This window comes from Telmatherina bonti (assembly GCF_933228915.1).
Source record: "Telmatherina bonti genome assembly, chromosome: 14".
Lineage (NCBI taxonomy): Eukaryota > Metazoa > Chordata > Actinopteri > Atheriniformes > Telmatherinidae > Telmatherina > Telmatherina bonti.
This window is the reverse complement of record NC_136612.1, coordinates 22,005,017-22,125,016: the sequence shown is the minus strand read 5'-3', so window position 1 is coordinate 22,125,016 and position 120,000 is coordinate 22,005,017. Positions and strand designations below refer to the sequence as shown.

General features: G+C 39.0%; 7 protein-coding genes across 8 annotated transcripts in view; 3 read left to right on the top strand and 4 right to left on the bottom strand.

Moving 5' to 3' along the window:
• Nucleotides 1-2,869: 2,869 nt before the first annotated feature.
• gpr139 (G protein-coupled receptor 139) lies at nt 2,870-19,696 on the top strand (the record flags this gene model as incomplete). The annotated part of the gene is made up of 2 exons (XM_079253438.1): nt 2,870-3,017; nt 18,714-19,696. The coding sequence occupies 2 exons, from the start codon at nt 2,870-2,872 to the stop codon at nt 19,694-19,696; spliced, it is 1,131 nt and encodes a 376-aa protein (XP_079109564.1).
• Nucleotides 19,697-49,495: 29,799 nt separating this feature from the next.
• LOC306765121 (lipid droplet assembly factor 1-like) lies at nt 49,496-52,329 on the top strand. The gene is made up of 5 exons (XM_079252484.1): nt 49,496-49,589; nt 51,089-51,191; nt 51,293-51,461; nt 51,551-51,696; nt 51,797-52,329. Exons 2-5 carry the CDS (start codon nt 51,108-51,110, stop codon nt 51,854-51,856), a joined length of 459 nt encoding a protein of 152 aa, XP_079108610.1. The 5' UTR covers nt 49,496-49,589; nt 51,089-51,107; the 3' UTR covers nt 51,857-52,329.
• Nucleotides 52,330-54,383: 2,054 nt separating this feature from the next.
• LOC306765029 (ER lumen protein-retaining receptor 2-like) lies at nt 54,384-59,434 on the bottom strand. Its single transcript, XM_079252361.1, has 5 exons — nt 59,217-59,434; nt 57,139-57,239; nt 56,883-57,041; nt 56,516-56,768; nt 54,384-55,580 (listed from the first exon to the last, which is right to left on the bottom strand). The coding sequence occupies exons 1-5, from the start codon at nt 59,305-59,307 to the stop codon at nt 55,546-55,548; spliced, it is 639 nt and encodes a 212-aa protein (XP_079108487.1). The 5' UTR covers nt 59,308-59,434; the 3' UTR covers nt 54,384-55,545.
• An 8,085-nt stretch (nt 59,435-67,519) lies between these two features.
• mfsd13al (major facilitator superfamily domain containing 13a-like) lies at nt 67,520-72,241 on the bottom strand. Its single transcript, XM_079253364.1, has 7 exons — nt 71,848-72,241; nt 70,731-71,045; nt 70,216-70,653; nt 69,810-69,964; nt 69,640-69,723; nt 69,348-69,491; nt 67,520-68,410 (listed from the first exon to the last, which is right to left on the bottom strand). Exons 1-7 carry the CDS (start codon nt 72,013-72,015, stop codon nt 68,269-68,271), a joined length of 1,446 nt encoding a protein of 481 aa, XP_079109490.1. The 5' UTR covers nt 72,016-72,241; the 3' UTR covers nt 67,520-68,268.
• A 397-nt stretch (nt 72,242-72,638) lies between these two features.
• On the top strand, nt 72,639-78,945 carry cdr2a (cerebellar degeneration-related protein 2a). Its single transcript, XM_079253311.1, has 7 exons — nt 72,639-72,832; nt 74,211-74,323; nt 75,247-75,395; nt 75,519-75,695; nt 76,865-77,167; nt 77,257-77,530; nt 77,662-78,945. The coding sequence occupies exons 1-7, from the start codon at nt 72,754-72,756 to the stop codon at nt 77,944-77,946; spliced, it is 1,380 nt and encodes a 459-aa protein (XP_079109437.1). The 5' UTR covers nt 72,639-72,753; the 3' UTR covers nt 77,947-78,945.
• Nucleotides 78,946-81,539: 2,594 nt separating this feature from the next.
• sdr42e2 (short chain dehydrogenase/reductase family 42E, member 2) lies at nt 81,540-87,878 on the bottom strand (the record flags this gene model as incomplete). Its single annotated transcript, XM_079253060.1, has 11 exons — nt 81,540-81,788; nt 83,522-83,595; nt 83,689-83,752; nt 84,042-84,107; nt 84,213-84,350; nt 84,884-84,966; nt 85,905-85,980; nt 86,063-86,181; nt 86,447-86,504; nt 86,724-86,819; nt 87,435-87,878. The coding sequence occupies 11 exons, from the start codon at nt 87,876-87,878 to the stop codon at nt 81,540-81,542; spliced, it is 1,467 nt and encodes a 488-aa protein (XP_079109186.1).
• A 21,605-nt stretch (nt 87,879-109,483) lies between these two features.
• Nucleotides 109,484-120,000, bottom strand: part of mosmoa (modulator of smoothened a) — a 27,545-nt gene continuing 17,028 nt past the window's right edge. The window contains exons 3-4 of one of the 2 annotated variants that reach the window (XR_013771559.1): nt 110,958-111,918; nt 109,484-110,399 (exon numbers count right to left, since the gene is read on the bottom strand). Coding sequence is in view for 1 of the 2 variants with exons in the window: in XM_079252739.1 (XP_079108865.1) it covers nt 111,734-111,918 (185 nt within the window). In the remaining variant the exon portion in view is untranslated. Of the gene's footprint in view, nt 111,919-120,000 lie in introns of both variants that reach the window. The other variant, XM_079252739.1, reaches the window with a different exon arrangement.

Here is a 120,000-nt window from a genome sequence, read left to right as displayed (position 1 = left end):
TTTTGGTCAACTATTAGCATTTTGCTGTCTAATGACATCATTTTGTGTGTGCGTGTATATCAATTCACTGTAATATCTTTTCACCTATTCATTTCCTTCCACATATCACAGGGGCGACAGCCAAAACAGGAAAGCCCAGATTTTTCCTTTCCACTTCTTCCAGCTTGTCCACTGCGATCCCAAGGCATTCCCACACCAGCCGAGAAACACAGGCACTCCAGCGTGTCTTAGGTCTTTCCCGTACCCACCCTTCTATTCTTTGTTCATTGAAAGAGACCTTCAAAGGGGACTTGCAAGATCTTTTATGAAAAAGTTAGGTTTCTTTTTTATTCTTCCTGTATCAATGTGACTGATCAGTGATATGGATAAATGATAACAGCCCACTGTCTCATGAACAGGCTGATAACCAATGTTTATTCAGTTAAGTGAAAATGTCTAAATTAGGAGCCCATTGAGTGACCGCCTCTTTGGTTGTTCAGCATCCTACTATACATCTTGTTATTACCAATATTAGAAATAAAGTAGTAGTAGGAGAATAAAATCACCTTTTCAGTCACATAAATGAAACTGAGAGTTCGTGGTCAGTCATTCTTCAAATTGACCTGATGAGGTAGAGATAAACGTTTTCATAGTGTACCATAGTTAAAAAAAAACATTTTTTCTGCAATTTCTGCTCTTACTATTGTTATTTTGGGACAGAAAAGTCCTGTAAATAACAACTGAGCAACAGCAAAGATGTAGCATGGCCCTGATGGGCTCAGAATTTCCTGGCATACATACAAATATCCGTGCATGAAGATCTATTTGTGAGAGCAGCCTGCATGAGGGGATGGTGCTAAACTGTACACTGCAAGTGGCAATGGGCCAGAATTTCTGAAAAGTAATAAACACAATTGTTTGTTGTTTTTGACTGGTCTGTGGACACAATGCAGTACAAACCAGTCTGTTTAATCTTTCGTGTTGCTGCCAGTTGCAGAACCTCCACATTTTGACACCGGTAAACACACAAATAAACCACAGTACATTAGAATATCAACACAAAGTTTTTTGTTGTTTTTTTACTCAGTCACTTCAAATATTGAAACATTGTAAGAATCATCACACACGGATTCATTAGAATTTATTAAACATCCTTTGTATGTCTCAGCATACTAAATAGTAATAAAAAAAAAGAAATATGCACCTTTCAGCTTCAGCATCCTAACTGAAGATCGATGTGTGCTTATAACTGTGAATACAGTAAGTATTTATTTTTGATCAGTTCCCAAAACAGTTTGTCTTTCATGTCATATACTATACTCCAGTTGCAGATAATACTGCAACAGCAATGATCCTGTTACATCAGCAAGGCTTCAGTAAAAGTAGTCCAGTCAAATAGCTGGTCAACAAGTTTTCTATCCATAGAAAAACATTTTACCCAAAAATTGAATAATTTTAAGACAGTTGGCAGTTTGTGTGTTTGCTTCCCAAGCCAGATTGTCACAGGAAGGGCAGGTGTCAAATCAATATACAAATTAGTTCAATAAAGATGGAAAAGGATGCAGATCATTTGATGTTGCAACTCCTGCAGGGAGCAGCCATCAGGAAAGATGTATAAATTCTGTTTTTGACCAAACAATTTTGAGAAATTACCATGGTTTCTGCTGAGTACAAGCAGTGCATTTTCCATACACAGCGCTAACACTTCCCTCCACTGCTGTTTATGTGTTTTCCATGTGAATTCAGATAAATAAAATGTCTTTAAGATGGAAAAAGTAATGCTGTGTAGCATTGAAGCCATTAGCGTTTTACACACTACAGGAAAGAATCTTTAGTTCTCTGCTGTCATCTGCAAATTAACTGATAAACCAATGATTTCAGTGGGTCTTGATGGGTTTTTCTGTTCCAGCCCAGAGCTCATTAGCACATTGTTGTTAGAGATTCAGATCATTCACGCTGCACAGCAAATGAGACCCTGCAACCAATCCCAGCCCCCATCTTCCACTCCAACATGTCCAGTCACATGTACTTCCAGTGAACAGTATGTTCACGACATGCAACACGGCATGTACATACATGTTTAAATGGACTGTCGGATTAGTGTCTGATTAAGCAGTTGTTGAATATGACAACTGAATAACTCGAAAGATGAAATTAATATCAAATAAATGCAAAACAACATTAGGCAACAAATATACATTGACAAAACAAAAGAAAAACAGCAAGCACTCTTTCCTTTTCCAGTCAACTTAACCCTCCTTTTTATCTCCTCTCATTAATCATGGCTGTCTCTTCATCAGTTTTATTATCACTTTGTGTGCCTGTCCTCAAACACCTTTCTTTTTCTAAGCATCTTTTCACCTCCCCTCTGCCGTCCACCTGCAGCTTCCACTCTCAGTCTCCATCTCTTTCTCTCTTTCTTGTCTCTGTAGTGCCCTTTCTCTCCATCTTCCCTTTCCTTTTCCTCCCTCACTCGCTCCCTCTCTCTTCCTCCTTTCTCCTCCCCGCTGTGCTCTCGACTCGCTCCCATTCCCCCCAGCTCACACACTCATGCAGCATCCTCCCCTCACCACTTCTACCTTCACACTCACCTCCTCACGCCTCCCTCTCCGCTCCTCTTGCCGCCTTCCTCTCCATCACCTACTAACACACATCATTTCTCGCTTCTCCTCGTGTGCTGTCTCTCCTTCCTCCAGCTCATCCTATTTCCCCTCCTTGTCACACACTCCAGCTTGCTTTTTTGCGCAAATGCGTGCGTGCACACACTCATGTTGATTGGCACCCAAGGACAGAGCACCCTCTCTTCCAAACTGGCTGCCGGGGTGGTTTGATCGCGTGGCCAGACTTCTTGACACTGAGCTCAGCTGAGGAAGAGGAGAAGGAAGACAGCATGGAGCCCAACCACATCTTTCCTGTTTTATCCCCAAACGGGAGCACCTGGAGCACTGGACAAAATCCCTCCGAAGTCTTTCAGGGATGCCCTCTTGGACCTCTTCCTGTCATCTACTACAGCGTCCTGCTCTGTCTCGGTCTGCCAGGTAGGAGATATGCACATGAATGTGTATTTCATGTGCACATGCATGTCTTATTTTCTCAGTTTACTCAAATTTACTAGATGCATCAGTGGTTTTACCCAGAGTTATGCTTCGCATTTTGATTCGTTTTCAGGACTGAGAGAGGGTTTTGTGTTGAACTGCCCCTCCATGTCATTCACACTACTGTTGATTTGTCATTCTGACCTTGTGGCCATCACTTGTGCATCCACACATACTTTGTATGTATTTGTCTGTGCCTGTGGCTGTCTGGACTTTCTCTTGTCTATACCTTCTCATGCATTTGTTCCCAGTATAGCAGATAACAGCAACTTTGTGTGGTTGTGCATTAAATACTCTCTAGTGATGAATTTGTGATTCTGAAGAGTTTTGGCCTCCTATTAGGAAACAGTGTATTAACAGCTGCCTCAGACACAGTGTAAGCAATGATTGTGACTTAAACTCTAGGACAGGTGTGTGTTACGTGGCTTCTTTCAATGACCTGATGTAATGATGCTTCCTTCTTCTGTCTTTACTTTGAATAATTAGTCCATTCACAGTCACTGTCAGACCCATTTACTGCCTCTGTCCCACTGCGTGATCTATGAGCGTTGACCTAGTCTCATGCAGCAAGGCAAGAGGCATATATGTGTGTATATGAGTGTGTGTGGATTAACCTAAGAGACAGACACTGGTAGAGAAAAAACAGAAAGTCTAGAGGTCAGACCAAAAAGGAAATGTGCTAATGCCTAATTAGAAACTGGGGTTCAGATGTTGAGGCCAGCTGGACATTCAGATGCATGATAGATAATCAATTCGCTTTCATTCTCGAACAAATATCCAGACAATTCTGATCAAATGGTTTAAATAGCCCATTTATCCATGTCATTCTAATACATGGCTTACTGAGAGACATGACATGATATAAAGACTTTATGCCTTTGGTGTGTTCATGCAGGGGTTTTAAATGTCGTACTCACCTTTATCCTCACTTTTAACAAATCTGCTTCAAATCTGATCCAGCTCCCTTGATAAAGATTGGAAGTGAGATGCTATCAACTGCGTAAGCTGTTCTGGCTCAAAACAAATCTGCATTGCAAAGGGAAAAGCTTTTGTGCAGCAAGACTGCAGTTTTTTTGAGAGATTTGTTGTCTTGTTAAAGTAAACAAAAAAAGTCTTTCTTTTTGATCAGATCTCACCTTGTTGCCAGTCTTTCACGAGCAATTCACTGCTGCTGGCATTCTTTGATTCTGCTGCTGAGTTGAGTTAACATATGTGATTCAGGGTGTTTGTTTAATCGCTGAGTAAGAGTAACCTGAAAGTCTGAGACAATCTTACAATAGTCCCCTGAACAATGGCGGAGTCCAGTGCAGAAAGCTGATACTTTGCAGCAGCGACTTGTTCAATCACTGTGACACGGCTCGTTCCACTCAAACTGAATCATGAATGTTTCATGGGCCCAGCATGTGCTCATAGTAGCAGCATGGCCTACAGACACTCACGTATTAAACACTCTTATTGGATAGAAGGCTGTCATTTTGATTATCAGACAGCGATACGCCAGTTAACAGCAACAGGGGGATCAGTAATGCATCCAAACATCGACTCTTTGACCTGCATGCTGCAGGCAGAGAGGGGTCACACCAAGAACACAGACCTGAAGGAGGAATTTAGACATAGGAAGGTGATGAGAAGAGGGATTTAGCAAGTCAAGTGTTAGGAAAAGATTATAGCGTGATCTGAGGAAGTGATGAACTGGACATTGCATGATTAGACTGGGAAAAGGGAAGACAAGGGCACCCAGAAGAAGAACAACTGTGACGTTAAGAGAGGGAGATCAGAGCGGTAATAGGGAGAAAGAGATTAATAACAGAGGAGCCAGTGAAGTAGCACCTCTGAGCCTCGAGTGGGGGGTGCTGCAGGCGACAGTGCTGAAATAAATTGCCACATTTTTAATTAATCACAAACTTGCTCTCATGGTTTCTCTCTTGACTCAACGCATTATACTTCCACTAATCTTATAGGAACAATGGAGGAGTTTTTCTTCTCCTCAGTCTTTGGCATGCTGGTATAACAGAGGTGAAGTCTGCATGTTGTAAAGTACAGCATGTCTCAAAGCACTCATTGGAAAGACACAAACTGTGCGCTGGAAAGCCATCCGCTGACAAACAGCACAGTGTAACATAAGTGGATACTCATATGAAGGTGTGGAGAATGTCTGCACCAAGTCAGTTTCATGTGGGTGTGAAACATTTCTCCACATCTTCTTCTCTATAAAGATGCTCACTCAGGTTTTCAGTCACTGCCGTGCATAAAATTGGCCTTTTCACATCACAGGACATTTACAAAATGTCCAAATCTTTGTAAGATGTGTTAATCTAGAAAGTACAGCAAGGTGCATGTCTAACTGTTATCAATTCTTCTGCAGTTTGTTATCAAATATATTGTAAGATCATAAGGTACATTTAATTATTTAACCATTGTTTTTTTTCTTCCTATTTTAATCAGACTTAAATTTATCAGGATGAAGAAGGATTTTTTTTTTTTACTTCAAAGGTTGGGTTTCTTAAGATTTCTGATGCTTTATTAATATCAATAATCCACAGTTAAACTATATAAAGTCATTTAGTCATGATAAAATCTAAGAGGTTGCTATGGATAAGAAAAAAAATCTAGAGAGAAGGAAAAGAGATTTGTGTGAAGGAAAACTCCGAGTTGGAGAGGATATTCTGTGGGGTACACCCTGGTTTTTCAGAAGACAAAAAGAGAAAATGGAGTAAAAAATAGGGATTTGATTAAAGAATCTGAGAACGAAGGTGAGTGGATCAGAAAAGGGTTTAAGTTATCTATATTGGTAAGTTAAGGAAATTAATCAAGTAAAAGAATAATTGATAATTATAACTGATGAGATGAAGGAAACTCCATCTAAGTTTGAAGTACCATTTTTTTCTTAAACTGTTTTCAGAGATCTGGTCTTGTCTTTCTCTTTGCAAACAGGCAGTCACAAACTTCAGAGCAAATTAAAAACAAATATTTAAAGCAAAGAAAATTGTGTCTTTTTCATATGCCTCAGTGTTTCTTTGAGCTATGACACAGCGTGGGGATTTGTGAAAACTGGAGAACATCTCCTCCCTCACCCACTTATAAACCCATTCAAGACAAGAAGGTCAGGAATGCTAAGCACTGACAGCCTCCTCTTCAACTATGCAGTGTAGGCCATGTGTCAGCTGCTACTTAATGAAGAGATGGGTTCCATCGATTTTCAGTTTGAGCTATTGATCTGTCAGTCTGCACCAGTGACCAGGCACCTAGGGTGGAAGGGGGGCTTGTTAATAGATACTATCGTTTTAAAAGTTGACTTTGAGATTAGATGAGGCAGATTGGACAAGATGGAAGCATGAATGAGAGGAGAAATAAATGCATCACGTGGAAGAAGACTGAGGTTGTGAGTTTTGGTTTGTCACAAGCCTGGAGTTAAAAAAACAAAAATAACAAAACAATAATCACCAGCTAAAAAGATTGCAGGAGGTGGAAAATCAGGTGGGAGGTGTTGTTTTAGGTAATATATCAGAGAGATTTTGTGACAGAGCTGCTCTTGTTCATCCAAACACATCAAAACGCTGTAACTGCCGCTGAAAACACTACAGACTACATCCCTGTTACACAGTATGAAACAGAGGATAATTATACTGCTGAGCTGGGCATCGTTTAAAGTCATTTCCCTCCGTTGTCAACATTTACAATTTATTCCTTTCTCAGCTCAAAATTTAATTTCCTTCTCTGATATTTATCTACGATATGTCTCTTCCTGCCCTCTCAATGCTGATCATCCATAAACAATGAAAACCAAAGTGCACATCAGCAGTCTCAGCATTGTTTTAGAAACAGCTAAATACAGTTGGCTGGGGTGTTCATGCAGAGCTCAAAGGCAAGCACCTCCAAACCTTCACTCACTGTGGTCCGTCTTTAAAATGAATTGCTGTTGAGGTGAGCTGGCAGCAGAGCACTGCAGTCGCATCAATATTATTAGCTGCACACAGTTGCGCCTCCACCCCCACTATGACTATTCCCATTAAACTTAAATATCCTCTTTCAATACTTATCTCCTCTCTCCCTCTTGCTTCTAATTTATTTTTTAGATTTTTCTACAGTTTCCTATTAACACCCTTCAGAAACTGTTTGAAAGATTTCTTGTGTTTGCAAATCACATTGCAAATGAATGCTGATAAATCACATTTTTAATATTGCATGCATGCATTTTTATGGCTTTGTAATGAAGAGGCCTCTGGGTTTTAGCTCAAAGGAATTAAGGGATCACCCTGCTTTATGTCCAGTCTGACACTTAAGGAAGACAAGAGGGAAATGGTTGTCATCAGGAACAAAGTGCCTGTGACCTTTGAAGCAAGCTTTGATATTCACCCCCTCTCTGTGTCTCGCTTCTCTTCCTTTCTTCCCATCACCTCTCCTATGCACCTCTGTCTTTCTCTCTAATCCCACCTTCCATTCCCTCTGAATCACTTGCACTTTCTTTAACTCTCTGTGATCTTACTCAGACCACACTTGCCTTTCACCCTCCATTTTTCCATCCATCTCTTTTTCTCTCCTCTACTCTTCTTATCTCTCATATAAGCTGTCATAACCATAACCTAAAAATTCTTCCTAATAATCGTAATACTTACTTTCATTCCCTTTTTAGCTGAGATTACTTCTTTGCAGTATTCAGCATATTTCATATTGGGCCCATCAGAAAGCCTCATGACTCCCGCACAAGCAGGTGGCACTCACTTCTGTTTTACCTCTGGTTTTTAGGGGTTAAACAGTGCAATGTCGTTTGTCGAAAGCCCGTCTGAACACGTCCCTTTAATGGTGGGATGAGTCAGCCTCGTTACACACCTCAGGGAGCATGCTGTGCCTTCTCTTTTCCCGCTAAACAACGTCAATGGCCCTGTCCCTCCTTATATTAGAATAGCAGTAGGGGGAGAGGAGACATAAAAGCAACCTGCACTGATAGACAAAAGAGTCACCCCAGCAAACATGTTTAAAATGACCAGAAAATGTAGACAGAAAGACAAACATGCAATGATCTGTTGTAAAATTACTCTAATTCACCTCTTAGTTGGAAATGCTTATTTTTATTGCAAAATAGAAACACAAGAGGAAACTTTGCATTTGTCTCAGTGTGTGTCTAATCTATGTTGTGTATCTACCTCGGCTTCCCCAATCCTTCTTGAGGCAAGCCTTGAGTGTGTCACCTCATACCCGCTGAATGCCAAGCGAATCTATCCCGCTCCAGATACAATGTAAAAAGTAGGAATCAATTGAAACGGATGGGCTTTCCATTGCAGGGTGGCTGCAGCTAAATGGAAACGTCAGGCTCACCACAGATCCCTTTTGTTCATTTGTAGAGGACCCCGCTTCAGACGCAAGGGAATAATACCCAGCTTGTGATCGTCAACATTTCACTGTTTCCATTTTATGTCACTCCTCTACATGCAGCAGTTTGTGCACAGCAGCAAGAGGGTTGATAGGCAGAAGTACAATAAAGAAAGTGGATTACAGGTGATGTCCAATGTGTTGGATTTGTAATGTAATTAGTAGCAAACTTCCCACCATGGAAACAGGCCTTGATAAGACCCTCTTATGTTGGATTAACCAGGTGAAAGGCTGCAGTGACACACCGACAGCTGCTTGTGACGGCTTTATGGGAAAGGATGTACACTAAGAGTTGTTTGATCAATCATGACTGAATAAAATGTTGCAAACAAACTATAATACAACAAATACACTGTTTGGGCAAACATTATTCTGGAGGCACTCAACATTTCTTATCATCCATGTTGTTCCAGTCATGGAACATGATGTTGTTTTTTTTTTGTTTGGTTTTTTTTTTCAGACAAAATCAACAATTTTCATATAACCTCACAAATGACCAAGACAAATCAAACACATTTGAGAAGCCAGAATAAGAAAAACAACATATTTGTTTTGCAGGTTTAGCAAATCGCATGGAAGAGTGTAACATTAAACAGGGAGACAGAAACCTACATAATACACAGACATAATTAGATTCTAGTTTTAAGTGAATAAATTAAAATATTCTTAGCATTCATCAACATTTTATATTTAAAAAATGGAATATTCTGACCCGAAGACATACTTTTCATAAGCCTTAACAATATTTATTTGTTTAAAAAAGGAATAACTTCAACAATCCTGGAAATATGATCACTCTTCACATCTTTTAGTTCAACTTAACCCTTCAGTATTTTTTTTAAGAATATCCTGACATAAATTAATTTAAACAAAAATAAAGCAAAAAACAAATCACCATCTAAAAACAAGCAATCAAAAACACAGTCAAGCAAAAGTCAATTTAAAAGAATTTAATTGTGCTGCTGAGGTTAGTGTTGCATATGTAAGTGTTATTATAATGGTGTGTGCAATCCTGCAGCCCTTCATGTACACACACATTTGTTTATTTATCTTCTAAACAGCTGACATATAATTAATGGTTATTAATAGATTGGACATTAATTGGTGCATCCCTAATATGTATGTGTGTATATGTTTAGAGTCAATTACAAATTAATGTATGTTTGTGCTGTCTGGTGTGCATCCTCCGTGTCTTGTGTGCACATCATCAGTCATTATCTGGAGCCAGCTTTGTAATTTGTAATCACTTGATAGCAATTGAGGCTGTGAAGTGCGACGTCCCAGTCTCCAAGCTGCCATATTTAATCCAATTCCAGATCTGTTACTGCAGAAAGGGACTTGATCACACACGCTGCATGTTTGATGATGGTTGCTAAGAGCTTTAATGTCAGTAAAGCAGCAATGCAAAGTCAGAAAAATCTCTGTCTGCCATGTAACACTGGACATGACACCGTGCTGCTCCAGCAGAGTGCATGAAAACCGCCAGGTTAGGCACAGTGTTCTTGATTTTTTAAATAACTTACGTTTACAAGATAGTTATGGACAACTTAAATCACAGAAAATGGCTTTGACTTAAACACTTTGTAGAACATGGACATGCACTACAATGTTCGACAGTCATGGTCTTAATTACAGAAGAGCTAACAGGGAGTTTGACTCACCCTGAAAAGGAGACAAGCTTCCCTGAAAGCACTCACCTGAGACACTAAGGGGGTGTTCTAAAAGAAATTCAATTGTAAAAAATACATTTTGCTATATTTTCCTTCATGTTCCTGATGTTTTTCTAATGAAAAAAATAGCTTTAATTTGTCAGAGTTGTGCCTTTATTCATTCTCTTGTTACACAAAATTTGCAGAACACATTTCTTTACTACTTGCCATGATTTTGCATTCTGTGGCTGTCCGTACAGGGCGGTGCTGCACTCTGACTATTGGTTATATGTAACCAACCACACTGCTTATTTCTGGTGTCAGTGTGTGAATCATCAGCAACTTTGTTACTCTAGAAAACTATGATAAACACAGTTTTTCAGCCCAGGCTGCTGTGGCTTCTACCCTCTTAGGACAGGTAGTTAACAGGACTGACCACAGGCTTGTTTTGATGATGATGATGCCATTTTGTTTCTGGACTAAGATGCATGTAATTCATTCAGTTCCAATGAAACTGAATCACAATGGAAGCTGTTATTTCAGCACTGTGTCTAAACAGTGAGCACTTAATTTTCCTTTTGCTTTTGTTGTTTATTTGTTAAATTAAATTTCTGACCCTTATTCATGATTTCAATTATGTGTAATTGTTATCATTTCTATATGAGATGTTTCTGATTATATCAGCTGCATACAAGGTATACAATGTTTTTAGCAGCAATCTGCATACGTGATTTGGAAAGTTGTGGTGCATGCCCTAAAATGAGGCTCCCCCGAAAGCCCATGTAAAATTTAAACACTGTCAATAACAAATGTACAAAAACTCTTTTAATTTTTCCATAAGAAAAATGAGAAATGGCACTGTTAAAATATATTTTTTATTAATTCTGGATTTATTGTTTTGATCAGAAAGCATTTCTTAGGGATGTAGAAGAACTAAAATGTGCTGTCCCCAAGCGGTACCAGCACATCATTGTCTTACAAGCTATTCCTTCTAGGTGCAGCTCACTTTTATGCATTCATTTGCCAGTTCAGGGTAGCGGGGATACTGGAGCCTATCCCAGCAGTCTTTGGGCAAAAGGCAGGGTACACCCTGGACAGCTCGCCAGTCCATCGCAGGGCCAATTTATTAAACACATTATATTAAAAACTTGGTCAGTTTGTTGAAGTGTTGTACTTTGCCTTTACTAAATTTCTCAATTCCTGGTAAAACTAAATATCACTTTGGTAAAACTAAAAAACAATCATTAAGTGAGCTAAAATACATTATCTTTTACAATGCAGTGGTCACCTTCATACAGAAGCGTAGAGCTGTCATCCTCATAAAAAAAAAAAGTTTGGGCCTTATTACGTTATAACGTGATAATTTTATTGTAAAAACGTCAAACGTATCACGTTATAACGTGATAAGTTTATTGTAAAAACGTGAAACATATCATGTATCTGACAACGTGAACTTGGTGAATTTTCGACTTTAGATAAGGAAATTGTGTTAGGTTGACGTCAAGTGCGGGGGATTCATATGCGGACTCGGCTTGGAGTTTCAAACAATGCTTTATTTGCTTCCTTCTGATTTCGGTTTCTTTCCCAGGTGGATGCGGAAGATAGGTTAGTCGGCAGGCAGACAAGCGGGGAGGTAAACCTGGCGGACAGAGAGGCGGGCAGGCAGGCAGGCAGGCAAGCGGTAGGGCAGCAATCGGGCATGCAGGCAGGATCTCTGACGGGGAAAAAACACACAGGTTAACGATTAGGAAATCACACTGGGAAGAATCCTTCAGGCCGAGAGTTGTACCAAAGGCGTTCAACTATCTGGCGATGAACAGCAGGCTGGGCAGATCTTAAATAGTGCTGCTGCTGATTGCCAAGATGCCGATCAGGTGCTGATCCAGGTGCCAGGATGCCAGACACGCCCACCAGGGAACAGGATTACAACAGTACCCCCCCCTCAACGGGAGCCACCAGGCGACCGAAACCGGTCAGGATGAGCCCGGCGAAAGTCACGAACCAGGGAGGCATCCAAAATGAACGAGCGAGGGACCCAGGCACGCTCCTCAGGACCATACCCTTCCCAGTCAACCAGGAATTGAAGGCCCCGACCACGACGGCGCACATCCAGGAGACGTCGGACCGTGTAGGCCGGGCGACCAGCCACAAGCCGGGCGGGAGGAGGGGGCCTGGAAGGAGGGACCAGAGGACTGGATGAAACAGGTTTAAGTTGGGAGACGTGGAAGGAGGGATGAACCCGCATGGATCGGGGGAGCTTAAGTCGAACCACAGTAGGGTTAATGATCTGTTGAATTTCAAAGGGGCCCAAGTAACGAGGAGTCAGTTTCTTGGCATCGGTCCGCAAAGGAATGTTCCTGGATGAGAGCCAAACCTTCTGACCAGGGGAATAACCGGGCGCAGGAGTCCGGTGACGATCCGCCTGGCGCCGATTCTGTTCCCCAGTTCGGAGAAGCACAGCCCGAACCTTCTGCCAAACCCGTCGACAGCGGCGGATGTGAAGCTGGACAGAAGGCACAGAAACCTCATCCTCCTGGGCGGGGAATAGTGGCGGCTGGTACCCTAGGGAGCATTCAAAAGGGGACAATCCAGAGGCTGAGGAGGTGAGAGAATTGTGCGCATACTCAACCCAGTCCAGATGTTCACTCCAAGAGGATGGGTTATTTTCTGCCACACACCGGAGGGCAGTCTCCAAGTCTTGATTCGTCCTTTCAGCCTGACCATTGGTTTGGGGGTGAAATCCTGATGACAGACTCAGAGTGGCTCCAATTGACTGACAAAAGGCTCGCCATACCTGGGACGTGAATTGGGGCCCTCTGTCAGACACGATGTCGGCGGGCAGTCCATGGAGCCGAAAAACGTGATGAACCAGTAGGTCAGCCGTCTCCTTGGCCGAGGGAAGTTTGGGGAGTGCGACAAAATGCACGGCCTTGGAAAAGCGGTCAACAATGGTTAAGATTGTATCTTTACCTTTGGAGACGGGTAGGCCGGTGACGAAGTCCAGGGCAATGTGGGACCATGGCCGGCTGGGAACAGGCAGGGGTCGTAGAAGACCGGCTGGCGGTCTATGAGAGGCCTTACTCCGGGCACAGGTGGTGCAAGCAGCTACATACTCCCGAGCATCCTTCTCCATTGTGGGCCACCAAAACCTACGCCTAATGAGGGATAGGGTGCGTGTGGATCCAGGATGGCAAGCCAGACGGGACGAGTGACCCCACTGGAGGACCAAGGAACGGACGGCATCTGGAACAAATAGGCGGTTAGGAGGACCTGTACCTGGGTCAAGTTGCTGTTGCTGGGCTGCGAGGACCCTATCCTCTACTTCCCAGGTAACTGCGGCAACAATGCGGGTAGCAGGCAGGATTGGGTCCGTGGAGGAAGTGGATCCTGAAGTGAACTGGCGGGAAAGGGAGTCTGGCTTCTGGTTCTTGGACCCAGGGCGGTACGACAAGGTGAAGTTGAAGCGGTTAAAGAAAAGGGACCAACGGGCTTGACGGGGATTTAGCTGTTTGGCTGACTGCAGGTATTCCAAGTTCTTATGGTCTGTCCAAATGAGGAATGGCTCCCTAGATCCCTCCAGCCAGTGACGCCACTGTTCGAGAGCCAATTTAATGGCTAGGAGCTCGCGATCACCAACGTGGTAATTTTGTTCAGCTGGGGTGAGGCGTCGAGAGAAATAAGCACAGGGATGGAGTTTCTGAGTCCTAGACGATCGCTGAGACAGCACAGCTCCAACTCCTTTGTCTGAGGCATCGACCTCAACCACAAATTGACGACTGGGATCAGGGTGGAGGAGAACAGGGGCTGTGGTGAATAGATCCTTCAGTCTACGGAAAGCCTGATCTGCAGGTTCAGACCAGGTAAAGGGAATTGATGGAGAGGTAAGACGAGTGAGAGGGGCTGCAATCTGGCTATAGTTACGGATGAAACGGCGGTAAAAATTAGCAAATCCCAGGAAGCGTTGCAGTTCTTTCACAGAGGTGGGGGTAGGCCAATCTACCACCGCCTTGACCTTCTCCGGGTCAGCTCGGACTTGCCCAGTCTCAAAGATGTAGCCGAGGAACGATACAGTACTCTTATGAAACTCACATTTCTCAGCCTTGACAAATAAGCGGTTCTCCAAGAGTCTCTGTAGGACCAGTCGGACGTGTTGGATGTGCTCAGACTCGTTCTGGGAGAAAATGAGGATGTCGTCTAAATAGACAAAGACGAAGCGGTTAAGGAGATCTCGTAACACGTCATTAACCAGGGCCTGAAACACAGCAGGAGCATTACATAGTCCAAACGGCATAACACGGTACTCAAAATGGCCCAAGGGTGTCCTAAACGCTGTTTTCCATTCGTCTCCCTCTTTTATCCTGACCAAGTGGTATGCGTTGCGAAGGTCGAGCTTCGTGAAGATTGTGGAGCCATGAAGGGAATTGAAAACTGACTCCAGTAGGGGTAAAGGGTACTTGTTTTTAACTGTGATTGCATTTAAGCCCCGGTAGTCAATGCAAGGTCTAAGTGAGCCATCCTTCTTGGAGATAAAGAAGAATCCAGCTCCTAGGGGTGAAGAAGAGGGCTTAATTAATCCAGCTGCTAGGGAATCTGAGATGTACCCCTCCAAAGCCTCCATCTCAGGTCGGGATATGTTGTATAGTCGGCTGGTAGGCAGTGGGGCACCTGGGAGCAAATCAATGGTGCAATCGTAAGGTCGATGAGGTGGCAGTGCTAAAGCCTTGTCCTTGCTAAAAACCTCCATTAAATCATTATATACTGTCGGTACTGCAGACAGGTCTGGGGCAACGAGTTGAAGACCAGAAACGGATGAGGTCGAGGGAATGGCCGACAGAAGACAGGTGGCATGACAAAAGGAGCTCCAATTGATAATTCTCCCAGTCCGCCAATCTAGGTGCGGGTTATGTAATGACAGCCAGGGGTGACCCAAGACCAGTGGAGACTTAGGTGATTCAACAATGAAGAAAGGTATGTATTCCTGGTGGTTGCCAGAGACTTTCAGTCTAACGGGGATGGACTGTCGGGTTATGGAATAAAGATGGCTTCCATCCAGAGCCTGTGCTGAATCCGGTGGAAGAAAGAGCCTCCAGACATAACCCAAGAGTGGTGGCCAAAGTCTCATCCAGAAAATTAGCCTCAGCTCCAGAATCCACTAAGGCCTCAACAGAATGGGGGGTCTTATCTACGAACAGGGTTGCGGGGATAAGTGTCTTGGTGTGGGGGATCTCATTGGATGATGTGGTCATCAGTACTCCCGCCGCTACTGACGACCCTGGTCTTTTGCTCGGTTGGGACATAGAGATATCCGGTGTCCAGATCTTCCGCAGTAATAGCAATCTCCAGAGTCCCTTCTCCTCTGCCGCTCCTCTGGGGAGAGGTGAGCCCTGCCCAGTTGCATGGGCTCCTCCGTAGGCGGGGTAGTGTGAGACAGAGGGGAGGAGTTCGATCCCGAGAGAGTGCCCGAGTCTTGGCTGGATCTGGACCGCCGTTCCCTATCCCTCTCCCGTAGCCGGTTATCTATTCGTATGGCAAGAGAAATTAGTTCGTCCAGCGAGCCCGGTGTGTCTCGGGTTGCCAACTCATCCTTTAGCCGACTGCTTAACCCGTTGGCGAAGATGTCGCGGAGAGCCTCGTTGTTCCAGCCTGAATCAGCAGCTGCTGTCCTGAAATCAATCGCAAAGTCCGCTACACACCGATCTCCCTGACGGAGATTAAGGAGACGCTTGACTGATTCACCGCCCCTTACTGGGTGATCAAAAACTTTTTTCATCTCCTCGACAAATGAGGAATAGGAAGAGTGTCTAAAATCCTGCTGTTCATATGCCGCTTCCGCCCATGCCAGTGCCTTTCCTTCCAGTAGTCCAATTATATATGAAACCTTGGATCTATCGTTAGCATAGGTGAGTGGCTTCTGGTCAAAAATAATGGAGCATTGGAGGAGGAATCCCCTACATTTTCCCAAATCCCCAGCGTAGGGCTTGGGATCTGGGATGTGTGTCTCTCTTACTGTGACTGCTCGATTGGGTTGAAGCGCGGGTGCGTCGGGATCCGGCGGCTGGGAAGGTGCTGAAGGGATCAATCCAGCGACATGTGTGGTAAGTTGGGCCAGCTGAGAGAGTATGGTGTGGTAATTATGATCCAGAGTCAACATCAACTGTTCATGTCGAGTGAGGCGAGCATTCAGACCTGAGAGGGCTTGTTGTAGTGGGTCCGAGGCGACTTCCGGGTTTGAGTCCGCTGAATCCATTTGTGGCCAGATAGTTCTGTTAGGTTGACGTCAAGTGCGGGGGATTCATATGCGGACTCGGCTTGGAGTTTCAAACAATGCTTTATTTGCTTCCTTCTGATTTCGGTTTCTTTCCCAGGTGGATGCGGAAGATAGGTTAGTCGGCAGGCAGACAAGCGGGGAGGTAAACCTGGCGGACAGAGAGGCGGGCAGGCAGGCGGGCAGGCAGGCAGGCAGGCAAGCGGTAGGGCAGCAATCGGGCATGCAGGCAGGATCTCTGACGGGGAAAAAACACACAGGTTAACGATTAGGAAATCACACTGGGAAGAATCCTTCAGGCCGAGAGTTGTACCAAAGGCGTTCAACTATCTGGCGATGAACAGCAGGCTGGGCAGATCTTAAATAGTGCTGCTGCTGATTGCCAAGATGCCGATCAGGTGCTGATCCAGGTGCCAGGATGCCAGACACGCCCACCAGGGAACAGGATCACAACAAATTGTGTGCGGGGTGGGTAGGAGATCACAAATGGCTCATTTACAGTACTTGATAGAATTTTTCTTCATACTTGGGTTGAGACATTGTGAAATTATGGTGCTTTGGAACACTTTCGATCCATTATAATAAACATGCGTAGTTTAAGGACAGTTTTAAAAGGCATGGGTCTGTACAGAAGGAAAAATGAGTCCAATCCCCATGACGTGGCATCATTTCTCATTGAAACTTGAGCGGCACGAGAATCGCTATGAATGCAAACATCATCGGTGCATCCAAGTGCCATCTATCCAACCCTCTTCTACCGCTTATCGGGGGTCTGATCGCGGGGCATAACCAGGGAAGCCCCCCTCCCCAGCCACATTCGCCAACTCTGCGGGGGGTCCCAAGGCGCTCCCGGGCCAGCTGAGAGATGTAATCCCTCCAGTGTTCAAGTGGTTTTACGTTTTTACAATAAAACGTATCACGTTATAACGTGATACGTTTCACGTTATTACAATAAAACTATCACGTTATAACGTAATAAGGCCCAAACTTTTTTTATGAGGATGACAGCTCTACGCTTCCGTACCTTCATGAACTTAGTTGTACATGTTGCTGTGATTATATCACAGCAAAACGTTTTGCAAGGAAAATTTCTCTTTTTCCAGTTGTTTTTTTGTTGTGATATCACTTGGTTTTGATTAGAAATAGATCATGATTAGGGCTAATAAGACAGCTAGAAAAAGCCAAAACACACTAAACCAACCAGCAGATTGTTTAAATGACAGCAAATTGAAGTCAAAACTTTGAGTGTTGGTACCATCTGAGGTGACCAATTTTTTAGTTAGTATTTTTTTGGTGTGATATGTCTCTAGTCTATTTTTTTGTATAACAGTCCCATAAGACTGATTAGGTTATCATATCACACATATATTTGAATATGTGTTTTGCCAAAGTGTAAGCCTAAGTTTGCCTTAGGTTAATTGGCCTCCCTAAAATTACTACTAGGAGTAATTGTGAGGGGGAATGGTTATTTTTTCTCTCAGATTTGGCCCTGCAATGGAGTGGTGACCTTTCCAGGTTGTACCCTGCCTCTTGCCCAATGTATGTTCCAATAGGCTAAGAAAATGTAAAATGTATTTTTTGCTAACCTTTTATTTTATGTTATGAAAAAGAAAAATGAAGTCCCCTCCATGGGATATCCATTTATCCTTCACTTCAAATCTGGAATAAACAAGAGGGTTAAGGTAATCAGAAGTATGTGGTATGTAGTGGGGTAAAGACTGACAAAGAGGCAAACAGGGAAATGAGTTGACCTTGTGCTTTACTCTAGTCGCTAAATTACTGTCCGCAGCATGGCAGACAGTAGTGAACTCAGCAGATTGCCAACACCATGATGCTGCATGTTGGCAACCTGGTTTTGTTGTGGCTTTTCTCTTTATTAGAGATAACAGTTTGCCAGAGGGAGAAGCAGGTGCTGCTGGAATTACACAGCAGGTGTCAAAAAGGGGAAAAGAGATGGGGGTCATTAAACAGAGAAAGGATTACTGTCAGGGAACAATGACAAAATTGATATTTTTAACTGCTTTTTTTTTTTTTTTTCAGTGTTCACCTTGCATATCATTACCCTTGTTTAATATCAATATTATTGAATGATTTCCATCCAATTCAAGTTTTTGTGGCCCTTTATTTCTCTGTTTTTTGTATTGTGTTGATTTTGTATTAATACCTGCCCTATATGTCTTTTTGCAGCATCTTTATTTTCATCTACTGACTCTATTGCTGACATGTTTATTGCTGGCTGTTTCAATTACTCATCCACTAACACTAAATTTCTCTGTTTCCCTCCCTGCCCATTCCTTCCCTATTCCCTCTGTCGATCTACTTTCAATCACCTTCATGCATCCCTTCTTCTCCTAGCTAACATCCTGACCGTGGTTATCCTGTCCCAGCTGGTGCTGCGTCGTCAGAAGTCCTCCTACAACTATCTCCTGGCCCTGGCAGCTGCTGATATTCTCGTTCTGTTCCTCATTGTTTTTGTTGACTTTATTTTGGAAGATTTCATTCTGGCTACACCGCTGCCACCATCATTAAACCATGCAGTGCAGGTTCTGGAGTTCTCCTCCATCCACACCTCCATCTGGATCACCGTGCCTCTCACCATTGACCGCTACATTGCTGTTTGCCACCCACTCCGCTACCACACAGTTTCCTACCCAGCCCGAACACGCAGAGTGATATTTGCTGTATACATTGGGTGCTTGCTCTCTGCAGCTCCATATTACTGGTGGCCTGAGCTCTGGCACAGTCTGCCTGGGGTTGGCAGCAATGATGAAGGAGGAGGAGAGGCCAGAAGAACAGTGGCACAGCATGTTCTGGTATGGGCACACTGTGCCACTGTCTACCTCCTTCCCTGTACCGTTTTCTTCTCCCTCAACGCTGTCATTGTGCGGAAACTGCGCAGACGCCGCAGCTGCTTCCGACTGCGTGGATATTCTACTGGCAAGACCACCGCCATTCTCCTCGCCATCACCTCCATTTTTGCTGTTTTATGGGCGCCACGTACCCTCATGATCCTCTACCACTTCTACTCACCTCCACCAGCCTCACAAAGTGCCAGCCGTCTCCTCCACATCCTCACTGATATGGCAAATATGCTGGCGTTGCTCAACACCGGGGTTAACTTCTTCCTCTACTGCTTCATCAGCAAGCGTTTTCGGGGCATGGCGGCCAACGTGCTGCGTGCCCTGGTCCAATGCAGGAAGCAGCCCCCTCCATTTTATGCCAGCCATAACTTCTCCATCACAAGCAGTCCCTGGATCTCACCAGCCAATTCTCACTGCATCAAGATGTTGGTGTACCAGTACGACAAAAATGGAAAGCCTATCTGTATCTCCTCTTGAGTCCCCAGCCAATTGCAGCTGCCCCAACCTTTAATCATTAGGGAGCATGTTCAGACTTTGTCTCCGTGGCGACTGGCTCTCTCAGCATGGGACTCTGAGGCTTTAAAAAAAAAAAAAAAAAAAAAGGTCAACGTGCCCAGAGAGCACAAGTGACAGTTTAGCTGGTGATAATGAAGTGGCTGGCTAACAAGATGGAACAGTAAACAGCAGATATGTGGCAAAAAAAACAAAAAACAGCAAAGCATCCTTTGCTCAATAAATTATTCCCAAAGCTGTCAAGAACATCAAACAAATGCTAATTATTTCCTCCATAAAAAATACAACAAAAAAGAAAAAATAGAAGACACACGTGCTACACAGGCAGCTAACATACAGATGAGGGGATTCTACCATCATGAACCAGTGATTATCAACCGACATCTCAAATGCATAAACTCCCAAAACAACCAGATGAATCCTCTGCAAAGCATCAGAAATGGATAAGCAATGAGTCCTTGTTGCATCCTGCTGCCAACGACAAAGAGCTTTGACCAGCTGCGTTTTTGATTGTTGACTTTTTCAAAAAGCAAAGCTTAATTTTGGCCACTGCACACCTCACCTCAACGGGTGATTCACTCAGGCAGAGTGTGTCCACTGCCCATTGCCATGACTGTCTCTCAAGAAAATGAAAAGAACAGTTCTGTCATTTCCATTTTAATATGCAGAGTCTAAGATGCATGTTAAATGTGGCCGTCATGAAATGAACAAGTCTTTGTGACTTTTCTTGTGTGTGCTGAGTCTGTTTTAGCAGTGGCGGTCAGCACAGACCATGAAAGACCATGTCATCCCACGCTGGAGCTCAGATTTTTGTAGGATCAGTAGGCTCTGCTTATTGTCGGTGAAATATTTATTCATGGTAGACTTGACTGTTATTGTAGCTTTGCAAAAATAGAAGACAAAACATATGACAAGGAGTTGCTGTATCTCCAATGTGTCATTGATCTAATTATCACATTTCCATGATTAAAATGAGGAAATTTCTGCTACTAGTAGATAGTCCTCCTTTAACTATTAATGGTCCTTGATGACTTACTGTTAGCCATTATCCGGATGAATATAATGAATGTAACTCAACATGACTTTAACCCTTTAGCTTTCAGAGCCTGAGAAACGAAAGAGAGAGATATAGAGAGGAAGGACTAATCTGCTGTTCCTCCATTTGCTATGTCTGTTTTCGATCTGAAGTTTTTTGGGCCCATTATGCAGCAGTGAATTTGTTTTCAGGGCCACGGTGACACGTTTCAGCTCTGCTCATTCTGCTGCTGGCCAGTGGCGCTTCAGTAACATTTTACACCAAAACACAGGCGCATACATCAACCCTGTGTCAGGGATGCCTAGTAACAACCTATAAATGAGAACACACACACATACAAACACACATACATCGTGCTGTATGGCCCACAGACAGAGCACATTGAGATCAATGCACATTCATTCTGCAGACACTATGGGGCATCAGCCGGGCCCATTTATCTGCTGAGAATGGAGCCGTGCCAAAGGGCAGATTTCTGCCGAGACTCGGTCAGTTTTAGCAGGAATCTTTTTCTTTTTTCTTGTTTTGTTTCTGTAGGGCTCTAAATCCACTGGATGTAAAGTGAGCCTGTCACAACAGACTAACTCGTGCCTTCAAATTTTTGTTTAACACTCAAGCATCTGAAATGTTTTTTCTTTCATTTTTCCTAAACTAAAGCACATCTGGGAAAATGTATATGCAATGCAGCTAAAAATCAGTCATTGGTTACTTTTATTCATTCAAACAGTATGATCAATTTTATAATACATTTTTTAATTTTCAAGTTGGTTCAGAATCAAACCAACTAAAACCACACAGCATCCACTGATTTAAAAAAAAAAATTAATGCAAGCTTCATGAAACAACTAAAGCTAGGAATTTAGTCTTTATTTGTTCAAATTTTACAACAGTATGACAGAAAGCTTTCTACAATAGAGGTGCCAAAGTCTGGTACCTAGGATCTATTATCTTGCAACTTTTAGATGCATCTCTTCTTCAACACACTTGAACCAAATTGATGTCTTGTTTTAAGGCTTCTATAGAGCTGAATAACAAGCCGATGAAGAAATTTAACAATTGGAGTCCAGTGTGTTGGAGATTTATATGTAATGCATTTTGTTTTTTTTATTTTCTTGATGTTAGTTAAGAGCTTATCCAATAACGAAATAAACCTTTTAGGATATTTTAGATTATTTGATTGACTGACATCTGTTTGGTGTTATTGAACATATTATCAGAGTCTAGTGTTTGGTGTATTTGTTTTTATGGCTATCCATCCACCAACTTACAGGATGGTGAAGCTGTAGCAAAAACCTTAATTATTTTTGGAAATACTGTGTAAATTAAAAGAAATTTCCACAGTCTTTCTGATGTTTTTCTTCAAAGTAAATCTACTCCAACCTCTCCCCAGCTCACAGATATTGGTTGGTCCACTCTCAAATTCTGTTTCTTTCTTCCACACGAATCAATTTTCTCCAGAATCGCTAAGTAAATGAGGGAGTAGCGATTGCCATCTGTTCCCCAGCTCCTTCACTCCTCCCAAGCGCTTATGCCAAAAGCACTTGCTCAAAGTTAATGCTCAAGTGATCTCTGTACTTATTAACTGATTACCTTGAAGTCTTTCACATTATGTACATAGCGGGGTTATTACTCCATGTTTTGTCATCAGAAAATGGATGTACATGCCACTGAGAACCTTGAGGGGAAGCCAGTGGTCTTACATTATTTATTGGAGATGGATGGCAAAAAGGTCAATAACCAATAATCATTCAGCTACCTCCTTGCCCCGCCATTCCATCAAAGTCATGTTCAGCAAGATGTTACAATGAATGCAACGGCACTAAAATATGTGCTCTGATCTAATCAATAATGCTTAACGACCAAGTTTTGATTGTCATGAGAGCACAATTGCAAAATGTGGTTCTTCAAACTGGAGAGCTTGTGCCAGATCACTGTTGCCATGACATTCACCTCACGTGTTAACCCCATCCAGTGTTTCACCCATGTTAATGTGACATTTGTGTGGGAACCAGCACTTCATTTCCACGGCCAGCAGGGATCGAGACAGACATGCAGGAAAACCAAAGCATCACATGCAGGTGTTCCTGCATCTCCCACGTGAGGTCCTCTGGGAGAGAGGAGGAGGAGGACTGTGAGGGTTTGTTTTTTTTTGCCGAGAAATATTCCCCATTATAAAGTAAAACTTGAGATCCATATTTTCTCTGAGCCTGATATTAAAATGATAACCAAACATAAATCAATCAGAAGGGAAAATTGTATTTTCTCGGTCACACATCCTGCTCGGCTCCGTTTTCACTCTATATCTCTCTGTTCCAGCTCAGCTCTATGGTGTGTGAATGTGTAGTGCACAATCGTGACAGTGCACAAGTATGTGTGCAAATAAAATTTGTCTTAGAAGCTTTAAACAGTGTTTGTGCCATATGACCTGCAATGTATCAAATCAAATATGAATTTATAGTCAATCATGATGAGTATAACTACATCCAGCACAGTATTATAATGATATATTCATGAATGTACTAATGAAGCTTTTAGCATTTTTGTTATTTTATCCATGAGTTTTCTACAAACTGACTTTTTTGAGCAGTCTTTTATCTCTCTTCATGGCAGTGTTTCAAAACTGTGTTTTTCGATTGTATATGAGTGATTACAGGCTTGCCTAATTCAGTGTTTTCATCCTAATGAATGTATTGACCATATAAAGGGTATGTATTACTGTGCTGTGAGAAAGTATAAAGAGAAGTATTGGCTAATATTTTTGAATAAAGAAATAAAGAAGTGTTTTGTCTAAAAGTTGAGATACAGAGCTGCTGGTGAACTGTCTTTTTGTCAGCAAACAAAAGATCCCCTTGGCATCAAAATAAAGCTTTCTATAACCATAATTAACGATAAAGATTGTACTACTAGGACTGCATTATATCAGGAATACATGTGATATGCTATTACACTGATGAAATATACAATGACATGAATTGCAATAAATAAAATTCAATGCCACAGATTTTTTTCTCATAGAGCAAAAAACTGATGCACAGATATCTGTTAAATTTTATAACTTTTAGTAGGGTTGTTGTAGCCAACTGTAGATTTTTGTAACTCTTCTTCTTTATAAAAATCCCTCGGCCAGTTGGCAGCTTTTGCAGTAATTTGAAGCTATTTCTTCAACAACTTTTGATAAATCAGAGATTTGTTTTTTTAATTCAAGTGTGAAGCAGAGTTTATATTCATACACTGATGTGAAAGTAATATGAAAAACAGAATAACTTAGAGATCGGTAGAAAAGATGCTGTTTTCAGTACCTATGAACCAGTGTCTGCTGTCATCATTAATACCGCTGTCTGTTGGAAGACAGGGCTTGTGGCCACTCCACCAGATGGCGCAACTCACAAAATGACGGCTGGACTGGTCTATAGCCATGTGTGTTTGTAATGCATGTAGCAGCAGAGACTACAGTCACACATCTCAGTTGTGATCGTGATTTTAATGACAGTCTGAATGGCTTTTTTTTTTTTTTTTTTTATCCAGACCACAGCACTTACACTTTCACTTTATTTTATTTAGCTCTGATTACACAATAGCTTCAGAACTTATACATACACGCTAACAAGTGTAGCATCCATTTTTAACTCTGTACACACAGTGTGCTATACCTGACATCATATCTTCTTAGGCTTGGATATAATTACTGTTAGCAAGGCAACGAATCATGGCTGCCATACATTGCTAGAGTTCATTTGGCTCGTAGGTCACTCAGTTTGATGGGAGGTAACATGTTGCATGCAGGAGTTGCAATTTTAACTTGAATGCTAGAGGCGCTCGTCCAAGCAAAAGCATGAACACAGGATTGGAGGTAAACACTACAGTGGATAGTTTTGAGAGTTCCTCTTGGACTTTGTTTACAACATCTTTTTGATTTTTCCTTCCTGTTGCACAGTGATGAACACTCGTGCTTAAAAAGTTGGAAACAGATTGGTAAACTTTTGTTTAAGGAAATGCTTCTTAAATACTATTGGTCTGTTTTTGCTATTTCAGAGATGAAGTGCTGTGTACTGCCCATAACAGTGATCTCCAGTACCAAACATTTAGGTAGTGTTATGCTTCCTTTGTTTGCAACAAGTATGTACACAGACGCAGCAGAACTTTACCACGCACGCTTGCGTACACAGCAAGTATATCCCAGCCCTTATGGGCATGCGGGTCACTTCAGGGTTTTCACATTCAAGTGTCACATTGAAACGATAATGTAAACAACCACACAAACAAATCAGATTTGGGTAAAAAATTTGAGCAACAAGACCTCCAGCATGACCATAGTCATAGATGAAACGTGTTTCGTGTTTGCAAAGAGTTTTGACAAAAGTATCTGATATGTCTTGCTGAGTATTTATGTTTGTAGTGAGTCTTGTAATTAAAATAGTTTCAAATAGATGATATAAAATTCTTTTTAGCCATAAGGTCTCCTGCATCCACATTGGGTATGGTTACATGATCTTTTTTAATTCGGAATTAAATAATTTGGAATTAACATATTTCCTACAAGTTTACATGAAACGCGTCCTCACTTAATTCCTCTTTAGAGCGGCGAGTTGGGAAGGGTTCTGATTGGACAGAGTGTGCATGTGATGTGTACTGGAAATAAATAAAGTTCACGCCCTGCTTCTCATCTTTTCAGTCATAACTTGTAAAAACTATATAATAAATACCAGTTTCGCCACTATTTTATTATCATTTTGAAGTACCAGCTCAACACGAGCATACTACTACACCATTTGCAGCAACTGAGAAGGAGAAGAAACATAGACCACCGAACACAGGAGGCAAAACAACGCGCGTCATCGGAACAGGACAAGGTAACGAGCGTGCGCAGAACAACCGAAATTAACTTAGAGCAGAATTAAGGTTTACATGACAGAGGAATTAAATAGTTGGAATTAAAATGCGAATAAAACAGCCACTTACATCGAAATTAAATTTAATTCCAAACAGAAATGTGCATTAGGAATTAAGTGTTTACATGTTTTTTTTTTTTTTGGTTTTTTTTTTATCAGTTTAAAGCGGAATTAATTTTTATTTGGAATTAAACAGGAATTAAAACTCCCACGCAAAAGTAGCAATTAATTTCTGTTGTTACCTTCCACCATAGAAATTCCCACTCCACGTGCTCTACTCCTACAGCCATTAGCATACACACAAGCATCCAGAAACATCCATTTGATTATGCCACTGATACACACAAAGCATGAATACCCAGCAGCATTTGGAATTGCATTAGTTCACTTCCTTTAAATTTGTAAATAGGAACTACTATTTATCAGTTTTTGCATTTTGTGCATTTTGCGCAGGTTAATATGGCAATTAAGGTAAGTTTTCAAATGTGCAGCCCCACTACACAGAGAGCCATCAAAGAAAATAAAAGCAGATTCACATGTAACAACAAACTCTTTTTTTACATCAGTATAATTTGCAAATGCCAGAATTGTGTTTATAATCATTCAAGAACACATTTATGAACAATTCCTGAACTTTGCGAGTTTAATCTACAACATTTTAAGCATAAACAGCAGCTCAATCAGCAATGTGAACTATCCTGAAAGGTTGAGTTTAAATGGGGTTAAAAGTCATCAGGCACTTACTGAAACAAAATTTTCTTTATATTTACTGACACTGCAAACATTTATTGTTTCATTACTAAGTCAAGGCCCGGCAATGACATCGCACACCTCCTCAAAAAGTGAATAAGTCTGGATATCTGGATGAAAATGAATACTGGCCAATGCCAGTATCCCAACGAGCAGAAACTCTGATGCCCCCCCCCCCCAATCACATCTACAAGTGCAAGCAGTTAAATTGAAACGTATATTTACAATCTAACAAACTTCAACAGAAAGAACTTTCAACGAGCCAATCAACACTTTTATTTGTGGTAAAACTGATGAAAAAAATACTTGCCAAATAACACTTGCTTCTTTTACCCTCCACAGTCTTTCAGAGACTGGCATATGAACCTAAAGCATCAGAGTTTCTGCTTCTGCAGGACAACCAGCTACTGGTCTTATTCAATAATCCCAAATCACTCTAGATTATATGAGCTGAGGTCACTGTACTTTTCATCTCACAGTAATATAAAATGGGTTGATCTGATGAATGTCCTGTCAGCTTTGAGCTATGCCAAGCTTATGCCTCCTATCCTATGTTTGAGGATGAGAGTTGAACAGAGAGGAAAGGATGAAGAAATGAAGGCAGGGAGTGAAGATGATGGAAGGACAAAAAGAAATAAAGTGTGTGTCTGCACATGTGTGTGTTTACTGCTAAGTTATGGCAGTGTGTTGCTGCGGTAATAAAGATGGATGGGCATGTCTGGCGCTGCTGTAATGGCGTTGCAGCTTATTGTGAGTATGAGAACACACATGTGCATGTACGCACGTGCAGAGTTTTCTTTATTTATTCATTCATTTTCACCTCAGGCGGGTGCAAAATGACATTTTTAAATGTATGTCCAAGGTTTTCATTATGTCTCTTTGTCTATATTCAAAGCAAGAGCTATAAATCTTGCAATAAAGAAATGAGGGGAGAAATTTTTATACAAGTCATTTTTCTGGTTAATTCTGCTTCAGGTAAAGGCTTTTCAGCTTGAAAAGTCACTCACTCATACAGATAACATGTCTGTTTTAAGAGGCTAAATACTAAGAAAAGTGAATGAACAGCTGCACAATGTTATTCTATTTTACCCAAATTCCTGATATATATTCAAGCAGTCCTGTAGCTGTCACTGTACAGATTGAAACGGTTAATGAGAGCTGACTTCTAGTTGCTTCACTTTCAGGATCCTGCTTCTCTGCACGTAGCCTCTGTCACATTGTCACTGCTCACTGGGTCATTTAAGCACAAGCATTCTTAATGTTATTTGAAGCGCCTGCACGTTTCCTACAATGAGGGTTACCAGATGTTTGCAGTGAAATGGCCCATCAAGATGGCTGACTTTGTACAATCCCAAATGTAAAAACACTGTGCAAAATGTAAACATAAAAAAATTATTTGTATACATCATAAATCAATGTTTTATTCACCGTAGAACATAGAATAAATTAAAAGAAAGGAGCTCATTCTGAGATGTTAGCAATACTTGTTAAAGGAGCATTTCTTTTCCCTTTCACAACAGTCCATTAATGTCTGAGAAATGAGGAGACAATTTGTTGGACATTTGAAAGAGTAATTGTCCTACTCTTTTCTGACATTGAATTCTAGTAACTCAGCAAGTCTTGGCTTTTCTTTGTTGTATTTTGCATTTAATGAAATGTGTTTATTTGACAAAAGGTCTAGGCTGCAGACAGGCCAGCTCAGTACCGAAGTCTTCTATAACAAAGCCATACAGATGCAATATGTGGTTGAGCATTGTGTTACTGAAATGTCTAAAACCCTTTCTTCAATACATAGTATTCTGTCATTGATGGCATATTTCAAGATATAAGTTGCCAGTCCCTCAGACACTAATACACTGTGGGAAACTCTGGTCCTTAAGGACCACAGTCCTGCCAATGTTAGGAGTTTCCCTGCTCCAACACACCTCACACACATCAGACTTGATTGGCAAACTCTTGCAGAGCTTGACATCAAACTGCACGAGTCTGCTAATTACGAATTGAGTCGGGTCAGGTGTGTTGCAACAGGGAAACACCAAACACCTGTTTGAGGACAGAGTTGCCCACCTTTGCCCTAATATATCAGATATTTATGTTTTATTATTAGGGTTTAAAATGACAGTGATGATTTATTTGTTTTTGCTTTTTTCTTTTTGTCTTTTACACACAAATATTTCATCTCTTGATAATATTATGTACTGTAGACGATAAAAATGGGATAGGTCGGGTTGTTTTTACAGATTAATAAACCTCAAACCCTTTTACAGTTGAGAAACTCCACCTCCCTACCTTGTTGTTTTTTATTTGATAGATTGAATATACATGTATATACAGCCTAATAGATTATCTAGGATATAGCTAATGTAAAAAACACATAAAGCTCATCATCACCTAAAAAGTGCTTGGTTCCTATGGTAACATAAAGCAGACTGTAGCATCTGTTTTGTTTTCCTGTGACTGCAAAGCTTCTTTAGCGGCTGAATGTACATCAAGCTTATTTATTACACATGAGAATTGTTAGGATTTGTTCATTTAAAGCTGAGTTCTAGTCAGAAGCATTGATTTTAGGGTCATGCTGAAATCCATGCTGGATCAGAGGATTTGGATATAGATCAGTGAATGGGTTAGTGTCTTTAGTCACCCCAGCAAAATTGTATTGCGAGGAAATTTGATTATTAAAATTGCAACATTTGATCAATATCAAAATGTCAAAGCCTACAAAGATGCTTGAAATATCGATTGTCATTCAGTTTTTGACAATCTGACATTTATTAACATATTTCCTAATGATTGCTTTCAACTTGGTTACATTTTTAGACATCAGCATGGATTCAGAACATCTTGCTGATGACTTTGCTTCAGTCTAGGTTCAGAAAAACAATTAGTGGAGCAATGGCACTCATAAGGGAAAATTTAATCCTAAATTCTGAGCGTACTTGAGACCAGGTGGTGTATACAGCACAGGTTACCATGGTGGTCCAGCCAGGTTAAAAGACATCCATCTTCATAACTCTAAAAACTAACTTTAGCCTCAGCATAATCCATTTATCTCATTTCATCATACAGAACATAGGGATAACTAAATTAAATGTGGAATATGAAGCTGCTGCAGTAAAAACAGCTGCAGAAGTGTTGTAACCCTCCCATAATGTGCATAATGGAGCACATTTTCTTCAAACTTTTACAACCCAGAGTCTGAACAGAAGGTAAGTTCTCATAGTAGAGATTTCTGACATAAATTATTGATCCAAATAAAGTCCTTAACACATTTTATATGCCTGAGGAAAGTAATTTGCTCTTCCAGATTTTATTGGAAATAAAACTCTGCAAGGTTTGCGCTCTTTGAGATTAGCTTGACAGTATCAGTTGTATAAATTGAGAAATTATGTGTAGTTATCCTTGAGACAAGATCTCAAGGAGCTTTTATAGTGTTGAAATAATAATTAGTTAATAGGATATTAAGTTTATTTACAATGTGACGGAAATCAAAATATAACAATAACAATACAATAAAGCCACTCTGCTAAATCTAGTGTATGTATGTATATGTGTGTGTGTGTGTGTGTGTGTGTGTGTGTGTGTGTGTGTGTGTGTGTGTGTGTGTGTGTGTGTGTGTGTTACGTTTTGGAGCTAAGGGTTTGTGTTCCAGAGCATCTGTGGGTGTTTTTTGGTATTTTCTTCTCAAAGGCTGTTTTTATTGCAGAGATGTTAGATTGGATTACATTTTGTCTGTGATGTACAGTACGTATCTGTCATTGCTCCAGGTTCTTTCTCTGAAATACTCATCTTCTTTCTCATCTTCTCCACTGAGCAATAACCACTGTATTTTTGTCTACTTTCTACGCCTACTGTTTCATATAGAGAGAAAAAAAGTTTATTAAATAAAATGTAAAAGCAGAAGACAACTGTCTTCCACCTTGTGACTCAGATAATGAGATTTAAGTTATTCATATAGAAAAGTGCAAAGACAGATTTTCAGACACTTCTGCATATATCATCAAAATCAGTAATCTGCAAAATTACAGTTACAGTGGTATCACACTTGAGGTTCTCACTGCAGCAGGTGGGAAATAACGCCTTCAGAGCGACAAAATGACACTGCAGGTGATAAAGAATCTTTCATCAGAGGTTTATTATGTGTTCAGGGATAAAGTGACTGACAAGCGAACTATTTTATACCAAGCAGCATCATGAACAACTCACTACAGAACAAATTTAAAAAAGCAAATGGATAAATATGTATTAAGTAATAGAAAATAAGGTTGCATTTCAAGGCCTAATTTCCAGAAAAGCTGTCATTAAATATTAATATTATTTCAATATTTCAAGGGAGATTTTTTTTTAAATCTGAATTTCTGTTCTTTGTTTTCATATGAAAAGAAAAAAAAAGTCTTTAAAGCAAAAACTGCTTCGTCTTGCACAATCAGCGTTATGTCCGCTTCAGCATGCGGACCTTAGAAGCAAAGCATGACCCTGCCTTTGTAGCCATAACCTCCCTTTGTTCACAAGACATCAAGGTTTATAAAAACTTATTTTAAAATAAACTTAAGATGCTTTTAGTTGGAGTTTGAAAGTCCACAGATTTCCAACCCAGTCTGAAAGCAAAACATGAAAGAGTCAGAAAAAAATTAAAGAACAAAATCAAAGGTCATTAAAAGAAACTGTTAGAATATAATTAAAAACTGATTTTATTGTTATCAAATCATTCATTTATTATCCTAACCACTTAGTCCGATTCAGGGTCATGGGGAAGCTGGAGCCTATCCCAGCAGTCTTTGGGTGAAAGGCAGGGTACACCCTGGACAGCCAGGCCATCGCAGGACCACACAAAGACGAACAACCACTCATGCTCACACTCACACCCATGGGCAATTTAGAGTAACCAATCAACTTAACATGCATGTATTTTTGGACAGTGGGAGGAAGCCGGAATACCCGGAGAGAACCCATGCATACTCGGGGAGAACATGCAAACTCCACACAAAAAGGTCACTGTCCAAGCCCCGCCCCCAGCTGAGGACTGAACCAGTGACTTTCTTGCTGTGAGGCCACAGTGCTAACAACAATGCCACTGTGCAGCCCAGTATTAAATCTCTTAACTAAAATAATGATGTTTCTCTTCTCTTACAGTAAGTACTTCATATCTACTTGACATGTGTCCAGATATGGCAGCGGCCATTTTAGTGAAACCACTTAAACTACAGTGTCTCTGAATGGACAAACAGCTATGTGTGAAGCGAGAACTTTCTAAGCTTTTAAACGCCAGTACCAGGTTGCTTGATGGTTGCTAGAGGACCATTTGGGATAAATATGCCTAGAGGAAATATAGAAGAAGACAGAGAAGACAATACACATTTACACAATGTTAAAGTACTTGCTTGTAGTGCAGTCAGTGGTGCACCCTAGGCCACTGAATCCACTTGCAGATTAAAGCATCTTTATGTCTGGAAGAATTTTGGTTATTGGCGGTCACTATCCATTCACCGCATTTATCTATGTTGATCTTTATGTCAATAATTTACAACACTGTACCTTTAAACTACTGACTTCTGAATGTCACAGGTTTTTTTTCTGTGCCATTGTATCTGACATTTGGACAAAGGCACTAAACACAAGTGGAAGAGAAGATCAAGTACCCATGATGATTTACAAATTTTTGTTTTTTTCTTTAGTTGCTGTGTCTTTATGCAACACTCACTGTCTCCTCGCTGCTTTATAAATGAAAACTTTCTTGCTTAAGTTTGTGTGTCAAAAAGATGTTAAGATTAAGGACACATTGGCTTCTATTTATTCATACTTTTCTGCATCACTGGCTGCTGAGTCCAAACATTCTGTACACACAAACCAGACTGCTGACCTGATGCAGAAGCCAACCTTCTTTCGTCTTTAGCTTTATGAAAAGAAGAATAAGTTTCATTCATTCATTTTCTGAACCGCTAAATCCAATTCAGGGTTGCAGGGAAGCTGGAGCCTATCCCAGCTGGCTTTGGGCAACAGGTTGGGTACACCCTGGACAGCTCGCCCTAGTATATCAAAGAATTGTTTTGGGGGTTTTTTTGCACACCAACTCCAACAGAAGCACAAAGCATGGTTGATCCAACTCTGTGTTCAACAATTAAATAAATGCTCTTTTCATTCCTTCTTTTGATTCTTAAGCATATAATTTGTTTACATTTTTTAAAGGAGCCGGCTAGTTGTGCCCCAAGTTGTTAATTTTATGGACATGATTTTTTTTTTTTTTTAAATTAGTCTTCATAAAAGTTTGAAATGAGCATAGCCTGACCTTTCCTCAAGATGACACTGGAAAAATATGTTGCCCTTAAAAGCTCATTATGGTCCCTGATACAATAAAATCTCATTAGGTATTTAAAATTTAGTACTTTTCTTTTTCCATCCATCCATCCATCCATCTTCTGCCGCTTATCCGGAGTCGGGTCGCGGGGGCAGCAGCCTAAGCAGGGAAGCCCAGACTTCCCTCTCCCCAGCCACATTTGCCAACTCTGCGGGGGGGATCCCGAGGCGTTCCCAGGCCAGCCGAGAGATATAATCCCTCCAGCGTGTCCTGGGTCTTCCCCGGGGTCTCCTCCCAGAGGGACGTGCCTGGAACACCTCACCAGGGAGGCGTCCAGGAGGCATCCTGACCAGATGCCCGAGCCACCTCAACTGGTTCCTCTCGATGCGGAGGAGCAGCGGCTCTTCTCTGAGCCCCTCCCGCATAACCGAGCTCCTCACCCTATCTCTAAGGGTGAGCCCGGCCACCCTGTGGAGGAAACCCATTTCAGCCGCCTGTATACGAGATCTCGTTCTTTCGGTCACGACCCACAGCTCATGACCATAGGTGAGGGTAGGAACGTAGATCGACTGGTAAATCGAGAGCTTCGCCTTCTGGCTCAGCTCCTTCTTCACCATGACAGACCAGCGCAGAGCCCGCATTACTGCAGACGCCGCACCGATCCGTCTGTCGATCTCGCGCTCCATCCTTCCCTCACTCATGAACAAGACCCCGAGATATTCAAACTCCTCCACTTGAGGCAGGACCTCACTCCCAACCCGGAGAGGGCAATCCACCCTATTCCGGCTGAGGACCATGGTCTCAGATTTGGAGGTGCTGATTCTCATCCCAGCCGCTTCACACTCGGCCGCGAGTCGCTCAAGCGAGAGCTGGAGATCACGACCAGATGAAGCCAACAGGACCACGTCATCCGCAAAAAGCAGGGACCCAATCCTGAGGCCACCAAGTCGGATCCCCTCAACACCTCGGCTGCGCCTAGAAATTCTGTCCATATAAGTTATGAGCAGAATCGGTGATAAAGGGCAGCCTTGGCGGAGTCCAACCCTCACCGGAAACTAATCCGATTTACTACCGGCAATGCGGACCAAGCTCTGACACCTGTCGTACAGGGACCGGACAGCCCGTACAAGGGGGTCCGGTACCCCATACTCCCGGAGTACCCCCCACAGGAGCCCCCGGGGGACACGGTCGAACGCCTTCTCCAGGTCCACAAAACACATGTAGACTGGTTGGGCAAACTCCCATGCCCCCTCCAGCTCTATACCCTCCAAGAGGGTATAGAGCTGGTCCACTGTTCCGCGACCAGGACGAAAACTACACTGCTCCTCCTCAATCCGGGATTCAACTATCCGGCGGACCCTCCTCTCCAGGACCCCTGAATAGACCTTACCAGGGAGGCTAAGGAGTGTGATTCCCCTGTAATTGGAACACACCCTCCGGTACCCCTTCTTAAAAAGGGGGACCACCGCCCCAGTCTGCCAATCCAGCGGTACTGCCCCCGATGTCCACGCAATGCTGCAGAGACGTGTCAGCCAGGACAGCCCCACAGCATCCAGAGCCTTAAGGAACTCCGGGCGGATCTCATCCACCCCCGGGGCCTTGCCGCCAAGGAGCTTTTTGACCACCTCAGCGAATTCAGCCCCAGAGATAGGAGAGTCCACCCCTGAGTCCACCAGCTCTGCTTCCTCATCGGAAGACGTATTTGTAGGATTGAGGAGGTCTTCGAAGTATTCCTTCCACCGACCCACTACGTCCCGAGTTGAGGTCAGCAGCTCCCCACCTCCACTGTACACAGTATTGATGGAGCACTGCTTCCCCCTCCCGAGGCGCCGGATGGTGGACCAGAATCTCCTCGAAGCCGTCCGGAAGTCTTTCTCCATGGCCTCGCCTAACTCCTCCCATGCCCAAGTTTTTGCCTCGGCAACAGCCGAAGCCGCATGCCGCTTAGCCCGCCGGTACCCATCAGCTGCCTCCAGAGTCCCACAGGCCAAGAAGGCCCGATAGGACTCCTTCTTCAGCTTGACGGCATCCCTCACTAATGGTGTCCGCCAACGAGTCCTGGGATTACCGCCACGACAGGCACCAACGACCTTACAGCCACAGCTCTGGCCGGCCGCCTCAGCAATAGAGGCACGGAACACAGCCCATTCAGACTCAATGTCCCCCGCCTCACTCGGGACATGGTTGAAGCTCTGCTGAAGGTGGGAGTTGAAGCTCGCTCTGACGGGGGACTCAGCCAGACGTTCCCAGCAGACCCTCACAACACGTTTGGGTCTGCCAGATCTGACCGGCCTCCTCCCCCACCACCTGAGCCAACTCACCACCAGGTGGTGATCAGTTGACAGCTCCGCCCCCCTCTTCACCCGAGTGTCCAAGGCATGTGGCCGCAGGTCCGACGATACGATTACAAAATCGATCATCGAACTGCGGCCCAGGGAATCCTGATGCCAGGTATACATATGGACACTCTTATATTGGAACATGGTGTTCGTTATGGACAATCCATGACGAGCACAGAAGTCCAATAACAAAACACCATTTGGGTTCAGAGGGGGGGGGACCATGCCTCCCAATCACTTGCCCACGTGAGCATTGAAGTCCCCCAGCAGAACAATGGAGTCCCCAGAAGGAGCACCCTCCAGCACTCCCTCCAAGGACTCCAGAAAGGGTGGGTATTCTGTACTGCTGTTCGGCGCATAAGCACAGACAACAGTCAGGACCCGTCCCCCCCACCCAGAGGAGGAGGGAAACTACCCTTTCATCCACCGGGGTAAACCCCAACGTGCAGGCACCAAGCTGGGGGCTGATGAGAATGCCCACACCTGCTCGGCGCCTCCCACCATGAGCAACTCCAGAGTGGAAGAAAGTCCAGCCCCTTTCGAGGGTACTGGTTCCAGAGCCCAAGCCATGCGTCGAGGTGAGTCCAACTATATCTAGCCGGAACCGCTCAACCTCGCGCACAAGCTCAGGCTCCTTCCCCACCAGAGAGGTGACGTTCCACGTCCCTTCTGCAGCCGGGGATCGGACCGCCAGGGTCCCCGCCCCTTGCTGCCGCCCAGCTCACATTGCACCTGACCCCTACGGCTCCTCCCGCAGATGGTGAGCCCACGGGAGGTCACTTTTCTTTTTTTTTTTTTTTTCTTTTTTTTTCTTTTTCATTTTAAATATTATAGCAAACACAAAGTATGCCCTTTTTTCTTATTATTGTTCTTTTCAACCTTCTGCTCACACATCCTGTAGCAATTCTTTTTATGTGGATGCTGTTTGGCTTTTGTTTGTGCTTTCTGAAAGATTTTACAGCATTAAATCCTAACTGTTGTTGTGTTTAAAGAAAAGTTTATAGATTTTTTTCTCTCAATTACATCTCACCACAGAACAACATCTTTGTACCTAAATCCTGTTCTGTTTGCACCAATTTTCTCAGTCTGCAATCTTCTTTTTGGTGTTTGTCGGCATGTGGCCGACAAACACCAAATTACAGTTTCTGTAATTTGAATACTATCAAACTTGTTGTGGGAATGTGCCATGATGTTTGTGCATGATAGCGGCAAACCAAAATTCACTCATAAGCAATTATCCTTAGACAAACTAACTAACTCCTCAGGGTGCACGTAAGAAGATTTTACATCTGCTGCAATGCAACTCTGTTTATATATTCATTAAACATAATGATTCAAACAGAATGTTTTCATACCTCAGATAGTTTTATTGAGCCAATGACAATATTGACTTTTCTAATGCTAGTGGGGGGTTTTTGTGTGTGCGCGTCTAGTTTTGTTAGTGTCTTTGTATGTATGTATGTATGCATATATGTATATATACTTCTTTTTTTTTTTTGCATTGTGAGGTATTGTATATATTTACTGTCATCTCTAAGTAATATAGGAGCCTAACTAGGGGTGGGCATTGGGAATCAGCCTTGGCCAAAATGCTGTAGTATATGACATCATTCATTAAACTACTTTATTTTTTTAAAATGAGCTTTTCTAGACTGTAATTTATTTACTAAAAACTAAACTAGATAATGGGGAGTTCAGTGAGCTCCATTGTATCATCTTAAAAACTTCTGACATTTAACTGTCAAGTTGTGTATTTCAGGTAAATTTTTACTGTACTTTTAACATGCATTTTACAACTAAAACACTTAACTGTCATGTAAAGCACTGGTCTCAATGAGCAGCTCCTCATTTCTTCACATATTGTCATGAACATTGGAATTAAAAGTGAGCCTTTCTAGACAAGCTTTCTTGTAACTTCTTAAAGGTCTTTAGGAATAGTTCTCCAGGTTTTTTAGAAGGACGTTCCAAAGCTATTTTTTGAATAATGGCAACAGTTTGTTCAAGATGATTCCACGCTGCTTTAGTGATGTTGAGGTGGATAAAACACTTAGTAAATCCTGATTCAACTGTTTTAATTCTTGTGTCATTTGCAATACCTCAGTTTTTTCCCTGTTTGCCTTCCTTAAAAGCAGCGTCTTGACATTCATTCGACCATGGAGACCATTTTACGGTGTGTTCAGACCAAACGTGTTTTGAGCGTCGAAAACGCTCGACGCTGGTCACTAAACTGCCACTTTTGTGTCCGACGCCCAAAACGCTCCCAACACTCCTGTCGCGTTTGCCACCTGTGTCTGGAGCGAGCGGCAAACTCGGGAGAGGGAGAGGGCTTTCCTTCTGGTCAGTTTGAATGATGGCGGATTCAGTAGAGCGATGGCACGGTTTTATTTGATAAATAAAGCAAGAGGACGTTGTCGTAGGGCAGTAATAGTTAGTGTTGATGCAACAAGAGCCACCGCCGCCAACAAACAAAGCGTTGCTAGGCAACGTATCATGCTACGTTGCCAAATCAGTAACATTCAGCTTTTTTCAGGAATGGTTATCCTAAATATTGCACGGAGTAATCGCATCTCAGCCCCGTGTCTGGGTTCACCACAGGAATCCTCCAGGAGCTGCGAGCTGATCGCTCTGATTGGTTGACGCCCCACGTCGAGCGGCCAAAGTTCAGCTTTGTCCATCTCTGGCTTTTGACGCGCGTTCCGCGTGGAACGCTCAAAACGTGACGCAAGAAAGCTCTATGCCCCCTTGCTGCGCCTCCCCATAGACTTTACATGGAAACCTAACGCTCTTCACTCTCAAAACGCGTTTGGTCTGAACACACCGTTAGATGATTCTTCAGTGACCAGCAGATGGATCATCTGAAGTCAGGTGTATGATCCAGGTGTCATAAAGTCAATCCTACCAGGTTTTTGGATTTACCTGTGCATTTAGAACAGGTGTTTTCACTTACAGGCTCATCTACCTTGCAGTCTAGCTAAGCTGGTTTAGTGACTGGTTGGAACAGCTGCTGGACAGGACTTTTACTTCATGGCACCTGGATAATACACCTCTGACTGAACTTCCTGACACATCTCTCAGGTCATGTGTCATATCTGCTGGATTTTTCCTATTTTGGAAATTGTTTGTGTACTGTGATAGGTTATGTATACCACTTCTTCAGAAATTCCCTATTTCGTCTTTGACTTGTAGAATTTGCTTTTTTCTGAACACATACTGAATACCATATTGAGATATGCCAACTTTTCAGCAAGGAGCTCATTTAAAATCACCATGATCGTGCAAAAATACAATTTTTGAGTATTATGTTCCTTTTGGCATTTAAAAGTAATTTGATGAATTGATATGACTTTGAAACAGTAACAACCTGTCTGGAGATGAAATTTAATACTGTTTTTTTTTGTTTGTTTATTTTTTTTCTACTAAATTGTACAGAATGTCATGAAATGTTTCAATTCCATCAAATTAATACTGTTCGCAACATCTCAGTGACAACATATACCTGGGCCAATCTTCACGATGACATCGACTTGAAACATTTGGCCTGTGTTGTATTTCTACGACTGAATCTAAGACCAACAACCAACAAAGACACCGAGCCCTCAATCGATCACAGAGAAGATTCGCATCATTCATGCTTTTCTGTGGTAGAGAATGATGAATCCATGCTAATCCCCCTTTTCATCGCACCCAGTTCTCCCCTCCAGCTACCATGAATGTCTGTCTGTTTAATGAATTAGAGGCCATGAAGTCCCCTCTCCTTTCATCTAGCCAACAACATTGCCTTGATGCTGGAGTAGTGCTTAATTCAAGGCGGCTACAGCATCAAACCCACTGAAAGTCCAAACAGCTACAAAAACAAAAGATCACCTGTGAAGCTAACACGGACAGTAGACATGCTTTTCAGTGATTGCAGTTGTGTGGGTGTAATTTGTGCACCTGAGAAGCCTGTTTGCATCATAAAAGGTCTGTTCAAACACTGTCAGACCACTGCAGTTTGATCAGAGGATTTTTTTTTTATTATGTGGAGTGCATAATAACCTCTCAAAAACTAAATATGATCTGTTTTCTGCTAAATAAATTAAAGATGTTCTGAACTAAGCCTTTTTTCTTTTGGTTTAAAACTATTAAGTAAAGGATAATAACTGAGTCAAGCAGCTGACATTAGAGCTATAATTCTTAGCCAGAGGAGCATCCCTGCCTTCCTGTGGGACACATTGTGAAGTGATGGAAAGTACAAAAGGATGACTACAGGTTTTAATGAGGGAAGAGCTCCTCTTGTGGCCCCATGTTGCCACTCTATTCATCTCCAACCTTTACTGCTCCCTCACTCCACACTCTACTTATTTCTATATACTATAAGACCAGATACTAAGGTTCAGTAAATAATGGATATGGGTTTATGACTGTACCCTGCCCTTTCTTTAACAATGACCTCTTCAACTTCTCTGTGTCCTTTCTTGCTTTTCTTTTTCCAGTATATTTGCTAATCCTGCAGCAACTCTCATCCAAGTCCGTCTTTAATCATAATTCAAGCAGTGAATCAAAATGCAAAAACTCACGGCTGCAACAGCAATTTATCAACAAGCTCAGAAAGAAAGTGCATATGTGATATACTGTGGAAGCAACAAGCAGCAACGTTTATCTGATCAGCTTCATTTTTTAACCTTTTTTTTGACTATGTAAACTCAATGAACCAAATCCTGAACATTCCCACACTCGTTTGCTTTTTCAATAAGACCTCATAGATTTTGCATGTAAGTGATGGAAGTTTGCTCTGTGATTGACTGCAGCAACAACATTGGGTCGTTATAATTGAATGTGGGGAAATGCTCTGATTAAGTATTGCAAATTCAATTACTATCTGTGATGAAGTAGATGATACACCAAAGCCTGATGTCAGGATTTATCAAAAGAGACACACAGTGTGCTGATAGAAGCAAACAGGCAACTATGACTCCAAAAGCATAAGGAGAGCATTTAATTGGAAGGTGGTTCGTGAAAAGATTGATACCACTTGTATGTCAGGGTATAATTTCCACTGGGACTGAAATCCCATTTTCAGATAATCTTGCTGTCATTGTTCCATGATGATTTTCTTACTGTAAGGATTAACAGCAGACTCCACTCAGAGCTAAACCAGCACTTGTCTGACGATGTGAAGTGAATACTCTTCTAAGAAGATTCACCCCCAGAGCTCATGTGGATAATAATTGCTCATACATTATACATAAGAAGAGAAGGGTTTTTGCACAGATAACACAAATTCAGTGATTAGATACTCTAAACTTTACAGGAACTTGTAAGTGGAATTTGTTAAGCCAGGTTTCTTCCTCCCCCTCACAATCGCTGACTGCAATCAGTTCTTTTATTTAACTATTTACTTTTCACCCTGGTAATTGTTTTAAACTACAACACATAAGGTTTGCAAGCACTCAGTGAGGTGACAATGCTGATGATGGTGGCCAGCTCTGAGTGTTTGACGAGGCTTCTGGCCCCATCCTCTTCAGTGCCCTTTAGTACCCTCCTGGGAGTTTCCTTTGAGCTTCACTGTCCACAGTTGGAGAACAGGAACTGCAAACTGCCCCCTTCATCTGGCTAAATGACAACCAATGACAATGAGGGCTATCCTATTTGACACAGGGCAGACTCCACAAGACATTTTGTTCTCTTGTGGCCAGCTGTTGGCCGAGCTCCTCTGTGCTACTTCAAAGAAGGGTGAACAGAGTGAGGACTGGCAGAGAGGAGGGGTGAGTATAGACAGACAGAGTGATGGAGGGATGTGGGTATCAAATGTGACAAGCTAAAAAGAGGGGAAAAGCACCAGGTTGCTCCTATTTTCTCATAAAGCATGGAGGTTTTTGGCTGCAGAGTCAGTGAAGGACAGATGTCAGGGTTGTCACACATGATACATTTGTAAAAGCCACACATGCACCAGTAAACATGAGCACCACTGGAGATTTCCTTCCTTTCTCAGTGATTAGTTTTTACAATCACTGGATGCAAATTGGAATTTGCTGACAGCCAATCCATCACATTTTGGCTGCAATCTGTTGAGCAGCCCGGTGCATGCTTGTAGACATATCATGCAGTCCATTTGCTCTCTGAATGTACAATATTCTATACTGCACACGTGTGGGACAGATTAAAATCTTTCAGTTTTCATCTGTGCTAAAGTTCTATTGTTTGCAGCTTGTCACAACCATTATTCCTGGGAGTGGAATTGGAAAAACTCTGTTACCTCTGCATGTTGGATAAGTAAACTTATATATAACTGTTAGATGAGACATTATTTTATTCCAATTAATGATCTTTCATTTTTTTCAGCTCACATGACATTTTTATTTCATATTTACATATATTTTATTTATGCATTTAAAAGGGGCTGTTTATATGAAATGCATTAAATAAATTAAACTTTGGTTGCAGTAAAAAAAAATCATTTTAGTCTGGATGCTCTTTTTCAACAATAGATTATATAAAATGTAGTTCCCTTTCTGATGCTGATTTTCTTTGTTTAGTTTTAACTCTTACAGAAAACTTCACTTAGAAGTTTGGTTAGGTCATTTGGCATCAGTAGATTTCATATATATTTAGGCCCAGAGTTGTTTCAGTGTCTTGTACACCAGCACTAATATTTTTAAAAAAAAGTAATTTGGCACACATGAAATGGATGTGAAGATCTGAGAACCAGTGTCCCTTTTGTCGGTCAATGTGAGCACATGAGCAGCGGCATTTTGAGTTGGTTTTAGTTGTCTAATTTTTTAGTGAGACTTATAAAACCATACAGACAATAGTCAAACTTACTGACAACAAATACATGAATATTTTTTCTAAATCATGTAAAGCCATCAGCCCCCTTTTTCTAGATGTAATCTTCAGGTGGCAAAAAGCAAATTTGGTTACTTATTTAATATGCTGTTAAAATTTAGCTCAGAGACCAAAATTACAAATTTCTGTCCTTTTTCTGTCTCCTGCGTCTTTTATGCGCGAAAGTAGTTCATTTCTAGGACACTTAAGGACCCATCACTTGAAGCAAAGGGAGCAATAGGAACAGGAGTAAGAGGAAGAAAAAGAAGATGGGGAAGACGAGGACATCTTATGTAGAGAATGCAAGAGTTTTTTGTATTTAAAAAACCCTCCATGTTTTTGTAACGGTTGTCCTCTGCCATGTTTGGTTTAAGCTGTTGTGCACGTAGCATATTATATGTAATATGTTTTGTGTCCCTATTGTAAAACAAAAACATACAAAAAAATGCTATGAGAGTGTGTTGAGCTAGTTCAAACAAGCACCAAGCACGTCTCCAAAACTAACATCAGAATGAACTCTGAGTGAACACTGAACTCAGCACTGCCCACCAGCGGATTAATTGACTTTATAACTATGTCAATTTAAAAAGACACATGGGCGTATGAATGGCTGCAACGTATAACAACACTTGAAACAGACATACATATAAGGAATGGGAATTTTACGTGATCCGAGGTGCATCATGGGATACCTGGGACATGTTGATGTCTACAATAACTTCCAAAAGTATTTCACTTATCTTTACTGCCATCAGTTCAAGTGTTTGTTGTGGTGACAATTTAGACCAAAACTGGTTTTTGTTTTGTTGTATTATCAAGTGATACAGTGCCTTGTATAATTGGAAAGGGGAGAAGAGAATTGGAGTAACATTTCACCACTTTCCTGCTTGGATGAAGAGAGAAGACAGAAGAAATATATCTAACAAAAGCATATGTGTAAAATCAGAACACAGTTGCAAATGTAACTAAAAATTTTTTGAAGTTTAGCATAATATACAGCAAAATGCCTAGGCCTGTGTAATATAGTATTTTATGTAAAAATCAAAAAGTTTAAGATTGGAAAAAACAAGGGAGTACTTTTTACAGATGGATGAAGGGATGGATGGATGGATGGATGGATGGATGGATGGACGGTTCGATTGTACTGCATCTTTGCATTGCTGACACTGTGGTTGCAAGAGGTGGTAAAAGTTATCACCCTTGGCGGTTAAGATCAAAACACTGAAAACACCAACGTCTGCTATGGCCGATGTAAGATGCCTATAATGAGCACCTCACAAGTTTAGCTTTGCATACTTGTGAGCAAATCACTGTGCTGTTATTTTCCAATTTGTAGATATGCAGCTCCTGCACCCATCTATTTGTAAATTTGACATGGGCTTCTAAGGATTTACAGTTTCTAAACTGATCTGCTGTGTAGGCACTCATGCCACAGACCAGGTAGACAAAGACATGGCAATTTGTGGTAATTTTATTAATTATCATGTCAGTTTTGTGGAGATAATGTTCTCTGGCCTTGTTGGTCAGCATGTGTCTGGAACTCCTTTTCTTTTTGGTATTTTGGCATGTTTTCTGTAGCAGCACTGTATGTCCCAACTCTAAAATGGAATAAAATGTTGTTTACATTGCGACAGATGCCAACATGGCGTGCTTGTCCCATAATGCTTAGCGGCTACCGACTATTATGTATGAAAGTGAGCATGAGTAAGTAGAAAACAAGTCCTTGAACTACAATATATTTGCAGTACTGGTCAAATGTTTGGACACACTTTCCCATTGGATTTAATGGGAAAGTGTGTCCAAACTTTTTACAGGGAGTGTATATAATTACATTATATGTTAGTATTGACATATGATTGAAACCAAGAATTGATTTGTTTTAAAGGAGTCACAAGTAAAACAAACAGTACGTAATTAATGGCTATAATGTTTCTAATAATATTGAAAAAAACATCAACAACAAAACCAGGATACTAATTTGGTAATCGAATATTGGGTGCAGTTAGGTGCTGCAAAGTTAAGGCTACATTGATCTCCTGATGTTTTTTTTTCTTCTAGTTGTGTCATGTAAGGAAAGGTGAGGAAAACAATGAGATTAACAACAATGTACAATAAGGGACAGCACTGAAAATGTAGCAAGTAATTATGGAGAATTCTGTACACACTTGCACAACCCATTCTGTTGTAATTCCTCTGTAACTCTTGCAGTACGGTTCACTGAGTTCACAGTGTTTTGTAGTCTGAAGGCTGGATGCAGTCTTGCTCCTTTTCTCTCTCACCAAATCCGTCCTCAGAAATCAATACAAAATAGTGTGATTAATTAGTATGGCCAGCAGCTATAAGGGCTCTAAATAAGTTGTCATTGCTAGTTCCCAATTTGCCTTTTCTGGGTGCAATTTGAAATCACACTTCCATATCACTCACTTACACCTTGCAGTTAGGCGTCTACATATGTTTAACCCTATCAGAACTCGATAGATGACACTTCATAGAGTATTTATGGAAGTAATAATACCAGAGATTTATACTCATATTGAAAAACTGAATTGCAGAAGTAATAAGGCTCAGCCCCTCAGTATTCCTATTGTGTCTGTCTTCACAAAGAAATGTTCTAGTTGCCATCTAACAGCACTTATAGAGCAGAAAGCTGGAGATTGTTGTCATCATTTCTGAAAGCCATTTCAGCCTGAAGGTTGTAAAATGCAGCAGGAAGACCCCTGCTGGATCTCTGGAAAACTGTGACAATATTTCTTTTGAAAAACCAGCCACAGCAACAGTTCACAGATCAATCAGATCAATGTTAAACTGTGTCTGCTCATACATTAACCATCATGGATTATACCACATGATATGTTTCGTGCATGTCTTGCATGTGTGCATGGCAAATACTTCTAATTCAAAACATAGTTTCTGAAATACATTATTTGCAATTATTTAATTTTCTGCTTCAGGAAAATGAGATAAAAACTCATTCTGAAAGAATCTTCCAACTTCTGCACAAACAAATGAATCCATTTTGTCACCAGATCTATGAAGACAAATCTGTGTTTTATAGCATTATTATGTAGAGACAGAAATGGAAGGCCAGCTATCCATTATAGTTAGTTGCAGTGGACTTTCACTGATAATGAGTCATATATCAGAGAAGAAGCATGTTTGAGGTGGAAAAACAGAAGAGCTTCCACTAAAACTCAAAAAGATTAGAATCTTTTAATGTGAAATATTTTGTTTATTATTGTCCAAGATCTTGCCTGATAGATATTATCGCACTAATACGTTGATGTATTAGCATGCAGCATCAGTTTTACATGCTGTGATTCTAAACAGTGAGAAACCATAGTACTTCTATACTGGCAGTGTAGTATATATACTACATAGTATCTATTGCAGTTACACAATATGGCCACAGAGAGAATAATGCCTACATTTAAGAAATATTCTATATCTAGATCATCAGATTTTTTATTAAAATAGATTTTTCTGATACATTCAGGAAAATATGATTTCACAACTAAATGCGAAATAATTTGATTCAGCATCTAGTATTGGTGGACTGTTTGGACAAAGTTTTTCTGGAAATGTCCGTCTACATTTACAGTTCTGGAGTTTAAAAGAAATGTCAATAAAGCAGCTTCTGGTTTTCACTGTAAAATGTTTTTGCATTTAGTGCTGGAGTCTTTGAGTTGTAGCTGTCAGCAATTCTGTCACATGGTGTCCAAACCCAATAAATGAAAATGGTATGAGTACAACTCAATACAAAACACAAATCTGTGTATAAAGTCTAAATTTAAATTTTTAAAAAGTTCTGGCTTCAAGTAAAAAAGCTCTTTGCATAAAAGGCTAACTTCAGAATATCTTCTGCTAGTTGAGCATTTATATGAACAACAATTCTGATGGCCTCATAGTCATTAATTATAGGATAGAGCTTTCAGCCAAGGAACATGTAGGCCAAAGAGCATCCAAGAGCCTACATATTACTGCTTTCATCCAGTGGAAGCCTCAAGATGACCTCAAGAGCTCTGTAGTATTCCCCTTTTCGACTCCAGTTTTTATGTCTTTAGGTTTTTATGTCAGCCAGTCAGTTTTACTTTGTATGGCTGAGAAAGTTGGTTGACAAGTTTTATATTGTCTGGCTTTAGGTCACCATGAACTAACCAATATCTTTTAGTCCAATAAAAGCCACCAGCATCTGGTGAGCAATCATCCTGAGAGCTGAAAGAAGTAGCATGAAATTCTTGCCTTTTGCCAGGTCAAAAATGCTTATCCAACTTTTCAAAGCAATACAGAAGTGTCCTTTATACTTGAAGCTTTCTATGTACCTCAGCAAGTTGATTTGTCAGGATCAAGCTGGATTAGGGTTTTTTTTTGTTTTTTTTTTAACATTTTAACAGCTCTCTTTTACCTTCCTGGAATGATGTTTTTCGACCATTTGTGCAGCAAGTTTTATTTGTGTCAAGTTTTGTGCATTTGGCCACTATTTGCACACTTGCCAATAAAAACATCAGTATGATACATATTTGGGTTTCCATCCAAAACAACATGTTATCTTGATGGAAAATAATCTTTTCTTTTGAAGTTTCCTTTTCTGAAGTTAGAATGTTTATGTGATTCTTATAATTCTTTTCCAAAACCTCTTTAACAAGTATTATAATGTTAAAGATATGGCTAATGCCGGCAATGTATAGCTTAGATGTTAATGGTGTCATGTTTGAAACGTCAGCCTTGATGTCACTGATATCACATTGTCAAAGTATGCAACTAAAAGGGAGGAGGGGATCTGAAGCTGAACACACTACACACACTTACATGTGAAGTATGGAGAATTTTGGTGTAAACAGACCGTACTGAATCAATAATTTTGTCTGTTATATCTTTGCTTGATTTCAGCTGGAGGTAATTAAATAACAATAATAATAATTCATTTTCCAAACAGCTTAGTCTAATTCAGGGTCGCAGGGAAGCTGAAGCCTATGCCAGCAGTCATCAGGCGAGCAGCGGGTACATCCTAGACAGGTTGCCAGTCCATCACATAATAATAATAATAATAATAATAATAATAATAATAAAAGCATTAGCAGGGTGCTTTATATAACAATTTCAAAAGGTACTGTGTAAAATAATTGAAAACTGAATGTCATGATTCTCATAAATCAACATTTCAGCCACTATGTTTCTGTAGCGTGATACAAAGAGAAGATGTCCTCCACTACACATTTAATTTTTAGACTTTTATTTTGATCTGCAAAGACCAACAAAAATATGTTTTAATACCAGTTCGCCACACACAACTGCGTCGCGCTCATATGTTCTCATTATCTTAACACCGCGGGCCCTTCGTTTTAACCCTTTCGCTCACTCTCACTCACTCTCACACACACACACACACACACACATATATATATATATATATATATATATATATATATATATATATATATATATATATATATATATATATATATATATATATATGTATGTATGTATGTATGTATGTATGTATGTATGTATGTATGTGCGTGTGTGACGGTTCGGTCTTTGATCAATGCAGCTCCACACTACTGCGGCTCCATAAATGACAGTTCACCACCAGGTGAATTGCAAAGGGGGTTTATTGCTCCTGCAACACAGCAGGCAACACAAAACAGCGTGAGATGGCACCGGACTCCGACAATTTGCATCACAGCAAGATGGTTTCTCCTCTGTGCTATCTCAGCAAATGAAACAAAACTAAACAAATTGTGGTTACATAAAATAAAATACAGAAAAATATCTTGGTGATCGTATAGTCTATATTTCTCCATAAAACATATTAAAGCTCCTCAAATAATCCAATTATATATAGCATTAAACAATGCATCCAAAGCTGAGAACAAATTAAGCTATTTAACAAAACATATAAAGAAACTCAGTTTCCATAGACATATTATTAAACAGAAATATTATGAGAGTGAACATAAAAATGCACAACACATTACCTGCAACACAGCAGGCAACACAAAACAGCGTGAGATGGCACCGGACTCGGACAATTTGCATCTGAACATGTGAGAGAAGGTAACATTTAAGCTAGGTTAGCTTAACTAAAAAGTTCCCACAAAACATGTTACAGACTAAAAACCAACTGTGAAAGCTCAACCCAGCAGGCATAATACACAACAAAACTATACACAGCAGAATATTAAACATAAACACGTGAAACGCTCCAGAAAATCAATATTTGCCTCGGACTCTACTTTGCCATAATTTAATATGGACTTTTGTACTCATATATGTAACATACATACATACATACATACATACATACATACATACATACATACATACATACATATATATATATATATATATATATATATATATATATATATATATATATATATATAAAAATAGTCTATGCTTGCAACTAACTAGCCATTTTTAGCATGTAACCTCCTGTTAACTGAAAAAGAAACGTTTATACAGCAGAACACATAGAACCTGAATTATAAACACAATTTTAACATTTTCACCGAGCAGTTCCAGTTCCCAATCTCCCTTCTTACCTGCACAGAGTAACAAAAATGTGTTTTAATACCAGTTCGCCACACAAAAACACCTTCGCGCTCATATGTTCTCATTCTCATTCCCTTTTCTGCTGAAGAGTTCTGCGAACGCGCCCTCTGCTGGTCAGTGTTTGACACTACATCTTGCTGGAAAACATTAAATTTCTGAACAATAAATCGACCTTTCTTCATCAGAAAAACAGACACTTTTCACAACCCTTCGAACATTACCTGTACTAAGTACAAATATTATTCATCAAACCAACATGAAAATAACTTTAATTTAATTACAGGGACCTGCTGATGGCTCTGTCTGCTACATTACCTTGAAAACATGAAATGGACAAAGTGAAACATTTCACTGTTTAATAAGAATGGTTGCAAATGGTTGCTGTTCAGCAGGATGCTTGTTTCTTACTGGCTGGAGTCCATCTCAGCAAACAACAAAGCAACAGTCAGTCTTCACCCGGAGTAGGTTGGCTGTCAATTAGGCTACAGGGCTACACACAGACAGCAATGGTCAATCCACGTAAACAGATAACCATGCATGTTTTTAGACCGCTGAAGTCCACGTTTTGGACTGTTAGTGTGGAGACTTGTGCTTAGAAATGGCCTCACTGGACTCTGCTACTGTATTTAGCAGTCTTACGTGTGTCCACATGGTGGCAGAAGCACCCAGGAAACAGACATGATGTTTGCTGAGCATTTCCATGCTGCTACTGAAATGTGCACATTTAATAAAGCTACACATCACAGCAACGAGTCACTGACAATTAAAAAAAAAAAAAAAAAAAAAAAAAAAAAAAGTGAATCACTTTCTCATTATTATTCTTTGTTCTTATTTTAAACACTCGATGCGTTTAATCTTTTCTAAAACACAACTTTTATTTAGGATAACATAAACTAAAATCCCTTTACTTTCCTTTGTGTTTTAATCATATGTAAAGATAAGAGCAGAAATTGCTGCATTTCCTCCGTCTTGTGCTGCAACTTGTTTGCTAAACGGCAGAGGGCAGAAATGATGGCCACAAGCTTTTGGATTCACTATTTCGAAGGAGGAAGATGGGGGAGGTAAAATGACAAAGGGGTGTGTTTGTGGGTCTCTCTGGGTGTGTTTGTGGGTATGGGGCGTCGGGAGCAACAGCGGGACTTTGGTGCTGGGTGCTGCTGACTGTCAAATCACGGAGGACTACTGCATTTTTCAGGTAGGCTGTGTATTCCTACCAGCAGAGCTTGACTTGGAAGATTTAGAGTTCAGGTCTTTTCAAGTGTGTGTCCGAGGTGCTGTAATGAGGCCCAGCTAGTTCAAATTTCTCAGACTTTTTTATTAAAACTGAATTAGTTGGACTGAAGAAACAGGAGTAGCAACCTTGCGATCTTGCGCACGCGTAGCTTCGCTTTGTCGGTCGCGTCCATACTGTATGGTCACGTCGCACATTTACTCCTGGAACAAAGATGAGCGAAACTATTGCCTCCTGTTTCTTTTATTATTTATTTTTTCCAACGAAACTGTTTGTGACATTATTAACATATCCTCCCAGAGTGGTTAATTAACGTTTTAGAAATGTCTTTACAAAAACTCCTGATTTGTTTCTTTCTTTTTTTTCACCCATTTCTCTCCACGTTTTTTTTTTTGTTTGTTTGTTTTTTGTTTTTAAAATTTTGGTCCAAGTTGCTTATGGTAGTTCATAAAACAGGACCGAATAAAAAAAAAAAAAAACCTGATGAATAGAAGTCGCCTTAACTGAGGTATCAGGTCTCCAGCCAAAAAGAATTGTGAAAACAAGACTTCATGTTATATTTCCACAGGACTAGTCTTTTTTTTTACATGCTTAACCATACATTTTTCTGTCTAGCACAGCCCGCTGTGGGAGTTAGAGCTAAGTAAAATGTCAATGAATTTAGAGTCATAGTTATGCTTCTATTAGCCATGAATTATCTTCTTTTTTTTTCCATCTCTCTACTTGGAACATTATTAATCTACTTTAAAGTGGACCAAACAAGACAAAGTCTGGCACAAAAGCAACTGCTGTAAAGAAAATTATTTTACTGTTTTGAACTTCTAGTACAACGCATGATTGTAATATAGAAATGTAGTTTTACTTAAGTTGTAACTGAAAACAGCATATTTTGATTTGTCAAACCAAAGATGTCACCCAAGCCTCCGCTTGTTGGGATGAAGTTGAGGCAATGTTCATAAAAATGGTGGCAACGGGCAGCATTTAGTGCAGGAAAAGAAGCAGGTCCAGTCAGGTGCAGCCAGTGTGTGCAGCTGGTTCTGGGAGGATGTGTTGTGTGTGTTTCAGTCAGTTACCTGTCCTGACTGAAACACCATCTGAAACACCATCAAGCATCCTCAATGCTGGGTAGTGATAAAATCTCACAAGTCCAAATTTGACCATGTTGAGGTCCCAGTATTGCCCGTGTATGTTACAAATACATGTATGTCACTGAACATGTTACCACTGTCATGTCATATTTTCATACTCACAAAATTATTTTGATACCTTTATCTTTGTCGTGAGTCGGTGTAAGTGTGCAGGAAGTATTAGTGACATGATTTAGTCAGTTGGCTACTTTTACATTGCACAGCTTCCAGTGGACTTTTGCATTCTCATAGAGGAATAAAGTATCACACCAATCCATCAAGTCACATCAGAGAGTGATTTTTTTCCTTCCAGCTTCACTCCGTTTCTTCCCTTAGTTGGTTCAGGTGTGTGGAGATGCAGCGCATCAGCAGCAGGTTGATTGAACAGTTTGGGGAAAGATGGGCAACCCTGTTGAACCGTCTTCGTGATGACCCCAAGGTAACCCCAAAAACTTCCCTCTGCAGCTGCCTCGATCTACTATATTGTGTGTGAGTTCACTATTTCTTCCGTTAATGCCTTTTCCGATTGGTCTTCTACAGATAGCCCAGCTGATGAGCACAAGGATCGGCGAGTACCTCCGCAGCCACCCCTTCGTAGCTCTCACTCTGCTGCTGTTCAGTGCCATGGCTGCATTGCCCGTCGGAGTTTTCCTTACTTTTGCTATTGTGACCATTGTTATGTCAGCAGTAGGTTTTGTTTTCTTCGAGGGTAGGTACACACAAGTCAAACTGCACCTTGTCATTCAGATGTGTTCTTCGTTTGCTGCCACTTATCTCTCATTTCTCTGTTTCTCTCAGTGTTGCTGCTGTTTGTTGGAGGTTTGGCTCTGCTGTCCGTGCTTGGTGGCATCGCCTTCTTCGCCGTCCTGGCTTCAGTCGTCATTAATGCTTTCTTCATCACTATCCCAAGCTTACTCAGGCAAAAATATCCACATCTGACAAAGGTTGTGTACAGTTTTGCTTATATATTATACAGATTAAACACAAATCATTAGTTTTTTTATTGCAAATGCATTATTTGTCTGATCCTTTCCCTCCTTCTAGAGAGGAGTAAACCACGAGAAAGCAAGTGAAGGTGAAACTTCAGGGTCGAAGGAGATGTAAAAGACTGCTTTGTCCTCCTCTGACTGAAGCTGTGAGTCCACACTGGTGAAGCTGGATGGTACGGATCCAAAGATCTGATCTGTTGGTACTGCATGGTGGCCGAGTCAGGTGACCTGCTGTGGTAACAGATTAACTAAACATAAAAACATGGTTTCTGTATGTCTGAACCTTTATAAGGTTGTTGCTATAATAACATGAGTTTAATTTTAAAGTTTGTAATGTATGACTTACCTTGAGCACCAAAGGACTTCATTATTTTCATTTGCCTTAATTATCAACTGGTTTGTTTTTACCATGAGGTACCATGTCAGCAAAACCGTCCATAATGTTACCAATGTGACTGGGTTTTTATCTGGATACTCATGTAGTTCCATTGATTGTAAGATTCACATTTTAATAATATTCAATGTTTTTCACTTTATTATGTAAAAACATTCTAAGACTTCATGTACAAACCTCTAAAAAACACACTTCCTCAGTACTATGCAGTGTATTTATTTTAGAATAAAGTGTTTTGACTGGATTTTTATCTGTTTTACTTCAGTTGAACAATAAATGAAAGTATAAACAAATATGTGCATGATGTTTGTGTTTTATATTGAATTAAAACTACCCAGAAAAGTATCTCAGGTTGACCTGCTTATCAAACATTTTATTCCTATCTTTATAAGACAATCTCTGCTGTCATATTATGTCTTCCTGAGGCTGGAAAATGACCAGTAGTGGTTTTAATGGTTAGAAGTTTTAACAGGAGACATATTTCACTCCACCCCTAACACTGTGTCAGGGTAAAGAATCGAAAAGTAATTCAGTTCTTGCTTATCAAAGCATTCAGCCATGAACTTTCCTGTAACCTTGAGTGATCTGGGTGTTTTCTGAATTAGTTGTGACTTCTGTCTTTTCTTTTGCTATGTTTACTCGAGTCGTTTTTTTGGCTTTTCACCATCCCTCCTTTTCTTCAATGAAGGCTCTTCATCTGATCGGCATCTGATTAACACATGACAGATTTATTTAACATTTTCTTTTTTTATTTTTGGCAAATAAATGATCAAGAGATTAACCGTAAATGCAAACGTGCAGAGTGTTTAATTATAATTATTTAGCTTAAACTGCCATTGATCATCACTTTACACAGTGACAACTGAGGAGGTTATTTATGTTTTGTGAGTTTACCATTTTGCACTATGAATGAGCTGCTTTACTGTTGGTACTGAAATGTGTCAGTCGTGGTTTTTACTCTGCTTTTTATATGATATTTCAGTTGCTATTTTGTGTGTCATGTGTCTTAAAACAAGTACATAATATAAATATTTAAAAACCCAAAGCATTAAAATCTAAGTGTTTAGAATGTTTATTAGTTTTTCATTAAAATAAAGTTACGGTCTTTCCAGAGTAAATCAGGATACGTGTTAACGTGTTCTATCCTAAAAAAGAGGTTAAACATGGCAAGCTTCTCTAAATAAAGTATTTGCTCAAAACTACATTTTAACAAAACTTCTTCATGGCCTTGGGACCAAAAGTGAAGAATAACCCTAATACAAAAGACTTAACACTGCTTGACCAAAACATTAATGCTATCTGCCTAAACTGTGTAGGCTGCCCTGATGCTGCAGGATTATTATTGAACTTGCTGTATCGAAACATACAAAACATATTTGACTTCATCAATCATGAATGTTAGAAAGTAATAGCTCTTTTTATGTTATGTTGTGTAAATTTCAAGCTATTTGATATTTGAAATAATAAATCAACTAATATCTGCTGACAGTGAGTTGTACATTTCTAATAACAGAGTCTTTAAATAAATTCTTTTCAGAAGAACAATTTTTCTAGCTTGTGTCTTCAGGAAAGAAAAATGTTTTGAGAGACATGTTTATTGCAAACTTTGACAGTTCTCAAAGTTTGCAATAAACGAGCAAGTTTATTGTAAACTGACCCAGTTTCTAACTGCATTTCCCGTGGTTTGTTCCCAGTTTCTTCAGTTGGTAAAAAGCTTGTTGACCTGTGCAGAGATCAGGTGACATTCCATCTCTTTGCCTTCAGCTCTCTGATTTGCTTTCGCAGAATGTTTTGGATCATTATTCATGTGTCCTTAAAAGCACAGCCCTGCCAGCTTTGCAGTAATAAGTGGAAACAAAGCAGGAAATATCAATTAAAAAACATTCTGAACCACTCCTCATTTGCGTCAGTAAACAGCAGTAAATAAGTTCGGTTGATACTTCCAAGAACTATGAGGCTGTTCTTTTTGTATCTGAATCAACTTTTGCCATTATTCTGTTGCAAGGCTGTGGTTTCATAGCCACAAAAATCTTTCTGAGAGCTGCTGTTTGTATCTGTAATAAACTTTAATGTGATGTTCTTGAGTGTTATCACTGGCTTGTTTCCTGATTAATCAAACTACCAGATAATACTAAATGTTGCATTAACTTATGCAAAAACTACTAATCCACAGCTCCAGAGGTAGTAGCTGTTATTTAAATTATCTTTTAACTAACTTCAAAAATGAAACAACACAAATGCTGGGTGGTTCTCAAAATCTTTAATGGAGGTGATATCATGCAAATTAAAAGAAAAGGGGGGGAAAAAAAGACAAATAAAAAAAGGAAAATAATCTTTGAAGAAATACTATTTAAAAAAATTAACAGGAGGCTTTCAAATTTACCAGAAATGCACCCAGTGAACACCGTCGCACCTACTCAGTTATTTAGCAACAAGACACAAGATGAAATGTATTTAGATGCTCACTTTGTGCTTGCAGTCACCACTGAAAGACGCTCATGAGTTTGTCACCGAGTTGCAGTAACAGCCGAAACAATGTCTAGATCCCAAAAGTGAGAAAATTTCCCATTCAAGATAATTCTTTTAGATATTTTTCGAAAATAGAAAAACAGATTGAGTGAACAGAACACGTCGAAATCCAGACAAAACAAGCACCATTTGAAAATACTGATGCAATATGACTGCTGGCATTTAAATAATTTAATTCATGAAACCTTTGTTAAGATCTCCTTGAGACCCTCATTTATTTAAAGTTTATATTTGAAAAAAAAAAACCTAATCTGTTAAAATTGTTTTAGTTGCATTTATAAGACAACAACAATAGTAGGCTGGTGTGACGTTGGCCTTTAAATGTTTCTGTTGGCATACACATATAATTGCCTGAACAAGTAATGCAAAAATCAGATGAAAAAAAAAAAAACAAAATACTGTGACAAAGTGGACATAATCCTCATCAGGCACACGGATACATTACTGATTATCTCACTCTTTAATAAGACTGTACATTTTGTGCATTTCTATGCCAAGTCAAACAAGGTACTCCTCAGAGTCGACCTCATTTGTTACAATAAAAGAAAAACTAAAGAAAAATAAGCATATGCACCTCACGTTTAAAAAAGAAAAAAGAAACAGTATTCTCCTACTGTGAACATGAATGAAAACAAGGTTAAGGCAAGATGCTGAACACAGAAATCCAAAAGATAATCTGGGATGATCTTTGTTCAGCTCTGGTGTTTGTTGGCATTTACCAGTTCCATCAGAAATTATCAAGAAGACTAGTGTTTTCTTCCCCTTCCGCAAAGCTGGCTCTCTGTCTCAGGCATCCACTGCTTTAGGTCACAAGATTCCACATATTTATCTCTGCACCCCCCTGGAGTCTGCTGGGAGTCGCCATCTCCATCAGTCTGTTGTTATGCTGGCAGGCTCAGTTTCTTGCCTTTCAACACTGCAGGACCAGAAGTTAGACAGTCATCACTGAGAAACCATCACTTAAAAAGGCAAATATGCTTAATAAGATCAACAACTAAATGAAAATTACTGAACAGAAGCAGGTAACTATAAACAACAAGGCAATCAGAAGTTCCCAAATAAGTTTCCCAAGAAACCTACAAGTTTCTTCACAAATGCAGTATTTTTCAGCCTTTATACTATGTTAATAATAGAAGCTTCTTTGTGGTGGTCCTGTGTTGTGATAAAGCAGCATGTCATCAATGAGTGAAAAGTTTTTAACTAGCCCCAGGCAATTTCTTCTGAATGCAACTTCAAAAATTATGCATTAAAACTTCTAACTTCCTGGATTTTTACTACAATACATTCCTTTATATCTTCCAGGGATTGCAAACCCACCAAGTTACTGCGGACGGATGACAGCATAAGGAAGAAATTTTATCTGAAAAGACCGTAACTTTGGAAAATAGTTACTTCATTCAGGAAATTTAGATTGCTGAAACCTCTGATCATTCAAGGCTGAACTTTACAGCAAGCTTTTCCAAGGAACAAAGACATCTGATGACAATCTCCTCCATCAATTTTACTCAAAGATGTTTTGAGGGGCCGCAAGGACGGAACGAATGATTACGACACGCTAGCCTTTAAAGTTTACAGTTTATAGACATGTGAATGTTGCGTGAAGAGAAACTTTTAAAAAATCTCATTATTTAGTGCTTCGGTCAAAGCTTTAATAAAAGCGTAACAAATGTACATTTAAGATTAAAGTTTATAGGTACAACTGGTCTCCTGACCTATTTAAGTCTGCATTTCCAACAATAATACAGATATTTTTTTCTTGTCGTTTTTGTTCTGATTTGATATATCAATGATATCACATCATCATTACATAATGGTTAAAAGAGGATTGGACAGTATCAGCAGAAAACCCACCTTTGGTCACATAAAGGTAGAAGAAGTCACAGTAGAGGACAGTCTGAACCACTCCGGCCACAATGGCGATCAGGTCAAAAAAGCCCTCAAAGTAGAAGCGCCAGATCCAGTTGAAGAGATAGAGGGCCCGGTACAGGCCCAGGGAGAACAGATAGTGGGTGGTGATTGTCTCAGCCTCACCAGTCTTGCTGATCATAAAGAGCTGAGGCAGGATTGCCACTGACTCCAAGTAGATGGAGAAAGTCCACAGGATCTAAACATAAAGATTTCCTTTAGATGAGCAGGAGCCAAAATATTTTCACAGTGTTGGGTTAGTTATTAATGTAATAATACACTCTTTCCGTACAGTGCAGCAAGCTGAACTCACCTCTAGGATAGAGAAGTCGTGATTTATGAGAACAGCAAGGCCGCCAACGGGAACAAGCAGGAACTCCACTCTGAAACTATCGTGGTTGCCATCATAAGTGGCTCTGAACTTCATGTAGATCAGGTAGACTGTTGCATATGAACAGCCAATGTAGATCACCTGGGTGAAAAAGAAAGGATAAAAATGTAACAGCTAATCAGTGGTGGTACAAAGTGAAACTTGAGACCTGAGTAATTGGTCGAGATTGGTGTCTTACCTTCATGCATGTGTTGTACAGAGAGATGAAGGAGATGAGCAGATCCAAATAGCGTGTGGTGAACACAATAGCAAACAGAATTTGGCTCTTTCCAGAGATACCTTGAACAAAGAAATCAGCAGATATGCAGTTTAGAAGTGGGCAACACCAGAAACTTCAGAGCTGAACAATCCATGAAAAGAATTTCCTGTTAGACTAGTGACATCTGCTGGACATGACATGAAAACATCTGAAAATCAGAAATGAGAGCCCAATTGCAAAATATTCTCACCATTTAAGACATCGTACATTATGCACTGTATTAATACTCATTTATACTGAAAACAGGGCCAACCAAGCAAGAGCAAAATTAATGAATTTGTCTTTATGAACCTTCATATGGACCAAAACGATAAGAAGTCTTTAATTTGTTTGAATAATTGATCTAATCAAAGTTTAAAGAAAATGATTCCTCAGGCTTGCTATAGTGCATGTTTAATTGTTTAAATCCAAGTCACTGAAATTAAGTAAAGCTACATCAGACCTTCGCCTTGCAACAATCAGAATGTGAAATTTCTACTAATATTGGAATAATTTCCAGGGAAGCGAACTCGCTGCCTTTCTTACTCCAACTTGAGGTAAAGTATTTGGGTTTTAAACAAAGTCATTTTTTGGTCATGGCAGTGTAAAAAGGGTAAATTGCACTGGGTGCAAACCTGCTCTTTTTTAAATAAATACCTTGATAGTACTGCTTTTCATTACATTTCAAGCACATAAATAAAATTGGCTTCACAGATGTATCTTCAGATGGATGCACGCTTAATCTGTTTATACTTGCTAAATAACAATCTGCTGCCTTACAAACAACATTCCTCTACCTAAAAGTTTAGGCTTCCCCAAATAAAAAACACCAGAGACCAAATACTTACACAGAAAACTGTGACCACATGCATCTCTTATGCAGTGGCGTCTTATACATATAGTCTGTTACAATTTTATTACTGCACTGTTCATGTAAGACTCCCACTACACCAGAATAAGTTAAGTCTTAGGTCCTATGATTCCTAACAATACTAAGTAGTAGTATTAAGGTAATCAATTAATTATATTTTCTTTGTTTTATTGTCCTTTTTTATGTTTCTTTTGCACCTTCCTGTAATGATTTTGATGTTTGACCAACGTATGGATTGTGTCCTGCCTTTTATTCTATATATATATATACACACACACATAAAATTTAAACTTTGTTCAAATGAAAATAACACTGACCTATCATTATGATTCTGACTAAAGGCCCTTGGCATCTCTGAAGGTATAGTATTTTCCAGATTAAAACACACTGTAATGCAAACGGGATTAAATAATCTTGTAATAACTCCAGGCAATATATAAAAAATGTAGCTGTGTTTTAGGCTGCAGCTTACAGTAAACACGATATCCTTCTTGAAGAACTTAAAAAGTCCAGCCATCTTAAAGTAAAGTAACTTTTAGCACGTTAGCTACTTCCGTAGCTTCTTCTAGAACGCCACGTCAGACGGCAGACCAAAGGTATCGAGCCCTGAACCTGGAGTGATCATAGTGAGATGCACTGATGTGATGTGCAGAGCTGGGAAACGACTCAAATGCACAGAGGTGAAACTATGGATTATTATTAAAAACGTTTGACTCGTTCATCTTTTTATTTATTTGTCTGTCGAGCTGCTGACGGCAATCATTCAGTCCAGAAGTTTACAGCTATTTAACTCAAGCTTGCAACTCTAACACAGATTTCCAGTGATATGATTCGTTTGGACATGTTTATCAAAAAATATCTTATTGATTTTCACTAAACATGGAAGTAGTTGGATTATGATAGAAAGTCATATGTAATGTTAGCTCGTTGCTACCAGCAGTTAGCCAAGTGACTAATTTTAGCCATTAGCCAGTCTCAAATGAATGAGAAGATATCATTAGCATTTGAAGCTAGCCATCAGAGAGATTGCTTAATAATACGCAAATGTAAAACAAAAATATGAGGAACTAACGAAACGAAGAGTTAATGAGTGACACTAGCAAAACAGCACTATGGGAAAACTGGTCAAATAGAGGCTATGGCTTACCTGCACACGACCTGCTTTTCCATATTTTGAGAAGCAGGATGATGATAGCAGCCAGATGAGAGAGGTCTCCTGTAAGTCTGAAGATATTCATTGCAACAGATTTAGCAAGCAGACAATGCTAGAAAGAGGGAGCAGACGTCACTTTTGAATCTGGAACAGTGAAAACTTTCTGCAGTTTCGTGAAGCTTTTCCTGGTAACTTTGGGGCACACGGGTCAACGGTGTCCACCGGGTTGAAAATATGGCGAGGATGCGGGTCGACGTGGAAGGGGGCGTGGCGAAACACAACGCTGGATGCTGATTGGTTCAAACTGTGAATGACAGCACAAAATGATTCGCTTTTAAAGAATTAAACTGGGCTGTGGAGGGAAACAGATGGACCCCATTGTATGTTTTATTATCTAAAAATTAGGACATAAAGAATATATAAAAAATAAAATAAAATAACTTTTTTTTTGTAAAAGAAGGCTTGTACTTGAGAAGCATTTAATTATATTTTGTTGCATAATGTTGGATTAAGCATTTTGAGGACTGTCATAATACTCAACTTGAAGCCACAATATTGCAGTAATAGTGTTAGATAAGTTTGTAGAGCTACAAAAGTACCTAAAGTTTGAAATAGTCACTTTAGAAACCTGCCTGGGATGTTTCTACTACTCTTTTACTGTACATCTTTAAATTATTATTCACCAGATTAGCAGTAGAAATAATCATGAGGCCAGTCACTCAAAAACAACAACAAAAAAGCAAATAAAATATGATGTTATATCATAAACCAGACTACTTGAGGAGAATTATGGAGGACATCACACAAAAACCGATTCAGTTTGTGTCCCTATAAACTTGCAAGACCGCAGCCTATCTCTAAGATTTTCTATCTCAGAAAGAGCTGACATGCTCCCTAATTCACCAGTTTAGAGTCTGAGGTCAGCTCACCCTGTTCAACAACAGCATAAATAGTTATCCCTATCTGTTTTTCTCCAGAGATAGGGCAGTGCTCTTGAAAAATAGCGCACAAATCCCCCAAAAGACTGTACATTTTTTCGTGAGGACACAGTTCTTAAAGCACTGTGCTGTTGATTCAAAAATGCACTTTAATTTCAAATTTTAAACTTTGTTTTCAAATTAGTACAGATGGAGGAAAATCACCACACTGCACTGCAAAATACAAAACACATTTCTCTCACTGTGTTTTCACATAAAGTACAAAAAATGATGGAGTCCTCAAACACAAATACATCATTTGAACAGACCACGAGCAGGTTTATGGCTTTGGACCGAATGTAAGGGCTGGGTCTGGGTCTTAATCTGGGTTGTCTACATTCACGTCTTCTCCTTCCAACATGACCTCTTGCTCCTCTGACATCCATTTTGAACCACTAATGCTTTTTCTCAGTTGTTCATTAGCAAAAAGTGTTTTATTGTAAGCTTTGTCTTGCTGTATCTTCATTGTGACAGCTGTGTTGCAAGTTGTCCAAATTCTGCCTCCAAGTGTTTTGAATAGTGTGCAAAATGAGTAAAAAGTGTGTTCAACTGAGCAAAAAAATGTGCCCCGTATTTTGAAAAAAGAGCGTAAGACTTTCAGGAACTGTGTGCAGTCCATTAATTGTGTTTGAGGTTTTGACGTCAGAGTCCTGTTTTTAAGACATATGTGCAATCAGTTGGTGACTGAGCACAATCAATCAAAATTGGTGTCATATTAATCCAGAAAAACTGTAATATTTCAGTTCTTAAACAGCGTCCTACAGCCTGTTAAAATAGAATTGTGCACTCTGTAGCAATAGTGCGTTCTTTGTCTGGCCAACAGTATTAACTTATAATTTATTTAAATTTCTCAAAACTTTCTAAAATGCCAAATTAAAAAGCTCGGACAGCTGAAACACCAGCTACAGGGCAAACCTCAAACACATTTCAATGAAAAGAACTCATTGTATGAGTGATTTCTTTATATATTTTCTAAACTAAAAGTTGTTGCCTCATCAGAAAATTTTAGTTGCATGTTTTCTGTATATTTCTATTTAACAAAGTAGTGCATTACTTTATTACCATGTGGAAGTGTCACAATATTTGTACATGCTTTGTATTTTTTGCACTTTTTCTGACCACATGTGTCTTCCCTAGATTGCACCACCACTGGTGCACAGAGTTGACTTTCTGTTTGTTCTTGCATTGTCTGAGACACTTTCAGCATTATGTAATAGGTGTTTTATTATCCTTTTATTAACATGACCAAAGTTAGACTCTGCCCCATTAAAACTGTACAATCTAAAGTAATGAATTTCTTTAATATTGAAATTATTCATGCCATTTCCTTTTTTTTTATTTTTATTCTTCCTTTTTTATTTTTTTTATTTATTTTTATTTTTTTTATCTCTGAGCTGTTGGCCAAATATGGACAAAGCTAACTGCAGCTAAGAGGGTCTGCTTCCCCTGGAAGGAAGTGGGTATCCTTCAGAAAAGACGTGCCACCAGGGCTGATGTACAGTCAAAATACAGACCCTCATATATTTAGATTATTAATTAATGTTTTGAATTTTTTTTTTAATGTTCAGGGCAGATTGCCAATCCTGTAGCACGAGGGGTGAGCACAGAGCAGAGGAGGAAGAAACATGAATGGTACAGCCCAGAATAAGTTTTTCATTTTCATCATATAATGTGAATAAGACAATTAACCAAATTAGAAATTTAAGATACTTGGTAAGATGAGAAAAGAAGGGATCAGTGAAGGAACATGAAACGCTGGGAAGACAGAGGTTTAATCATGGACTTTGTTCATCACATAGAATGGGCCGTAGGAGAGGGGTTGCCATTGTAACATCAGGGAAAGTTTTGTGTGAAAAGTTTCTAGAAATATAAAATAACAGAAAATAAATACTGATTAAGTGGGGATTAGAGGCAGAGTTGGTCACTATTCTCAATGTCTAACCCACACTGGGTCAGAATAAATATTTTACAGGCAGTTGTTTGATTTAAAAACATAAGAGGGAGAAGATATTGTAATATAGGAAGGACAGCTCATATGGAGAAAACTAAACCCCAAAGTAAAATACTTCATAATTCATCACATCATTCAATCAATTTTAACCAGAATATTGTTTTTAATGTAAAATAAGGACAGTTACAGGATTAAAAAATGAGAAATTGGAAACAAGAGATTTATTAGAACATAGTCCAATATATGCAACTCTTGATATGTCAACAATTACCAACCCCTGTCTCAGAGGATCAAAATTCAGCTCTGATAAACGATACTACTTCAGAGGAAAAAATAGCTATTTTGAGGTTGAAGATGAACAAGGCTCGAGGCACAGATTGAGACTGAGAAATCCCAACTTTACAGAGGGATACCTACATTTCCCTTATTCCAAAAGAAGGAAAGGACTATCTGCTCAAAATATATAATTTAGTGTTCCTGATCGAGATTATGTAAAGATTATAACTCAGTTTAGATACTTGGTTTACTTGGAATTTAGGCTTAATGATGTGTGTAAGCGTCCATCTGTGTGTTATTTACATAAAAATACATGTATCTGTAAGGGAATGTGGGAATATATATGTCTTTGTATATGTATGTATGTAGAGGTGTGTGTATGTATAGATGTGTATGTATTTATCTACATCTTTCCTTCTCTCCCTCGTGTGGAGTATTGTTATATTTTGTTTTCTTTCAATTTTGTTTATGAAAAGGAAAAAAATAATGAAGAAAATAGGAAGTATGCAAGGAGGAAGTGTCATTTACTTACTTCCCATGTTGTCAGACAGTCAGCTCTCTTCATTCTGGAAATCATGAGATCTCTCATAAGCTGTCAAACTACAGACATGAAGCAGCTGTTTTGGATTTCTCTTCTCCTCACCCACCTGCCTGGGACTGGTAAGATTTGCCTCCTTTTGATTCGTCTTCTGGGAGATATCTCAGGCATTTGTTGTCCCCATCAATAATGAGAAATATTCACTCCAACATTGACTTACTGCAGTTCTGTGGTTGGTCTGAAAGACTTTGCCTTTAAAGAGTTTGGAAGTTGTGTTAGTAAAGCAGGAATGCTTTCTTTGTCTGTGTGTGTGTGTGTTTGTGCATGATTGTGTAAAAGAGACTATGATGGACCTTACCTTGCCTTATTTTAATATGTATGAATTGGTTTTTATTACGTAAAGCACTTTGTGTTGCCCTTGGTATGAGAAGTGCTTTATCAATAAAGTTTGATTTAATATGGTAAAGACTAAATATTGTATCGATTACGTGTTTTTTTCCCTGTCTTCCAGAAAGCAAAGAAAAAGCAGATAGCTGCTTTTTACAGCCAGACAAGGTGATCTGGCACCAAATAGGAGAAAATGCTCTTCTTCCTTGTCCCGTCACTTCACTCTGCTCAAGCAGAGACTGGAATCATGTGTGGTTTGTTTTCAAAGAGAACGGCCATAGTCGCCTCAGCTTGACTGGAAGATACAGCATGCGTGAAACATCTTTACTCATCAGTACACTTAATATTAATGACAGCGGGATCTATCACTGTGCAGTAGAATCACAAACATCATGCTGCCAGCAGCCTGTTGGAACAGGCACAACTCTGGTGGTAAAAGGTAAGCAGGAGGCAGAGTTGATATAGGAGGGAGAAGAAAAAGAAACACATCTTCCAAATATTTGTATGGTTTCATTAGATAAAGAGTTTTTTCTGTCATGTTTTAGGAAAAGTCAGAGTAATGGTGAGAAACGTTCTTCTGTGGACCTCATTTGGCCTCTTGGTCCTCTACAGCCTGGCAATTGTGACACTTATCCTGAAGAAGGTAAATGACGTGGTTATATCTATCCAGCATTTAACATGTTATGTTTATCTGTCAAAACTCATACAAATAAAACTTACGTATTTCTCTATGTTCTAGTATGGATGCAACACGAAAGTTCGCACCAAAATGTCCAGACTGAGCAAGGTAATTAAAGAGTTTGTTTTTTTTTTGTTTTGTTTTTTTCAAATTAATTGTTTGATGTGTTTTCTAAATAGAGGAAAGCACACAGAAGCCAAAAGAGGAACAGGAACAATACACTTTGTAAATTCCTAACAGAAAATAAGGTTCTTGCAGGTCTGCTGAAATTCTCCTGTTGCTGCTTTAAATCAAGGTTACAAACTTTTCTATTTGCTGCCTTCTATCCAAACAACTTCTGCCAATTCCTCACACTGTAACTTCCATTTCATGCATTTTATCTACTTTATTTGAGCTTTCCTCTTTTTATTTAATTTAATATTTTTTATTAACGACTTCTATGAAATGTGCTACAAATAAACTTGCTTTGCCTTAAATAAAAAAAAAATTAAACACTTGTTTTGCTCAAGAAATATGTCAAAAGAAATCACAGTTTATTAATTAATTTATTTATTGCCTTACAGAATAACTCAAGGAAAGATTCACAGTTTCGTAATGTTCTGCAAGAGCTGCACAGCAGAGCTAATTTGAAGAAAAGCAAACACACAAGAGGAAGAAACCATTTTCAAGTTGAGGTAAAGCCTGTTGCAGCATGCTGGGGTCAGATTTACTCAACAGATTGCATAAGGTGCAGTTGTTCATAGTCTTCTTACCATTAGCTTTCATGGGAACATGGAAACACATTCCATGATTTGTTAAATCACTGCATTGGATCATTATGCATTTCAGAGTTGATTTTAATTTTCTTGTTATCTTTTTAAAATCTCTAAAAGAACAAAAACAAGGTCTTGAGCTTTTTTTGTACACTGGACCTGCTTTCAAGTTATGAGCTCTGGCAGACCCTGAGGTCTTTGAGCTGGTACTGGCTTTTTGGTTGTCACCAATGTCCGAACGAAAACCGATGGCGGGACCTCGTACCATAATTACAGACCATGCATGTGGAACAGCCTGCCAGAGGGTTTCGGGCTGCAGAAACTGGTGATGTTTTTAAAACGAGGTCCAAGAGCTAAATTTTTTGCTCAGCATTTAACTCATTTCTGTATTTTATTTCTTTACTTTTAAACTATTCTGTTTTTACAATTGATTTAGTTATTAGGTTTTGTAGTAATCTCATTCGTTTCCTTACTTATGTCAAGACTACCTGTTCATAAAACCTTTTTAACTCTGTTATTACTGATCTATTTTAACCAAGCATATAGTTTATATGAACTCTTATGTGTTATTGTTTTACATGTTATTTGCTGTTCCTGGTTTAGACTGATTTAATCTCTTTATTCATTCCCCTGCAGTGCTTTTTCTCATATGACTCCTTCACATTGGGAGCTACGCTTGTCCTTACTGTGTGGTCTTTGTTGTAGTAACTGTCCTTTTGTGGGTGGTCAGGGTCCTGCACTGCAGCCCTTTTGTAGTGGTGTGGACCCAGTCTGCCCTGATCTAGATGGTTACCTTGGTGAAGACCTCTTTGATCATGGGTGGGGTGGCCCTTGATGTGAATGGACCCCTAGGTTTAACATTTCCTCAGCTGGTTCACCAGTGGCATGACTTATGTCAGTTATATTGTTATTCCAAGTGAAAGACAGTTTGGTTTAGGTGGGGTCGGGAAGGTTGAGGTGTCTGGATAGTTTGTGTGAGTGAGAGCATGATAAGGTGTATGGGATTTTATTTGTCTTGTGATTACCTTGGGTGTGCTACTCCTTGTGTTTTAATTATAAAAACATTATGTGGCTGTTACTCATTAAAAGCGATTCAGTTTGATTTGATGATTTTTAAAATAAATTTTCATATCATCACAGGCGGCTAACGGCGTGGGCAATATCTCCTCTGAAGACATCTACCAAAATATCTAAAGGTTATAGATGAATGTTAAATAGCTCATTTTTCTTATCCTGGCAGCTGTGAGGAGGCCATTCTGCGACAGAAGATGCAAGAATATCTCGTCATATTGGATAGAAGTTGCATGTTTGCACAGCCTTTCTAACAAAATGAGACACAAACACAGCACAGGTGTGCAGATCAATATCACAGATCCCGTGTTTGCCATCTTGATCCCACCTTACATTATTTCAACTTTCCCCACCCATATTCAATCCTAAAATTTTAATTTCAAGAATTTCTGTAACTCAACATGCAGGACAAATTGCTGTTGGACATTAGTTGAGTAGCTTTATGACTAAATGAAAAGTGTATGCAATTCTACAAAGTGACAACACAACACAGAAGTTGCCAGTTGGCTTTATTGACATCCACCAGTCAAGTGTGTGGACACACATGCCCATTAAATCTAATAGACACGTGTCTCCACACATTTGACTGGTCCTGTAGAACTCTGTAACATCAAATAAAATAAATTAAGCTAATGACAGATGTTCGTAAATATATTTTAATCAAAAAACTTTACGATAGAATTCACATTTTTCAGACCACAGCATATGAGATATAAATGCAAATTAGGCACATCACACAAGTTTACAGCTTATATAAAATCAGAATAGAAGAGATGTTTTTTCCTGCGACTCTTCTTTGAAAGAAATCACTGTCAGCTTATTAATATACATTAAAACATTCTTCATTTGCTCAGTTTGGATTGTGTCTATTTTTAGTCAGTGCAAGTGGTAATATTGCACATGTAGACTCATGTTTGCATTTAATCTGCACACATACAAGTAGTAGATGTACATACAGTAAATTATTTTTCTTTACTAATAAAATGTGTTCATTCCTAATGCAAATGTTGTGTGATTTATTCCCTTTTGTGCCTTTTCTTCTTGTTCCAATCACTACTGTAAACCATGAAATAAAGTTGGGCATCAAGTTTAGTATCAGAATAGTTTATGCTTATACTTCACTCAGGTATTAAATAATTTCAGATTGATCTTAATTTAAAGGATTTGAAGCCTGAAGTTGGTAAAACTGACATTACCTGTGACATTGTCTGTGACATTTCCCTGTTTCATCAGAGAAAATAAAGCACTTTTTAAACTTCTAACTCAAAACTGTGCTGACATTAACACATAAACCCCAGTCTAATTACATGCCAACTATGTCATTAAACCATGGCCTTTTGGGTTTAATGTTTTCCCTTTGTCAATACTCGCTACAGAACTCCCAAAAGGACAAGCAGATGACTGGCGCAAAAATAGGGATAAAAAAGAAAAACTAGTTACATGAGCATGAATGCACCTCACAAGTAATCTACAGAAAAGGATTTTTAAAAAGTTCCAAGTCACTGTCCATGTAAAAAATAACCCTGATCACGTTTCTATCTAGAGAGTTGCATTGGAAGCCAGTAAGGCTGGATACCATTACTTCTCTCCATGTCAAACATTTACAGTCTGTCATGCTATAATGTGTAAAAGTATCAAGCCAAGCATCATTTCTTTATGTCCTGCAATGTAATGTCAGACTTTTGTATAATCGGTTCTTCAGGGGTTGCACTCAAGGCTGCGGTCTGACTTAACCCACACGCATAGTGGGTTAAGTCATACAAGACCAACGAATGAATCATTTAGGCATAAAAAGGGATGAGGAATTAACTCGTGCTGTGTCTACAAATAATTTAGAAAACGTAGGCACATTGTTACTAACAGCCTGTTGCAATGGCACATGATTTGTTCTCATTTCATTAGGCACATCTACAAAAATAGCCAAAGATAGCACCATTTCACATGCAATAAGTTGAGTTTGTTTTTTTCCCTTTTTTGCACCTGCAAAGTTATTCACAACACGCTGTTGGCAAAAAGTTGTCATATCTCAACACAGTGTGCAGTGTGTTCTTCTACATCATCTGAGGAGACTGAAGAACTGGAGCACAAAGAGGAAGTGACAGGCATACAAAATCCCTTTAGCAATATCTACCACTGTCTACTGCTATAAAGAAATGAGGCATTAATACATGTGCACAGTACTGTACAATTCTTTGATTTTTAACTCTTCAATGTCACCAATCAACTAACAAACCAAACTGATTTAAAGCTGTTCACCTCACATTTTCCACAAGTATTCATAGTCTGCAACAAATAATCAAGAATTTAAAATTATTTTCAATGTGATTGAAATCTTACCCAAATTATGAGTAAAAGAAATTAAAAAAAGACAATACACCACCACCTTCATTCTTTTGCATTGGGAAAATGTCAACATTAGCCATCAATGTACTTTGTGTCAACTGTGTGACTGTTGCGAATGGAAAACGGCCTCCAAGCCAGGATTTGCAGAGCAGCAACACTCATTGGCACCAGACACACCAAGTAGAACATGACGCTGTGGAGGCTTTCCAAAGCACTAAAAACAGATCAACAGAGAAATATTATTTACATTCATTTACACCTGCACAAGTCTATGACTTCAGAATGTACATTATAAAATCCTGCATGTTTCAGGTCTGTCTATGATCACACTGTCACACACAAGATGGTTAAATGACCAGAACCACAAAAAAGCATTATCAAAGTTCTGTTCAACAACTACTTATGTAGTAATTTGCAACAGTAGACGATCATTTATTGTTATAATTATTACTACAATTATGAATATAATTATTATAAAAGATTCTTTTTATTATTATCATTTTTTTCTTGAAAATAAACCAACTGAGGAAAATAATATTCTGTTCAAACATGTGATTGCTGTGTGATTTTGACTGCTGCAAAAGATTTTATTTCTTCGTATGCAAGTTACTGCAGCATATTTTCCGAAAACCAATCCAATCTTTTTTAAAATAAATTTTCTTATTAACTTCCACAGAGAAACAGTTTTCCATGTCTATGTAATTTGCTTTTAACTTATAATAGTGTGCAAATAAAATAGATCAGTCTTTCAATGTAAAATAGAGGTTTATGGGATCTGATCAACAGATTATCCACATTTTAGTCCGCCAGAAATAAATTTGTAGTATTGTAGTAAAATTTCCTACTGATTGCTCCTTTTTTTTAAAAAAAATTTATTTAGAAAACGGTAAAAAAGAAAAAAGAAAGAAAACACACACGCACGCACGCACACACACACACACACACACACACACACACACACATACAAAGTATACCACCCGACTCCATTGGCTATATTAGATGGAACAGATGTTTCCAAGCATTAACAATATGATATACACATGGCATAAATGTCTCTTTGTAGTGATTTACTTTTAGAAGCAGCAACCACATTCAAAAGAATTGTGCAATCTCATTTTTTAATTAAATAAGATGTAAGAAACTGTCTGTACCTCGTGTGTGAATCTTGTCCTACATCCTTCAGCTGCTCATATCCAAACTGGTTCAGGATATTAAGCACAATCATTGGTGCCAGAGACTGAGCTGGCTTAGTGAACAGAGCATTTGTTCCAAACACCATGGAGGACAGAGGAGAGCTGAGGAACAAATCAAATTACCATTCATTAGACAGAAAAAAAAAAACAATACACACAATTATAAATGTATTCATTCATTCATTAGTGAAGCTGTTTTTTTTGCTCATAAATGTTTTCATTTATGCAAATTCTTCTGTTTAGTGTTTACCTGCGCTTGTATTTCTGCAGATCTGTGTCAATTATATCAGCCAGAGGTAAGCCAAAAAGACTGAAAGCTGCTTGAATTATTATCCTGCATAAGTAACAGAGAAGAGAAATTAAGTACAATACTGTACACAATTACAAACAAGACTATCAATAATCTCAAACAGCTCTTACATGTTAATTGTGAGAAAAAATGCCAGGATATAGTAGTGCTGAGGACCCAGAGTTAGCATGAGAACTGCCATTCCCGCCTCGAGGTAGAAGGTGTAGAGAATGATCTTATAATACCCAAGACCATGCAGCAGACTTTGACTGCTCAATACTAGCAACTGGGATGAAGACAATAAACAGATGAATTAGTGCATCACATTATGATGGAAAGCAGTGCTTTAACTGTTTTAAATCCTTAGTTTGTTAAAAAAAAATATAGTGCTAAAACATGAAAATAAAGTTAAACCGAAGCTAATGTTCATTCTACAGACAAAAATACTTCCTTTTTAAAACCCATATTAGTTTAAATTTTGAATGACTTGAATGTGTTGCCAGGATTAGATCAAACCTAAGATAAGTAGGACAATACCTGTGGACAGATGAATCCCGCTCCATACATGACGCTCTTGGCCAGTGATGGAAGCACATCTGGAGGAATCAGGTGCTCGGTGAATATCAGAGTAAAATTACTGAAGAAAGTCAACATGAATACCTGGAAGAAGTTCATGAGCACGAACAACTGAAAGTCCCTGTTGGTCAGGATCTGCCATGTCAACGACTTCAACATGGAGAAGGAACATGATGTTTGATGGGGAGCCTGGGCAACAGACCCCAGAATATCAGCTTCATCTGATTCAGATACTTTATTATCAAAACGACTCTCGCTATGGAAGCCTGTGTACATCATGCAGCCACAACTCAAAAAAGCAATCAGCACTGCGAATGCCTGGAAAGCTGGAAAGTCTTCCATGTTCTTGGACAGCACTCCGCAGAAGAGAACACTGGAGGAGCCAACAAGAGAAGCCACCTGAGAATTTGAGGGAAGAGGATGAGGAGGACAGACTAGCCTGACTTAAGAGTGCATAGAAAAAACACTGGCGTTACCTGGTTGTATTTTATAAGTCTTAATCGGCTCTGATGTTGGCTTGAAATCTCTGCAAACAAGGCACATTGTGCAAGCAGCACAAAAGTCAGCATGCTGTCAAAGGCACACAGTGCTACTGTCAAGTGTAAACCGCTCAACCAGTCGCCAGGGGCGTAGGACCGCCATGGAAACCAGGCTAGAAGGAAAGCCAGCGAGTACAGGGGAGCACCATACAGGATGGAGAGACGTCGCTGAGAGCAGCAGGGAACCCTGGAGTTATCTTGCAGGTAACCAAACAGAGGGTCATTGACTGCATTCCACACCATATACACCACCTACGAGAGAAATTCCTATAAGATATATTTCAAGCACTGCTTAAATGATTAACAGATTTTAAACACCATCCATCCATCCATCCATCTTCTGCCGCTTATCCGGGGTCGGGTCGCGGGGGCAGCAGCCTAAGCAGGGAAGCCCAGACTTCCCTCTCCCCAGCCACATTTGCCAACTCTGCGGGGGGGATCCCGAGGCGTTCCCAGGCCAGCCGAGAGATGTAATCCCTCCAGCGTGTCCTGGGTCTTCCCCGGGGTCTCCTCCCAGAGGGACGTGCCTGGAACACCTCATCAGGGAGGCGTCCAGGAGGCATCCTGACCAGATGCCCGAGCCACCTCAACTGGTTCCTCTCGATGCGAAGGAGCAGCGGCTCTTCTCTGAGCCCCTCCCGGATGACCGAGCTCCTCACCCTATCTCTAAGGGAGAGCCCGGCCACCCTGCGGAGGAAACTCATTTCAGCCGCCTGTATACGAGATCTCATTCTTTCGGTCACGACCCACAGCTCATGACCATAGGTGAGGGTAGGAACGTAGATCGACTGGTAAATCGAGAGCTTCGCCTTCTGGCTCAGCTCCTTCTTCACCACGACAGACCGGTTTTAAACACTACTCTTGTAAAACATTATCAAAAAAGGGTAAATCATATATTTAGAATCAAAATACATGATATGCAGCCCACCTTCAGAAAAACCAGCCAGATTCTCAAAACGTCTATTTACTTTTTTTTTTTTTTTTTTTTTTTTTTTGTAATCATGAATGTAGTTCTTTGTGCAAGTGTAAGACATCTGGAAATATAAATACTTACTTGTGATTGGTGAAATGCTCCTTCAGATATCTTGTATTTATTTAGGAAGAGTTTGACATAGTAGAAGCTGAAAATATGGTTAATCATGCATGATCCCAGAGTAGTCATGGCATAAGCCACTGCTGCATGATTAACTCTAAAGATCTTCATTTGGCTGAATATACCCATTTTTCCGGGTCGCGCACTTCACACAGGTGTCTTCTTCGTAACTATGGCAGGTTAACTATGTTACCTGTTGATTTGGCCAGTTGGGAGAGGTGGTCCTGCTATTTGACGTTCATGGTGTAGTAGCGCATATCGACAAGTTTTAGCAAATTTAGAAATCGACCTTTACTCTGTGCAATAATAATGATAGCGCCTCAACAATTTCGTTTCCGTTAAACCTAATGCATTTAATAAATGTTCACGAAGACCATGTTGGAGTAAGATTTCTTTCAGCCACGTTAAAATTGCGTCTCAGTCGATTTTTGTGCTTCTTGAGATGGATCTTCCTGTAATCAACAAACATTTGATTGGTGACCGCAATTCATTCCGCCGACTTACTGCCTTGTAATTGGCCGACGTAAACGCCAATCAAACAAAGCAGGAAGTTACGATTGCCCAAACTCTTTTGAAAATGTTCAACTCTTAGTAGTTATTGAAAACTTTAATAAGTAATGTGAAAGATAAACCAAAAAATTTTAAATTAGTAAAATTATTTAGATACAATTGTTGTTCAGGAGTAATATTTATACGTTGTCTTTCTGCCTCCTGCCGGATGCCGGGGTGTATTAAGGATTTGCCACGTTGCTGTAGACAACATGATTAAAGGCTTTCACACAGGATTAGAGGATGTAGTGTCGATACCCCTCTGTGGATAACGGACAACTCTAGCTGCCAGAGGTGTGATAGACTTGAGGTCTCAAAATGTTGACTGACATAATTTTAGAGGAAGAGTTTGAGAAGAATGGGGAGTCGTGGTACAACCCGCAGGATCTTGAACACGGTAAGATCCGCGCAGCTGTGTGGACGCACCCTGAACGCCGTGAATCTCTGTGGGCTGAGATTCCTGCATTCACATCATCATGATGGTGGATGGCATCAGTATCACATCTTTGTTATGTAAAAGAAAGTAGAGGTTGTCAATTTCCCTGGTGGCATAAGGAATGTCCCAGAGAATACTTACACAGGTAAAATTAAATAAAAGTTCATTAGGTCTGCGCTCGTGACACGGAATCACACTGGTCATGAGGGGTAAACTGGAAAGCCTTGATAGGGCTCTGTAGTCAGGATTTCCTGAGGCTGTCAGAGGTCTTCAGTTTATTGTTTTCTTAACAATGCGTTGTTCTTTAGACTTGTTTGTGCTGTTAAACCAGCTTGAAGGACCCGAAACCAAGAACTGGATGTATTATGCAGTTAAAGCAAGACACATTTCCATGAAACTGACTAAACAAAAACCAGAAAAAAGAATAACCATGTTTAAAAAAAAAAAATTGGGGGAATTAACAAAACATATTTAAGAATGTGTCATTTCAAGCACTTTTGTCAACATTTTGTCATCACATGTTTACTTTTATGCATGTTTTGCATGTTAGAATGTAAAGAACGAAAATAGAGATTTAGTAGTTATATCACAGAAATATGTAATACTACAAGCAGAAACTTTACTGGTTAAAGTGTAAAAAATTACAGCAAATTATTTATTGGATCTACTAAAACAAAAATGTCAAACATTTTCAGGTTTTAGATTCTCAAAATTTAAAATTTGATCTATTTTTAGGTTACAGTTAAATAGATGCTGTAAATCATCAAGGTAGGTATAGGTAATTACAAATCAATCTTAGATTAAGGCTAGTTGGAGCGTCCATCTCTTTTATTCGTGGCTGTTGTACCTGAATCGAAAGTACAACTACCTGTTAGAGTTGTTTCCTTCACTAGCAGAGATGATTTGATACAAGAAGAAAACTAAGAGGAAGGCTCATTTGGAAAGAGATGAGAAACACTTTGTGTTGCTGTGCTCTTCCTAGAACAGCCTGAAATCATATGTATTTTTTTTTTTCATATTTAAGTATTTAACTGTCAGAGCCCATTTTTTGTTTGTAATTTTGTATTTGTTGTATTTATACTCCAGGACAAGACTCTTTTCTGAATAGTACCAGACAACACAGCTGCTGCACAAGTTCCAGTGCTTAAGTGAATTTAGCAGAGGAAATAATCACAAGGCATACCTGAGATTCCTTTGTTATTGCCAAATACTAATACTATTATACAATGAGTTGTGTGTACATGTGCGCGGTACTAAAGTGAACCTACTCTTTATCAGTTGCCAGTGTTTGCAGCGGTCTTGCATCTTATGTTTACATATTTCACTCTTTTTTGCATAGATCTTCATCTGGCAGCAGAGCTGGGAAAAACCCTCCTCAACAGGAACCACGACTTGGAGCAGGCTCTGCAGCAGATGTACTCCACAAACCAGGAGCAGCTGCAAGAGATCGAGGTGACAAATGCCTGGAAGGAACTATCTGCAGAATTGAGGCTTCAGCTCCACCAAATTTGTGTTTGGGTTTATGAGTCTAAACCATACACCCACAATCCAGTCTGTCGGGCCGTGCTAATTTCTTTAAGTGAATGAGTCTGAGATTAGAGACGATTCATTGAGAAAAGTCTACATCCACGAAAAGCCTAAAATAGGATGGAGTAAAAGCTAATCCTGACCAGTCAGACCTATTGAGTCTCTGGCATGGAGCTTCCTCTTGGCAGAATGTCAATCTGCCTGTTTACTGCAAAACTTCCACAGGACTATTTGCCTCCTCTTTGCGTGGACTACTATTCAGGATACACCAGCCAAAGTGATAAATAGAAAGTAAGCTGCCAAACGATGACATAATAAAGCATTGGGTTTATTTCTAAGTTTTTCAATTAGGCTATGTGTACATATCGGCATGCACATACTGCGCTGATCAGTTTGAGCTAGAGGACGTATCACTCAGCTGATCAGCAGTAATAAGAGTCTTAGTTCGTGTATGGCGATGAAAGGAATTATTGAGCATGATATGGTAATCCCAAAACGTCTGTGTGACCCTCATCCTAATGCAGCGTCTGCCAGTGGACATGTCAAACTGACAGCTGCATGTAAACATGTTAAAGGAATGTGTTGAGTTTGGATTTAAGAAGAAAAAAGCTCTAAATAAATGGTACCTATTAGAAACACGGATTCTTAATAATGAATTGAAATAGTCCAAATTTGAGTTTTCTAAGAATACATTTTCACGTTCTTCTTTCCTTTCTGAATATCAGAAAAGAAGCTCAATAAACACGTAGCGTCAAGATATTTGTTTTCTGGGTTAATTCAGTCAATATTTTTTTATGTTATGTAGCTAAATTTAAAAAAAAGAAAAGAAATTCTCTCTTGTGTGCCAGTACCTCACCAAACAGGTGGACTTGCTGCGTCAGATGAACGACCAGCATGCCAAAGTGTACGAGCAGCTGGATATGGCGGCCAGAGATCTGGAGCAAGGCAACCAGAAACTAGTAAGAGACAATCGCCTGGCCCAACACAAGATCCAAGGGTTAGTTGTCTATTTATCTGTAAACTTACACAATTTGACACGCTGTACGTTGGTCAAAAATGTCAAGAGGTAATCCGAGTTTCAGAGTTCATGTTGTTTTTTTTTTTCCCTTGTGCCCTTCAGTCTGACAGAGACTGTAGAAGGACTTCAAACCTACATGGAGGACCTGCAGACTCAGCTGGAGGAGCTGAAGGCTGCCCAGGCAGAGCGAAACAAAAGAGAGTTGGCTGAGCAGCGACGCAGCCTCGGAGCTCAGAGTGTTTCATGTCTCAAGGAGCTGTACGACTTGCAGCAGGACAGGTAACACGCATTAGTGAGACGATGGTGTACAGTGCTACTCCAGGATGTGACGCAGGAAATATTTTCAGGGCGGAAACTGTATAGTAGATGGTAAAGCATCAATCATTCTAAAAAAAAGATGTAAGCGTTTGGATACCAAATGTAGAGATTAGATACGTTGCTCATAACCGCCGAGGTTCAGAGAGGTAATCTGCGGCTGTCTCTAAAAGTTATCAAGTTTGTGGGTTTTTTTTGGGTTTTTTTAATCAATTTTTAAATCAGAAAAGCAGGCAGGATTAAAGTAGTCCATCTGGATATTCAACAAGCTTTAACTCCTCTGTGATCTCCCATAATGTCTCTGTCGCCAACCAGTTTTGCTTTGCTGCTTCTGCGTTTTCACCCCTCAGAAACTCAGTGCTCATCAATCAGTTTAGGTTTATACAGCATTTCCCAGCTTATTAAAATGTCTCTCTTGATCAGATTAAAAATTTCTGTTCTACTTGAGGTTTTGGGGGTTTTTTCGGACTAAACTATTATTTTTATTTAAAACAATAGAACATACAGGCTGAGGAGTAAAATGAAGACTATTTCATTACATATTTGCCCACTTTTGCAAAGTTGTTCTGCAGACAGCTTCTATGATATACGAGCAGTGCTATAGGTTAGCGCTCCAGCTTGTTTTCTGATCTCCACTTAACCATCAACACTCTTCCGTCTCAGCCCTTCAATGCTGAATTGACATGTCCAGGTCATCCAGAGCCACAGTAGAGCACTTACTTTAGAATTAATCCACAGGACAAGGAAGTTAATCCTTCCCTATTGTCAGCAGTGTACTAACACACACGCACACACAACTATCGCTCAGGCTTGCAGCATTGCACTTATTTAGTGTTGCCATAAAATCTTAGACAATGCTTGCAGGGTTAATTTAATATTTTCATTCACTTCTGACAAAATGCTTGCACAGTTGGACAAGACAGCATGTATAGAAGTGAACCTACATCTCTCCACACCTCCAGAGTTCTCCTTCAGTCTTTCCCTGTTCTCCCTGAGTGGTGACCAATATGCCCTGTTGATTATTTAAAACTGTACTCATCAGGTTCATTGATATATTTTAATATCTGATGATAACTGGTGTTTTATCATGGTTATGTTTTAAGATCACTAACATTTCTCATCCGAAAACACAGGTTTTCGGATGAGAAAGATGGACTCTGGTCGGCTCAGAGCTTCCTTTGTGACAGAAATCAATGGCAAGATCCAGAAGAAGAGAACCAGGCTCTTCAACGCTCCATTCACACTCTTCAGAGGCAGATCGCAGCAGAGCGGAGCCGCAGGGAGGCTGCGGAGCAGGAGATTGAGTTGACATGCAGGGAGAACAGTAGTCTGGAGCAGCGGCTGGCCGTGTTGGCGGGCTGTCGGGCCAGACAGAAGGAGCTGGAGGAGGAAGTGGAGCAGCTCCGGCTTCTTTGGCGCTCTGACTGTGCCAACAGGTTACAGATGATTGTCAAATTATTTCACTTACAGGGTTTGTGTGTAATTTCTCAGTATATAAACAAATCCTTCCCTCCATTTTGTGCAGTGTTAGAAGACCTGAGCAGCTGCTGTTGCCAGAAAGCGTTTTCTTTGCCTCCGAGGAAAGGCCAAGTCCAGGACAGAGTGAGATGGATGACAAGGCCGAGGAGCAGAGCAGACACAGCCGGCAGCGGTGTCACAGTGACAGCGTCTTAAGAGCAACAAGTGCAGATGAAATTCGCCGTGGTCATGAACAGCTGTGTATCAGGCGGGCGGAGGCTGTGAAACAGAGAGGCATCTCTCTGCTCAATGAGGTGGACGCACAGTACAGCGCTCTGCAGGTGGTGTATTCATAGCATGTCTGGCAGAGAGTTTTGAAGTCTTTTCTTGTTTTTTTTGAGAAAAAAACAAGAAAAAACTGCGCTGCCAGTAACGCAGAACATGTTCCACTAATATATCGGTGTTTTTTCAGGTGAAATATGATGAACTGCTGCAGCGATGCCAGCAGGCAACAGACGGGCTCAGCCACAAAGCCGTCCAGACGTCCGCCGGTCCCTCTCTGAGCAACCGGGCACGCCGCCGCCTGTCCAGCTCAGCAACCTTATCTGATCTGATGACTATTCTAGAAGATGGAAACCAGCCCGAGTACAAGGCTCTCTTCAAGGAGATCTTCACCTGCATCCAAAAGACCAAAGACGACCTCAGCGAGAACAGGCGTCCAGTCAGGAAAAGCGATTCTCAAGATTCCCCAAACTGAATGTTTTTCCCATTTTTCTCAGGTCTTCTCATTTCTGCACTGAGGCTGCTGATGGTGCAGATGCTACATGTACACAGCATCCTAAATTGGCTGCTTAAAGTTTTGTTTGTTTGCACTTTTCATTGTATTCCATCCTTATGAAAATATTCAAAAGTCTTAAATGTAATAAGTGTATTATAGTAAATATAATAACTCTAGGAATCCTTAGAAAAGACAACAGTGTTATTGGAGAGTATTATGTCCATTTGCTGTGTTTTATGTTTCATTATAAATCCTGCGACCAGTTGATTGTTTGGTGATTGGAAAAGAACGACACGTTACAAATGAACAGAGGAAACTGAAATGAGTTGGAATGTGTTACTAAAGGCTATAGAAATATCTTTAATCAAGTTGATATGATAGTTAGCTTATCAGCTAATGTTAGTTGGTTTTGTAAGTTACACACTTGTTGAAGGTCACTGGCACGTCAGAAATGGACTCTGCAAAACTCTTTTCATGCCACTGAGACGTTCTCACACAGCAGCAGGTAACATAAGAGCGCTGAACTTTTTGAAATGGATCACATTTCTGTTTTATTTATTACAGAAGCTAAAATATTTATTTATTTACTTTGTTGGTTGATTTAATTTTCATTGCAAATTGTTCATAGCTCTGGAAGTGTAACTTAAAGTATGTTAGAGTAGCTCTTCTGTTGTAAATATTGTTTACTTCATGCAAATTACTTCATTTGTATCTTGTTACAGACATGCAGATAAAATTGTGCTGATTGGGTTAGCACACATTTGTGAAGCTATTATGCAAACTCTGTAATCTGAAGAAAAAATAGTAAAAGTTCAGGACCTCAGCTGTTACTGCCTATAAGCAAAATAAGCTTATAGTTCTAATTTAACTTTTCATGTTCAAAGGATATTTAATTACAAAGCAATTTTTTAGTTTGGTTGATGTGAATCTGTTAAACTCATTGCCCTAGGTGTCCTCCATGAAGACTAGCCATGTCTTTTTAGCACTAATTAATAATAATAAAAATAAATAAATAAATTAAAAAAAAAGTTGATTTCTGGGGTATTTCTTTATTTAAACACCAAACCTGACGTCATTGTAAGAGCGAAATCAGAACACACAGCAATGCTAAAACATTGAGGTGTCCTTATAAAGACCTCCATCCAGTTTACTCAGTTCCAGCAAACAATTATAGGGCTTTTGTCTTTTTTCAATAATAAGTTTTACGTAAGTGAGATTTACCCCAAATCCTCTAAACCTCCTAACAAGAGGATTTCTTACCACGCCCACCCAGACAGGCAAGTATTTCTGAAATCTGAGCATATACAAAATCACAAAGCCTGTATAAGCATCAGACCAGCAGGTGTATTTGTCCAAAGGTTGAGGATGGAGTAGCGCAGACAGCTGCACAGTTTGAAGGTGAGAGGTTACAAGTTAAGATTTTATGACAAAGACTATCACCATCACTAAAACTCCGCAGTAAAAAGATTTCCCTTTGCGTTGTGACTCATTTGGTCCACATTTGTGAATTTCCACAAAGGATTCCTTTTCTACAAAAAGAATATTTATACATTGGGGATGCCATTATTCCAAACACAGGTTTTTGTTTAATGCAGCAATACTTGGGTTTTGTTTTGAAAAATGTTTTATGTACACAAAGATAGCCTGAAAGTGCAGTAATACTTATACATAAAGGCTTTGGTTTCTCTACATAACTTCACATGGAAAATAAATTTAAGCAAAGCAGAGAAGAATTTTTAACATATATGTAGCTATAAACCTGTGTTTTAAACTGGAACAGACAACTCTTGCTTCAGACAGACTGGCTCCTTGCCAAGTTTAACAAACAAACCAACAACCATAACCAGATCTCTTTGTACTTGTACTGAAGTTGTACTTCATAGCCACAAATCTTATTTCACATGTCTACTCCAGCTGAGGACAAATTTTCCACATATCCCCATCTCTGACAGCTCCTGGAGTTCTGCCCATCCAAGCTAACAGTTACTGCACATTTAATATGCACTCAAAGGACAGTATTTTGAAGTATTTTGATTAGGTTATGAAATCCGAAATGAGAACACGGTCGTTTTTTAGGGTCATAAGTCAGCGGTACTGGATGTAGTAATTTGTGTTGTTTACTCTTGTATACTGCTCTGTGGCTCCAAATGCCGGCTAACGACGTACAGCTTTGGTACTTCTGCACCCATAGTCTGCACCTCTAAAAGCCTAGAGACTAAGGCTAAGATGCTACACTACTGTTTCCCATCCTGCTATATTCTAAAATATATTCTGCTTTTAAATGATAGTAAATCTAATAATATATTAAAGTGTGCAGAAATACAAGTCTCGAGAGTATATCTTTCCAGGATAAAAGACCGATATGCTAACAAGCATGGTGTTGCAGATCTATAACGATACATATCTATGATGGCGCTGCATGGTAGCGTGGCCGAGTGGTCTAAGGCGCTGGATTTAGGCTCCAGTCATTTCGATGGCGTGGGTTCGAATCCCACCGCTGCCAGGAATTTATTCTTTTTCAGATTACAACCAGTTTAAGACGACTAGTTCACTTAGAAAACAACAAAACTATTGAATTTTGAATACCTACACATGGCATATTGTGTCCGCACACGGTGTAAATTCGTTTTTAAGGAGAGCGTGTGTCTTTCAGAAGAGTAATGGCGCCCTCTCGTGGCAGTATTAAAACTTGTGGCAGGGTGGTGCCTTTGCCAATGAGATTAAATGGATACAACTTTAATTGAGGCAGCACGGTGGCGCAGTGGTTAGCACTGTGGCCTCACAGCAAGAAGGTTGCTGGTTTGATCCTTGGCTGGTTTGGTCAGTGGAGTTTGCATGTTCTATGCGTGGGTTCTCTCCAGGTACTCCAGACATGATAGGTTAATTGGTCACTCTAAATTGCCCCCTAGGTGTGAGTGTGGTTGTTTGTCTCTCTGTGTGGCCTGCGATGGACTGGCAAGCTGTCCAGGGTGTACCCTGCCTGTTGCCCAAAGCCAGCTGGGATAGGCTCCAGCTTCCCCGTGACCCTGAATTGGAATAAGCAGTTTGGAAAATGAATGAACTTTAATTGAGTATTTTTTATTTCTAATTTATTTCTACTTTGTCATAGTAATTAAAATCAAAAGAAACATAATACACAACAAACAATTGAGACAAACTGGAACCATGCTTTAAATACAATAATTGACTGTGTAAATAACATTAAAACAAAGTTAAATAGTCATGTTTTGTTTTGTTTTTAAAATGAATAGCTTAACATTAACATCAAACTTTACATAGCCTAACTCTAGTTTAATACTTTGATTTGTTCCATCGATATGAATCAGGCACACATTGATTAAAAAGGTAGAAGAGAAGTATTTGTTACAAGTGCAATAACATCAGTAGCCTAAATACACAAAACTTATTTCCAAGACATTCTTTATTGTGTCTTGTGAATTTCAACAGATTTTTCACTACTAATCAAAACCATTCACTCTCTAAAAACAAATTAGGTGTCTGGTTTGAAAAGACAAAACCTGAGATTAATTATACAGTAGTCTATTCCTCTGCCCAGTTTAGTACAAATCTGTTCAGGTCTGACTGATTACACAGGACCACATGAGTAGCACCAAGCTGAGACCCATCAGCAGCAACAGAAATAAAGTTCGGGGCAGGTTGGAGGACAACGACAGGCTGAAAAGAGGTGAGCTTGACTGAGGCTTCCTGCTCTTCAGGTACTGCTCCACAGAGTCTGAGAGGCTGTAGGACTTTGGTTTGTAACCCAGTTCTCGACGGGCCTTGTCAATTTTGAAGGTGTGGGTCACTGTGATGATCCTAACCTGCGGCGGACGATGAGACATTTACAAGTTAAAATTAAGACAAAAATCTTTTCTAGAAAGTTCATAAGAAGCTGCATAAACAACCAAATGAACAGATCAAGTTTAAGGTCATCCTGTCCTGCTAATGGCTCCAATTAACCTCAGTTTGGCAAACTTAGTTTTACACTCTGATAACCTGGCTGATGGGTGTCTCCAGTGAGAAGCATCTTCTTACATTCAGGGATAAGATGTCTGCATGCTGGATCCACATAGTGACAGAAGAGTTTAAGCAGATGCCAACAAGATCAGAGGAGGTTTTTTTTAACCTGTTTATCCTCCCACATGATTGAATTATTTTTCTATTACGATGCAAGTTAATTAACACGCACCTTTACGTAATATAATCAGAACTGCATGACTCATACTAAGTTGTCTCTACCAGTAAATTAAATAGTTCCCAGTTTTGCTGATCCTTCTGACCTGATGTTCACACTGACTATATTTGAGACTATATTTGATGGATACACCAGCCCTGGCACCACAGCCACTTCCTGTAAAGTTCATCTCAAACTTCCTGTTCTGACCCACAGCAGTTAATGTTTTATTCCGTCACCACAGTGATTAAAAAAATAAATATGTTGTTTTGCAAAACTTGTGACCTTTAGTTGTGGTGGAAGAAACATGGAAATCCCCCTAGTAAACACTGATTGGCAATGGAAACTTTGCCTTTCTTGGCATACGTACAAGCTTAAAATCTATGTGCAAGAAGGGAAAAGTCCCCGACACGTCACGCACTGTCTCAACATATGAGCCTTCAGGATCGTATGCCAGAGAAGATGTTGCAAAACTCCACCCACTAACACAACAGCCCTGGCACCACAGCCACTTCCTGTAAAGTTCATCTCAAACTTCCTGTTCTGACCCACAGCAGTTAATGTTTTATTCACAGGACAATCATTGATCCCCCAGCCAGCAGCTGTCGGACAGACTGGGCTCCAACTGCAGGCGCACGACGCTCAGCTTTGGTTTCTGCTTCATCACACATTCATGAGGGCCAACCAAGTGCCAAGAAGACTTCGTAGGAGACATTATAAAGTACTTCTAACAAGTCTGATGTGTTTATTAGGATGTGTCACTTGTGTTATGTGATTTTTCATTTTTGATTGAGGCAAGCATGGTGGTTTGCATCACTTCAGTTTTTCTTGTTTTGTGCACAAACGATAAAAAAAAAAAAAATCTCAAGTGGGGGTCAGGGGGCTTATAATATATATATATATATATATATATATATATATATATATATATATATATATATATATATATATATATATATATATATATATATATAAAATGTATATAAATATACACCCTACAGACACATGTACTTCACTGATGTGGGAAAGACTCATAGAAGAATCTACTCAGCAGACAGCAAGCGACTTAATCCAAGACACATTGTTTTAAGTGGGTGGATAGATGTATGTATTTTCTTCAGGACTCATCATGTCTGTCATGGTTTCTTGATACAGCAGCCATGGATGCAATCATTTAATTCAGTGCAATTACTCAGATTAAGTGCTCACAGCTGATTTAAGTTTTTGACATTACTGCCATGATTGCTGGAAAGAATGCATGTCTGAGACAAAAATATGTTGCTTTGTTTGCTGCAGTTGTCAGACCAGATCTTCTTCAGAATGCACGTGAGCCACTGGCAAAAACTGAAGTAATGAAGAGACAGAGAGAAACTTGGTTACCTCACTTCTGGTGAAAAGCAGAGGCACTTTTATCACCGGCCTCAGAATCACATGTAAATATTCCACCAGGATGGCTGGAAACAGAGAACAAACTCTGAGTTAGAAAGTATTTTTAAAAAAGTATAGTGTAAAGAATGTTTAAAAAAAGTGGGAAAGGTATAAGCTACCTGTTGAATAGACGAGTGAAACTGGCAGATTTATCTGTGGTCTGATGTAGCCCAGTTTTTCAAACTGCAAGAAAGGACACCACAATAAAAAAAAAAAAAACAAGGAAACTGGAAGTGAATCGATGACTTTATGGCTAAATTTTTCTCAAACTAAGAGGAAGGGCACTTTCATAATCATATTTTCAGTGGATGAACATCATTAACAACAAGAAAGTTCTGTCATTTTTACCAACTAAACCATCTGGTTGCAGGTTTTGGACAGCAATGGAGGTGTGTGGCACAGAGGAGTAGGACATTTGTGTCCTTGGCTTTACCAGTAACACATGGAGAACATCCACGTATTTTAAACTTACCAAAGGTGTCAGCCACTCAAACAGATTGACTGAAACGCCATCATTAATGAAATACGCCTGCCCATTCTGTAAAGGAACAAACACTTAGTATAATCTTAAATCGACGCTACAAATGGAAGTATGATGGGATCTTCAGTCTGAGGGTCTTCATGTCAGTATAAGGTGACTCACAGCGATGCAGCTCCTCTTTGATGTGAGAGCCTCAGCTGCCAGCTTGTGGGCCATTACCAGGTTGTCCACATGTACCCAGTTCATCCGGGCCCCTGGGTCACCAAACCTGAAGCTGAACAGGCGACGCTCCACATTCATCTGAGCAAAGACAGTAAAGTCATTAGTTTGTGGTCGGTTTTGTGATAAATATTCTTCATGTTCTGATTACGTTTTATGTTCTGTCTATGTTGGCTTCAATGCATTAGGATTAAAAATAGATTTGCAAAGAAGTAAAAATTTTTATTATGATTATTAAATAGGAGTTTAAATCAACCTGCAGAATGCTCTAGCTGTATCTGTATACATATATGGGGGGTGGGAGTTGCTGGGAAACCCTGTTTAAAATGTCCATTTTAACCAACAAAATAATAAAAAGCAGCCATCTTGGAAAAACTATTGTATATCCAGGCAAATTCAGCCCTTCTTCAGATGATGGTGACTGCTGCCTCGCAGAGGAAAAACTGGAAGGGAAGGCTGCTGTAACTGGATGCCAGGAGAACTTCATAAATAATGCAGGCTCTTCAGACAGGTGCACATTCTACCAGGGAGGCATCAGACTCTGCAAGATCTACATTTTTCCACTACTGGTTCAAAAGAAAAAAAAAATGTCATTGCTGTCATAAGATGCTCACCATTACTCTGTGAAGATGTCTCTTTTCCTCCGGTCCGTAGATACCACAAGGCCGCAGAACGCAAGTCCGCAGCATACCTCCACCTTTATGAATAAATGTATGAATGAATAAATGGATTTTTGGAGGAGGAGGAAAAATAATGAGCAGATTTCGGCAGAGGTCAATATGAGCTTGCTCATAAAGTTTTCTAAATGTAGCTGCTCTTTCTCCTTTAGCAAAGCTCCCCCATCCAAACTCATAGTCTAACAAAAGTACAAGGTTTTACAAAATGCTCTTCATGCATTTGACAGATGATATTGATGCTCCTTCAAGAGACATCTTGGAGCGGTGTAGAACAAAAAGGGTTCTCTACATTTATTTCTGAACACTGTTGTGTATGTAATATATTTCAGCTAATATATATTTTTTAGAACTAATCTAGAGGAGGAACAGCACATTTTCACACTGAAATTCAGGAGAATCAAAGAGCTTCATCAGTGAACTTTCCACAGCTGCTAGAGTGTCTTTATGCCAGCATGTCTTCAAGAGCAGAGCAATGGAAAAAAGTTCCTCCTGTGGCAGATATACAAACTTTAACCTGCAGTATACAATGAGACGTCTCTATGTTTTAAGCTTAATTAAATGTATGGACTGATGGCTGCTGATAGCGTCTCGGGTTACCTTAAAGGAGGGAATAAGAAGCTGCAGAACTGTTCACAAAAAACACACACACACACACATAGTGGAACATAAACCTTATCAGAATATACTTCCAGTATGCAGGTACGTCAGATACATCCGCATCGAGTGACTGCTGCTTTATAATGATACCTTTCTGTACAGCTCTAAATTTAAACTGCTGTCACCATGTTGCACCATGTATTGGATTGCACTCCGAGTCGCCATGGTAACCACTGCCTTTTTCCAACACACACAGTTTCACACTGAAACCAAAAAGCTGGACTGCAATCTCCCTCTGGATATAGCCTTTTTATGATAATCTGAAATGTGGATTTCACTGTGTCTGCTGATCGTTTCCCACCTTTCAGAGACGACCTGTTGGCCGAGAGGACCATCTGCTCTGCGATCGCTTTAGTTCTTGAGTAGTGGTCGATGTGCTGAAATGGAAAAAAAGCATTGCTTTCTTCATTTCATTTTTGATACACGTGCATCCCTCATATTTATTTGACTGCTGCTCACCAAATCATAAGGCACATATGGCACCGAAGCCTCATCTCCATCCTCAATTGGTTCCCCTGCAATCACCACATTGATGGTACTCGTGTACACCAGTCTGGAGATGTTCCTCTCTTTACACACTGAAAGAGAGCAAACACACAAAAACATCGCAGTCACACCTTTAAAAATGCAGATCTCACAGTAATGACCTACTCTTAGCTGCACATGCACATTTTACATAAATACCACCCCTGATCACATATTCCAAACATAACACTGATTTTTCTCACCTCTGTTTAAACAATATCCTCAAGGCATCATATATTTTCAACATTTATTCATTTACAAAATGTGTTCAAAGTGTGTGTACAGTGTTTTGTGTTGAATCACTGCATGTATAGTTACCATTAATGACGTTATTGGTCCCTCCGACATTAACAGATTCCACCTGTTCCTTCCGCAACTGGAAGTCAGAGAAAAAAAGTCACTTCTTAATGAAAAGCCACCTTTTTGCTGATAGTCTTCACATGTCGTGATCCGTAGTTTCACCTCTGAGGTCACATGCATCTCAAAGTGTGTTTTCTTAGTTCCCACAAAGGGTTTCAGTAAGGAGGTGTATACTTGAAATGGTCAATTCAGCAGCTTTTGTGCAACATTCAGAGATAATATGTGGGTAAATCACCTGCTCTGGCCCAGACATTCCATAAGATGCTGTGTGGAATATGCAGTCGACCCCTTCACACACTTTATAGAGGGAGGAATAGTCCCGAATGTCACTCTGTAAAAAGAAGGAAAGCCAGCTCTGAGGACATGACAGGTGAATGTTGTTCTGGTGCACCAAGGCACGTGTGATTCAAAACTTAACCCATGAGCAGACAGTTATAATTAAGATAAGTATGTTGGGAGGTGCGCATGTGAAAGTGTGTCTCTGGCCACAGAGACACACTGACGTACGGTAACACTAGAGGTAACGCGTCACAGCTGCACAGAGTCATGTGAATTTTGCGAGAAACATGAACTATTCGCAAAGGTTTTAACGGCAAGACAGCACAGGGTGAAACTTAGATTATTAAATGAGTGGCTGGATCATGAAGTTCTGTTAGTTCATTAAGCTTACATGTCATTGACATTGATGCAATATTCTTTTATTTATTTTTTTACTTTAGATGGATATTTGTTATGTTCTCAATATCTGGGAATATTTTTTTAATTCAAGAGAAGATTAGCTCTACTTTCATGGCAGAATAAATACTACCACCAGGTATTATAAATGCATCTAAGTTACAATTCAAAAGATGTTCTTCCCATGTGTTAAGTTTTGGGGAATCCCAAAAAATATAAGCACAAGTTTTAATTGTCATGATGACAGGAAATGTTCTCCATTGTGCCATACCTGGTAAAAGATTGCTCCTTCAGGAATATCACAGGAGGGTTTATTCATATCCAAAAGGATCACTGAGAACCCCTCATTGGCCAGTTCTCTCCCCAGCCTGAAGCCAAAGTATCCCGCTCCTCCTGTCACCATCACATTCCCCTTAGAGATGCTGTGTGTCGTCGCTGCTTCTTCTACCGGTCTGGAGGCCGCACACTCCGGGCTGCTACAAGTGCCTGCCATGGCTCCACTTACCCTGTGGCGTATGGACATGGTCGGGCTGGAGGCCATTTCCAGGCTTGGATCCTTGGCCCACAGCTTGTATGGGAGGTTTGGGAGGTTGTGTATAGGATGAGCACCAGCCTGCAGGCGACAAAGGGGGATACTACGGCAGGGAAGCTGTGTCACCTGGACCAGGGAGCCCCCACCATCGCTCATGTTGGGGCTGTACAACTCCAAAGACATCCTGCTGAGTTGAAAATGATATTTTACTGATCATTTCAATATTATTAAAGTCTGAATTGCAAGAAGTCTTTAGAAAGTGCCATACACTGTTGATTGATATCCTTTTTTGGAAGCAAAAAGCATATTTTTGCTTTATGTGATAGAAATTTACATATTTCATCTCTATTTTATTTTAATATCATTCTACTGTATGTGGAGTCTTTCTGACCGAATAAATAAAAATACAGCTTCATTTTTCTCAAAACAAAAGAGTTCATAAGAAATTTAGCAAATTATAATTAAGCCATGCTCATCTCCATTTTTAATTTTGTCACACTTAACTTAAACAGTCATGCCAGTGAACTCACCTTATTGTCGCGCTCCTCTTCTCAACACGTCCACACCTGCCTTGTGAATAAAATCTGCCTTTGTTGTCCTTTTAGCCTCTCCTAAAGCCCCGCCTCCCTCGCCGGTCCATCAGTCACCTGCAGCTTCACCTGAACATCTCCTACCATATTGCTTGTATGAGACGTTCAGACTCAGGACAGCAAGGATCATGTTTCCAGAGCTTCATTTATACGTTCAAAGCATCTTTTTTAGTAGGAAACCTGCTTAAAATCAGGATGTGTGCTTTTCCAGTGCAACATGAAGCTGTTTATGGCTGCCAGACAGCAAAAATGGCCACACTTATTAATCATATGTGGCCTGAGAGCAAAGGAAACCTAGTGGTTATACCCTGCAGCTGACTGAGGCAGCACTGGTACTGGTGCTCCTGTTTAACATCCATGCACACTGGATATGAGCCTAACATGATCTTGTTGCCATTACAGTTTGCCATAAAATGGACTTTTTTTTTCTATAAAACTGATAAATGTAGAGTATTGCATCTTCACTTTTCAAACTCAGTGAGTGGTGCCATTATAGTCATAGTTACACAGGTGCGAACGGACAGACTTCCCATGAGCCATAAAAAAAAGTTATTAGACTTAATAAAGTGTAGATTCTTGAACAGAACGCAAACATTAATGTAATGACATATCTCTGTCGAAAAGGCACAGTGGAAAAGGTCTATTGGAAATTAGGTATTTTCTATTTAGGGTTTTATTTATCACATTTTGCTGATGAAACTGAGGTGTGTTTTTTTTTTAAATATCTGTTTTATACCTGTTACACAATTTTATTGGGCTATCAACCTATGTGAACTTTAAGAAAAACCTAGAAGATAAAGGAATATGCATTTGCATGAATAAAGTAACACATTTCTAAATACATTAAAAAAAACAAAAATATTGCACCTATTGCTAATTTGGTTTTGTTAATGAGTCAAATCATAACACAGGAGTTACATGTTGGTTTTGGATGAATTTAATCATCAGCTTAGACTCCCTTGTCCTTAGAAGAAATATTGTTTTCATAGTTGTGTGGTGCAAAGGAAAACTGGAAGATGAATGTTTGACATGAGAGCAGGAACGGTGAACAGCAGCAGTCGTAGGCCGCTTGCTTTCTGAGGACGACGCTTTTGGAGACGACAGAAGTAGAGACTTCATGTTTTATTGAGCTGACAGCAGACGGACAGCCAAACCTGAGCTGACAACTGAATGCACTGCACGTAATTAAAGAGAGGTGAGACAAGTCTGATGCAGCAGCTAAAGATTCACATACTTGTCTCACTACACTTTTTCCCCATGACTATAATGTACGTTTCAAAGAAACTTCACTGACAGAGTGTCCTGTACATAACATTCAGTGATGACAGAGTAAACCTAGAGGACAGTTTGAGTGGGTTGCTTTGTCTTTAGTAAGAGAAAGATTATTTTACAACTTGCATCAGACAAAAGGTGATAAAGATTCGAGTGAAAGAAAAATATGTGCTGCATACTAGAGGCAACATGTAAAGCTGGCTCAGTGAAAGAGCTGAAACTAAGTCTCAGTGAAATCTGCTGAACCCCCCAGATGCGCTTTTCTTTCATCCATAAGTTGTCTGCTAATACAGAAGCAAATTAGGCTAATTGAACAGTAACATCCATTTAACTATGTGACCTATAAAAACCAGATCTATCACATCCCAGTACTTCTTTCTGCTGCTGCTCATTTGTTATTTCAGCACTTGGTGTGATGGAAGGGGTTGAGTTACTCTCTCATTAAATGCTGCCCTGTACTCTCATGAATCACAGTCAGCAGGGAGCCGTCACCTTGTCTGACCTGCTGCAGAGGTGACAGGAAGCAGGGTGGAAGAACAGGCAGACATCTTGGGGTGCCTGAAATTTAAATGAAGACAAGAGGGCAATACAGCTGCTTAAATGTAAGATATGGAGAAATACGAGGAATGCGAACATTAAAATCATTTTAATCAGACTGTTTCCATTTAAAGTCTCCTTAATAATTAAAAATCGTTCTGCACAACACTACAGGTCTGTTTACAGACTTGTCTCCTGAAAAGGCCGTGTTTTTCTGAAGGAATGCATGAATAATGATTCCCACTTCATTTGGGAGCCTACATTAAAGCACCTGAGTGTGAATTCATCAATTCATTATTATTCTCACAGGCTTCAACATGAACTGAATATACTTTAGTCATAGAGAGATGCCTGTAAAAAAATAACTATAAACATCTACATTTACTGGCATTGATGATAAATAATTATCAGATCTTTGTAACTCTAAACTTGCTTCCCGAAACAATAAATAAGCAAACATCTACAGTGCGGTTATAGGTTTTAGAAACAGCAGGGGGCGCTAAATCACAACATTTACAGACAAAATAAAGGTTCTCAAATCTTAAGACTATTTACTGCAGATTACTTTAAATGCAATATCTCTTCTCCTGAATTTCACACCCATCTGTGTCAGCTGCTGAGATGATCATCATAAGATACAGATCTGATGCCAGATCAGTTGCTGCAGTTTGATCTGAAGTGATTAATAGCACATTTAGATTCAAATGCGGAGGAGGTGATGAGAGAATTCAAAGAGAATTTGCATCTGATTAAAATTCACTTTCAATAGGATGTCATGTTCCTGATGAAAAGAACAACACAAGCTCTGACTTCCAAACTCGCCCTAGCCTTCCTTACTGACAAGTTTCTTTGGAAGTTTCAGTGGGTGATGATTATGTTGAAAATAGCTACAGTGATGACTTTGGGGGAAAAGATGAGTGTGAAATAGTAGTTTGACTGTTTAAAATGTTTTTGAGGGTAATATGCCATAGAAGAAATGCACAAACAAAAAATAGAAGTAAAAATAGTTAAAAGATTCCAAACACACCATAATACAGATGAGGAATGAAGATTCATTTTGAAAAGTAATGTAGGGAAAACAGAAATGATTGTCCCAGTAATGTATCCCATTAATAACAGTCTCGTAATATATTCTAAGTACATCTAAATGAATCAAGACACAAAATACTCAACATCCATGTTGACAGCCTCGGGATGCAGTTGGGATGATCAACATTTAATTTCATGCTCATTTTAGGAAGAGGAAGTTTTAAGGTCAAACTGATGGGAAAATACAGCTTGTTAAAGCTTAATAAATAAATAAGTACATTTCATGCATAATGTCTTCAGATTACTTGTGCCATCATCGGGAGAAAAGTGGCTACAGAGAAAAAGAGATAAGAGGAAAGGCAGAGGAGTCATTTTCCTTTCTACGTACATAAGATCATATTTTAATTAACCTACTTGTGATCTTACAGATATTAAAAGAACATGTAAATGTTGAACTAGAAGAAAACAGATAAAAAATGGAAACTACACAGCTTGATTTTATAGACCCATTTGACAAAAAAAAGCAAAGGAACAAACAGAGTCTGCATGACTCACCCTAGAAGAACCACCGATTTAATCAGAAGTTCTGTATATCCGAGTGGGCAAGAAAAATCTTTGTGAATGTTATATTTTACAAGCAATGGAGAATGTAGGATCCTCTGCTTGCCTTAATGCTGCTTAAATTAACTGTCTTAGCCTACCGAAAGTCATGCAAAGGCAATGCTCTGCAAGAGAAAGGAACTATAGAGTAAGGATGCAATTCTTAGTTTAAAAAAAAAAGGAAAAATAAAGAGAAAAAACGTTGGTCTGTTTCCAGAAAGACAAATTGCATAAATCAGAGCAATAAAGTCGATTGTGGTGGCTGAAAAAGAGAAGACAAACAGGAAGACGGACATTTTCTTCTCTGACCTTAACTGATAGTTAAACATTGGAAAGGAAATTTCAATCAGCCAGAAGCAACTTGCTTATTAGTGAGGTCAGAGCTCACAAGACAGTTTCCAACACAGACTCTGCAACATGCTGAGGAAGTGTTTCACTCATCTGTCTTTACAAACTAACACTGCTTTAGAATTTAATGATCGCAGTTAGATTGTATGTAATAAAAATCTCTGTCAAATTTAAGGATGATTAATTATCAGAGTATTGCATCAAATATTAAATAATTATCCAAAATGAGAGTTAAAATTTATTTATACTATCAAGTTACATCTCTTATGAGTTTCACCCCCAACACACTCATATCAATCACCAATTTTTATATATAAAAAAAGGATATATATTTTGGTTGATTATTTCTCTTATTTAATAACTGCTGGTGTTTTATGCACCATTGGAAAGCCTGATCATTCACCTGTATAGCAACAAATATGCTGATTAATAAGATTGATTGTCTGTGGAATGAGCAACACAGTAAATGTTATGTGCACATTTAGCTATGTGTGTGCTGGAATCTCTTAACAAGAGCAAATACTAACAGTGTCAAAGTTGCGGTGGAGGTGTGGACCCAAATGCAGGAACAGGAGCCAGGGATGCAGAATAAAAGTTTAAATCGTTTATTTAAAAAAAAAAAAAAAAAAAAAGGTTGACCAGACGACTAAACACAAGCACACAATGGACCAGCAACTGGGAACAGAACCCAAGGGGTATAAATACTGAAAAACAGAACTAGACACTGGGGAAATGGCGGAAACTATGGAGACCGGGTGAATCTTATGAAGAGTAACAAAGGCTAAACAGGAAACAAGACACAAGTGAACTAAACAGGAAAGACTACAAACCAAAACTAAAAATAGAAAACACACATCATGACAAACAGGAGACTATTACAAGTGTTTTTGCACATTTAGGAGGGATGCTCATTCCATATTCGAGCATTATTTGTTTGAAGATAAATTTCCTTAATTTTTGTGCATAGTTTAGATGCAGCCTTTCAGTTAAAGTGGTACATTTGTACACATTGTGCTGAAGTGCATGTTGTGGGTTTCAGCCTTAAGTCTTTAGAGTGATGCTTCAAAAGCTCTTCATAAAAAATGGAGCCTTCCTAGCCTTCAAAATGCCTGCTTCTTTCTAAGCAATAAATTACATTTCTAATACAAAATATTAAATCTGAAGCTCATGATCAAAATATATTCATCATCAACATCTTTTTATTATTACTGGGTTTTTTTCCTTCCAGGCTTCTTCCAAAAGCTCAAGAGACATTACACAACTCTTTTCAGGCTGGATTATGCTACTTGCAAGTAAACTGATATTCATGTGATCTCTAGAAATAGATACCAGTCTGTGCTCCTGTAGAATCAGAGGAGAATGTTGCTGTTTTGAGCCTGTTTGATTTCTGTTCTCAGCTTGTGAACAGCCTGCTTTTTAGTTAGTTACATTTGTTCAGGCTTCAGTTGCCTGCAGGTGAAAAGCCCAACAGTTTGTTTTTATGGAAATAAACATATGTATTAATTACAAAATGTAGTTTAATTTGAACACAAAATTATTACTGAAAAACAAATGTTTTCACACATAAACCATTTATGTACTCAAACAAAACACTGTTTTATTGCAAATTACTGATTGAAAGCAAAAATTGCTTTTTTTTTTTTTTTTTTGCAATCCATCTATCCATCCGTCCCCTTACAGTCTCCTTTTATGTGCCAATAATGGCATGGATAGTTATCAATATCTGGACTGGATCCACCTAAGCCTATTGGCAGTACTGAGATGTCCTCTAATATTTTTAAGGATCAAAAAAGTCAAACAGATCTTTTTACTCTGGAAGATGTCACAAATGTGTAAAAAACTTGTATCTTATTTCCTGTATAAATACTGTATAAAGCTCAATTTATAAAAGTTACTTATAATTTAAGAACACATGACTTATCACATCAGACGTAAATTCAATGTTTCACCATACAAACTTTCAAAATAAGTGTAATATCAGCACACAAACAGAACATTTCCACATGTTTCCACAGGCAACTAAGCAGAGGTGCATTTTGACCAGCGCTCAGATGGGCTTTGTGAAATAACGATGCAGTGTCATTTAATAACTGTCATTTATTCTTCATGCATCTCCTTTTCGGTTTTGAAAATATTACATGAAAAACCTCATCAAAATAATTTGACAATAGATTTAAAAACCAGTTACATCACAAACTTAATCTTTTTTTTTATCTTTTAAGATAAAAAAAACCACAATTTTCATAGTTGAGAAATCACTAAATCGCCTTCTCTGGTGATGCAAAGCTTCAGAATGAGGTCAACAAAGGACAGCAGGCAGATATGATCTTTAAATACTCATAATCTGCTTGTAGAACATTCCTGTTACCTCTGGCTATATTTTCAGTTGTTCTTATTTCCCTGAAAAATGTGCTCTGCGCATATTGATGCATGATGTTGACTTATTGTGAGCAAGTATCCCAGTCCTGTACAGTATGGCTACAAATGCATCACAGAAAACACAGTTTTCTGCAGGAGGAGCAAAAGCTGTTCAGCACAACGTCGAAGTGTTGCTGAGAATCAGCTGCATGATCTATTTTAGTTTCCAGAACTTAATGTGTGATTTCCAGTGATTCCAAACTTGTTCAATTATTTATTGTATTATTTTGGCAGCTTGCTTTCTGTATTTGTTGGTATTGTTCACGGTTGATCACCCAGGACACCACATTAAGTATTTATAGTACACAGAGTGAAGTACAAAGCAAGCTAAAATAGACACATTTGCATATTTAGCATTTTTTCTCCTTTAAAAACAAACCCAGTATAAAGGAAAGGTTAAGTGCAATCTTAGTATAATCATGTAGCTGATGGATTTTAGAGCCTTTTTCCCTAACTTTGTGTAGAGGCTCCCTGAGAATATCGTTTCCTTATCTGGTGCACATCTGGTGCAAATGCACCCGGCCATTCAACTTCTTTTAACTGTTACAGAGCAAATAGGGCATGGGTGAGGGTGGTTGTGGGTGGGTGAAAGGGGATGTGTATGTGTGTTAGTGTTTTATCTATTTTTATCTATTTTGATGTAAATTGTTTAATAATGTAAAGCACTTTGTATTGTTTTTAAGCACAAAAAGTGCTATACAAATAAAGTTTGATTTGATTTGATTTGATTTGATTTGATTTGATTTGATTTGATTTGATTTGATTTGATTTGATTTGATTTGATCCCATCGCTGAAGCTTCATCTTATATCTGTCAAATCAACAAAGGAAAAGGAAATAACGGAAGTGACAAACATGTGCATAACTCATAAAGATGGAAGTGTGGGATGTTAATGATGGCGTTGCTGCTGTTTTAGAAAGAGATTAAATGAGAGGGACTTCTCCTGTTCATTTACTGTGGTTTTTAACCACTCTTTAGAGTAAATGAGGACAAAACCTGCTTCAAATAGCTTGAAAACAGAAAATATTGTGAACATTTGTGATAAAGATGAGAATATCTATTTATATTGGTCTGAGAAACTGCCTCATTTATTTGACAAAAGCTTCCAAAGGCAATTTCATTTGCACTTTGCCTCTAATATGCAAAGACAGTAGTCTATAAAATAAGGCAGAACAGCACCACAGACTGTATCATGGTAGACTTTGACAGATTTTACACTTGAACTGCTCTTGTAGAGGTCAGAGGCTTGCAGGCGATCAATATTTGGCAAGGTACCTTTCAATCCATCGCTCCAGGACCCAATCATCCGAGTTGCTTTTCCTGATGCACCTGATGGCTCGCAGCAAAGGACATGGAGAAGATGGAAATGAGCAGAGGCCACTGTTAAGTCTGCATTTATCTTCTGCTGACATACCACATATGAAAATGACTAAAGAATGGAAACATGCAAGCTTTTTTTTTTACATGTAAGGACGAGGAGAGGACAGAAAGGATTACAGCCATCTACCATCATTGTGATTCAAACGTCCTCCAGTCGTCCCCCAACAGAGACCACTCAGTGCCAATTCCTCACATCAGCATCAGTACTGTTATCTAAAAGACACACACAATCACACACGCACAAAAATGAACGGAAACACGAGAATAGCTCAAGAATCTCATGTGTTTGAGTTTTCTATGATCTGAAGTAAAACCAAAGAGAATATTTCTGCTTAGTCCATATACTGGGACAACATATAAATAATTTACAGTCACCTAGAAAAAAGGGGTATTTTCTTTGTGTATTCAGCTCATTGTTTGATGCAGAGAGGTTTATTAACCCTTTAACACCTCAGTTTATTAACAATTATATGAAAACAAAATAAATACAGTTTAAAAAAAAGGGGGGGGGGGGTGACTGGAAGGGAATATAACAGAGTATTGAATAAATATGCAATGAAAAATTAATCCTTAAATAGCAGCAAATGAATAAATTAATTAAATTAGTTAGATTAAAAAAAATCACATTTTTCAAACATGGTTTGTGGCAAATTTGTGACATCAAGCTGCTGCTGCTTCTGTCCTAACAGGTCAGAGATGATGTGTGATAAAGGACAAAAAGGAAGGAAAAATGAAGCAATTAAAAAGACCGACATGTCAGATGTTCTCCAAATACCTCCACAATCATTGGACAGACTATTTAACATTCATTTCCAACAAACTGAGAGGACAGTGATCCTCTATCTTTCTAAAGCACATCTACCCACATTATAGGCTCGTTTTTTACCTAAATATCTCAACAACTGAAATGAGGACTTTAGCTGGAGAACGCTGACTTCAACACATTTGTGAAAGTACATGTGAATAAACAAGATTTATTCCTGTGTAATGACAGGATATGTGTCAGCAGTAATATCTGAGGCACAAACTATAATTTATCCTTTGTATTTTAACATCGGGAATATTGTGGGGAGAATTTTTTTTTTTTAAAATAAAATAAATAAATAAACCAATAAAAACACAGCCTGTAGCACTAAATGGCAACACCTGCGTCCAACTGGACTCACAGCAGTCCACTAGCACCTACCTATGATGTTGTCTGTTTGATCTTGTGCTTGTGTTGTTCTCACTCTCACATGTAAGTTGCTTTGCATTAAAGCAATGACCGTACAATAGAATAGAATAGAATAGAATAGAATAGAATAGAATTAAGATTACCTTAGAAAAGGTACTCATTTGGGTAAAAAGAATGGTACAAAACCATTTTTACTTTTTCAGTAATCAGCGGTCAGATTGTGTGCAAATGAGAGAAATTAAAGCTGAACATAACAAGACTGACATAAATTACTGAAGACAGAAGATGTGGAAAGAAAAGGTAAAAACCAGGGACTTCACAACTGCAGACTAGGTCAGTAACCAGTGCGACAGATCAGACACAGAAGGTAGAACAAACTCAAGTGCACAAAGGAAGAACTATTTCTTTAGGATAATGCATGAACCACAGCTAATTAATCAAAACAACTAGATCATTTCTTCAGTAGATTTAGTCAAACTTGAGTAATGAGGTTTTTCTTTTTAGACCTATTTGTCTCAATAATTAAGAAACAAGGGAAAATCCACTTTGTACAACTGCATACGATACGAATTTATGGTTTTCTAAGAATATGAATAAATGCTCTGAGTCTTCTTAATGTTGACAGAGAAAATAGACCAGCTGTAGACCGCTGTTTTAAACCAGAAATAGGTTACACTTCCCCCCATTAGATATCTAAGCCCCTCAGAGGATAGTTAAACTTAATAAGTATTTGGCTTTTTGGTTTGTTTTGTTTAGTTTTATTAATATAATTATGTAATGTTTGAGCTCACATTTTTAAATTTCAGTACACAGGAGCACTACAGACTTTCCTTTTACTCTAATTTTATATCTTGGTAGCATTAGTGACATATTTTTAAAAAATAGAGAAACTGTCTCATCTTCATAGCAGGAGACAGACATAATCAGATGCGTGCTTTTTTTTTTTATTCTCACAAACACACATCCCTCTTTGGCATGTGTGCTTCCTGCCATCCTCTCAGAGGCACAGACTGTTCTCACATGTATCCACACATTCCCAAATGACTCATCTAAAATAGCACAAGAAGCATATCAAAATAGGCATTAATACCCTGATGAAAATAAACACAGAGGTCCAGTACAAATAAACAGTGGTCAGCAGGTTTGGTCTGCGGGCAATTAGAGTGCAGCTCCTACTGTTAAAAAAACATACCAACCATACAGGCAGTGCTTCAGCTGGTTTAAGTGACTGAGCAGCTCTTCAGGGTACCGCAAGGTTTGATGAATAATGGGGGCTTTCACTTGAAAGGATACGTGTCAGCAGTAATATCCGGGGCATGTTGACTGGCAGGATGAGATCGGCAGAGATTGGATTAATCTAGGGCAAAGGTAAAGTACTGCAAAAACTAAAAAAAAAAAAATGAAAAAGTGAAAAGGTGCGGAATAAATGGATTCCTCTGAGTGTTTAGTCTGCTGGGCTTATCTTTCATTACACAGGCGCAATAAATTGAATGACAGTTTTTATCTCAATCAACAAGCGAGATTAGTATAAAAGCTAAATTGAAAAATTAACCTTCCATCACATCCATTGTCAATTCATCAGAGCTTATCAGTAATCAATTTTCAAAAATCTTACCAAACTTTTCGAGCTTGTGCTCTGTATCGTGTTAAATAGATGACATGTTGCGTTTAGTCATGAAATGCATTTGCATTTCATTAGAAACAGAAGTTAGACAAAAGAAAGTACAACAGAGTATTTCAGTAGTTTATGGTACACACACATATGATATGTCAATATTTCTGCTTATTACTGTTTAATACATTCTATATTCAGATAAATAATCCCCCAAATAATTTAAAACTAAATTACAATATTTAATTTCAGATCAATAGTATGCATGGTTGGATTATGTATTGAATATAAAGTAACAAAATTAAGCTCTGTGTTTTCAAGCTTCAGCATTCTAGCAATGTAAACACAAAAAGCAGAATAATATCCTATAATAATAACATTTTTAATAATAACATAATAACATTTTTAACAGAGGGATATAAAGCACTGAAGAGATTTAAAAAAAAAAAGTGGTAAACATATGAAGAGATAAGGGTATCTTGGCAAAATGTTAATTTTACTGTTTGCACTCTTCCAGCTTCGGACAAATTGTGCCATTACAGCTTGATCTCATGGATGAGCATATTCTGAGTTGGCTCACAGTGAAAAAATATGCACTTTAACTAAATGTGCTCAATAAATATCCTTCCTTGCTTCTTTCTCTTTGTACAGAGACATACTTATGCAACAGTTTCTAGAAAGTGCCTTGGTTTCTTTTATGACTTTTACATACCACGTGTTGCCACATGAGGAAATCAAGTAATGTCTAGCTTGCTTGGACAAGAGACTACAGGTTTGACAATCTGGGCCAAAAGTCTTTCTAATTGTTACTCTACTTGTTATATATTATATATTATATATCTAATTGTTATATATATATATATTGTTATATATATATATATATATATATATATATATATATATATATATATATATATATATATATATATATATATATATATATGCTGTTTTACAACTGTTCACAGCAATTCGAAAACTACTTCATATTGTTTACTGGCCACAATGTCCTGATGTAGATCAGTGGCTGTAAGGAATAGCCCTTCCATCAACCCATGAAGTTGCTTGAGGCATCGAGAGTCATGAGATGTTTATGATTCATGTTTCTGTTTCTCTGAGAGATTTTTTTCTGGCACAGACACAAACTCCTTGGCAGAGTAAGTTGAATTCATTAATTCATTATTTAATTTTTCTCCTTGCTGAAAAAGTCCATTGATCTGCCAGTTATAAGTACGTGGACATGCTGTTCTTTGCTTATTAACTTCAATAGCGCACATATAATTAAATGATAGCTGACGCAATGGGTCGTTATCAGATATTTAACTTCAAATTAGTCTCTGACTTTTCTTTTCTCACCACTGTACTGATTTATTTATCTTTTAAAAAGCATAAACACACACACACTGTCTGTCCTCATTCACTTCAGATTTGCTGTGAACGGTGAGGATGTGATGTCAGAAAACACAACCCTGCAATAAACCCACCAGTCACAGGTGCCCTGTGTAAGAACCACGACAGCTGTCATAGCTCCATACAACAGCAGCATGTGTGTGTGTTCAGCAGCATGCGTTCGTACAGTCAGATACACCTACGTAACAGCAGATGCATCTCAGTGTTTGTGCAGCCTTCTGTTATTGTCACAAACTAAGAGTGACAGAAGGGAAAGTTCGGCTATCTGCCTCACACAGTCCAAAATGAACTAGTAACATAAGATGGAAAGAGGTTGCTGCTGGTTCAACTCCTGGGCTTCAAAACAAGCTCAAACATGTGGAATTAGAGTTTAAACAGAAGTATTAAACTTAAACTTGGACCCCGAATTGGGCTGATGTGACACTTTAGCGTCAACAAGCCTCAGAGTAAACCTCAGGTGAAAACTACGTGGCTTATTTTAAGTCACTACACCTCATTATAAATGGCTCTCTGAAAACACTGTGTTCATTTCAAGTAATGGGATTCCATTAATAGCCCTTTCCTTTCTGCTTTCTGTTTTTCTTGCCTTAGCAGCAGGTTTGCTGTAAGATGGACGCAGGCAATCAGCAGACAGACATCCGTCTGGGAGGAAACACTGCAGCATTCTCTGCTAGGCCTCAGTCGCCCACTTAAAGATCAATCAGGACTAAAGGCAGTTAAAGTTAGCAACAGCAATGCATCCCTGCGGCCTCAAAACAGTATGTATCACTCTGAATACAGTTTGTAAACTGCACTTTGACTGCTTATATGTGCTTTTTATGTGACTGGACGGACCAGTTAATGTGAATATAGTGTCTCTGGCTCAGCGGTATGGGGTTCATTCTTTGGCTAATTCATTCTTTGGAGGAGCTCTTTAAAGATGCCTCAATTTGTTTACATATTACAGACACTTTTGAATTTTTTTGAGCATTATTGAACCACAGTAAGCCAGCTGGAGTGCTCTGTGAAATTGATGGAAAATTTGAGTTGTGTTTTAAAGGAACAGTGTGTAAGAAATTCTGCCATCTAGTGGTAAAGATGTGGAAAGAAATAACCTGGATGGTGTCTGTCAATGGCCAAAATTCTACCAGACATGAACAAATAGATTCAGTGCAGCAGCAGTGGCAGCACAGGTAAGTACTTAAAATAAGTGTAAATTAGTTTTTTTTTTCTTCAGTGCGCTTTTTAAAGGCATTTTTCCCCTAAACAGCTATTTAGTATTTATCAAACAAAGCTGGTACTGCAATGCCAACTATAGAGACGCTATAGTAAAAATGGTGGCACAAATATAGCAGCTGCCATGGATAAAGAGAAAAAAAACTATAAAAGTTTAAAAAAAAAAAAAAAAAAAAGTTCCCTGCCCAGGTACTTATAAATTTGATCAAAGCATTTCACACTATCAATCACAACAAATCACCAGAGTAATAGACAGTTTGTGTATTTGGGTTGCATGTGTTCTGTGTGTTTGGACATAACCCATGATGTCCAACAGGGTTCAATTATTTTTTGTAACATAATCAATATATGTAAAGTGTCAAATTATGATTCTCTTTGTTGCTAAAACACAAATATGTTTTTGCGTTGGGGTCAATCTTAAGAAATTTTTGGTTTGTTTGACAAGATAAAAATTTGGTTTGACATAAATAACCAATCTTTAACCTTGAAAAAAAAAATTCATGCTATTTGGTAATTATAATGAAAAAATTCATATATAGATTTAAAATGATGGGTTTCCATTTGAAAAAGCAAAACAATAACATTTCTATGAGTGAAACTAGATAATTGTTGAAACTGGAAATCAACTATCAAGAAGTTTTCAAAGAGCGTTTCAATCCTCAATAAAACAAAACATGTTTGGCATCATAAATTCCACCACATTCTGTACTTCACATTCATTTTATCACATTTAAGTTACTATTCAGAGTTTTGAAGCAACATAACTGCATCTATTAATCACACAAGAAAAGACAGCAGTGAGCATTATACGTAAGGTTGAATTTTACCACCCCAACCCACTTACTAAAATTCATGAATGTGGTTAAATTTCACATCTTGCAAATTATAGATAGATAATTATAGAACACTAACAGGCAATATTCACAAAATGAATGAATTAAACACACTTTAATTCAATTCTATATGTGGCAATAAGCAGATATAATTCTCATTTTAACAGAATAAAAACCTAACAGTTGTTTTCGGAAAGTGATTCGATACCAATAGAAACAGTTTTTAATGCTTTATTATTTTTTTGACAATTACCTTCATTTTGTTACACATTGCAACTTTAAAGGTACTATTAGTAAATATAATTTTGAAAAAGATTTTTTGGCTACCGCAACCTATTTAGTTTAATCAAACTGAGCAGCTTCCTCAGGCTTCACCGTTTGACCAATCAGATCAGAGTAGCTTGCACATGTGAAAGCAAAGTGTTTTAGACAGAGGGTCAAAAGAGGATATGCTGTTTGTACAGTTTGAGAAAATTATGATATTATTTATTTATGTTATTTATATTCTTTTTGCAGATCAAGCATTTGTAAATTTGCAAACTTATAATTAGGAAATCTTATATCATAAACACCGTTAAAATAATGGAGGACAGAAGCCCACAGACAGCACCTCCTTTTCAGCTGCCACCATCCCTGCAATGCAAGCCAGGAGTCTTTACAGCACTTCAGTGCTGACAACCTTCCCACCAATCCAGAAGCCCAGGAGGAAGAAAAGTAACACCTGAAGGTGACTCATCAAGAGTGTGGCTACCTGGTCTGATTTTTGTTAAAACGGCAGCCAGACCACCAGGGAGAAAGGATAAGGACAAACAGGAAGAGGGAGGAATTTTTATTTTTTTTTGTGGCTGCAACATCTCAGAAACTCTAGAGGCTTTTTAACAAACAACAAATATACGTTGTTGTTTTTTTTTTTTTAACCAAGTCACACCACCAGTAACCAACACAGGAACACAGGAAGGCATCAGGTCAGGACTCAGCTGTTTTCTTTCATCTTAATGATAAAGGGCACTTTTGAGGACCACAATGTTAAAATCTTGGACATAAAAAAGAAATGGTTTGAGTAGAGAATGAAAGAGACCATCTTTGTCAAAGCAGAGCTCACCTCTCCACAACCTACAATAGAATCCTTTCATCTATCCTTAGGAGAATGACAGTCACTATTCACACTTAACCTCACTTGAATCTATGGATGGGGTCACTCTAATGCCACTTCAGGTTAGTCACAATCTTCAAAGAACATTGCAGTCTCTAAACCTTTAGCAGTTTCACAGGCTACTTATGATAAAATCTCCAACTATTCCCGTCAGAACTGAAGAAAGCTCTGGATAAAAGGGAAATATCTAAAAGAAACTAAACCCAATCCATCTGACTTGGCCCAGCTTATATTTTGGATACCATGACCTTCATAAATGACAACATTCACAGACACCTCCTTCCAGCCATTACAAATGGGTTCCTAAATATGCCAAACAGTGGGAAAATAAAACAGTATGTTGCAAAGACAGACTTGCAATAGTTTTGATTTTAATTTTCAATTTACAAAACTCTGATTTTCCTTTTGCATCTATTGCCTTTTCAAATGAAGTTTTGCATGGTTAGACTGACAGATCATCATCAGGTTGATTCTCTCTTCAGGTGGAACACAGCAACCCCATGAACAGATGGCTGCCATATTTCTCTCTAAGTGCCTTTGGCAGCCTGTTGACACAATAATCTATCTTACCGGGTTGAGCAATGGCAAACTGTAACCCATAAAAGCTCAAGGAAGGAGAAGGGTATACGCTTTTCCAACTGAATGGTTTTAAACTGCTGCTGCAACATCCACTGAAAATGTCCCTGCCTTTTTCTCCATACACACACACTGTATGTCATGTTAAAGCACCTGTTGGGGAGCTCAGTAAACAGTTGCTTCCAGCTGCTAAACAATCCTGTTTACCTTGTGTGTTAAGCAAAATCATAAAGCTTTAACAAACATTATTATACAACCTGCAGCACAACATAATCATAACAGCTGGGAATTAGTCTGCCGAGCCAGTACCAACTGAACCAATCCCATTAAGTAGAATTGTTTTTAAGACCCTGAAGTGAGCAGATGAATAAATCTATATTTTATGTGTAATTAAGTTACATCTGCATCATGAAATGTTAAAGAAATAAGCTGTCAGCTCAACAGACGGCCAACTTGTTAAATGAGGCATTCCCACAATATCTAAAAGGGTTAACTGCTTTATGACTTCCCATTAAACATACTGCGCTCTCAGCAGCAGTTTCATATTTTCACAGGGAGGAAAATCATAATTGTATCAGTGATATTATAGCCATCCATCATAGTGCACTACAGTGGCAGTAGTTACTTTAGAATAGTTGGACAATCCTCTGAAACTAATAGCTGTCCATATTAAACTTTAGTTTTGCCTGAATAGTGAGCTGATTTCCATCCCAAACCCCTTCTCTGTCTAGATTTTACACTATAATATTCACTGATGTGCCAACTGCTTCTTCATAATTACAGAAAAATACAGACAAGTTGTCCTGAAAAGAATGAGTGCACACAGCTCATGATCTACAAGAGTGTGTTTTACATTTGAAGTGGTTTTGATTGAAGTATAATGTAGCAGTTTTGGCCAAAGGACATTGCACATCTGCCTGCATTAAAGGTTTTTCAATAATTCACTATTCACATAACTTGCATGAAATGATCAGTGTGGGTGGACAAAATCAATTCGCTCCAAGCAGTACTGGTAGACCACTGTCACACCCCAAGTTTGACTTTGCAAGCAGATTGTCCTTTGTTCTTGTTACCTAGGTTATGTTTTTAGGGGTGCTGGTTTGTCTGTCTTTCTTTAAGCAACATATCTCAAAAAGTTAGGGACATATTTTGATTATATATTCAGGAAATGTCAGAGATCAAATAAGGAACAAGTGATTACATTTTGAGGGTTATCCAGCTTGCAATTTTTTGAATGATTATGTTGAGAGATGGCGACAATTTTGCTATTACAGATTCTAACTCAACACACAATGCCTCGAATCATTTGGCAAACAAACAAAAAAATTCATCATAATGAGAGATGTTACACTAACAACTAACCAAGACTGCTGCCGGTAGAGAAAATGCTAATTCTTTCAATAACTTCAATACCATAGCAATTTTCTTCATCTTTATGACTGGTATCCAGGGTCAAGGATTCTAAATAAGATGTCTTGATTATGTGAACAAATAATGCTATTAGCATTAAGTATGTACACATAAGAGTGTTGGCAAAGAGTTGGTTACCAGGCTGTTGTTGGGGTTGAGGAGAGGTCTGCCCTGTCTGCTTGTAGTTGTTTGTGAGTTATGTTTTGATTTCTTTAATTGAAATCGTTCATGTTATTTGTTAAGACACATTACTCTTATATTCAAGGAGGGTGCTTCTGAACTTCCTGTTTGTAACCTCTTTGAATACCGTCATATGTGGTACTAGAATGCTTCAGCAAAACATTGGAAGAAGCAAAGAGACTGCTAAAGCAGCCTGATCTTTAGAGTTGTCTACATTAATATTTTATTTACCAGCTTTATAATATGCACCTGATGCCAACTATGCCAGTAAAGCCAGGCAAACAGTGCTAGCTAGTGCATTTGTGAAGTTCAGTAGTGTTCAAATGATAGTAGTTGATTAAAAAAAAAAGTGCAATTATATATATCATGTAAAGTTGCAAAACTGATCATTTATCATTACATGAAGTCATTATCACCAGTGAACAGTGTGGTTTATGCTAATAATCAATGTTAACATGTTAAATACAACAACGATGTAGCCACATATACATCAGCTAATGCTAACATTAGCATTAGCTCAAAGCTCAGCTGGGTCTAAGTACAGTAACAGTAGATGCTACATGTAGCAGGACAGCAGATGCTTAAGTGTTGTTTATTCATCTTTAATCATCTTGCAGCAAATTACAGTCAATTCATGTCAGCAGCCCTTGAGGTGATTCTCACGTCAGGGTGAAGCTACTGCAGTAACAGATGTCAGCAGTAATTACTGAACATTTCAGATGGTTTGGCTCTTGATTTAACATCTCCAGAAGCACAATCAGCATTTGGCTCTATTAACTGAGAAAAGGAACAAATTTCTGGCAGTATTACAGTCAGTGTGACTGACTAACACAGCTAGCAAAGTTCGCCACATGTGTGAAAATCCTTGAGTGTTATGATAAAATATTCATTTCTTGTAGTTCTCCAAAAAAAAGTCCAACAAATTGTCTTCATGGAGCAGCAGATCCATGTGATCCACTGAGCTGAACTGCCAGAACCTTCTGTAACCCTACATAAAATTATACCTCAGGCTCAATCTGAAGTTTCAGGTCACCCAGAGGTTAATGGAGGTGCAGTCCTTGGATGAGCAGTGCTGCCTTATCTTCAGCTCCACACCAACAGGGAGGTATTGAAAAGTAAATGGGAGAGATTGTTCCAGCTGAAAGTGTGATAAACATGAGTAAAAAGACCCATTTGAGGTGGAGATATGAGCCTGAGTTCAGTGTTTATTTGTGTAACATTGGAATGGCATACTACTTTTAAAGAAAGAACTATTCTCTCCTCAGGTGGCAAAAACCAAAATACAAAAACTGTGTCTTGCTGTTGTATGATGGATGATTGTACCACTGGACTACTTCTGAGTAGATGCAATTACTTTTTGGTTGTCTGTAAACATAACAATCGCATCAAGAAAAGGGAGATTTTAGCACCTTATTTACTCATTAAAGTGCATTTTGCTTAAAAAATGCATTTGGCATTTAAAGCTAACAGGAAATGCCATAAATGTCATAATTACAGATGAGAAAATAACCCATGCAGAGGTAATATTCATAAGCTTTAAAGCTGCTCTTCTTAAATGTGATTTGTTGATTTTTACACTTTAGTGCTCCTAATAAAGACTAATTCAGCATTTATCTTGCTGCTCCTCTCTGAGTCATCACCAATGAGTAAAATCCCTATCTGTTGTTGATCCGTCTCTTTCGCTCTGTCATTTTTTCTTTTCTTCATTTTCACCGATAATGTCCTCTTAATTTTATATGCTGAATTACCCACAATTCACATTCAACTGTGTTGATATGCAGTTGCAAGCATGTAATGACCTCATAAAGCAAAATGCAGCTTTCACATGGTGCCCTGGGCTTGGAAAAAGAAAAAAGTTGTGATGTGCAGTTTCCAAGCCTCCAGATGCTGCAAGGTAACAATGGCTCCAGGAATGAGCCTAATGAAGGTCAGCGTGCCATCAAAACAAGCAGAATTTTAATGATGGAAACTTATATTGTGTTGCTTCAATTAACAATATTCTTTACTAATCTGTAAATATTTGAACAATATAACAAACTAAAACAGTAGACCGATTTACTTAAAAGCCATAAAAAAGGGGGAAGCTTTTTTTTTTTTTTTTTTTGGCATGAAAACAGCCTTTGTGAAGGTTTAACACCTTATTCTAACATTCGTGTGATGGAAACATCAGCTGGGCTCAGATTATGGGAACGATTAATATTGGTGCTCATTGATTCTGCACTAAGAAATTGTCATTGTGACGGACTTTATCAGAGCACAGATAAAGGTTTTGAGAAACAAAGAAAAATTATCGTTGACAATGTAAAGCATAATTAAACTGTGCCAAACTATTTTTCATCAGTTATTTGTCAGTACTGAAGCACAGTAATCTGGCTCCCAAGGTAAGAATGCATTGATGCATTCACGGTGGCTTGTGCTTTTGAATAGTCACTAATTTGTGTCTTCGAAGTTGATTTAATCTTGGTAATGAGAGAAAACATGGCTCACATGACAATAATATCATAACTATAACATGAACATCTGCATGTCCCCCCCCATCCTTTTAAATAAACACACAACAGACTGTGTCAGAGTCACACACACCCATTTTTTTGTTTTATTCAGTGATAAATAATTTCCTACGATCATAGGCTTTATGTGTCGACATCCGATCAAGGCAAGAGACAAATTAGAGGGCACACACGTTGCCACCATTAGAAAATAATAGCAGAAACAAAAACCATGAGGTAAGAAGTTTTTTTTTTTATACATTTGTGGTGCTTCTATGTCTGTTACCTATACTGTTGAATGCACAGTGCTTCCTAATACAGAAATCCTGCCTTTTGTGTCTGTACATTATGAAACAAAAACAGGTCATGGCACAATACTAAACCAACTGAGGCAGAGTGTATAGTTTAGCAGAAAACATCAGATTGACGGTAAGAGAAGCTGCAGGAAACAAAACTCGTAAGACTTTGCAACTGACTGTGACTGTTTCAACACACACAAACACACTTCGCAAAACACCAGAGTTGCATTAGATTGTATGATGCTATATTCTTAAGTTCAAACAGGATGTTCAGAAATATTAAGAGAAGAAATGTTGAACTACTAATCCACTGTGATATCAGTAATTATTAGGAACTGCTCGGCTAAACTCGTCATTAGATAGGCCTTCAAAATTACGCATGAACTTTATTTTCAAGATGGAAGACATTTGATCGGTGTATTTTCCAAAATTAAAATTTTCTTCCTGCTGAAGGGTTGATGGGTAGAAGAAAAGATGAGAGATGTAAAAATGAATAAAGCATCATTATCCACTACGAAAAAAAACAGACTCTAGAAATATAGAAATCATATCTGCGATAGCATTGCTTTATATGGCCCCCCTCCTTCAAAATAACAAATCAGGAGCTCATTACAGCTTCTGAATTGTCATGCAAGGAGGTTTTATTCAACCAACTCAAGCTAAGGGCAAGCTTGTTTGTTTCTCCTTGATGCCAGTTGTGCATGCTGAGATGCAAGTTGCTTATGCACATGAGGTAATGAAGCCTTTCCTGAATCTGCAAAACTATGGCTGCCTCCGGTCTGCTAGGCATCCACAACCATACAGTGAAGAATTAACTAAACTAAAAAAGGCACAGAATTTCTGAAGCCATTGCTGCTTTGTTAGAAAAAGAATAGCTGAGGAAGATCACATATACAGCATAGGGAGCCATTTTTATTTTATAATGTTAAAGGGGGTTAAAAGTAGATGACTTTCACTCAAGTTACAGGGGAGAATCAAACTCAGTTGTTTGTTTATTTATATATATATATATATATATATATATATATATATATATATATATATATATATATATATATATATATATATTTTTTTTTTTTTTTTTTTTTTTTTTTTTTTTAAAATTTTATAATGTTAAAGGGGGTTAAAAGTAGATGACTTTCACTCAAGTTACAGGGGAGAATCAAACTCAGTTGTTATTTATTATATATATATATATATATATATATATATATATATATATATATATATATATATATATATATATATATATATATAGTTCCCAGTTACCATTAAATGCAGCATAAGCCAAACTTAACAGTTTGAACATGCATTGCCAACACTGACTAGAGATCCTGCACATTTGACAATTTGACCTAGTATAGACTAAAAATATGTAGCTGGGCTTTAGTTAGCTGTAGCTCACAGCTATTTAAAGCTGTTTCACTTAAATGAAAGCCAGAGGATGTCAGGAGAATCATGTCTGAACTCTGCTTATTCTCAGTGAGATGCAGCGTCTGTGTTATGCACAAAAGAAGTTGATGAGGTTTATAAAAAGCAAGCAGAGAAAATGATACAATTCTACTTCATGATAACTATGATAAGTGTTTTAATGACAATCTTTATCAGCAACCACACTACATTCCTTAAATTTTCTTTATTTACTTACCCTGTTCTACAAATTTGGACACGGTTGGATAGGTAAAGTCCACAAACACATCTGTCTGGTTAATGTGGAAATTTGTCCTCTGACATACAGTCTCTTTAGAGAGATGCAAAAAGTTTCAGAGCTGCAATGCATGTGAAAAAATAACTTCATGGCAATATGTCTACTGTTTACATACTCTGGTAACATCAGAACTATAAAATATGAGGAGAGAAACTAGTAATTGTCAATATTTGAAACACCCTACCTGATAAATATCAATATTTAATCCCTTGTGTGAGAATTATATGCTAAATGTTGGAAAAATCACAATCTAATGGGCAATCTGGGAACGTGCATTATCTGATTATCTGACTACATTCCTTACAAAAAAAGAAAAACTGCTGGTTGCAGCTTTAAAATATCAATTTACAGTGCACATAAAGTGATTGTGTGTTTGTGTGTGTGTGTGTGTGTTACATTCACAGTCTTCACAAGCAGCATCCTGAGGCACAGCCCCATGCATGGACCTGACCTGCAGTCCCAGTGCCTTCATTGCTGCACAAAAGACAACCAACACAAAAGAAAGATTAAAAAAAAAAAAAAAAGAAAAGAAACTTTCTGCTTTGCCTATTTCTCAGTTAAAGGAGAATACCACTGATTCTTTGCATTTATGTTTTTATTTACCCTACACTAAATGTATTATCTATTTATAAAAAGTCAATACTGTTAGCAATGCATGGGTCCATTTTATCTCTCCATAAAGCAACACTGCAGTGACGTTCAACCTCAGAAAACACTTGGAAAAGGCCGATGTGCATGTGGCTGTAGGTAGTGTTACTACAAATAAAAGAAGTGTGTGTGTTCAGGTGATTATTCTTTAAATTCACAGTCTTCTAGTCACTAAGGAAGTATGCATTTCAGCATGATGGGTTTAGCTGAGCTGCCTATACTAATGCTTTGTTGCAGTCTGTATAAATAACATTATACATGGTCTTAGATTGAGTGGCATTCTCCTTTATGGTGCTAGAACACCTTTTCTGCTACCCATGGAGGTCACCCCATGCTGCTACCCGCTCCTGAGTGTGAGCAGGATGAGATAAAGAGGAAGCACACCTGGATCTACCTCTCATCCACAGCAGGCCATGTGTGAGCCAAAACAGCTGGGATGGCAGCTGCTCTTCTCAACCGCACACCTGGGGCTGTGCGATTTTGGCAGACGAGAATACACGCTGTTCTCAAGCCAGGTTTTCAGAAACCCACACCCCAATCCCCCCTTAAGGGTTCAGTTTAGTGAACCTCAGTAACACTCAAACTACTTTAGTGGAAAGGTGGTGGGATATGGAAGAAAAATAGAGAACAAAGTGTACAACAACAGAAAAAAACACAAAGCTGAAAATAGCAAAGAGAAGCCAAAAATAGCAACGGGAGCGGTCGTGACTGAGCAGATGTGTGCTGAGGGCGGCGGGGACAACGGCTGGGAGTCAGGTTGAGGAGAGGCTGTAGTGGTCCTCAAGAAATGTGTGCCAGCATTGTGGCTGTGGTTTCCATGACAGCAGCACATTAAGCACCCTTTCCAGCAGAACAACAACAGAGAAACGGCGCAATCTGAAATCAGCTGTGGTAGGGTGCTGCAACAGCCTCAGCTGCCCCCTCTCGCACTCCTCCACCCTGTTGCGTCCATGTCCCGTTTTAGTGTTTTGTTCATTTCTTCTTTTTGTAGTTAGGTTCTCCATGGTGCTGCGGTCCCTCGACACATAAGTGGAGACTTCCCCGTTTCAGGCTTTTGGCCAGAGTTTGTTGTTTTTGAATTTCAATCATTGTGTTTTTGTAAATCCCATAAAATTTTCAGAGCCTCTTGTGTCAGTCCAGAGGCGAGCATGGCAGAATCCTCAGCCTGGAAGGCAAACCTTGCCTGCAAATAGCAGTCCCACTATGGTGAAGAAGATGGACAGGACAAACAGCACATACGAGGAGCCGACCACCGTGTTGTTGGGCAGCTTGTATGGCTGACCTCCCACCTCGTTGATATAGAAGCCTATTGGAAAGATGAGAGCCGCCATGCAGAACAGGATCACTGGAGGGAAGAAGCAGGAGAGGAAATGTTAACTTACAATGTTTTCAGAATGATTCTGAGAAACACAAATAATCCAAATCTGTTTTTGTTGTTATCTCTCTCTCTCTGTCTCTACATAGATAGAGACAGAGAGAGAGAGAGGGAGAAAGAAAGATAGAGATCATGATGTCAAACAACCCCCCCCCCCCAAAACACACACACACACAGGCAAACAAACAAACAAAACAGACTCCTACAAAATTAACTTGTACTCACTTGCACTCAAATATTCATACACAAACTCAAACCTTAGCTGTGCCACATGCGATGGTTTTCTGTCTGATGCGTTTGTTTGGCTACCTTTGCAGTTACGCTGCATCTCTTCATACTGATTGGTGTCTTTAGAGGAAGTTCTGTGGCTCTTTGCGGTTGTTTACATCTCAGTTGTGTTCACTGTGTGCCTAATGTGTATTTCTTTAATTTTGTGTTTTGTATATTTTTTTAAAAACACTTTTTTTTTTTGCTTCCATCTGTTGCTGGTTTAACTGTGGTCCTTCTGTGTCTCTTTGGTCAAATATGTCTCCTGTAGGGTCAGTCATCAATCCATCCAGGTTTCTATGCTCTACATGGGAATTACGTTTTATAGAAAGGCTCATGCGTATACGTGTAGAATTAAGAAATAATCACAAACAAGCCAGAAACAGCCATGGAAAGAAAAAGAGTCTGAACTCTTGTTCCGGACTTTATTCTCCATACATGATAAAGAAAATATTAAATTAAGCTGGAAACAAAGGCCGATCTTAATTAATTCAATTCTGGCGAGCTCATTAGTGAGACACAAAAGTGCCATTCAAATTACTTTGAAGAAACAATTACTGAAAAAATAATAAATTCACAGTATTCAGCACATCAGCCTGAAGGGGGGCTTTAAGTGATGACAAAAGGAGGACATAAATGGCACTTGTGTAATTTTAACTGTTTAATATAGATGATCATTTTGTCATTCCTCATTTCACATCTTTAATGACTTCACCCGGAATGGCAAAAATAGCACTTATATAAAATATAATGGATTTTTAATTGCTCAATCATTATATCAGTAACTGGAGGCAGAAGTTAGAAAATGTAACAATTTACAGCAAAATGTCAGAAAAAGCAGCAGCTAGTGCTTTCCATGACAGCAGAAGGTGGATCTAGAAACCCATTAAAAACACTTGCAGTCACATCCTACACGCAGGGCTCCATCACAGGATTTAAGAACTTACTTAGGCATAAACTTGGTAAAGAGATAAAACAATTGTATATAACTGTATGAAATTATATTGATGAAGGCTGCATGCTGTATATATAGTACATTTATTTGCTTTGTATCATCTGTACAATGTAAGGTAACTCATTTGATGTAAGTGTATACTCATACAGACATACAAGCGTTCTGCTTCTGCCTGTTTTGGGTCTTTTAGTTGTTGATTGACTTATGTATGATGAATTTAATGATTTGCGACTGAAACAAATCCAAAATAAACAAATTTAAAACTGCTGTGTGACAATAGAGAACTAAGAAGATCTACTTCTATAACATTACCGCTTAATGCTGAGTGAGTTTTAATGCCGCCATGGTAAATAATAACGCTGAATGCCAAACCTGCTCTGGAGGACGTGACATCTGTTTGGTTTTTAAATCAGCATAAAATATTCAAATACCATGAGGTATTGTTAAATCTATATTAATATTGTACTGATTATCTATGTCTGAATACATTTTTGTTTGGTTCTGATTTGCTGAAAATGAACATCTAACATATTAAAGTTTATATGGGAATAAAAAACAAAATAATACATTTATGTTTTGGTTACATTTAAGTCAATGCTCTTTATGAACATCACATTAAAATGCTGTTTTGTTTGTGTTTCATTGTTTAAGCAGCTCTAATGTGATGTTTCCAGGGCTTTTAATGCTTGAGGCTTGCGTGGAATAAATTTAGTCTTTCTAATTAGTCTATAAGGGCCCACAGCCAGATGAATGTTGCCCAAATGTGTAAACATCTAGGATGACTGCACCAACTATTTACACCCTAGGATGCGTCTTAAATCAGCAAAAAACAAAACAATACAGAAAACATAAGTAAAAAAAAACCCTCAAAGACAAGTTTTTTTTAAATTTGCACTGAGGAGAGATTAATTTAACTAGATTTTTTTTTTTTTTTGTTTGTTTCATGTACCATGTCATGGTTCCACTTTTATGAAAGCATGAAAAAAGCCTGTTGAGGAAAGGTGCGGTAAATAAGGAAGCAGAGAACCACCCTCGAGGTGCCCATTACTTCTGACTGGGGCTTTTGGTTTGTATTGAGCCAGCTAGTCATGCTACTAACATGACTAACCTGCAACTCCATCATCTACTGCGGTAATTCCCAACATTCCATGGAAGCGACACTTTGAAATATCAAAATTCAAGCAGGAGTGTGGAAACGCTTTACTGAACTGTGACATAAGGAAAAAAGCAATGAGTGCTTTCTTATAAATGAAAAAAAAGAAAAACAGACTTGTTTTACATAAAAGATTATATTTTCTCTATACCTGTAAACACCTTCTGACAACTCTGCTTTAACTCCATGGATCTATGACAGCATTGCAAAATTATGATGTACGGTGTTTATGACCACAGAAAACAGAAATACCCGCTGCACAAACACTGCAGAACTTTATTGACCGAAGGTGTGCAGCTTAGCAGCAAACACCTGCTAAAACACTGACAAATGTTATGCTTAGATTTTTTTCGGTGCTGTAGTTGGAACCGTAGTGTGCAATAACATTTCAAGAAGTACAACTTTCCCGATCCCTTTCAGAAAAATCCTTCTGAGCCTCTACAGTTGGCCCCTTCTTTTTTTTTTTTTTTGTTCATTAAGAGCCGTACAGGACCAGAAAGCAGACAGTTAACAATCAACCTTTAGACAGCATACAAATTAAATTAAGTTTTTATCCATATTTGTACATTTAAAGTTCTTTTGTACATCATTCTTGGACAAAATCTGATTATATTAAGTTGTAACCTTAAAGTTTCCCACACTTCTTGAATGGATAATAAGTGTAAATGTTTCTTTACAGATTATAGGCGTGTTGTTCATGTCACCTCAGGCTGATTAATATAGCACATTTTTCACAAAGGAGCATATCAAATTTGAAGCTCTATTTTAATATAAGTCCCAGCCAAAAATATCTATCTGCTTCATAAAGAAAAAATGGACAGACTGAAGAGAAAGCTTCATGTGCTAATAAGATTAGCTTCCTGGAGATACCAATAAATGTTTACATGAGAGGCATGACCGTAACAGAGGGGCAAGGGGAGCCTAGTGGCTACAGAGGTGGGCTTGGATCTCATATCAAGTCCTGGGTTCAAGTTCTTGCTATCAACAGAGTTTAATCACTGCAGGCTTCTGTCAGGAGCCTTTAACCCCCAACTGCTGCCCTGGGGCTAAAATATGGCAGCCCACCGCTTGCCAGTAAAATCCAGTGATAGTTAAAATGCAGCGCCTAATTTCCAAATAGAGATTAATAAAGAAAAAAAAAACATTATTATGATACACCAACTAAACCTTTTAACCTCACATGTACATATTTTGTGTACTTTGGTCATGTTATGTTTTTTTTTTTTCCTTTGTTTTTGCTGTGAAATAGTTTTAGGGGACAGTTAGTTTTGCAGGAGGCTCAAACAAGCACTACACCAGAAGCTAATACTGACTCATATATATATATATATATATATATATATATATATATATATATATATATATATATATATATATATATATATATATAATAAAGATGTTTTGTCTGCAAGGACGATACATTCCATCTAAACTGTGTTGCTCAAACTGTTACAAGTATGAGAAACCTGCTTTTCCACAGAGTACGAGATTACAGAAATGCAGTTGCCATAACTACATTCCTCTGGGAGGTAGATGTTTTTTTAGGCTCCACATACATAAAGAGCAGCAGAACAGACGATGTTTTTGTTTTCATTTCATTCCTCTTTCCTTTCAAAACCAGCCACTCAGCTCCACTATCATCAGCTCAGTGTCAGATTTGGGTGTGTAGATGTTGATGTTTTTTTCCAGAACATACAAGGTTTCTTAGAGTTTGAACTGCCCTAACATCTGTTCATGTAATCCAAGAATAACTCCATGAAGTCAGCGACTTTTGGAGAAACAAGGTTACACAGCAACAGTGTTGACATTTTCTACGCTTCCTATATAGCCAGGATTCATAAGTGAGAGTAAATAAACTGATTGGTCTCATTAGCATCAACCCCAATGGGATCAATTATTTGCATGTCTGTTGACCACATGGGAAGACTCATTAATTTATAACAGGCATCCCTCCGTCATAACAGTGAGCACGTTGGGGTGCTCTGCTCAGTGAGGTGTGTTCACAGCTGCAGAGCACAGCAGAGGTCAGAAATGAAGTCGGTGTGTAGTTGATTGAAACTATTCAGGAAGCAGGTTTGATTGAATAACTAATCTGTTACCAACTAGAAAAGTCTCCATTATCCTCCATTTCCTTCGATGGAATTATAGCTGGAGCTTGTGGTCCAGCTGAGGCTACTCATGCAACACGTTGACATTACACAGCAAAGCAACATGAGTCACTCGAATCAGAAAAGAAGCAGCCAAGAATCGGAAAAAGATGAACCTAAAGCAATCAAAAAATAACCCTGGCTGACATATTAAAAAGCTTTTCGCCATTTCCTCTTCTTTAGAGAATCAATTCTTTCGTTGAGCAAATTCTGTACTCTTAAGGCACTAAGGAAAAGTGTGTATAATTGTTCTGGGCTTGCAAACAGTGTCCGTGAAGCGCTGTTTAGACTCAAGTTTTTCACTGTTCCAGATTTAGAAATCTTGCTGATGTTCATCTTAAATGATGTCAATCTAAAAGTGGAGCAGTGTGAGTGAAAATCTTTAAAGGTTCTTCGCAAGGTTTTACATCCAATTAATTAGGGGAGAAAAAAAAAAAAAAACCACGGATCAAATACTACCATTCAGCAGGCTCGCTTATCCAATTATAACATTTCCTGCTATGCTTAATCAAAGCGGAGGTGTTAGAAGAATGGCAAGGATACAATAACTTCCCTTCTATTTCTGAGCAGGTTTAACTGAATGTGACATTCATCCAATAAGCTGCTTTTCCAGTTTAATGGTCCCATTAGACATTTTCATCATGCTACTCGCAAAATAAAATCCATCCCTTGTCAAACTGATAAACCAGTACTTACTGTAGAAAACCTGAATGGCAGCATGTTCTGTAATAGTCCTTGAACAGAGAATCAGTTTTACCATGCTGGCACACTTGAACATCAGTGAGCAATAACAAATAATGTCATATATATCAGCTACTTAAGACAACAGCATTCATTTAGCATTACCATCTCTTTAACTATGTTTAAATGGTGTTATTAAGAGCCTGCAAAAGCTGTTGGATGTGATGCAAGGGAGCTAAAAGGCAGTGAGAAGCACATGGCTCAGCAATGTACCTTCAAGCTTTTCCACATAGTTAATCAAATGCTTTTTTTATGGTTCACCGGACCTCTTAAAAGCCTAAACTGATGACACATGGTTAACTTGCTCACCTGCTGTGAGCTAATCTATACCAACTTGGCTGATGTGCTTTTAATGGAAGCTCTGGAGTCCTGAAACGTATTAAACTTTACCCAGAGAAACTCCCAAAGTGAATGTGACTGCCCGAATCCATCAGACATAAACATACATCAACATATATATTGGTCACTCTGCATTCTCTTGCATGACCGATCCGGCAGGGAGGCGGGGTTTACTATCTTCAGCCAATATTATAAAAAGATGGCTGTCCATTCAAATATCTAGAATGCAAATTTTCACCAAAGCTCATCAATAGATTGTGATGAAAGTTTAGGGAGGAATCATCTAATTTTCTAATCTCATGATTATGGATCCGAGAACTTCATGAGTCAAAAGCAGAGTCTGATTCATGAGATGAACATTAGCATACTACATATATAGGAATACAAAACACCTTTTTCAGCATTTTAAAGTTTTTAAGAAGTGAACAGACCCATTTTTATGAGAGCAGGAATGTAATGGGTGCTTTCTGGCAAACTTCACTGTGAACCAATGGGGGGAGAAAACCTGAAATGAGGAGCTTGTGTTAAAAGTGTTTGGAGGAGGGTATCTGGGTCTCCTGATTGATATGCATCCCCTGCCATATTTCAGGGGTTTGTTGATTCCTTTGCTGATATGATGCAGTTTGGTTTTAGTAGATCTGCTTGTTAATGCCTCCACTGACAGACTGGGGTGGGGGGGCTAAGGAGTGCTCCTCAGAGCCATTTCTCCTAAGTTGCCTCAAACCTCCCATATTCAAACCAATCATTTAGAGTCGGACATCAGTGTCTACCACCAATCCTCTGGTCATCTGTTTAATATCAAACAGTGACATTTGTTGATGATAAAATTCCATGACTTTTTAGATGCATCTCTTCCTGCTGGGAGAATTCGCGACATAATTGTCACAACATCTAAATGAACACATGGTTTGCTACATGTTCTGTGTTTTAGAGACCTTAAGTATGAGCTGAGAGCGCCAACACAGAACATGGAAACGGACGTATGTGAGGGAGCATTATAAGGGCCTTTAGATAACATCAAGCATGCATTACCCAAAAGGATAGCAGCTGCTGCAATCAGAAAGTAAATCACAAACATGCAAACTGCTTTTATTCTCCAGATGAAGCTGAATATATCATTCTAAGTAAGAGCTGTGTTTTCTAAAATTCTGTTTATCTTACAGAGCCCAAACTTTACCTGCACAATACGTTCCGTTTTGATGACACACAATGTGAAAGCTTGACAGAAACTACCATAATAATGTCCCAGCCGTTTCTATCCTGGCATAAAGAGCTGGATTCAGTACTTCATGGAACTGCTTATTGTTGCAGTTTCCAGGCAAACTGTAACAAGGGGAGTAAAATAGCTTTCCTAAATAGCAGGACTGCTTCCAAATACAAGTGTGGCTGTGCTGTCACCACAACCTTCCTGATTTATTTCTTGCCTTTCTCAGTGCTAACCAGACAGGACTAAGAAGAGTTGCTTGTTGTATCAAGGAACAACAACTAAATGTGATCATATATGTAACTTGTATTGATGTGTCACTGGCTAAATATCCCTCCTGTCACATAAGTTGCACACAAAAATGAGCTTGTGTTAAACTGGTACAACCATCACTCTGGATTTACTCCTTATAATCTTCAGTAAACCTCTCCTCAGTCACGACTTGTCATTGTTTGTTAAGTCTAATAGTTTTCAGCCACTGAAAACAAGTTCAATCCCAGTTCATACACAAAACCGAATTTCAATTAAACCACAAATAAAAAAGTAGACCTTGAATTTAATCTTCTCACGAGTCTCTTGGCACTGAAACTGTTTTCTGTAAAAGTAATGGTCCTCCTCTGTTCCACGATTTGTTTACCTTGAACAGCTGATTACAGATGGTCAAATCCTTAGCTAAGATTAAAAGAAAGCTGCTGTAGACTTTCCTCCACTCTCACCTTCCCAACCATCTTGTTTTCTTCATCTTCACTGTATATCTAATGTGATGTTTTATATGTTCATTTCACCACTGACACTGTGCTCAAACTTAAAATGAAAAAGCTAAACAGAAGTCATATTTATCTGCGAACCCAGGAACGATTCCAGCTTCCACACCAGACGTCAATAATGCACATAATGATTTGTAATGGAAGCAACAATTTTAAATTGAGTAGTAGGATTTCTCAAACTCTATTAAAACCAAGTATTGCATCTACATAGACAAAGCTTATGCAATTTTAATAATCCATTTAAAGCTAAAATAACAGGTGGATAAAAAAAACGGTTTCAGCCAGTAGTTAAAAACCTGATGAAGTCAGGTTGTGTGAGTCTTGGGCAAACAGAGGAGACAGGACTTCAACATTCAACATCAGATAAGAAACCAAACTCTGTTCAGATAACTTATAAATCAACCAAAGTTTGTCATCAAACATGTCTGTATTTACTGTCAGAGATGATTGTTTTTTCCTATTATTCACACACACAGACA

What these genes read in the sequence shown, in the direction of transcription:
- cdr2a (XM_079253311.1), top strand. Translation starts at nt 72,754, where the DNA reads ATGTTGACTGACATAATTTTAGAGGAAGAGTTTGAGAAGAATGGGGAG. An exon ending in GCCCAACACAAGATCCAAGG is followed by an intron (nt 75,396 to 75,518) that starts GTTAGTTGTCTA and finishes TGTGCCCTTCAG; the next exon opens with TCTGACAGAGACTGTAGAAG. An exon ending in CGCTCTGACTGTGCCAACAG is followed by an intron (nt 77,168 to 77,256) that starts GTTACAGATGAT and finishes CATTTTGTGCAG; the next exon opens with TGTTAGAAGACCTGAGCAGC.
- mfsd13al (XM_079253364.1), bottom strand. Translation starts at nt 72,015, where the DNA reads ATGGGTATATTCAGCCAAATGAAGATCTTTAGAGTTAATCATGCAGCA. An exon ending in CGGGATTCATCTGTCCACAG is followed by an intron (nt 69,965 to 70,215) that starts GTATTGTCCTAC and finishes TCTTCATCCCAG; the next exon opens with TTGCTAGTATTGAGCAGTCA. An exon ending in TTTTTTCTCACAATTAACAT is followed by an intron (nt 69,724 to 69,809) that starts GTAAGAGCTGTT and finishes TTACTTATGCAG; the next exon opens with GATAATAATTCAAGCAGCTT.
- LOC306765029 (XM_079252361.1), bottom strand. Translation starts at nt 59,307, where the DNA reads ATGAATATCTTCAGACTTACAGGAGACCTCTCTCATCTGGCTGCTATC. An exon ending in GAAAAGCAGGTCGTGTGCAG is followed by an intron (nt 57,240 to 59,216) that starts GTAAGCCATAGC and finishes TCTTTGTTCAAG; the next exon opens with GTATCTCTGGAAAGAGCCAA. An exon ending in CTACCTTTATGTGACCAAAG is followed by an intron (nt 55,581 to 56,515) that starts GTGGGTTTTCTG and finishes CTGGTCCTGCAG; the next exon opens with TGTTGAAAGGCAAGAAACTG.
- LOC306765121 (XM_079252484.1), top strand. Translation starts at nt 51,108, where the DNA reads ATGCAGCGCATCAGCAGCAGGTTGATTGAACAGTTTGGGGAAAGATGG. An exon ending in GTCTTCGTGATGACCCCAAG is followed by an intron (nt 51,192 to 51,292) that starts GTAACCCCAAAA and finishes GGTCTTCTACAG; the next exon opens with ATAGCCCAGCTGATGAGCAC. An exon ending in AATATCCACATCTGACAAAG is followed by an intron (nt 51,697 to 51,796) that starts GTTGTGTACAGT and finishes CCCTCCTTCTAG; the next exon opens with AGAGGAGTAAACCACGAGAA.